We start from the raw sequence: 130,778 nt of genomic DNA on the forward strand, positions 1-130,778 counted from the left end.
TCTGTTCAAAAGGTTATAAAACTGTGCATACCCTTTGATCCAGCAGTGTTACTATTGATATTATATTCCAAAAAGATAATAAAGAAGGGAAAGGAACCCACATGTGCAAAAATGTTTGTTGCAGCCCTTTTTGGAGTGGCCAGAAATTTTGAGTGGATGTCCATCAGCTGGGGAATGGTTAAATAAACTATGGTATATGAATGTTATGGAATATTATCGTTCTGTAAGAAATAACCAGCAGGATGATTTCAGAAAGGCCTGGAGAGACTTACATGAACTGATGCTGAGTGAAATGAGCAGGACCAAGAGATTGTTATATACTTCAACAACAATACTATATGATGATTAATTCTGATGGACCTGGCCCTCTTCAACAATGAGATGAACCAAATCAGTTCCATTTGTTCAATAATGAAGAGAACCAGCTACACTCAGTGAAAGAACTCTGGGAAATGAGTATGAACCACTACATAGAATTCCCAATCCCTCTATTTTTGCCCGCCTGCATTTTGATTTCCTTCACAGGCTAATTGTACACTATTTCAAAGTCCGATTCTTTTTGTACAGTAAAATAACCGTCTGGACATGTATACTTATATTGTATTTAACATCTACTTTAACATATTTAACATATATTGGTCTACCTGCCATCTGGGGGAAGGGATGGGAGGAAGGAGGGGAAAAATCGGAACAAGAGGTTTTGCAATTGTCAATGCTGAAAAATTACCCATGCATATATCTTGTAAATAAAAAGCTATATAATAAAAAGTAAAAAGAAAAAAAAAAGAAATCAAGCCATTCTCTAATTGATAAATGATCAAAGGATATGAACAGATAATTCTCAGATGAAGAAATTGAAACTATTTCTAGCCATGTGAAAAGATGCTCCAAGTCATTAATCAGAGAAATGCAAATTAAGACAATTCTGAGATAACCACTACACATCTGTCAGATTGGCTAGAATGACAGGGAAAGATAATGTGGAATGTCGGAGAGGATGTGGGAAACCTGGGACATTGATAACATTGTAGGTGGAGTAGTGAACGAATCCAACCATTCCGGAGAGCGATTTGGAATTATGCTCAAAGGGTTATAAAATTGTGCCTACCCTTTGATCCAGCAGTGTTACTACTGGTATTATATCCCAAAGAGATACTAAAGAACGGAAAGGAACCCACATGAGCAAAAATGTTTGTGCAGCCCTGTTTGTAGTGGCTAGAAATTTTGAGTGGATGTCTATCAGTTGGGGAATGGTCGAGTAGTTTATGGTTTATGAATATTATGAAATATTATCGTTCTGTAAGAAATGACCAGCAGGATGATTTCAGAAAGGCCTGGAGAGACTTACATGAACTGATGCTGACTGAAACGAGCAGGACCAAGAGATTGTTATATATTTCAACAATAATACTATATGATGATTAATTCTGATGGACGGGGCCCTCTTCAACAATGAGATGAACCAAATCAGTTCCATTTGTTCAATAATGAAGAGAACCAGCTACACCCAGCGAAAGAACTCTGGGAGATGACTATGAACCCCTACATAGAATTCCCAATCCCTCTATTTTTGCCCGCCTGCATTTTTATTTCCTTCACAGGCTAATTGTACACTATTTCAAAGTCCGATTCTTTTTGTACAGCAAAATAACTGTTTGGACATGTACACATATATTGTATTTAACATATGTATTTAACATTGTACTTTAACATATTTAACATGTATTGGTCAACCTGCCATCTGGGGGAGGGGGTGGGGGGAAGGAGGGGAAAAATTGGAACAAAAAGTTTTGCAACTGTCAATGCTGAAAAATTACCCATGCATATATCTTGTAAATAAAAAGCTATTAAAAAACAAAACAAAACTGTGAGCCCACCATGATTTGTATTCAACATTTGAGAGTGTCACTGACCCATTTTATTGGGAATACGCTAATAGCATTAATAAAACAATTACCCAGAAATCATGTCTCTTTTCAACATTACACTGACCTCAATCAGAAAGACCTGGCTTCATGTCCCACTCCCTTACCAAATAATCATCTCATTTCTCGGACTAATCAATTCTATTCTAACAATCTGAATTGTTGAGAAAGGGCAGGTCTGCACTAGAGGTGGAATCGAGGGTCCTCGCCAGGAGCTTCCAAAACCTTCAGTGTTACCTCCATGACAGCTACTCCCAGGAGAGGCAAGAGAATTTAAAGAAGACTTGAGGATGTCAAGACATATTTTATCCATGGCTTCCTGGGTGATCTGTACCTAGAGTACACTGGGGAAGAAGGTGGGCAAATGGAAGTCAGTCTCAATGCCACAGAAATCCTTCTTAGAAGTATCTAGTTTAGTCAAGAAACATTTATTAAATACCTACTGTGTACCAGATACTAAACTATACACTGGGAATATGAAGAAAGCCAAAATATAATCCCCAAGTTAATGGGGAAGATAAGTAAATATATAAAGAGGAAACAGTAGAGGGGAGGCAGGTGAATGAGGAAGGGGTGGGGAAGGCTTCCTGTAGGAAATTGGGACTTAAAGGGAACCAGGGAGGTCAGGGAGGAGGAGAATGCCAGAGAAAATGCCCAAAGCCTAGAGAGGGAATAGCCAGCAAGCTGGGGTCCCATAAAGGGGAGTGAGGTGTGAGAAGACTCAGAACAGCATTTTTGTGTTTGATCTTGGAGACCGTAGGGAGCCACTGGGGGTTTACTAATGGTGGTGACATGCCCTTTGGGAAAATCCCTTTAGGCTGAATTGGAATGAGGGGAGGCGTGAGTCCCACAGAGCTCCCGGCAGCTGTTGTAGAGACCCAGGGGTAAGGGGATGAGGATCTTGATCAGTGGGCAGCTGTGTCAGCGGGGAGGAGGAGGCCAGTTTAAGAGATGCAACGGGCCATGGTACATGATTGGATCTGGGGGCCATTCTGGACTCCTCACTGGCACTTGTGAGCCTGAGGAACTATGGGTATGAGTTAGTGGGAAAAGCCATAGGCTTTTTTTTGGACGTATTGAATTTAAGATGTCTATGGGGCATTCAGTTTGAGGCATCCGAAAAACAGCTGGAGATGCTGTGGATAGAGAGCGGGGCCAGGGACCAGGAAGACTAGTTTGATTGTGACCCTGGGTAAGGCAAAATCTTTGTCAGTCTCAGTTTCGTCAGCTATAAAATGGGGAAAATAATAGCACGCACCCTCCCACAATTGTGAGGATCACATGAGATAACATTTGTAAAGAGCTTAACATAGTGCCTGAAACATAGTGTCCATAGTTTGTTATTCAGTCGTGTCCAAGTCTTAGTGATGCCATTTGGGATTTTTTTGGCAAAGATACTAGCGTGGTTTGCCATTTCCTTCTCCGGCTCATTTTACAGATGAGGAAATTGAGGCAAATTGGGTTATGTGACTTGTTCAGGGCCACACAGCTAGTAAGGGTCTGAGGCCAGATTTGAACCCTACCGAGCCACCTAGTTGCACACAGTAGGCTTTTAATAAATGCTTGTTCCCTTCCTTCTTTCCTCCCATCTTTGCTCCCTCTTTCCCTTCCTTCCTTCCTTCTGTTCCCAGTTCTGAGGCAGGCAGCAACCAATAATTCTTCCTCTTAACAAGTTTTCCCCTCCTCCCACCCACGTATCCTTTCTGTGCTGCCAGGTTGGTTCTCCTCATCCGCAGATCTCACCTCCTTCTCAAAGACCCACCCTATTCTCCCCTGTTGAATTCTCCCCAGGCATTCAAGGCCTTCCACAATGCACCACGGTTCCCACTTCCCTGTCTCCATCCCTTCTACACACTGGCCAGACCCAACGAGTCTGGGCTAGGAAGAAAAGGCGTTTCATAGATTGGGGAAGGGGGAGGAGACAGACCCTGGACTGGCTCCCCCCAAGTCTAGAATGCCCTTAACACTCAGAAGGCCTAGAACACTCTCCTCACCTCAGCCACTTGCCATCCCGGCTTCCTTTAGGTCTCAACTCAAAGCCCCCTTTCTGCAAGATGTCCCCCAATTCCGCGAAATATCTCTCCTTCCCATATACCTCCTCTCTATCTTGTCAATACCTTGAGCTGCATCTTGTTGTTTGCATATTGTCTCCCCCACTGGAATGGGATGAGGGGGGGGCTGCATTTTACCTCATGGTTAGATCCGTCTCTGGCACATAGTAGGTGTTCAATCCATGCTTTTTGATTGATTGGGCCTTGGTTTTCCCATCTGTAAAAAGAAGGCGTGACCTTGATTTTTTTTTTTCCTTTTGTTCTGATTTTTCTTCCCCAACATGACTCATATGGAAAGAAGTTAAAAATGATTGCACATTTACAACCTATATCAGATTATTTGCTGTCTTGGGAAGAAAGAAGGTAAGGGAGGAAGAAAAAAAAAAGAACTCCAAATCTTACAAAAATGATTGTTGGAAACTACCTTTTATGTACAATGAGAAAAATAAAATACCATTAAAATAAAAAAAAAAGTTGACCAAGTTTAAAAAAAAAAAAAAAGGAAGGGGCGATCACTAAACGCTCTTCTAGCTTTACAGCCTTTGAGCTAGATCGTTAGCCCTGACCTCACTCTTCCAAGCCTCGAGGCTCCCCCGCTAATACCGGATCTAACCGACCCCTGCGGCAAGTCAGGCGCCTGCCCCCACAGAGAGGACTACATTTCCCAGAAGGCAATTGGAGGGAAGGAGAGGGAGGAATGGAAGGAGCGGGGGGGGGGGGGGGAGGTAGAAGAAGGGGAGGAGGGGGAGCAGGGGAAAGAGGGGTAGTGGTTCAGCTGAGACTGCATCTCTCCCCCAGTCTCTTCCCGTTCTGCCCCCAGGCAGCTCCCCATTATGACTCTGTCTCAGGGGAGAAGGGAGCGAACCAGTCACTGAGCTTCTGGTCTGCAGCTCCGGCCCAGAGGATGGGGCGCCTGGGTCCGGGACGAGGAAGACAGGGGGGACCCCCCCCCAGGCTCACTGGGGCAGTGAGACATCCCCAGTCTTCCTTTCCCGAGCCACCTGGATACCGCGGGATGCTCTGAGGGGCGGGGGGCGGGGCATCAGCTCTGCCGGGAAAACGTCGGACCGCCTCCTTCCTCCCCACCTTCTCTCCCTGCGCCTCAGTTTCCTTTCCTGACAAAGGGCCCAATGACTCCCTAGTGTTGAGCCCTATTCGTGCCCTGAGAGTCAGCCCGCTCCTAGGGATTCCTAGACTTGGAGTCAGGAAGGTTTAGATACAGATCCCACCAGAGACGCTCGTTGCCTGTTCTCGGGCCAGTCGTTTAACATCTCCGAGCCTTTGCTTATTTATCTGGAAAACGAGAGGGCTGAACTCCGCGGCCTCCAAAGGCCCTTCCAGCGCTAATCTTAGATCCAACGATTCCTTCCCCCCCTCCCCCAACCCGCCACCACAGTTTCCCCATCAGCCGCTTCCCAAGAAGGAAGGTCACTGCTCCTCCTCCCCCGACTCCCCCCCTCCCCTCCCCTCGCCTTTCCCTCGGCCTCAGTTTCCCCACCCACTCTTGAAAGAGGCGGCACCTTTCGGGGTGCCCGGGGCTAAGATCTCCGAAGCCCCCTCCTCTCCCAGGGTCCTCAGTTTACCCACCCTCGGAAGGCTAAAGTCGGCTCCGGGGGGCTGGGATCTTCGCGGGGGAGGGAAGGGGGAGGGGTGGCCGTCACGCCGGAGCCGCGCAGACTACAAGTCCCATCCGCCAGCGCGGTGGCAGTGGTGGCAGCGGCGGCAGCGGCAGCTCGGGCCACCCGGGCGGGCACTGCTGACAACCCCCGGGTAGGCTGACGGGCTGGGCGGGGCGGAGCCGGGGCAGGTGCGGGCGATGGAGCCGCCGCCCTCGGGCTAAGAGAACCTCTCTGCGAGCCGGCAGGTCCTCCAGCGAGCGCAGGTGGCCGGCCCGGGAAGGAGGCCGGGGCCGGGGCCGGGGCCGGCCGGGGGACGTCAGGATGCCGGGAGGCCGGGGGGCGCGGGGGGCCGCCGCGGCCGGCTAAGGGCGGCCGGGCAGGGGGAGGAACAGGCTGGCGGGAGGGGGGGGAGGAGGAGAGGGGCGGATCGATTCCCCATCCCCCACCACCTACCGGCGGACCTCCCCCTCCCCGCTGCTTGAAGGCCCCGAGGGCTCCCTGGAAGAGGTGACCGCTTTCACCTTGCCCTGCTCCCTCACCCGCTTCGGCCAGCCCTTGGAAAGACCGGGACACCGAGGGGTGCGCGAAGGGGGGTGGGGGTGGGGATGCTGATGACATCTGGGCCCGTCTCCTCCTGCTGCCCCCCGCCCCCAGCCATGGGCCTCCGGAGCTCCCCGGGAGCAGTCGGGGCTGCCCCCCACCTTAGCACGTGGGGTTCAGCCCGCTGGGGGCCCGCCTGAGCCCAGCCGCCCCCGTGTCCCATGGAGGAAGAGGAGGACGGTGGGGAGGGCCCAGCCCTGCGGGGGCCCGAGGAGTGGGGCCTGGGCCCCGACGCCCCTGCGGCCGCCGGGCCCCTGTGGACCGCCGTGTTCGACTACGAGGCTGCGGGAGAGGAGGAGCTGACGCTCCGGAGGGGAGACCAGGTGCGGGTGCTGTCCCAGGACTGGGCTGTGTCCGGCGATGAGGGCTGGTGGACCGGGCAGCTTCCGGGCGGGCGCGTGGGCGTCTTCCCCAGCAACTACGTGGTGGCTCCCGGGGTGCCGGCCCCCGCCCCCACGGGCCTCCCCCTGCCCCGGGAGATCCCCTTTGGAGAACTCCAGCTCGAAGAAATCATCGGCGTCGGGGGCTTCGGCAAAGTCTACCGGGCCAGGTGGCAGGGGGAGGAGGTGGCCGTCAAGGCTGCCAGGCTGGACCCCGAGAGGGACCCGGCCGTCACCGCGGAGCAGGTGGCCAGGGAGGCCCGGCTCTTCGGCGCTCTGCGCCATCCCAACATCATCGCCCTGCGGGGCGCCTGCCTGCGGCCCCCCCATCTCTGCCTGGTCATGGAGTACGCCCGAGGAGGGCCGCTGAGCCGGGCCCTGGCCGGCCGCAGGGTGCCCCCCCACGTGCTGGTCAACTGGGCCGTCCAGGTGGCCCGGGGCATGGAGTATCTGCACAGCGGGGCGCCCGTACCCATCATCCACAGGGACCTCAAGTCCATCAACAGTGAGTAGCCCCGCCCCCAGCCTGCGGGTCTGAGCCCCAAAGGGAGCCTAAGGCACCTTGCAGGGAAGGAAGCTGGGGGGGGGGGGGGGCGTGTGCACAGGTAGGGCATAGCGGCGGGGGCTTCTGCTTCTGTGTGGTGTTCGCCCCCAAGGCCTGGGGCTCCTCCAAGCCGGGCCCCTCCGGGAGGAGTGAGGCTGGCCACGGACCTGAGAAGCGGAGGAAGGTCCTGGGCTGGGGAAGGAGGACATTCCCAAGGGGAGAGAGAATTCCCGATGGTGAGCTAGAAGGGACCTCGGGGATCAACAGGTCAAGCCCAGGCCCAGAGAGTTGAAGTCACTGGCCTAAGGTCACACTTAGTGGTCATTAACTGCAAATCTGAGATTAGAACTCTGGTCCTTGGCCCCAGATCCAGCGTTTGCCCCTGGCCTGGAAGCTAGGAGGAGCCCGGGGCTGTTGGGGACTAGGGGGAGAGAGGGATCCAGGACGTCTTCTTCCCACCCTTCAGGGCCTCAGTGGGGAGTGGGGGTGGGGGGGAGAACCAGGTCCCTAGGATGTGGCACTAGAACAGAAACCAGTTTTCTTCCATGGGAAGAAACTGGAGAGAATAAAGAGAAAGATCTGCCCAAAGTCAGAGTCACTTCATCTGAATTTGAAGCCGGGTCCCAGAACTTAAGCTTGGGGTGGACTCCCTAGAGCCATGGATTTAGGGCAGGGAGGGGTCTCTGGGCCGCCTTGGCCTAAGTCTTCTCAGCCCAGAGGAAGTTCAGTAGTGAAAGCAGAATTTGCACCCACATCCTCTGGTTCCAGCTGGGCTGTCTTCAGTGCCCCAAGGGCCCTTCTAAGGCTGCTGCTCCTGTGTGGGCGCCTGAGTCGGGGGCAGCGTCCCCCCAGCCTGCCAACCTCTTAACGGGCTGAGGATGTCTGGCGGGCAAGCTGCTGACGTGGCAGCATCATTAAAAGCCAGCAGGGGCCTTGGAGACCTACTTTTACACATAAGGAAACTGAGGCACGGAGGCCAAGTGTCACAGGGCTGAGAAGTGGCTGAAGTAACCCATGAACCCAGTGTTCTGTCCCCAAATCTAGCTTCCTGCCCCCCCCCAGGACAGCTTGGATTCAGCAGGGTCGGGGCTCCTCTTGGGCCTGGAGGAGCCTGGTTTTGGAGGAGGTTGCTATGAAACATGGGAGGGTTGTCCTTTATCTAATTCCCCAGAAGTACCCTGGGAAGGGGCCAGGGCTCGGGCAGGCGGCTGCCAGGCGGGGACGCCCAGAACCCCTCGTCTTGGCTTCCCACTCGCTCCCCCCAGATTCACTTCTCTGACACTTGCAGACCAGAGCAGGGAGAGGGGCCATCCATCTCCCTCGGCTCGGGGGCTGACGAGACCCCACGGTCTGCATGCGCGGAGTGCCCGCTGTGCGCCAGGTGACCCGGACAGGGCGCTCTGGGAGTCAGGAGGGCCCCCCCCTCCGGGGCAGAACTTCCCCCCACCCCCACCCCCAGGCAGAATCCCTCCGCCAAGAAGCGCCCCGCTGGGCTTTCATTCCGAGCCTGTGGAGGGACCCTTTTCTGAATTTGAGGGTTAGTCACAGAGGGGGTTAAAAAAATAAAAAAGTGCCAGGGAAAGTAGAAAAGCAAAAGTGAAACAGCCTGCCCTCCGGGCAGGGGATCATGGGAGGGACTTATGACGTCATCTGTCCCACATCATCATCATCATCAGGGCGTCATTGGGCTTAGCCCCCAGCCCTGAGTCTTATCTCTGGTGACACATGCCCCCACCCCCACTCGGCTCCTGCCTCCACCTTTGCACAGCCACTCCCTTCCCCCACTTCCTCCAACACCCTTGCTCCTTCAGGGCTCCCCCTTGGGGGTGGGGCGGGTGGGAAGGCTTCGGGCCTAATGGCTGGCGCAGGCCGGGCACTGAGCAGGTCCTTACCGGGTGCCCGCCGGCTGGGGATGAGTGACCCTCGCTCAGGAGCAGGCTGGCTCACTCAGTGTGCGCCCTGGGCCTCAGTCTCCCGCCTGTAAAATGGGGGCGATCCCCCGTAGCAGGCGCTTCCTGGGGCTGTTGGGAGGCTAGAACCAGAGCAGGGAGGCTCTCACAGTAGTGAGTGCTGGGTAAGCTTCAGCTCACCCACCCTGTGGCCTTCGAGTCCCTCCCGGCCTGGAAAATGAATGTGTTGACCAAGGCAAGGCCCACGGGCCTGTCCAGCCCTGCCATCGAGGGGTCCTGAGATCAGAAGGGCCCAGGGAGCATCAGAGCCCCCGGGAAGCAGCCTCCTGGCCCTGGCCCCCTCCCAGCCCTCCCAGCATCATCCGTGGCCTGTCCGGGTAAAGGCAGAGAGAGGTGGGCTGCTGGCTGGGGGCTGGAAGGTGATGCTGTCTGAGCCAGGCCCTGAAGGCTGAGCTGAGGGGTCTGGGGGGGCCGGGGGTGGGGGGAGCCCACCCATGACTGGCCCGCTTCGCTGGGAGAACAAGGCCCCTTCCGCTGCAGCTGCTTCTCTCCTCTTGCTCCCTCCCCCATAGTCCTCATCTTGGATGCATTCGAGAACGGGGACCTGTCAGACACCGTCCTCAAGATCACGGACTTCGGCCTGGCCCGGGAGTGGCACAAGACCACCAAGATGAGCGCGGCCGGGACGTACGCTTGGATGGCCCCCGAGGTCATCCGGCTGTCCCTCTTCTCCAAGAGCAGTGATGTCTGGAGGTACGGGGGGGGCTGGGGAGCTGAGACTTGGGGGGCCTCGGGTAAGGGCAGACGGAGGCCGGGGAGCTGGGCCAGCTCAGGGCACCGGGGAGGGCAAGGCAGCTGGGGAGAGGTGGGCCCTTGATGGGATGCTAGGGTACTGATTAGTCAAAAGATGGTCAAAAGCAGAGGGGCCTAAGAACAGGGGAGGTCAGGGCTGGAAGGGGCTTAGAACAGGGGATGTCAGGGATGGGAGGGGCCTTAGAACAGGGAATGTTGGGGCTGGGAGAGGGTTTAGAACAGGAGATGTCAGAACTTGTTCTATAGATGTTCTATAGAACCTTAGAACAGGGGATGTCGGGGCTAGGAGGACCCTTAGAACCTCGAATAGCAGAGTAGACAAGGACCTGAGAATCTTGTAGTGTCCTTGTCCACGGTCAGCCCTGGTCTGAGAGTGGGCAGGGTGCCCCTTCTGTGCAGCTAGAACCTGGCTCCCTGCATTCCCTGGTCCAGGCGCCGGGCCAAGCAGCCAGGCCGATTCCTCCTCCCCCAAGGCAGGATCGGAGGCGGGCAGGTGGGCAGGGCGGCAGAGGTCCGGCTGGGCAGGAGGAGGGCGTGGGGTGGGCACAGAGGCCTGGCCTCGGTCCCTGCACTGCCCCCTCTCCGTAGCTTTGGAGTGCTGCTCTGGGAGCTGCTGACGGGGGAAGTGCCGTACCGGGAGATCGACGCGCTGGCCGTGGCTTACGGGGTGGCCATGAACAAGCTGATGTTGCCCATCCCCTCGACCTGCCCAGAGCCCTTCGTGCACCTGCTGGAGGGTGAGTGGGACCTGGGAGTCCGTGGGATTTTAAGCCCTGGTGCTCCCCCTGCTGACTCCCTCCTCCCTTATTCAGTCTGACCCTGGAGCTCGTAGTCTGAGTTTAACCCCTCCATCCCCTCTGTAGCCTCCCGACTCTGCTTGAAGCCCTCCAGTGCCGGCAAACTCACTACCCTCCAAGGCAGCTCAGTCCTCCTTAGGAAGGCCGTGATGGCCAGGGAGGTTTTCCAAGCACTATAACGCATATCGAGCTTGTGGTTCACTAAAGCCCTCAGATCTTTTTCCAGGCAAACCACTGTCTTACTAGACCTCCCCCTCTCCCCGCTTCTTCTGGACTTGTGAAGTCAGATACTTAAGTATCAGCTCTTAAGCTAGTAAGGATTATATTACACATTAGCAAATTTATAATTTTGTATTAATGGTAACAGTTTTTCAAAAGCCATCATTGGAAGCGCGGGACCAACCCCTCCCCCCAGCCCTCCCGGGCAGGTTCCGATTGCTTCGGCAACAGCGGAGACCCTCCGAACCCTTGGCGGTGCCCTCCAGATGCTTGGCACCTTGGCCTGGAGCTGAGCTCTGCGAGGACCCCTGGGATTGCTTAGGAAGGAGGTCTTTCTGGGCGGAGGGATGGGCGCCCGTTCTCATCCCCTGGCTGGCTCTCCGATTTCTTGATTTACTGGCAAATCAGTATACAGGGATTTTAAAATGAGCCTGTGCTTTTCGAGCTAGCATGTGTATAACGCTCTAAGGTTTGCCAAACATTTTACAATGATCTCATTTGATCCTCACAAAAGCCCTGGGAAGTCGGTGCTTTTTTTATCCCCATTTGGCAGATGTGGAAACTGAGGCAGAGAGAAATTAATTGAGTTGCACAGCCACTCCTGACTCCAGGACCACCTAGCTGCCCACTTTGGGGCCTTCTCTCTCCTGGGCCCCAATCGGGGGCAGGATTCCTGGGTGGGGGGATACTGCCCGGGATCAATCCGAGGAGTGCCTCAGACCCCTCCCACGGAGCTCTTAGAATCTCAGCCCTGGAGGGAACCTCAGAGACCATTCTGCCCAGCAAGTAGCCTGCTCTAACTAGTGGGTAATGGGGAGCCCACTGCCCCGGCCCCTTCCTCCTTGGGGGAGCCAGGAAACTCATAGGATCCCAGACCTGCAGTTGGCAGGGTCGCGGGAGACTGACCCGGTCCAGCCTTCATTTAACAGAGGAGGGAACAGGCTTGGAGAAACTGACTTACCTGAGGTCATATCGTTGGTGGAGCCTGGATTCAAATTCACACTCATGACTCTTCCACTCATTGTACTGCGAGTTCTTTAAGCCTGGTGGAAATCCGCCCTTCTCCCCACCCCTCCCACCAGCACCTGGCTACGCTCCCCGCGGCCGGGAGGAAGCAGAGCCCCACTCACGGCCATCTGCTCCCGCAGAGTGCTGGGACCCCGAGCCCCACCAGCGGCCAGATTTCAGCAGCATCCTGAGCCGCCTGGAGGCCATCGAGCGGTCGGCCCTGTTCCAGATGCCTCTGGAATCCTTCCACTCCCTCCAGGAGGACTGGAAACAAGAGATTCAACACATGTTCGATGATCTTCGGACCAAGGAGAAGGTGTGTGTGGGAGTGTGTGATGTGTGTGTAATGTGTCTGTGTGTAGAAGTGTGTAAGTGTGTAATGAGTGTGCAAGAATGTGTAATGTGTATGAGTATAGTGTGTGTGTAGGAGTGTGTGATGAGTGCGTAATGTGTCTCTGTGTAGCAGTGTGTGTGTAATGAGTGTGCAAGAGTGTGCAATGTATGTAAGAGTATAATGTGTTTGTAGAAGTATGTAATGAGTGTGCAAGGGTGTGTAACAAGTGTAACTGTGTGCAGGAGTGTGTAATGTGTGTATGAGAGCGTAATGTATTGTAGGAGTGTGTAATGAATGTGCAAGAGTGTGTAATGTGTGTATGAGTGTGTAATGTATTGTAGGTATGGGTGATGAGTGTGTAATGTGTGTGTAGGAGTGTGTAATGTGTCTGTGTATGTGTAGGAGTGTGTAATGTGTGTGTCTGTGTGTAATATATATAGGAGTATATGAGTGTAGAGTGTGCAATGTGTGTAAGACTGGTAATATGTGTGTAGGAGTGTGTAATGAGTATGCAAGAGTGTGTAATGGGTGTAAGAGTGTAATGTATTTGTAGAAGTATGTAATGAGTGTGCAAGAGTGTGTAACAAGTGTAAGAGCGTGTGCAGGATGTGTAATGTGTGTGAGAGTGTGTAATGAGTGTGCAAGAATGTGTAATGTATATAAGAAAGTATAGTGTGTGTAGGAGTGCGTGATGAGTGTGTCTGTGTGTAATGTATATAGGAGTGTATGAGTAGAAGTGTGTAATGTGTGTAAGAGTGTAATGTGTTTGTAGAAGTATGTAATGAGTGTGCAAGAGCATATAACAAGTGTAAGAGTGTGTAATGAGTGTGCAAGAATGTGTAATATGTATAAGAGAGTATAGTGTGTGTGTAGGAGTGCGTGATAAGTGTGTAAGTGTGTAATGTGTGTGTAGGAGTGTGTAATGAGTGTAGGGGTGTGTGACGTGTGTGATGGTGAGACTGTATAATGCTGCCATGTGTGTCACATATATGGGGGTAATGGCCATTCTGTCATGTGTGTGTGATGGTGGAAAGGGGAATGTAGAAGTGTGCAATTTGTGTATGAGTGATGTATGTGGTTGAAGTGGGAGTGTCGGAGTAGCTGTGTATGTGCAGGTGGAGGGATGGGAGGACACTGGAGAGGGGACGCTGGGGGAGGGGATGCCAGGGAGGAGACATGGGGGGAGGGGATGCTGGGGAGGGGACACCGAGGGAGGGGATGCCGGGGAGGAGACACGGGGGGAGGGGATGCTGGAGAGGGGACGGCCACCCCATCTTCTCCGTGTCCCAGGAGCTCCGGAGCCGGGAGGAAGAGCTGCTGAGAGCCGCCCAGGAGCAGAAGTGGCAGGAGGAACAGCTCCGGCGGCGGGAGCAGGAGCTGGCCGAGCGTGAGATGGACATCGTGGGCCGCGAGCTGCACCTGCTCATGGACCAGCTGAGCCAGGAGCGGCCTCGGGTCAAGAAGCGCCGGGGCCACTTCAGGCGCAGCCGCCTCAAACTGAGGGACAGCAACAACATCAGCCTGCCCTCAGGTAGCTGCTGCCCCGGAAAGGCCGGGCCCGAGAGCCGGTCAGAGCTGGGGAGGGGGGCCTAGAACAGGGGGTGTCAGGGCTGGGAGGGGCCTTTAACCTGGGGCATCAGACGCACGCTTGCTAAGCCGCGCCCTGCAGTCCGCACTCCTGGGGTTCTCGTGTTTCCCTGTGTTTTGTCAGGTCTTTCCCAGATCATTCTGATTCGGGGGCCCTTGGGCTCTGTGCGCATTTGAATCCTCTCAAAGCAGCCCATGGGCTGGGAGGGCTGGGAAAGGGGGGGCTCTTCTGTCCAGCCCCTCATTTCAGATAGGCAGTGGGGGGCCTCAGAGGCAGGGACTCGCTGGGAGCCCCGGGGTCCCCTTCCTAGCCTCTTGTCTCCCAGGAGCTGCCTGGCGCTTGTCCCGTGGCCGCCCCGCCTCCCAGACTCCCCCTTGCAGAGATCCTCCTGGGTCACCGTGATCCCTCCCCCAAGGGCTGACCCTGGGTGGGCTGGGGGGGCTTGGAGGCCCTGTCTCCGTGGACAGTCCCAGTTTAGCCTGGAAAAGCAAGGGGGGCAACCCGGGAGGTGCCTTCAGGGATCTGAAAGAGGGACCGGCCTTGTTTCTCCTTCCCAGAGGCCAGAGCCGGGAACCTTGGGTAGAAATGGGGGGGGGGGGGGCACCGCCAGGCCCGCAGTGCAGAGAAGGCCCCGGGCTCCGAGTCACTCCCTGAGGTTCTGCCACGGGAGGCCCGTCTGTGGCTCAGCGGCGATGTGGGGGCCGCGGGTACTTGGGGCATTTGCTCGTCGCCCTGTCGGGGACGCGGCTCAGTGGCAGGGAGGGTCCCCGCGGCAGTGGGTCAGTCCTGTTTGTCCCTTTGTCCGGGGCCTGGGTGGGACTAGGAGTTGGGGGCGGGATCATGGCCCTAAAGCCGCCCCCCTCCCCCGGCCCAGGCTTCGAGCACAAGATCACCGTCCAAGCCTCTCCCACGACACTGGACAAGCGGAAAGGGCTGGCGCCTGAGGGCGTGAGCCCCCCCGCCAGCCCCAGCATCATACCCCGGCTCCGCGCCATCCGCTGTGAGTGCCCCCTCCCCGGTGGGCGGTGGGGGGGGGTTGGCAAAGAGGCAGGGGCGGGCAGGGTCGTCGGCTGACTTTCCTCTTGGGACTTGGGGGGCTTCACCCGCCCAGTGACGCCCGTGGAGAGCGCCAGCGGCCGGAGCGCGGCTCTGAAGAAAGAAGAACTCGTCACCGGCAAGAAGAAGGGCCGGACGTGGGGGCCCAGCTCCACCCTGCAGAAAGAGCGCCTCGGTGGGGAAGAGAGGTGAGGGGGAGGGGGGCTCGGGGAGGGGGGGGCACCGAGACTTCTCCAGAGCGGCCGAGTCACGCGCCCGGAGCGGCAGGAGCAGGATCCGGATCCGGTGTTTTCCGCACTTCTTCCGTCCCCTATTCCCTGCCCCTTTAGGGATGACCTTTCCCACTCTCAGAAGCTGCGGGGCAGGGACCTGTCCAAGGGGCCAGCTGGGGCAGAGCCAGAGAGCTCAGCTGCCCGGCTGGGAGTGAGGGGGGCATGCTTGCTCAGCGCCCCTCTCTCTGCCCCTGCAGGCTGAAGGCGCTCGGGGAGGGCAGCAAGCAGTGGTCATCCAGTGCCCCGAACCTGGGCAAGTCTCCCAAACACATGCCCATGGCCCCGGGCTTCTCCAGCCTCACGGAGATGGGTGAGGGCGGGGCGGAGGCCAGGGGGGAGGGAGCGGAGGCCGGCAGGGAGAAGGGCTGGGGGTGCGAGGGGGAGCACGAGGGGGGCCTCCGACTTTGCTCTCATTCCCGCTCCCCCAAACAGAAGAGTTTGCCGAAGCCGACGGGACCAGCGTGCCCCCTTCCCCCTACACCCCCCCGTCCTACCTCACCTTGCCTCTGCCCGCTGAGGCTCCTCCAAGCCCCTGGGAGCCGCCTCACCCTGCCACGGGACCCCCGGCTCGGGGCGGGGCCCCCCGAAAGCGCAGCGAGCTGGCCCTGCTGAGATGCGCCACCATCCTGGGGGCCGTGGCCTTGGGCACCGACGTGGCCGAGGCCCAAGCGGCCGACGGAGACGACGAGCCCCGATGGTGGAGGGACGGGCTCTTCCCCCGGACGCCTCGCTTCCCCCGGGGACCCAGCCCGCCCGGGCGCAGGGCCCGTTGCCACGGCCGAGGGGCGGCGGAGGAGGCCGCCCCGGCCCCGGCCCCCGGCATGGTGCCCTCGGCCACCATCCTCTCCCTGTCCTCTCTCTCCGACTGCAATTCCACGCGATCCCTGATCCGGTCAGACAGCGACGAGGGGACCCCAGCCTCGGCCCTCGGGAGCTCCCCACCAAGCACACCTGCCACCAACCCCCTGGTGGACCTGGAGGTGGAGAGCTTCAAGAAGGACCCTCGCCAGTCGCTCACTCCCACCCACGTCACAGCCGCCCGAGCTGTGAGCCGAGGGCACCGCCGGACCCCGTCGGACGGGGCTCTGAGGCAGCTGGTGCAGTGCCACCAGCGACCAGGACCTGAGGGTGAGGGCCAGGGCCAGGAGCCGAGGGCGAGGGTCAGGGCCAGGGTGAGGGACAGAACCAGGGCCTGGATGGAGGGCAAGGGCCAGAGGGGCTGGAGGGGCCGCGCAGGAGACCCAGCTCCAAACCGAGCTGGGATCGGGGCCCGGCTCTGAGCGGCTCAGCCAGGGGCCCTCAGACTCTGGTCTGCTCCTCTGCCCTTCGCCCCGACACAGAACCTCCCTTCTTATTCCTCCACTGTCCATTGTCTGAGCTCGCCTTGGGAATAACAAGATGGGATTGTCTGGGCCCAGTACCAGGTCCCCAGGCCTGAGGGAGCCCCTCCCCCCAGCTCCCAGAGCGCCCGTGCCACGGCCCGTCTTGGTCCCCATCCCCTTCGCCCAGGCCAAGATCCCGGATCAAACTCAGCCTGTCGGGCGCAAGCAGGGCTCGCGGAGGGGAGGGGACGGACCTAAGATCCCAGAGGGAGTAGGGGCAGAGCCGGACCTAGAACCCACCTCGAGCTTTTTGCTCAGTTTTCCCGACTCCAGGCCTCAAGCGTCCAGCCCTGGCCAGAGTGGGAAGTGACCTGGCCCCCGGGCAGGATGGGGGGGCACAGAGCCTGGAAGTCTGCCTGGGACGGCCCCTCCCTGAGCAATTTCCTCTCCTTTTCAGTCCCCAGGGACCCCCTGGAATTCCCCCGCCTGCCTGACCCCCAGACGTTGTTTCCCCCTCGACGAAGGCCTCCCCCCGAACCTCCGGGCCGGCCCACCACTCTGACCTTTGCCCCTCGGCCAAGACCAGCTGCCAGCCGGCCCCGGCTTGACCCTTGGAAATTGGTCTCCTTCAACAGAACACTGAGCGGCTCTTCCCCTCCTGCACCCGGGACACCAGGCACCCCGGGGCCCCAGCCTAGCCTGCTTGACATGGACACAGAAGGGCAGAGCCAGGACAGCACGGTGCCCCTCTGCGGGGCCGTGCCCACCTTCTCTGACCCCGAGGCCGATGTCTCCCACTGAATGTACAGCCCTGGCCTGTGGGTGCTGCCCCCATGGGGCGCAGAGGCCCGGACAGGGACTGACGCTATGTATTTATTGGGGAGGGGGGTGGGAGGGGAAAGTGGCTAATATAAGTTCCTTGTCTTGTACTCTGCTGTCTGCTGTTGGGGCCTGGCTCTGGGGAGGGGGCCGGCACTCCTGGAGCCTTTCCTACTGTGGGGGGAGGGACCCATAAGCCCAGATCCCCCCGGTCCCTGCTCCTCTGGCACCCCGTTTGGCGCATGGCCCCAGGTCACCCAGGTAACGGACACCAAAGGCTCTGCCCCATTTACTTTTGAACATTTATTATCTTGGGACCCTCCCCACAATCCCCCGCGGCGGGCGCAGCCCCCTCATTGCAGGGGCGGATAAACAAAAGCTGCCCACAGGCAGGGGCAGCTCCGCCCTCCCCCCTCTCCTCCGGCCGGAGTCCGGAGCCTGCATGCGAGGCGGGCCTGGGGAGGGGGCTCAGCCGAGGACGTCTCGGGCTCGGGCGGGGCCCCCGCCGCCCCCAGCTTCTCGCTCTCGGCTGCAGCGGCTCATCCGCAGCTGGGTCAGCTGGATGTAGCGGAGGACGTTGGTGTCTGCGGAGGGAAGGTCACGCTGGGGGCTGGCCCGCGGGCGTGGGGGGTGACCTCGGGGGGAGGGGCCGGCGGGGGCGGGGGGATGATCTAACGCGGGTTCTGGGTTGCTGGGCGGACTCTCCCCACGTGACCGTCTCTGTGCGACTGAATTTAGCCGGGCTCTGTGGCTGCCTGAGTTTGTGTGGGAAGCGTCTAGATCTGGGGGGGGAAGGTGAGATCGCTCCCTCCCTCTCTCCCGCTCTTCGCCTGTGAGTGGGTGTCTCGGTGCGCTCAGAGAGCATCTGCTTGGGGGGGGGGGGGGCGTATCTTGGGAAAGGTGTCTGCCTGAGGTCTTACTGGGGGGAGGGGAATTAGGAAGGGGGGGAGTACCTTTGCCTTTTCCCCTTCCTCTTTTCCCTCCCTCCCCCACCTGATCCCCACTAGCCAGAATAACGTAGCAGCAGCTCACGTTACAAAAGCCCTCTCTCCTCCCAAGGCTGTCCGGGCCATTCTCGACCCCATTTCACGAATGGGGAAACTGAGGTTGGGAGGCCAGTGGCCGAGCTGGCCGGCGTTGGAGGCAGTCTCGCGGACACTCTCCGCGGCCTCTCTTCGGGCTCTCACCTGCGGGCTCGCGGCTCCGGGCCTCCTGCAGGTAGCGCAGGGCGCGGCTGTAGTCGCCCAGGTGGTAGAAGGCGATACCTGCCCGGTAAGTGGCCTTGAAGTTGTCCCGCTGCTTCTCCAGCACCTTGAAGCAATACTCCCGCACCCTCTCGTAGTTCACCAGCTCCGACTGCAGCAGACACGCTGGGGCAGGACGGTCAGAGTGGCCCTCCAGCCGGCCTGGAGCCCAACCCCTCCCCACTGACCTCCTCTAATTCATGCAAGCCCCCATCGGAGGACGCCTCCTGGGCCTTATGGTGCTTGGGGATCTCATTTGGAGAGCGCTGGAGACGGCCCGAGAATAAAAGGGCTGGACTGGGGGAGGAACAGTTCCGAGGGTCAGGGGTGGGGGGGTAGGCGGAGTGGGAGCTCTAGGACATTAACGCGGGCAGCCGCTAGAGGGAGCCCCGCGGGCGCGGGGCGAAAGGGGCTGCTGGGGACGAGAGGCAGTCGGAGGCGCTGCGGGCCTTGAGGGGGCCACGTGAGACGGCACCAAGCCGCGCGGCCGCTAGGGGGAACTGGAGAGAGGGCCGGCCGGCCCCCTCAGACAGCCTCAGCCAGCTCTCTTGAGGGGTGCCCCCGTGGTTTCCCTCGCTCCCTCCCGCTTCTTCCCGGTGCTGTCTCTTCACCCCCTGCCCAGCACGAGTTGGCAGGCAGGGTGGAGAGCGGGCAGTGGGGAGGGGCGGACTCTAGTCCTGGGGAAGCCCACCTGTGACTCCCCACCCTCAGACTTCCCCGATCCCGAGACCCCGGGGTCGGACGGCCCTGGCCTCTGCCTCTCCTTGAACGTCCCTCTCTCTGCCCCTGTGTTCCCCGGAGCCTCCCCAGCCCCCCGGGGGGGGGGGCGCCGCGCGCTACGGCCCCTTCCCCACCCCCCGCCCCCGGCCGTACCAGTGAGGCTGTCATAGCACTCCACCTCCGTGCTCTCCATGAGGCGCCGCTGCTCCTCACTGAGCCGCGGGGGCGCGGGGCTGGAGCCCGGGCCGGGCTGGCGGGCTCCCTGAGCCGCTTTCAGCTGCAGCAGCGCCCGGTGGTACTTGCCAATAGCCTCGCGGAACTTCTTCTCTCGGTAACAGCGCTGGCCCTCGGCCTTGAACGCCACGGCGGCCCGCAGGCTGCTTTCCAGGGCTCCTCCGCCTGAGCCTCCCGAGGCCTCCGGGCCCGCGCCATGGCGGGGGCCCGGGCCCGGTGGGGAGCGGGAGGGCGGCGGACGAGGCGGTGGCTCAGGGGCTGCACTCAGCATCAGCACCGGGGACAGCGCACCGCACTGCATTGTGGGAAACTCGCGGCACTAAAGCCGCCGCATCACCAACTGTGGGGAGCCCATCCCCACCCTAGACGCCGCCGTCACGGGCTCGGGCCACTCCTGCGGGGCTGGGGAATCTTTTCTCAACGCCTCCCTCTACCTCGAATGCACCACTCCCAATTAAGACCCAAATCCCGATTTTCTCGCTTCCGTCCTCCCATCCCCCCTCTCTCCCCCAAGGAGCGGCAATCCCAGCAGCCCAGAGTTTTGGACCTCGGATTTTGGAAGAGGAAAAGCAGCAGCAGATTTTCCTAGGCCCTTTTCCGAGGCCCCGGGCATCCCTTTAAACAGGGCTCGCTCCCCCTGCCGGCCTCCTAGTAGGGCTGCAAGGGGAGCGGGTGGGGAAATCGGCAAAAACCCCAGGGACGCTCCGCCTCCGCTCCCCTCGTCCCCCGGGAGCTTACGTCCTTCTCGACACATTTCTTGCTAGACGGAGCTAAGGTCGAGGAGAAAATGGACGCGACAAAAAGGGAGGGAGAAGTCAGAATTTAAAAACCACGTTTTTATTAAAAGGGCAGATACACAGACGTACAGTTTTGGTTTTTTGGTGTTTTTTTTTTTTTTTTACGAGACCCCCTCCTCCCCCTCCTCCCTGACAGGGGCCGCGGGGCAGGTCCCGGCGAGCAGGCGGGCGGCGATGAGGCTGATGCACTGCCTCTGGGGGCTCGCGTACTTGAGAAAGATAGCGGCCCGGCCGGGGGCCGGACCCCGCAGCGCCGCTCGGGTCATGCAGGGTTCGATGGGGCCCAGCTCCGCCTTGCTGAAGGGGAGGCGAGGACGAAGGAAAAGAGGCAACGGAAAAGTGAGCGAGGCCAGAGTGGAGAAACTCTTCCCAGGGGCCCTGGGAAGCCAAGAGTCCTGCCCCGCTTCTTTCCCCTCCCTGGAAATCCCACCTTCCCTTCTGCCCAAGAAGGATCTCTCAGCGCTCTTCCTTCTAGAAGGATCTCAAAGCACGTTGTGGAGGAGCTGGGGCAAGAGGCAGTACCTGTAAAGACCCAGTTCGGCGGCCTCTCCGGTTTCGTGCAGCAGCACGCGCTGGGCCAGAGCTAAGGCCGCAGCGGCCCGACGGCTCGGCTCCCAGCCCGCGGCCTCGGCCTCCAGGACAGAGAGCTCCAGGAAATAGGTGGCCAGGAGCAAAACCTGAGAGGGGGTTAGGGCTCAGAGGAAGGCTCCAGCTCCGCCCTCCGCTCTCCCTCCTCCCGCCGCGACCCTCCCCAGCCTCTTTCCTGCAGCCCAGCCCCACCCCACTCACCCGCGGCCGGCTCCGGGCCAGGGCGGCCAGCAGGCCCAAGCATAGGAGGGGGCCCGGGTAGTAGAGCTGGAAGTTCAGGCGGCTGAGGAGGCGCCGTTCAGCGCGGAGCAGCTGGGCCGGGGAGAAGGAGCCGGCACCCAGCAGGCACAGGGCGGCGGGCTGGAGCGGGGTTAGGGAGGAGAAGCGGGGAGTGCGTGGGTGGGTGCGGGGCCGCCCAAACCTTCCCCCTGCCCCGCCCCTCCCGTCTCTCCTCAGGCGGACCCTACCTCGGGGCGGACGCTCTCCTCCACCTTGCATGCCACGAAGAGGCAGGCGACCCCCAGCAGCTGCAAGCGGCGCAGCGGCACGCGGGCCACGCGCAAGTAGGAATCCAGCAGGTGCACGGCCAAATAGAGCGTGTCCCCGGCCAGGCCCAGGTATTCCTGGGGAGGCCAAGGGGCGGGCTCTGAGGCCGGCGCAGGGGCGGAGCCAGGCCCGGCTCGGGGACCCCCCTCTCCCCCCAGGCCCCGACCCCGCTACCTACGTGCACCTGTACTAGCCAGTCCACCACGAGGGCGCGCATCTCCGCAGTCACCGCACGAGGCAAGTCCTTCTTGGGGAGCGCCTGGCCTGCCTGGAAAGGGGGGCGAGGGGCAGCTGGAAGAACTTGGCCCAGGGTCCACTCCCCGAGGCTTGAACACGTGGCAAAGCGGAGAAAGAGGCGAACCTCCCTGTTTGAACGCAGTGCTTTGCACGCCGTGTCCCTTGTGAGAGCCGGGCTGCCTTTTCTCCAGGGCTTAGCACAGTACCTGGCACCCAGTTGGCGCCTAATAAGTGCTAATTTACTAAAAATGTCTCAAGTGTCGGACTAAACACCGATGCCCCTGAAAGAGCCCTAAGTGGCCCACTCCCCAGCTTCCAGCCCGCCTGCTGGACACCTATTAAGATAAAGCAGCCCGTTTTCCTCGCTACAGGGTCAGGGGGAAGCCGGGGAAGGGACCTAGGGCTCCGGCCCTAAGCGGCTTAATAGGAACCGGCCCAGTTGGCCACCGCATCGAGTTCTAGCCAATCGGGACAGGCCGCTTACAGAGGGAGACCATAGGGGCCAACCAGCGCCCACCTCCCTCTCGCCTCACCATGACACTGACGAAGATATCTGCCGCGTACTCGCGCTCCCCGTCCAGCCCCAGCGCAGCCAGCGCCTCGGCGAGCCCGGGGGGCGGCCAGGCCTGCGCGGCCCGCTCCGGAAGACCTGCGAAGGAAGGACATGAGGGGCCCGTGGCCCGAACGGAGACGGCCCGTGCCGCGCGCAAGCTGTCGGCCTGGGGCTCCTACCGGCAGGCGCTGTCCCCGGGAGGGAAGCGGCGACGGGCTTTTCTAGGGCTGTGGGTTTGACGGGGCTCTGCAAGGAGAGGGAAAGCCCCGGCTCAGCACTTCCCGGGAGAAGGGAGAGGCGGCTGGGTGGGAGGGGAAGCGAAGGAAGCAGCGGGGCTCACCGACATCCTGGCCGCGCACGGAGCCGCAGAGCTGCGGGCTGGGGAAGGGCTTTGGGCTGGGCCTTTTAATGGGGGCGGGGGACCTACCTTCTTCTAGCTCGCCCCCTTGAAAATTCCCGGGAAGCGGGACCATTGGTCCCGAGGCAATCCGCCCCGCCCCATTGGGCTCCCTACAGCTACGACTCTGATTGGTCGCAGCGGGAGGCAAGGGCGTCGCTCTATTTAGCACTTACGTAATCCCTCGAAGGGTGCCCGCGATTGGCTCCCGTGGAGAGCGCGGTCCTGATTGGTCGTGCCAGATTCAGGCCGGTGGCTGCCGGGGCCCCGGGGTGTTCAGGTGAAATCGTTGCTGCTTGGTTACACGCTAACGAAGCCGAAGCCCTGCCTCGTTTGGTTTCTCCAAATGGCCGGACCTCTGGGTACGAACGGCTGACTAGAAGCGCCCTAAGTGCATAGAGCACTGGTCCTGGAGTCTGGAGAATAACTTCGCGAGTTCGAATCCGAACTCAGGCTACTTGTCTAATCCTCGGCAAGTCAATTCATCTGTTTGTCTGTTTCCTTAGGAGTAAAACGCCAATTTTTTAATTTTATTTTTGTTGTTTGGTCGTTTTTCGGTCGTGTGGGATACATCCTAACACCAATTAAGGTTTTCTTGGGAAAGAAAGTGGTTTGCCATTTCCTTCTCCAGATCATTTCATTGATGGGGAAACTGAGGCAAACAGGGTCAAATGACTTGCTCAGGGTCACATAGCTAATATCTGAGGCAGGATTTGAATTCAGCTCTTGCTGTCACCCAGCCGGGTTCCCATTGTGGAGGAAAGTGTGAAGGACCATGCTAAGTCCTCCTAGTGCCAAGGGTTTGAAGTCCCTGCAATCTCTTTAGGCCTTGGATTCGTCAGTTGAATGGAGGTTTCCATAGAATTGTGAACATTCAGAAGATTTCCTGGGAATGGGAAGATAGAATCCTGCAGTCCCTTTTCTCAAGGAGTTTGCTTTTATTGTCCAGATAACGTGTATCCATCCCTTCTTCCCAGTCATCGCTCAGTTCAGGCCCTGGAGCCTGCTCACACTGACTACTCCCATGATCCTTGGGCCTCTCTTCCCTCTCTCCCACTCCCATCATCTTCCAAAGAGCTGCGAAGTAATCTTCCATGGCGCTGCCCATTGCCTCTAGAACTAGCTTTCAAAGCCCCTTTTAACTTCAGCACCTGGCTCCCTGGCCCACCCGCCCAGGTCCCTCCCATGCTCTCCATTTGCTTCTCCTGGATTCCTGCAATTGGCCCCTTCTTCCGCGATCTCTGCCCCCTCCCCCAACACAGATTTCCCCTATTTCTTCAAACCTGAACCTGGATTCCCTGATCCCTCCAATTGCTGGCATCCTTCCCCCTCACTACTTTTCTATTTTGTAGGCTACATATGCTTAAATGTGCAGGAGTTCCCTCCAAAGAATGGAAGCTACGAAAGGGCATGTAGCACACAGTAGGGGCCTAATAAATGCTTGCTATTTGATAGATCTCTGAGTACCACGCAGTGGGAGAGTGTTTGCAGGTGAGGCAAAGTGCTGACAGCTGGAGGCCTGGACTCCGGAGTCCTCTTTCCTCCTAAGTGAGAGCTGCCACTGTTAACCGTCCCAACCTCACCTGGCAACAGGTGAGCCGATCGGAGGTGGCCAAAGCACTTGTGGGGCGGGTTAAGCAAATGTGAGGGACTTCCTTAGACTGTGGAGAGGGGACGTGCGCCCACAGCCCCCAGGGCTGCCCAAACAGGTGCCCAGTGCCCATTGGAGTCCAGGATTATCCCAAACTTCCTTCCCTTCTCCAAGGGGTCGGAAGACTCCAATCTGGAATGGCCCGAGGAGCCCATCTGCTCTATCACCCTTAGCTGAGGGGTCTGTAAGTGGTCCCTTGTCCAGGGTCACAGGGCTGGCACCCGGCTCAGGCGCCCTGGGCGAGCGTGGCCCAGACCCAGCGGGGAGCCAGGGCAGGCCAGCTCCAAAGGCCCAGGGCCAGGTCTGATCACAGGAATCATGAGAGAAGGCTCAGCTACATTACTCCTACTTGGACCTCTTTCCTCTACTTTAAATGGAGTCCCAGTGATCTCAGCAGCGAGCCCCGGCAACCCCCTCACTTCTTGTGCAGCATCCCGGAAATCGGGGCTTGGCCAGTGCTCAGGGACACATTGCCTCCCCATCATCGGGATGGGACTTGGACAAAGGGCTGGGGGGAATGTTGTCTGCCGAGTCATCAAGGTCAAGAGGGACTTGATAATCTGATCACCGCACGTGCAACCGTGTAGCCGCCCCTTGTATAGCGGCAAAGAACTGGAAACTGAGCAGGTGGATGCCCATCAGCTGGGCAACGGCTGAATAAGTTGACGTGTGTGGATGTAACATGATTGTTGTTCTATAAGAAATGAGGGGGGCAGCTAAGGGGCGCAGTGGATAGAGCACCAGCCCTGAAGTCAGGAAGACCTGAGTTCAAATCTGCTTTCAGACATGTAACACTTCCTGGCTGTGTGATCCTGGGCAAGTCACTTAACCCCAACTGCATTAAAAAAAAAAAAAAAAAGAGCAGGCTGATTTAAGAAAAGTGAAATGAGCAGAACCGAGAACACTGTGCACTGTATCAATTCTGATGGATGTGGCTCTTTTCAACAATGAAGTGATTTAAGGCAATTTCAAGAGACTTCTGATAGAAGGGTATATATATAGGGACAAATGCATCCAGAGAGAAAACTGTGGAGACTGAATATGGATCAAAGCACCGTATTTTTATCTATTTTTTCCCCCTCTTGAGTTGATTTTTTTTTTTTTTTTTTTGGTACAGCATGACGAATATGGAAATATGTTTAGGAGAACTGCACATGTTTAACCATATCAGATTGCTTGCTGTCTTAAGGAGAGAGGAAGGGGAAGAAAAGGGAGAAAAATCTGGAACAGAAGGTTTTGCAAAGATGAATGATGAAAGCTCTCTTTGCATGTATTTGGAAAAATAAGCTACTGTTAAAAAAAATTGTCAAGATCACATTTTGAAATTCAATGTAAAGGCACACATTGGCTCAAAAAGTCAATTCCCCAAGTATCGAAGGGGGGAGGTAATAGCAAGACAGCAGGTTTTCTGAAAAAGATTTGGGGGTTTGAGTGGATTATAAATGCAGTGTTAAAGAACCCAAGGAAGCAAACAGGCTGCCTCGAGCCTAACAGGTTTAGTTTCAAGGCAAGAAGCCTTTAAATGTTATTAAAGTGGGGAGGGGGGGGCAATAAAGAGAAGGCTGGGCTTAGAATCAGTAAGACCCAAGTCCAAGATACTAAGTTGCAAGACCTTAGGCAAGCCATTTGTTCAAGTTTTGTCAACTATAAAATGGGGAGCAGGGTTGTGGCGAGGGTTGAGTTCGAAAAGTGCCCAGCACTGATAGGTGCTTTATAAATAAGCCTCCTCCTCTTACTGCTCCCCACGTGCTCACTGCACCAAGACAAGATACAAAGGGGGCCACGTGGGAATGGTCCCTTGACCTCAAAGGGGCAGACTGAGGCCAGAAATCAGACAAAGCTTCCCAGCCAGACTATCCCACAGGGGGATGCTGCACGGCCTGGTGAGGCCCTCAGAAGAAAGGTGGGACGGTACCTGCCAAGGACACTGCAGGTGACAGGCCTCGTTCAGTCTCCGAGGCCCCTTCAAAACCCCGATCTTGCCCTATCTCTCCATGGCAAGTCAGTAGAGAACAACCCTCCGATCTGAGGTGCCAGTTCTGCGCGGCATTCGCGGCTGAGACTGGCGTTCTTGCCTCTGTGGCACCCCCCGCCTGCCACATCCTGCTTGGCAGGACCATCCCGCAGCAGCCTCCACGTCCCCGAGGCTCTCCCCCGATCCTGCTCGGCGGCGGCCCCTTTCCTCCCCTGGGACCCTCTGAACTTGGGCACTCACTGGCTGACCCGGGGAGGCCGAGGACCAGGATGTCCCAGCCCAGCACCGGGAAGGCCTGCTGAAGCACAGGCCTTGGAGGCCGACGGGACTCGGCCGGAGGGACGGGGGGACGGGCTCAGGCAAAGTGGGCCTTCCCAACTGCTATCTCAGGGGTTCTAGATGTAGGGGGATCATCCCTGGGCAGAGACGGAACCGCTCCATCTGTCAGAAACTTTTTAATTGTTTGTACCGTACAAATTCAAGGAGAAAGAAAGTAGCTAAAATGATTTACAGAAACAAACACAAAAAATATCCCCACACAAAGCCTCTGCCGTTCCTGGCCTCCGGTCCCCTCCCCTGCATCATGAGGAAAAACAGAACACCCCCAAACTGAAAACACCCCCCACCCAAGGAGGCAGCCAGGAGGCCCCCGGGAGCTGCAGCAGCCCAGGAAAGTGTCCCTTAGTCCCGGCCCACTCTGCCCACCCCGGGGGCCCAGAGAAGGCCCATCCCTAACAGACACATACATATGTATATGGACGCACACCCAGGGGCCGAGACCCCAGGAGCCGCCGCCCGGCCCGGCCCTCCCTGCTGCCAGCTCCAGAACGCGGCAGAAGGGCCTGGGGGAGACCGGGACATCCCCCCACCCGGAGCACGAGGAAACGCCCGGGGAGGCACGGGGCCAAGCCCCTTGGGACTCCGGGCTCTGCAGGGGCACTGCCAGCCGGGCCCATCTTAAGGCTCTTCTAGCACCCCGGGGACACAGGCCTCGGGAGGTGCAGAAAGGGAAATGGGGCCGAAGCCCCTCGTCCACATCCACCCCAGCGAGGATAGCAATGGACCGAGAACTTTGACCTAATGTCCCCATCGCCCCCTAACTCTAAGGGGGAACACTGGGGGTCCAGGGGCCTGAACACTGATGCTTAAGTAATCTGTAACAGTTCTGAACCCCCACCTCAGTCCTTGGGGACGTGGGGTGGGGTGAGTGCCCCGAGCCTGACCCAAAGCAGGGGCCCCAGGTCACAAGGCCCTCCTGACCTGGCCCTTCCCACCTTGGATCTGGATTTGGGGTGCAACAACTACCTCCTATTATAGCTGTAACCCAAAGCCTTCCATGAGGGCTGAAGTGGAACCCCCAGGAGTCCGGCCCTGGGGCACCCCAGTCAGCTGAAGCTCTGGCCCAGCCAGCAGCTTGGGGGGAGACTGAGGAAAGGGGATGGGGCCTGGGACCAACAGAAGATGCCCCAGACAAGCCCCAGGAGGGAGAGATGAAGATACTGAAAGAGAGGAAAGCAAGCTAAAATGGGGGGCGGGGGGGATATGACAGGCTGTACCAGAGCCTTCACCCCCCCAGAAGCCAAAGTCCCCCAGGCCTCCAATCCCTGATGTTCCCTGGTCTTGACCTTTCACTCTGGGGAGGCTGTGACATTATCCAGATAAGGCACTGGGACAGAGGGTCCCCAGTTCCCAGTGGGGGATGGGACCCCAACCAGGGTGGACAGGAGGCTACGTCCAGGAAAGGGGCAAGGGCAGGGGAACACGAGTGTGCCCCACTTCCCTGCACACATGCTAAGGCAGGTCCCCACACCTCCCTGCTCCGTGGCCCCGGGGTCCCCCCCAAACTCACCCAGGCGGGCCCCGTTCCCCCGTTGGCCAGCCCGGGATGCCCACGGCTGATGCCAGCGGGGGGTGAAGGGGTGAGCCCCCCAGCTAGTCTCATCCAGTGAGGAAGAGACTGGAGACCCCCCCGACCCCGTCCTTGTGCCGGCCGCGTCAGAGGTGGCCTTGGCTGCGGGCCCCTCGCGGGCAGGAGCAGGCACCCCGGCTCTGGGGCACCTGGCTTTAAGGCTGGTTGGGTACAAGACATTATTGCTTTAGTAGCTGCCTGCCCGTCGCTGGCAAGGGGGCCACAGCCGGGCATCCTCCGGGCTCCCCGCGAGGTCTGAGGGCGGAGCCGGGCGGGGACGGAGGCCCGAGGAGGGGCCGGCGCTGCTCGGTCCAGAGGAAGGGCCCCGCGCCCCCACGAGTCCCGGGCGATCGAAGCTTCCCCCGGAGGGCTGGAAGAGCTCCTGGCTGCCCGGCCCGAGGGACAGGGCCGGCCACGTCTCCCTAGTGACCGCCGAGGAGAGAGCCAGCCGGGGCACCTGGGAGCTCCCTCAGGCCACAAGGCCGGCAGAGCTGGGCTTCCCCAGCCCTAGGCGCCCTGGGGGGCTCGCAGCTGCCCTCTCCCCACGGCCGGGGGGGCTAGCGAGTGACCGCCAGGCAAGGAGGACGAAGGCAGGGCCGGCTCCCTCAGGGGCCACACTGGTGAGGAGAGAAAAGCATGTGTAGGGGGGGGCAGGGGCAAAGGGAGCCGGGGAGGGGGAGGGGCAGGGGGGCCTGTAGCCTCGCAGCCGCCCGCAGGGGCTCCTCAGGGCAGGTCACTCCCGGATGCTGGCCGAGTAGGAGAACTGCGGGAAGTGGGTGCGCTGGTCGGGCTCCAGGGAGCCCATGCTGTCGTCTGCAGAGACACCAGAGGGCCGGCCTCAGCGCCAGGGCAGAGCGCCCAGCCGGGGCCCCAGGAGGCAGCCCCTTCCCCTGACCCGTGGCCCCAGGAGGCAGCCCCCACCCCCATCCCCCACCCGTGGCCCCAGGAGGCAGCCCCCACCCCCATCCCCCACCCCGGGCCCCAGGAGGCAGCCCCCACCCCCATCCCCCACCCGTGGCGGGGGCCCTGACTGCGCTGAGGACAGGGGGTTACTTACATCGGTCTGGGGGGGTTATGGTGATGGACTGCGCCGTGAACTCATCATCAAAGTACCGTGTGTCAATCTCTGACGTGACCTGGGGCTTAAACGGGGGCAGAAGCTGGGGGAGAGTTGGGGGGGGGGGTCACTGAGGGCCGGTGCTTTCGCCAGGAGCCAGAGGGACCCCCCCCATCCCCGGGCTGCGACCTTGGGTCTACAGCCCCTTGTGACGGGGCCCCGCAGAGGAAGCTCCCCCAGAGCATGCTGGGAGGGGAGAAGCCGGGGGCTGAGGGCGGCCTCCAGCAGAGGGGGCGCCCGCCGGGATCCTGGGAGACATCCTTTACCTTCTTCTGCAGGACGTCCTGCCAATTGATGGCGGAGAAGAAGCGGTGCTCCATGACCTCCTTGGCGTCCCGGGGCCCCCCGCCCAGCCTGCGGGCACACACGGAGCTCAGGGCGAGGTCCGGCCCGGGGGCTCGGCCTGGCCTCCCGCCCCCCGGGGGCGTCCCCGGGCTCACCTCTGCTTGGGGTCCTTCTTCAGGAGCCCGGCCAGCAGGGACTTGGCCTCGGGGCTCAGCGTGCGGGGAAAGCGGATCTCCTCCATGAGGATCAGCTCGAAGAGGCGCTCGTGGTCCTGGTTGTAGAAGGGCAGCCGGCCGCACGTCATCTCGTACATCACCACGCCCAGCCCCCACCAGTCCACGGCCCGCCCGTAGTCGTTGTCCTCCAGCACCTGGCGGCGAGAAGAAGGCCTTCAGCCCCGCCCAGCGTGGGGGGCGGGGGGAGGGGGGACGGGGGGCCCTCCCTCAGCTACCTCGGGGGCCAGGTACTCCGGGGTGCCGCAGAAGGTCTTCATGGTGGCCCCGTCCGTGATGCCCTCCTTGCAGAGGCCAAAGTCGGTGATCTTGATGTGCCCGTCTTTGTCCAGCATGAGGTTCTCCAGCTGAAGGGAGGCAGGGATGGGAGGCCGGCGGTCAGTGCCCTGGCCAAGGCCTGAGCCGAGGCTGCCAGCGAGGGCCCAGTCAGTCCCTGGGGACCCAGACGGGTGGGGGGGAGCGCCAGCTCTGCCCGCCCCGCAGAGGGGGCTTCGTCATCTCTACAGACGAGGCCCGTGGGGGCGAGAAGCCGGGGGACCGCCCGGGAGCACTGCCAGGGACCGCCCGGGAGCACTGCCAGGGACCGCCCGGGAGCACTGCCAGGGACCGCCCGAGAGCACTGCCAGGGACCGCCCGGGAGCACTGCCAGGGACCACCGAGGGCAGGGCCGTGACTTCTGGCTCCCAGCGGCCACAGGAGGCGGCCTGGGAGGGAAGACCGAGGCCTCCCCGGCTGGAGAAGGAGGGGCCGGGCTCCCCAAGCATCTGCCTTTCCAGCTCACACTTGCTCAGCACACAGCAAGCCCAACCCCTGGCGCCCCCAGCCACGAGACCCCGGAGGGAGGTAGCCATTGGTGGGAGCAGAGCCTGGCTGGGGGCGGGAGCGCCTCCAAGGGAGCAGCTCATCCTTCAGTCTAGAAATCGCCAAGGACTCTTCCTGGCCTCCTCCTGGGCCGGGTTTCCCCACCTTCTGCCTGCTGGGGCAGCCCTGCAACATCCAGCCTGACCTGGTCCTCCACCCTCTGGCCCTTCCCACCCTGGCCCCCTCCCCCTCCTCAGCTGTGGCTGTGGATTCGAACCCAGGTTTTTGTCCCTCCCCCGGCCCACAGCTGGCGAGCACGGAGCTGGGCAAGCTCACCCCAACGATGCACTTGCAGCCTCGCCCTCCCCGCCAGTCTTATCCCTCTGCATTGACCCTCAGACAGCAGAGGTCCCACAATGGCTGCAGCGACCCACAAGTGGGCCCCGACACTCCGGGCCTCCAACTGCCGGGGGGCTGCAAGGAGGAAGTGGGGGGCGGCGGAGGCCGCGCCACACGGCCAAGGGTCGCGCTCACCTTGATGTCGCGGTAGACCACGTCCCTGGAGTGCAGGTACTCCAAGGCAGAGACAATCTCAGCCCCGTAGAACCGCGCTCTGTCCTCCGTGAAGACGCGCTCTCTCGACAGGTGGAAGAAGAGCTGGGGGCGGCAGAGGAGGCTGGCATGAGGCCGGCCCCTCCCCCAGGCCCAGCCCACCCGTCCTCCCACCCTTGGCCAAGGGAGACAGCCCAGACCAGGCCGGCCCGCAGCCCCCTGGGGGGAGCCACTCCCAGATTTCTGCTGCCCCGTGGCCTTCCCCGTGTTTCTCCCCCCCACACCCCGTTTGCTTCCACTTTCCAAGCTCCCGTCTGCCTCTGCCCACGGCCACGACAGTCCTGCGGCCTCTTTTAGCCCGAGTCCCAGTGATGTGGCTCCTCACCTCCCCGCCGTTGGCATATTCCATCACAAAACACAGGCGGTCATTTGTCTGAAAGGCGTACTTTAGTGCCTGGAGAGAGAGACCCCAGATCAGCCAGATCCCTCCTCCAAAGAGGTCACCAGACAGGGAGCACCTCACAAACCAAACACCAAAAGTATGGAAGCAGCCAGGTCTGCGCCGTGGACACCCCTGCCATCCGGGGCCGCTCGGCGTAACGAGGGGCTCTGACTGGATTGGGATTCCCCGCCTCCCCCCCCTCCGTGCACCGCTCCCCTCACTTGGCCCTCCACAGACACCCAGGTAGATGGAGAGTCCCTACATGCTTCCACGTATCAGACCGAAGGGGAGGAGGGTCTCCTGCGCTGCTCCGTGGCCTGGGGGCTACACCCTCATCCACTAGGAACACACAGGGGCTAAAAGGAGGGGTGAAGCTGGCAGCCCCCTTCACCCAAGACCTCGGCTCTCTCACGTCCTCCTCGCGGCAATGAACCCAAGGGGGGCCGGCCGATGAGGGGCCAACGATGCCCAAGATGAGCAAAAGAGAGCACTCCCTCTAGACCAGCCCTGCACAACAACAGCCAGACTGGGGGAGAGGGGGAGAGGCACTGCAAGAAGAGTCCTGCCAGGTTAGCGGGCCCGAGATCACAGGAAGAGACCAGGAGACCAGAGCAGGGCCCCAACTGAAGATGTCCCCCTCTTACAGATACACCAAGAAGCTGGCAGAATGCAGCAGCCCCCCAAGTAGGGACAGTGAAGTCTGCCAGCACTCAGAACCCACCAGGAGAGGCACCCAGGAAATCGAGGTGGGGGCCAAACAGGGGCTGACCACCCCATTCAAGAGCAGATATGGGCAGTGCCCAGTTGGCACAAGGTCTCAAATCGGAACTGAGATTGGAGAAAGGAGCAAACCCAAGGCACCCAACACTGGGAAGACACCGCAAGGGCCAAGATGATCAGCAGGGCTTGGAGGACCCGAGAGAGCGACATGGAGGTTGCCAGGGGCAACAGTATCCAATGACTATGGCCTGATGCCTGGGCCATTCAGCTCCGAGCCAGGGACCAGACGACAGATGCTTCTCTGCCTGCACGGGCCGGTGGCCGGAGGAGACCCCGCGATATTCTTGGGCCCGAGGCTCCACTGTCATCCTCAGCGAGGGTAGCACCGGGTCAGCTGCTCTGGTGGGACCCCTCGACATGGCACTGTTTTCCCAGCTGCCGTCCACCTTGGAAGGGGATGGGCAGAAGGCGCTTTTCCTCTACTCCGTGCTGTGGTTCTATAGCCTCAACAAACACGTGCCCAGACCCTGAATCCTTTGCCTTTCTCAGTGTAGTCCTGGATGCAGTTCTTAGCAACACAGAAAACCTGCCAGGTCCAGTGTAGCCCCGCGGGAAGAAAGCCCAACAGTGCCCGAAGGATTTCATCAGGGCAGGGCAGCACCAGGGGCAGGAAGGGCCTGATGCCCCCAGCCTGGCCTTTGAGATTGGCGAGAGATCTTCGTCTGAATGCGGGCACTTTATGGACCTTCTGTCCTCCACCATTAAGGTGATGTGCTGAGCGAAGCGTCGTCATCCAAAGAAGGCAAAGGCTTCATTGTCAGCGACCCCGAAGGACCGCCTCCTGGCCGGAGGTTTGTGACACTCTCTCGGAGGAGCCAGGCCACACGCACAGGCCACAGTCAACACCAAGATAACCAGAAATACCGTTCCGTGGCAGATGTGGATACTCTCAAAACAAAGTCAGTGATCCTCCAGATCCTCCAGACCAAGTCGACACAGACTCTGGTCCTCGGGTGGGTGGTTGAAAGTGAGAAGCACAAGAAAATGGCCAACCCTCCAGTATCTCTGCCAAGAAACCCCCCAATGGGGTCACAGAGAGTGGGACACGACCGAACAACCACAAAGATAGTTGGGTGGCTCCTGAGCTGATCCAATGGACCAGACTATGATTCCAAATGGTTTGGTGGGAGCCCGGGGAGACATCTCAAGTTGAGAACCCTCGGGATCTAGGTTAGGCCTTGAGCTTTTGAATGTCTGGGCAAAGTCAAGAGTCTCTCTGCTTATGAAAAATGCAACTGGCCCAGACGTGACACGTTGCAGGGTGGAATCCACTTGTCTATACGTCCTGGACGGCAAGCTCGGGGGTTTGCCCGTCCTGAACGAGACCATCCGGACAAGTCCATAAAGCCACATACACATAAAGTCCCGCATCCAGTGAAGACGAAAGGGAGATGGAACAACAGGAGATTAGAACCGTTTCAGGGTTCAAGATCACGAAAGTGACACAAGTAAAGAGCAATGGTGAAAGAAGAATGTACCAAAAAAAAAAAAAAAAAAGAATAACGGTGACGTGTAAGATGAGACGAAACCCTCATGAACTGTTGGTGCAGCTGTGAATGCATTCAGCACTTTGGAAAGCCAAGGGACTCCAATGTTCTATACCCAGAGATCTCTCCCTTCGGAATATGATCCAAAGAGGTCAAACACAGAAATGTAGGCCCCATAAACACCAAAATATTCCAAGCAGCATTTTGGAAGCAAAGGATTGGGAAAAAAAAAAAAAAGTAGATGGTCAATGACTGTAAACAGATGGGCCTAAAGAGCAAAAGCAATGGCGCGTTCTTGTAAGGATCACGGGAGTATTTCCTTTATGGGAATGCTGCAGATACTGTGAGATGTGATCAACGTTCCTTCTAAGAAATTATTCTTTTTAGTCTGTGTTACAAGGGGAAAGAATATAATTCGATGATTAAGGGGATATAAAAAAAAGGCATCAATTTTTTAAAAAGATGTGACCATTCCAGGGGTACATGAAGACAGAAATCATGGGGATTGGTGAACTCGATCCAACAGAAGGCTGGGCTCTTGGAGGAAACGACTTTGTTCACGGCGAAGTCTCAAGATAAAGGTAAAAAATGACTTGGAAAAGTGAAAAGGAAATTCCTTGAAGAAAAGAGAAAATCTTAAAGGCGTAGTATAAATAGATGTGACCCACATCCAGTGGCTGACAGCTCAGGTGAACCCCGAGGGACAGGTGGCAGCAAAAAAGTGGTCGGGAAGCAAGCCCGAGAGCCAAGGCTAGTGCCCGAGAGCCAAGGCTAGTGCCCGCTCTGCCCGGGGTTTCTGAGAGAAGGAGATGCACACCTAGTCAAGGAATCCCTTCCATCAAGTAGGCGGCATCAGGCAGAGTCTATGTGGACAAGGGATTCTCTATGGGTGCAAATGACATTTCATTGATTACACTGAACCCTGGAACACTAAAGAGCCATTTCTGAGACCCACAGTCACTCCGGAAACCACACAACAGTGCAGGGTGGGAAAAGCAGCTGGCTGAAAACAGTGACTATCCGGCAAGCAGCCCTCTGTCCTCATGCACTGGTAGCTGCAGTTTGTGCAGACACCAGAAACAGGCTCCACGGGAATGGGAGGAGGAGGACCTGGGCAGAGGCTGCTGTGCCGTCGGTGATCCCCACTGCTTGCTGAACAGCAAGGCCCTAGTAGCCGATGCTCTGGGATTGTGAATAACGGAACACCACCATCGCCGAAGAACCAAAATTGCAGGTGATCCAAAAGGCAGCGGGGGGAGAGGGGGGGTATCTAAACAGAGCAGCCCATTACCAGGGGCAACCTGGACTCCAGAAGTAGCATCCAAGAGGTCACGAGGAAATGGAGGCTCAGAAAAGGAGGTGGGCCAGGCGTGTCGTAGGAGCACTAGAGATAACGGCTGACCCACAGTCTGGGCTGCCCATGTGGAGAGCCAGGGACAGGACAAGGGCAAGCTCTGGGTGGTCCATGATTTCTACCACTGGAGGAAGACTCACATCCAACCAGCCTGGAGCCACGGATGTAGAAGGCAACAGACAATAAGGAGGCCCATAAACTCTTGGCCAGCAAACACCAAGTCTCCTTATTAGAAGGAAAAAGGGAAACAAAAGGCAGGGCCGAGCTAGAGAACAAAGCCACGTATGCGATGTTCTAGGGAAGGACGCTGGGAGGACCGTGGGCAACATCACCCAAGGCATTTATAGGGTCCCCTGCTAGGAACCTCAAGCCCACAAGGGCATCTCTAGAGAAAACGGACCAGACGGCTCAGGGCTTCTGAGGATGGTTCTGGGTGTACGTGGTGAGGGTGGTAAACATCACAGAAGTGGAAACGGTGCTGCCCAGGACTGAGGTGGGGAAGGTCAGCTGGACTGGACCCAGAGGAGTCTCTGTTGCAGGCGATTACGCTGACACTTGGAGGGACTGATGTTCAACGTTTCAAAGAGAGGAAGATGGTCAATAACTGACCTTGCCCAAAGTTAGCCACTTGAATGGCTGCTTTATCTTAACAAAATCTCCGGCTTTTCCAGACAGCTCCCCATAGGAGGCCTCAGAAAGCGCGGCCCCCAGCGGTGGAGACGTACAGACCAAGGTGGGTGCTAGGGAAGTCAGCGCTGCCCACGACCCGCCAGACTTCCTGCTCCAGCAGGCAGGCCGGGACCATCTCCTAGCCAATCTGCTTTCGGGTTAACCAGGAGTCGGAGGGCCGGAGGGGTTAGGACGTGAGCATGACCTTACAAACGGCACCAACAAGAAAAGAGATGCCCTTCGCAGTCCCACCGACAGGGCTGCCTCATTTGGCTCATCCACCTAGGAAGCGACTGAGTGTCCCACAGGGATCAGGGCTGAATCCTGCTGCTCTCGCTGCAGGGAGGGTCAGTCTCCTTCCCTGGGGCTTGTATGGACAGACCCCACTTACTTACTGTGAGAAATGGGTGCCTGGTGTTCTGTAGGACGCGACTCTCGGTGACCGTGTGGGCAACTTCATCCTGGGGACAGAGAGAGGGAGGCGATGGGAGCTCACCGACAGCCTGGCCAACGGCTCCAAGGCCCGTTGGCAGCCACTGCCCAGCAGGGAAAGTTGGCGTCACCTGCTCCCACTACAGGGAAGCCCAGTGCCCAAGCAGTCACTAGGCAACAAGGCACCCTCAGCTCAGGGGCCCCCGGGCCTTCTCATCTAAGCACGTGAAGGCAGGAGGTGGCAGGGCCAGGAGTGGGGGGTGTTTGCGCCCCGGCTCGTGGCCAAGTGCCGCCCACTTGCCACACCCCCGACCTGGAGGCGTGGCAGGTCAGTGGCCCCTGGGGGACCTGGAGCAGGAGCATCAGCCTGTTCCCTTTTATCCATAGCCCCCTGCTCCTGAGAGCTCACCTTAGCAGCCTGCCTCAGGCCCCGAGGAGCGGGGACCACCCTGGGAAGATGGTGGGATTTTTCTTGACAAACCAGGGGTTTCCTTGTCCTTGGGCCCTGTTTGGAGGGGGCTTTCTCCCTTGCCACATGAATAGACCTGCTGTCGTTTTCCTTGGAGCCACAAGGGGGCACCCGTGTCCCCCCTTTATGTGCCCGCCCAGACTGCTTGCATGCTCCTGCCCGTCTCAGCCACAAGGTGCGGCGAGCCTGCTTCCACAGTGGGCACCCAGTGGGCACAGCACTGGCCTGGGGTCGGCATCAGGCCCCGGAGGCTTAACAGCTGTGAGCCTGGGCGGGTCCCTTAGCCCTGTCTGCCTCAGTTCCCTCAACGGTCAAATGAGCGGGAGAAGGAAATGGCCGACCGCTGGCTGGCCCACCTTGGCGATGATGACCTCCTTCCTCAGGATCTTCATGGCATAGTAGCGCCCCGTGGCCTTCTCCCGCACCAGGATGACTTTGCCAAAGGTGCCTTTGCCCAGAAGCTTGAGATAATCAAAGTCGTTCATGGTCTGTGAGGGACGGGGAGGAAGGGCACCGAGTCAGGGCTGGGGGGGGGGGGGGGCTGCTCCTTACTGCTCAGACTGGCAACTCCCCCCCCCTCCCCCGGGTGGGACTCTCACTCCCGCCCTCATCCAGGCCCCATAGAGGGAACATCAGGCAGCCAACACACCCAAGGGCCGGGGGCCCAAAGGCGGCCAGTTTCGGGCATGAGTCTTACTCCCTCCCTTGTTCCCTGAGGGAGCAGCTCATCTCCCTGGCCCAGTCCCACAATCCACGCAGACTCCTTCCTGGAGCAGTCAACCGCCTCGTTCCAAAACTGGAGAGGCCCGGCTGGCACCTGCTACATTCTCACCCGAGGGGGAGCTTGGGGCTGGGGACTGGCCTCCCCGGCCTCCCCGGCCTCCCCGGCCTCCCCGGGCCAAGTGCTCACCGCCTTCGTCCGCGTTTTGCTGACGGCCACTTCCATCTCCTCAGCCACCGAGGGGTCGCTGGGGGAGCCACATTTGTAGTCCATAGAGTCTTCCACAGGCTCCTGGTTCTTCAGGCTGTTGGCCACCATCTGGATGGCCCTCATCCACTCCTCCCTGAGCAGCACAGACACAGAAGACCCCGGGCCATGAGCAGGCCGGAGCCGGCCTCTCCCGCCTGCAGAGTCCCTCCCCCTCACACTCCCACCTCCCCGCCTTTGTGTGGCCGTCCCCCGCCTGCCAGACGCTCTCTGCCTCGCCCCCGTCCTCCCCAGATCCCCCGGCGGTTCTGGACAATAAGCCTCAGGCTCCTGGCGAGGCTGGGGGGGTGCCCTGTCACCTGAGCGGAGGAGCGGCTCCATTCCCGCCCCCCCCCCCATGCGCCGAACTTCAGGGCTCTGGCCTGAGCACAGCCCGCCCACCCTCCCCCACTGCACAACCCCGGGAGCTGAGCGAACCTCCGACCCCGGCCCGGCCTGTCCACCCCGAGCTGCTTTTTGGTTCTGACCCAATGCAGGATTACGTTTCTGTCCTGGCTGCTCTTCCCCTGGTCACTGTGGCGCCCCCTGGGGGGGGGGGGCAGACTGCTCACAGGCCAAGGGTCGGCCCTCCGAGGCCGGGGCTGCCCCGGCCCGAGCCGGTGGCTTGGGGGGCCACGCGCTGCATGCAGGCCGCCTCGGTGCCGCCATGAGGGGTGCCCAGCCAAATGAGACCCCAGGTCATCTCCAGCCCTTCCACGGAAGCCAAGGGAAGTGCTCGAGTCCTGACTACTTATGAAGGGAGCTGGCCCGGGCTCCGGGCCCCCTCCCAGGGTGGCGCCCCTTTCGTTAAAGGCCCCCAGGACGGGTGACCGGGTAAGCTCTCCAGAAGGGCAAGGGAGCTTCCTGGGCCTCCCTCCCTCGGGGACCTCAGTCTCCACAGCTGCCTAATTGCTCATCGAGTCTCTGCCTTCACTGGATTCAGAGCGAGTCCCGGACAGAGGCCCGTGGGGGGGAGGGGGGAGCGGCTGGGTTTGGGGCCTGGAGGGTCCCGCTGGTTCTGCAGTCACATCCTGGGCACCGCTAAGCCAGGGGCCCCTGGGAGGGCTCGCCGAAGTCAAATGGACCAAGCCCATGGGCACAGTCGGGCCTGAGAGCCACGGGCCAGTGGGAGCAGGAGCAGACTGCAGGGGCCCTGCCCGGCGGGCACTGACCCGCGGGCACTCTGGCCAGCGGGCAGAATGCACTTTGCAACTCTTCTGGGGGCAGTGACACAGAGCTCAGATGCCACAGCAGCGCTGGCACTTATGCCCTGCAGGGCAGCAGTCGCCGGCAGTTTGGGGGGAGCCCGATGCCAAGATCGCCTGCTGGGGGAGGAGGAGGGGCTCTCTCCCCACCCCTCTCCTCCCCCTTCCCCTCCCACCACCTTTGCTCTCCACTGCATTGGGCAAGGTCAGTGACTTCTCCTGAGCCCTCTGCTCCCCCTGCCCGGTCCTTGATGTGTTGCCTCATCCCCTCCAGCTCCTCTGCCAATCTCTATCCGCTGCAGGGATGAGGAGCCCCCGGGGAGCCTATGGGGAGCCCAGTGAGCCCCGGCTCTGCTGCCTTCTCCTGCCCTGCTCTCCCTGCCACAACCAGCCGCAGATGTTCTGGAGAACGAGCTGCTGCCCAGGGGCCAGGATCCACAGGTCCCCAGGAAGGGTTTACAGCTAACATCTTGGGCCAGGAGGATCCCACCGGGCTCTGGCCCCCCAGAGGGACCTGCCATGTCCGGGCACCTCTCCCGCCCCATCCACCCCCACCCGTGCGCTCTGGCCTAAGCCGGGCCTGTCACTCCTTGGGAAGCTTCTTCCTCTGTTAGAGCCCTCGTGGGCTCCCGTCTGTGGGGCCGTTCCGTTTCTGGTTCTGACATTCGGGTTCCCTCCAGGCCCGCGCTGTGGCCTCTCCGCGGGGCTCCGGGTCCCAGAGCTCCCAGCTTCCCGCGGGGCCCGGCTTAGGCAGGGGGTGGGACATCGCTGCTGGCCCCGAGAGTGTCCGGCTTCAGAAAGAAAGCTGCCGGGGGGCGGCCTCCTTAGCTTAAGGGAGGGGGTCCTAAGGGCGGTCCCCTCGTGAACCAGAGACACGGACAAGACGAGCCCTTCTGTTCCTTTCTACCCTAAAGCCTGGGCCAAGAGGCCGGGAGGCCCAGCCTGTCCACCAAGCCTTCAGGCCGTGAGGGAAGTTCTGCAGGCGCCTCCCCCCGCGGGAAGCTCTAACAGGGGACGCGCGTCCCAGGAAAGGGAGAGCAGGGGTCAAAAACACTGTCCTGGAGGCGAAGCTCCAACTGGCGCGGGGGGGTGGAGCGCAGGGGTCAAGCTCTGGGACTTCGTCCAAAGCCCTCCTTGGCAGGACCAAGAGCCCGGGGCAGAGAAAGTGGCAGAGAACGGCCAAGTGGGCGCCGGGCTTGGCCGTGACGGTTCCTCGGCAGGAGGACAATTTGGGTTCGACCCCCATCGGGCTCACTTCGCCTCAGGGAGCGGGCCCCAGTTTCCTCCTCTGTAAGACGGGGGCTCCAAGCAAGAGCCTCTAAGGGTCCCCGAGTCCAATCCGTGACCCTCTGATCCAGGCTTCCCTGAGACCAAGAGCCACGAATCCTAGCTGGATTCAACTGGCAGTGCCCACAGTGACTGGGTGCCAGGCGCTGCACTGGGCGCCGGCTCCACAGCAATGAGACAGTCCCCACCCGCGAGAAGCCGACACTCTGGGGGGTCGGACATCGACACCCCGTGAAGAAGAGACTGAGACAAAGGGACCCCGCGGGGGGACGGGGTGCTGGACGGAGCCGGGCCCTGCGGGAAGCTGGGAGCTCCGAGACCCGGAGCCCCACGGAGAGGCCACAGCGCGGGCCTGGAGGGTCTCTGTGGAACCCGAATGTCAGGCGTGGGACCAACCAGAAACGGAACGGCCCCACAGACGGGAGCCCACGAGGGCTCTAACTAACAGAGGAAGAAGCTTCCCAAGGAGTGACAGGCCCGGCTTAGGCCAGAGCGCACGGGTGGGGGTGGATGGGGCGGGAGAGGTGCCCGGAGCCTGGTGGGATCCTCCTGGCCCAAGATCTTAGCTGTGAAGGGGTGCCAGGGCATGGCTTGGGGTGGGGGGGCCATGGTCCCTGCCCAGAGCATCACAAGCCTGTAAGTGGGCCTCCAACCTCCCAAAGTCCCCGTGTGTGATGGTGGGACAAGCCAGACACACGGACACTTTGGGGGGGGTCTCCACCTCCAACCCCTCCCTTGTGCAGAGCAGGAGCTGTAAGTTCTTCCATTTGTCCTAAACTCCGTCCTTCACCCTGTAAGAGGCTTCTGGGCGTTAAGAGCTGGGAAAGGGCCTGAGAGGCGGCTGGGGTGAGCCGCCCCCCTCTCAGTTTTACAGATGGGTAAGCTGAGGCACCGAGGGGCAGTCACTCCCTCAGGAGGCGGCAGCCCCCAGGGCAGGGACCTCCCACAGACCGCAGCTTCCAGGGCCGCCCCTCATTTGGGCCCTGGAAAAGCGGCTCACCGGATTGGAGCGGGAAGGGCCCGTTTTCTAGGAGGCGAAGCCCCTTGGGCAAGGCCGCCCGCGGGGGCTGGCCCTCGTCTCCTGCTCTCACACAGGGAGACAACTGCCCACTTCAACAGCAACCAATCAAGAGCCCCCCGGGGAGGAGGGCATCCAGCCCCTGGGAAGGCCAGGGTGGCCCAGAGAAAGGCAGGCGGGGGTGCAGTGGGGAAGCCCGGGGCTAAATCCAGCCTTTGAGCCCTCCCAGCTCCCCGAGGCTCAGGCCCGCGTGGGCTAAAGGGCCCCGAGAGATCCCATGAGCTTCGGAGAAAGGCGGCTCCCCGGGTTCCCAGGCCTGCTGGGGACGCTCAGGCCGCAGTCACAGGGCAAGGACCCAGAGGACCAGGGGCCGAGGAGGGAGAAGCCCCACCTCTCATCCGGAGAATCCACGTGAAAGGTCCTCTCGATGACCGTCGTCCACTGTAAGCATCGGATGACAAAGGTGTTGGGTCGAGGTCGCTCGGTTTTCATTAGCTGGCATTCTGGAGGGCGAGGGAGGGGCCGTCAGCAGGGGCCGGGTGCCTTCCCCCCAGGGGCCCGCCACCTCCCGGACCGGGGGTCCCCCCTCCCGTGGCCCCCCCCGAAACAGCCGCACATCTGCTTCTGCCTTTTCTGGATATTAAGGCTCCCCTTTCCCTCAGGCTCAGTCCTGAGCCCCATCCCCTGTAAGTGAGGCCCCCCGCCTCCACTCCCTGGGCTGCCCCAGCCCGTGTCGGCCGCACTCCTCCTGGTCACTCCCCAGGCCCAGGCCCATGAGCTGAGGGCAGGCCGCCTCTGCCGCGGGCCCTGTGGGGGGAGGGGGCGGTCCTGGGGACGCCGCAGGAAGGGGGAGTTTCCACCGACTCCCCTCGAAACTTCATTCCACAAACCTGCTACAGAAAAGTTGTTTAAGGGGGGCAGAGTCTGGTCAGGGACCTCCGGCCGCTCTTTGTACCCGATGAAGGACCCGTCGCTTTTTAACAGGAAGTACCGAGGTCGCCAGGTCTTGATGTATTCACCTGAAAGGAGAGGCGAGGTCAGAGCCGCCGGGGAACAGCCCCCGGCGTGGGGGGGAGGGGCTCTGCCCTGGCTGGGCCTGGCAGCTCGGCCTCCCTTTGGAGCTCTGTTCCATTCCGGGCCTGGATGCTTGGGGAGTGACTCATCAGAGAGCCAGCAACAACAGAGACGGGGGAGGGGGCGGGCGGGGGAGGGGGAGGAGGGCCCGCCAGAGAACGGGGAGAAGCCCGAGGGCAGCTTCGGGGCTGGGAGGGAGGGAAGGGCCCGGGGCAGCGGCGGGCGCTGGGCAGGCCCCAAGTATGGCAGAGGTCGCAGGATGACGGGCAGCACCCCAGGAGCCTCCGCCCTACTTGGGGACCTGCTGCCCTGCCCCTCTCCTCTCGACGTTCCTGGCCCCGGGGCTACTGCTCCCGTGGGGACGGGCTGGAGGCTTGTTCTGGGCCCGGGAACAGTCCCTTTCACCCCCAAAAATCTGCTGTGAAGCAATGGCCTGGGCTTGGGGTGAGTGGGGGATGGCGGGAGCTGAAACGCTGAGACCTGGGGTGCTTGGAGGGAAGCCCGAGAGCGCCCCCCGCCAGCTGCCCTCTCCCTGTGGCGGCTCTGAGAAGCGAGGGCCCGGGGGCTCCCCCTCAGGCTGGGCCCCTGGCTCTGACCTCGCCAGCCCCGCGGCTCCAGGCCCAGGCTCCCCACGGGCCCACAGGAAGCGGGTGCCAGCTGTGCCCCCCGGGGCCCGGCCCCCTCACCTCTCTTGTGGAGCCAGCCTTCTTTGACGACGGACACCTCATTCATGGTGGCTCCTGGCCTGGCCACCACCTCGCCAGCGATGGGTCAGAGGAGAGTGCGCCCGGGAGCCGAGGATGGAGCGGGGTCTGCTGGGGAGAGAGGGCCAGAGGTTCCCATGGAAGCCTTCCGCCACCCACCTGGGTCCCCGCTTTCGTCCCCCCCAGTGCTCACACAGCCACGCCCCCACACCCAGGCCCCCATAACCCCCCCCCATCTGGATTAGATCCAAGATTCAGACCTTTCTCCCATGTCCCCGGGACAGGGGGGAATCAGGGCTGCCCCCTCCCCACCCCCATGTCACTCCCTGCCAGACGGCCGGCTCTCGGCCCTGCAGCGCGGGGCACAAACGCAGGTGTCCCGGCCCCTCAGAACTGGGCCCCGAGAAGAAGAGTTGGAAGGGGGTCTCCTGGGAGCCTGGGGGCAGGTGGGACAAGGCCGTGCCCTGGGGTGCCCCCGTCAGACAAGGGGAGACCCCCGGCCTCTCTAAAGGCAGGCCGACAGGCTGAGGTAAGCAGGTGAACCCGACGGCCCGACGCAGGCCGGGCTCCCGAGGGCGGCCCCTGAGAGGCTGCCCCCATCGAGGGGCTCCGGGGAGCACGGGGGCCTGGCTGTGGGGCCCCCGACCTGGGGCTCATGGGCACCCCCCCGCCACGTCGAGGGACGCCCGGGCAACTGCCCAATCACTGGCCTGCAGCAGTTCCTGGGCGTGCGGCTAGCAGGCCTCCGAGGGGCTGCAGCAGAGGGAGAGGGAGCCAGCCAGGGCCAGCTGCCTTCCCCGCCCTGCCCAGAGCTGCTCTGGGAGCGCTGCACCCCGGACCCCTGGGAGGCCGGACCCAGGGACCCGCGCCAGCGGCTCAAGATAGAGCCTCCCTGCCCGGCTTCCTCACACAGCAGCTGACAAATGCCCAGGCCCGCTGACGCCAAGGCCTGCTCCTCTCATTCCTGGAGTGGGGGAGAGGCTCAGAACGGGGTCTGCCGGGGGCCGGGGCAGCTGTGCTCCCGACTGTGCCCCCCCGACGTCCCCCAGCACTTCCCCACACACGTGCTCTCGGGCACCCCCCCCCCCAGCTCAGGGGCAGGAAGCAGAGGAGTTATCCCAGCCCTCCCGTTATCCAGGCCAAGCAAAGGGCACTTTCCCAGTTCGCCTGAGGACAGGCCGCGGGGCCGCCAGCCGGGAGCCGAGGGAGGGCCGTGAGGGGCAGCGAGCGGCCCCAGAGCTGGAAACCCTCCGGGCATCATGTTTCTCCCGCACTCTCCGGGGCGAGGGGGGCAGCACATCCCACTCTCCGCCCCGAGGACCTCCAGGGAGGGCAGGAGCCCCGGACAGGCTGGCCCACAGCCCCCCAGGGGACACGGGAGCCTTTGCCAGGAGCCCCTCAGGGAGGGGCTCCTTATTCCCTCCGTGGCCGAGGTCCTTTCCCAGCTCCCGAGGGACCCAGGCCCCCCCGCCCCCGTTGACAGGCAGGGTCCCGCAGCTCTCCCGAGAGCCCCCCAGCTTGTCTGCTCTCCAGACCCCGGAGAGTTTCTGCCACCCGGCCTGGCAAAGCACTCTGGGAAGGTGAATCTGCTCTTTCCAGTTTGGAGATGAGACACTGGCTGCTCCTGGCCCCGGCCCAGCCGAGAAATGCTGAAACCCGACCTCCCCTGCCCGCAGGCATTCCCAGCTCCCTCTGTGGAGGGGCCGCCCGGGAGGGGGCCTGGGGCACAAGGGAAAGAGCCCTCCGGCTCCAGGGCCGCTTTCCTTCCCAGGCCGGGAGGACAGCGAGAGGCCCGACACCGACGGCCGCTGGCCTGGGGAGGGGCTCCTCCCCCAAAGGGCTCTGGGTCCCCAGCAGGCCATGGATCGGGAAAAGCTCCTCTGGGCCAAGGAGGTGACAGCTGGCGGGAAGTGAGGGCGGAGGCCGGGCCGCAGGGGCGTCCGAGCGGAGGAGCACCCCCTCCCCAACAGCGGAGGTGGGAGGGGCCAGAGCTCGCTGGAAATCTCTCCCCCGTGGGGGCCGACTCCCCCAGGGCGCCGGCTACACTCCCACCTCCCAAGGGCACGGCCTGGGACCGGGAGGACCGACGCCGGCCCGGCGCGCACTTGCCAAGGTCTCCTCTCCTCTGGGAGGCCCGGGCTCCTGGGACTCCCTCGCGCTGCCAGCCGGAACCTTGGGGTCACCTCCTCCGTGCCCATCTAGGCCCCGGCTCTCCCTGCTGAGCCCGCGGGAGGCAGAGGGCACCAGTCATCCCCACCCCAAGCTGGGGCCGGGACCCCCGGGTCTCACACCGCTCCAGGAAGCCCCCACACGGGACAGCCGGCAGCACCGGGCCTGGGGCGGCCTCCCCCGCTCCCCTCCCCTCCCCGGCAAGGAGGCTCACACTGACGGCGCCGCTTCGCCTCGGTCCGGGGGAAACGACCCCTCCCCCTTCTGCCCCCGCCTGCCCCGAGCCCCGGTGACCACCCCGGACACTGCTCCCATCTCCTGGAGAAGGCGGCTCTCGCCTCGGGCCTGGGACCGAGCAGTCACAGGAAAAGCAAACAAGGCCAGAGGGAAGCAGAACCGCCTGGCAGAGGGGCAGCCGGGAGGCTCCGTGCGGGCGCTGGCGAGGAGGGGGAGCCCAGACCAGCTTCCCCGGGGGAGGGGAGGGCCCTGGGCCAGGGCATCCCTGCCCCCTGCACGCCCACAGCATTGGCTCCAAGCACAGAACCAGGTTTGGGTCGTGTCTGTGGCCTCGGGCGGGACCCAAGGCGAGGGAGCCCAGCGAGGGAGCGCGCCGGGGACCTCGGGAAGGGGGCCCACGCCGCCTCGCGGCCTCAGGCCCGGAACAAAGGGGATCCTCGCCGACTCAGCTGTGACACGCTCTCTGAGGCTCCTGGCCCTGCCGAGCCCTTCCCCGTGATGGAGGCCGGCCTCTGGCCTTCAGATAAGAAAGCCTCCTGGTTTGGGCTGCAGCCAGGCCGGCCTATGGGGGGCCTCTGGTGATGGGGCAGCGCTCCGTCCAACCGGGCGAGAGGCTGAAGAGTCCTGGGCTCAGCCTGACCACTGCCTTCCCTCTCATAAGCGCACACCCTCAGCATAAGGCAGGACTGAGGCAGCCCTGCTCCCCAAGACCCCCTGGAGCAGAGAGCCCGCCCAGGAGGATCCCAAGACTTTCCCGTCTGACCTCTCCCTAGGGAAGGGCCCCCTGAGCCTCCCTCCATCCGGAGCACAGGAAAGCCCCGGGGGGCCCGGGGCCCCATCTCTGGACAAACACCCGGCGCAGAGGGAGGCCTCCAGGAGGCTGGGAAGCCAACACGAGCCTCCCTCAGCCCCCAACCTGCTCGCTGAGGGGTCCCAAGGCAGCTGAAGCACATGGGGGAGGGGACTCTAAGGGACAAGGCTAAGGCGAGCCGCCCACAGAGCCAGCGGCCTAACCCGAGAGCCCTGGTGCTCGGGCCTGCTCAATCCTTTAATTACTCATAGTCACCAAATGAGTGTTTACTTGTGTTACCGACTAAGGGCCTTTCTAGACTCCGGGGTTGGGATGAAGTCTGCGAAAATCCCCAGCAAACCGCCATGTTTCTGTGGAGAGGTGAGGAAGGGCTGAACTAACCCAGCCCAGACTTTGCTGATCAGAAACAGCGCGGCCGCCCCCCCCTCCCCCCCATCACAGCCAGTCCCATCTTTCAGCTCGGCCGGTTATCTTGGTCTTGCTTTAGATTACAATTAGACAATAAAACCGATGAACAAAAATAAATGGACAAACAGATCTCACTCAGATGACAGGCTCTGGAGGACAGGAACCGGCTCTGGCCTCTTTTGGGATTCCCGGAACTTGGCTTAGGGCCTAGTGTCTCAGAGGGACTTGGGAGGAAGGGGAGGGGACCCCTTAGCACCCTGCCCAGGTGGGCTAGGCCAAGGACGGCCAGGCACAAATGAGAAAACTGAGGGGCCCCTTAACTGGCCCGCCCGGGGCTCCGTCCGGTCCCACAACTCCAAAGTCTGTGCCAGAGTCACAGAAAACATCAACGATGTCCGCAGCTCGGGCCGGGCGCAGGAAGGAAGCTGGGTTCCGGGTTCAGATCCCGGCCCTGCCACCCTCAGTATCAGGTTAACGCAGCTCAGGCCTCGGTTTGCCCAGATGTGCGCCAGGGAGACCCGAGCTGGCTCCCTCCTTGTCCCTCCCCACCAGGAGCTCACAGGTGTGAGGGAGTCTCATCGAGAGTCACTTCAAGGAAGGCCCTGGGATCACAGGCTTGGGGGGGGGGGGGTTCAGAAGGCCTCAGGACCACATCCTCTTTTAATCGAGGGGGGAAGTGAAGGCAAGAATGGGAAGTGGCCTGCCCAAGGCCACACAGCCGGCCAGCCTCTCCGGGCAATGGCTGCTAAGGCATCCAGGCCAAGCTTCTCCTTTCTTCCATGAAGACCCTGAGACCTGGGACTCCAAGCAGCCTTGTGGTCCCTGCCCCCAACATCAGCAGCGGCTCAGACACAAGGCAGCTGTTCCGGCCCCCTGCATGGCACCGGTGCCAGGGAGAAGGAGCTGGGCCTGGGCAGGCCCTCCCAGACCTGGAGGGGCACAGGAGCGCTGGCTCAGCAGGCCCGGCGCCCCCCACTCCCCAGCCCACAAGCCTGGGCGCCCCCCCGCTGTAAGGCAGGCTCCCTCCACAAGGAGGTGAGAAACTGGCTTGTTGACAGCAGCGCCAGGGAGTTCTTGACCTTACCACATCCTGCCGTCGGCCCAGTCGCTTCACCACGAGGACCCCGGTGGCCACAGCCTTTGGGGGCCACGGTTAGGGGCAGGGTGCAGGGAGGGAGCCTCCCCAGGCTCCTGGGGACCAAAGAGAACATGGCTTCTGGGTACATCTGGGGGGATGGGGATGGCATGGTACAAGATGACTCACCATTAGGAAAAATGGGGCTGGGAGGAAATGAAGAGCAACCCCCCAACTTACCAACCTGACCCCCCTAAAGGCACTCCAGTATTTACCCCAACTCTTCATCCTATCTCTTCCCCTTGCCACGCTGAGGCTTCCAGAGGCCTTCCCAGGCAGAAGGCAGCTTCTTACAGGCACTGGGCTATTACCCGCTGCCAAGGAATCCTTTCAACCTGGCTATGGCTGGAGGGGCATCTGGGCACATGGCAAGGGCCCTCCACCATCTGCACCTCCAACAAATCTGTCCATGAAAAAGCTCGGACCAAAGGCCCAGGGGCCTGACTCCCCCTCCCCGTCTCAGGGGCTGCTTTTTTGGGTGCCCTCGGCTATAATCCTAGCGCCAGTCTTCCGCCACTCCTGGCTCCTGGCTGGGGTCCCCACTTTGAGCCTTTCCTGTGTGCTCAGCACCAGACTTCTTGTTCAAAAAGAGCTCTCCTCACATTCCCCAGAAGTCTTGCAAAGAATCTGGACACAAGGTCCTGCCAACCTAGCCTCAACTTCCCCTTCTTCTGGTCTCAATCTCCCACTAATTCGGGAGAGTAGAACCCCAAACTGTGTCCTTAAGCAGACCCTGAGTTTTGAGAGACAATGGAGTACGGTGGAAAGGACCAGGCTCGGGAGTCACAACCTGAATCAGAATCCTGCCCGACATGGACAACACATGCCCTGGGCAGATCATTTAACCTCCCTCAGGTCCTTCATCCAGGAGACAAAAGAGCGGAATTAGAGGCCTCGGGGGTGCCTCCTTTCTCTGATCGCCCCTTTCGGGTACCTTTCCCATCTCTCCACTTTTGTTCACATCCTTCTGTTCTACATTGCTTTCTCACAAGTGCTACCTAGTCAAATCTGAAGAGTCCCTGGAGCAGGAGACAGATCAGAGGGCTTCTGTTCACTATCTGTTTTGTCTACCAAAGAAGGGAATGGTCTGCAAGACCCCCAAGATCTCTCTGGTCCAGCTCACTACAGACACTGCATTCACCCCATTCGAGATTTCTTACTTAGAGCCGAGTCCTGGCCCTGCCCTCAAAGAGCAACAGGGACAGAACCAGAGCATTAACAACAGACACCGGTCCAGGTCTCCCAGGCTCAGCCTTGACACAGTTCTTTCTTCACAAGCCATACCAAGAGCCCCATTTTACATATGTAGAAACTAAGATTCTAAGGAATGAAGGGAATTCTCCATCCTCATCCAGGTAAGCATTAAGACTCATCACTAACATGCACTTAGCAAGCACCCACTGTGTGCTGAGTGCTGGGACTCTGTCACTAACGTGCACTTAGCAAGCACCCACTGTGTGCTGGGGACCCAAAGACAAAGAATGACAGAATCCCTCCTTACAAGGAGGGAGGAGAGGGAGACACAGGCAGCCGAGGAGAATCAGCACAGCTCTCTGGGTCCAAGGTGGCCCCTTGGGGCCAGGCCGGGGAGACATCCGTCACAAAGGTCCGGAGATGGGAGAATGGCGGGTGGGCTGGATGAGTGGGAACCAAAAGGAGAAACAGTGACCACCTCGAGGCGGAGAAGGCGGGACTTAACCCTGGCTCCCTCCCATGATGGTGCCCTGCAAAGACACGGGTGCCTCCTAAAGCATTCACTGCAGGTCCCCCCTCCTCCTCTGGCCATCTGCCATGAGAGCCCATCTCCCCGGCCCCTGAGCATGGCCGAGTACCCAGGGGTCTCCAGCACGGCCCCGGACGTGGGGGGTCGGCCCCCGAGGGCTATGGTCCTGCCTTCCTGGCACACACTGAGCCCCGGGGCAGGGCCTCCAGGCTAACCTTGCAGAGGGCCAGGCACTTAATGAAGCTGTTGAGCTGAACCCAAACTAGCAAAGCCAAGCGTTCTGGGCCCTGCGGACACCCCCGACCCCAAGGCTCTAGATGACCAGTCGTTCCCTACTTCCTGAACGGCCTTTATGCTGCTTTCCAGACAACGTTCCCCATCTCCCGCTTTGTGTCTTGGCTTTCCTTCCCTGCCTCTGCTTGTCACAACCGCCCCTGCTTCTATCAGCTGCGTCCGGGTGCCCCCAGGGGGCCTTTCCTGCCCCCCCAGCCCTACTCTCCATGTCTGGCACATATATACAAGTACCCTTTGCCTGTACGGGGGGTGGGCTCTCACCATTGTGTGTGTCTGTCCTAACAATTGTTATGGAGCTTCATGTTTGCCAACCGATTCCTAAAAGCTAAACTCGCCCTCTCCCTGGGCTGGCTCCTCTCCTTACCCTCAGGCCCCGCTGCCACGTGCAGCGCTGGGTAAATAAAAGCTCAGGAAGAGCACGTGTAGGTCATGTCGCACCCTGAACCCGGTGCCGGTGACCTCTGGGTCACGACGGCCGCCCTGAGGCTGGCACAGAGGGCCGGACTTGAGAGCCTGGCGGCTGTGAGGCTCCAATGAGCACGAAGCCTTACCTGGCACGCAGGATGCACTGCCTAAATGTCAGCTGTTCCTCTTCCAATGACTATGAACGGGACCATCAAAGCAGCTAAAAGGCGTCAGGGCCTTTGTCACTTCCTGACTACTTTGTAAGCGTGACCATGGCCAAGAAGGTGCCACAAGGAAGGGCTCTGCAGAGCTGCAGGTGACTGGAACCCAGATTTGTGACCTGAGCGCCCTTCTGCCCTGCCAGCTCCTCCCTGAAGACATTTAAGGCAAGCCAAAGCTTGGAGGGCGACTATATGAAGGCATTCTGGCCAGCCCAGGGCAGTGTGGGAGAGGCAGGGGATGCTGGAAAGCAGAAAGTCTGGAGGGTGGAGCAAAGGGTGCTGCCCCCAGAAATTCCCCCCCCACTCCCCTCCTGCCAAGCTACCTCTCCAGAGCTACCAGTGGGTCTAAGGTGCCAGTTAACCTGCAGATAACCAGAGAATGGCTCTGGCCACCCAAGATGCTGCAGGACCCCAGCACGGAGCCAGATCTGGGAGGGAGGGGGACACTGACAAGCTGCAAGAACAAGAAGACAGACCCGGGTGACATCTTCCACTCTGGCCTCTGACCCAGAAAACCAGCCTCTGTATCCCCCTCGCCCCCATCACCAAGCACACATCCATGTCCCTGCTTGATGGCCAGAGCTTTCAGACCTCGAGCCGTGACTTGGGGGGGCAGAAGGTCCAGAAGTGTTTGGGGCATTCACTCTCAGGACAAGAAGGGCAGAAATGAAATTTCCCCATTTACCAAAGGATTCCCCCCCTCTCCTTTTTTGGGGAGCAAACATTGGAAAGAAAGTGGGTCCCTGGACACCTTGTGATGGCCGAATGTGCAGGAAGAGATGACAGACAGGAGGAAGCAGAGAGATGTGGGAAGTTCTGTGTGCTGCTGTCTGCAGCCAGCCCTGAAACAACACAAAGGGCCTGACGGCAGGAGGGAGCGACCAGTGGAAGCACAGCCCAGGGAGCCGAAGGGGGCCCGTGCACGGGACGGGGCATTTAGCTTCTCTGCTGTTACGGGCCGGAGCGGGGGTCGGGGCCCAAGAAAACACAACTGGCCAACAGAATTCACTCGAGATATGTTCTAAGAACGGGGCAAGAGGCTGCCGGGTTCACGGAAGGGCCCCTTGCAAGAAGCCTGCCTCCTGGTGACCCCCACAGCAAGTTGCACGGGCTGCTCATTCCTCCGTGTCTGGGGAGAGGGAGGGAAGAATAGCAGCAGCAGAAGCCGGGGCGAGGATCCCTGCTGGGAGACGGCCTCCAAGGAGGTCTCAGGGCCCATTGGCTGGCTGGGGACCACACACAGACAGACACAGACAGACAGACACACAACAGGCAATTGCAGGGAGGGCCAGATCAGCAAACACACCTACTGTGTACCTGGCCCTGTGAAACAAAGGCAGACCCCTGGGAGATTAGTCTTCTGAGCAGAGCCAATAACAGGCACAAGGCAGGAAACAAACACCCTGGATGTCTCCCCTCCCCTCAAAATGCCATCAGTGGGGGAGCTTTCAAGGGCGGGCAGATGGAGGCCTTGAAGGGCGGGGGAGGGGGAAGCAGAACCTACAACCTGCAGCCAGCCTGTGACCTCTCTAATAATGGCCGCTGCTTGTCTAATTCGCCACCCCAGGGAGCTGGGCTCAGGCTCTGCCTCGGTGGGCCTGCCCTGCTCTGCTGATGACCATGGAGGCCATCCCCAGCAAGTTCCCTTCCTCCTCTTCCCCCAAGGCTCGGCCTGTGCCCAGGTCTGCTTCCCCCAACTGGGGCCTCCTCCTCCCCAGTCTTTCATCTGGAGGAGGCTGCCACAGCCAACCCCACCCCCGCTCCGGCCTCTCTGGCGCAGGCCGAAGCCGCTCAGGGTCCTTCCCAGGGAGAGAGCCCCGAGCAGCTCTGAATCCAATGGGAGGCTGAGCTGCAGCCTCAAGGACTCGGCTCCAAACCTTTCGCTTCCCCAGGCCGCCAGGGGCTCCTGCTCCCGCCTCTCTTCCCTCAGACTATTCTAAGGATGCTGCCTCCCCCCCAGCGACCCTCAGCTTCGTGGGGACGGGGATCCCTAGCCCCCAGCAGGGACTTGGCACAAAGCAGGCCTTGAACAGATCGCACGCTGAAGACCCCAAAGATAACAGACGGCCCCGAGGGGCTCCCCATTCCCATGGGAAGACGCTAATAACCCTGCACAGGGACAGGGCTGAGGCCCGAACCAGGCCTTTCAACTCCAAGTGATGGTCCAAGGTCACAGGGCTAACACAAGGGCCGGCGCCCTGCGGGGCATTTCCCTCTTGGGCTCACATCTCATTTTCTCAACACCCCCAAAAAGGGCGCAGGGTTAGGCCCCGCCAATGACAGCTCCTGTCTCTGGGAATCTCCTCTCTAACTCTCTTCCTGAAGGAGGGCTCGGGGGAAGGTTGGAGAGTCCTTTCTGTCCTGAGGGGCTCTGGGACAAGGACTAAGCCAACCGAGTACAGGAAGGCCACGAGCCTGGCTGACAGGCCGCCCCCCTGGGTGAACGCGGGCCTGGCCAGACTGCCCTGCCGGTAAAGATAACAAACCGCTATCTGGGTGGGAGACACAGAGGCAGGGGACAGATACCCAGGAGCTGCGGGTCCAAAACAACAAAGGGAGCGCCAGGAGAGATGGAGACCAAAGGGGAAGGGCAAAGAAGCGGCCAAGGGGCCTGCAGAGCCAGGGGCAAAAGGGGTCAGCTCAGACAAGGCAAAGTCAGCCTTGGTCCCAGAGAGCTTCCTAACAATTAAGGGTCACCTTCTGGGTGGTCTGCAAGCAGAGGCTGGACAATGAGGCAGGTGGGTTGGAGGCTGGCTCACTGAGGCCCTTCCAACATGGCAGGCTTTGAACGAGGGAGGGAGGGAGAAATGAAAAGGAGTGAAACAGGGAGAGCTAGACAGGGCCTGGGCAGAGGCAGGGATGGAGCCTGAAGGGTCCCTGGCCTGGGCAGAGGCAGGGATGGAGCCTGAAGGGTCCCTGGCCTGGGCAGAGGCAGGGATGGAGCAGCCTGGGCAGAGACCCAGAGCTCCTTCACAGAAGAAACAAGCTGGGGCACCATCAGGGGGTGAGCAGGACCTAGATCAGAAGTTCCAGAGGGATTCAGCATCCTGGGTGGCCTTCCCAATCAGCCAGAAGATGATCCGCCACCCTCCCCCTGACCTCAGCCAGTAGATCCTTATTCGATTCCTTCTCACCTCAACTTCACTCAGGCTGTTCACATATTCTGTCCCACTGCTCAGCTTCAAATGGCTCTTGGGTTCTTGCAAAAAGACTCACAGAATAGAAGAACCAGAAGTAGCAGAAGGACCATCAGCCCCAGCACAAACCCCCAAACCTTCCCCAAGAGCTCCCATGAGGGGCTCCGTGGAACTCACCCCCACCCTGGGGAAAGCACTGCACAGTAAAGAGCTCTCAGCAGTCTCCAAGGGCCTCTGAGGCCCAGGAGGATAAAGCAATCCCTCTTCCACAAGAGACCACTCCAATATTTGCAAGCACAAGAGAGCGAGCGCCGAACTTTCTCCTGCCCACGAAGGCGGAGCACCGGAAGCGCGAGGAGAATGGCATCTCCTCCACTCCCCTGAACGACTCCGGCCAGTGCCCAGATGGCCCCGAGCTGAAGAATGACGAGCACGGTACCAAGCGAGACCTTGCCCACCTGCATACCTCAGCCCAGGGGCACCGTGGGCAAGCCAAGGCCTTTCTCTGGCACCCTGGGTTTGTTGACCCGTCAGTCCTGGATGATGAGCTCTGTAGTAGCAGCTTCTTTAACGATGTTGTGAGGATCAAAGGAGACAATTGGCAGGGACCACTTTGAAAACTCACGTTCTATATAAACGTTGGCTGTTCCTTTCTCTCGCTCCCATGAAACTTGCTCTATGCACTTAGCAAACTCTATAGGGTACTGATTCAAGGTCTTACTTCTTTTATTTGACTACTTCTGAGAGGACCCCCACAGAACCCTAAGGCAAGTAGATATTCAAGAAACATGCTGAATGAGGGGGGTAAACGTCTCCCCAAGTGGACTAGAAACTCCCGGTGGATAAGGATCATTCTCCTACACACACACACACACACACACACACACACACCTGCTGAGCAGCTGGTGATGGAGAAGTGTTTGGAAGTCAAAAAAGAAAAAGCCGTCAGAAGGGCTTCGGAGCCCAGCCTGGGGCCCGTGAGAAAGGAGGAATCCTCTCAGGAGACAGAGAAATGAAGTCGGATGGCTCCCAAGAGTGACCTGCCTTAGACCCCCAACAGTACTCATGGCCCACCGGGACAAATCCAAAGCAGCTCTTGCTGGACAACCAGGGAAGATGGACAACCCAAGGGCTGGTCACCGCCCCCTGGCCCTGAGAGAGCCTCTTGCTGGGCCTCTGCGCCACAGACCTGAGCAGCTGCACACAAACAGGGCAACATTATCCAGAAAGAGGCAGCAGCCCTGATTGATGGCCAAGAATCAGCTCCAATTATCAGCCACATAGCCCTGCCTGTGGGTCAGCCAGAGGCCTGGGGTAACGGCCGTGCCTTGGGGTTCACGAGGGAGTCAGTGACAAAGCCTCTAAATAAAAGCTAATACTTAAGGGTTCGGGGGGGGGGGGGGGTTAGGGATGAAAAAGTTCCCAGAGGTCACCTCATTCCACCTGCTCATTTTACAGATGAGGAAACTGAGGTCTAACGGCTCAAACACTAGGTAGGGATTCAGAAAGACCTGAATTAGGGTGGGGGTGGGGGCTGCCAGGCCCGGGGCTGGCAAGGAGGCGGGGAGGAGGGTCAGCCTCAGGGTCTGCGTCTATATCCCACGGGATGGTTCACCGAAGGCCCCTTCACAAATCTTAACCACATCGCACGAGCAACTGTCATCATTGTTGTCAAGATGATATGTGCAGTCAGTTGCTATGGCTATTTTTTGTCCAAGGTCACCAAGGTCGTTGGTAACAGAGGATCAAGATTTGAACTCAAGTCTTCTGGATTCTTTCCAGGAGACCCCTGAGCGGAAGCAGCTGTTGGCCCCGCTCTCCCCCTTCCCTCCCCCGGGGGCGGGACGCCCCGAGCGGTGCAGGATGCATGCAGGGGACCTTCCTCCAGGCTGGGCACGAGGGGGGTCCCTGTCCCCTGGCTCGGGCGCTGCCAAGGCTTGGGGGAGGGGAGGGTTGAGGAGGAGTCCACAGCAAAGGAAACCCAGCTTCTCTCAGCCGGCAGGCAGTGGCTCCGGCGAAGGTGGGGGCACCCCGGGCAGCGCCCGCACACCCTGGGCAGCCCCCCAACCCCCACTCCGGGCCGTCCCCACGAGGGGCTGCCAGTGGAAGAACACAAACCCGAAACGCACACACTTCGGCGGGGGCGGCTGGGAGAAGGCCGCCCCCAGAGCCTGGGGGGGAGGAATGGCCGCAGCAAACCAGCTCGGGGGCGCGAGCCCCCCACTCCAGAGCCCTGAGGGGAGGGAGGACCTGCGGCCGTCAAGGGGGGGGGCGAGCCAAGGTCAGGGGCGGCCAGCCCCCGCCCCAACCCCGGTTATTGACCCCGGCCTGGCTCGCGCCCCTTCAGCCCTCGGGAGCTCCCCTGCCCCCACCCACAGTTCCGGAGGGGAGGGGCCCTGGCGCCACCGCCCCCTCTCCCGACCCCCCCCTCACCTGTCACCGGCTGCCGCTGTGGGTCCCCGGCGGGCGCCGGCTCCCGCCCATCGCCGTCCGACGGCGGCCTCCTACGGCGGCTCCGCGGTGCCCCGGCGACCGGGGATCGTCCTGGCGTCAGGCCCCAACTACTCGCGCAGCAGCTACGGAGCGCGCGCCCCCCTACCGCAGTAGTCCTCCCCTCCCTCCCTCCCGGCCCTCCCTCCCCGGCCCGCGGCTCGCCTCCCCCGCCCGCCGCCCGCCCCCTGGCCGGAAGAACCGCCCCCTGCTGCCACAAACAGGAACTGACGTGGAGATGACGAACGAAGCATTCGGAGCGGGGTGAGGAAGGAGGAGGCGGGGCAGTTCCAAAAGCTGGAAGCGCGCAGACTCCCGGCTGAAGGATTCTGGGAGGTCCTCAGGGTGTCTGCGCCGGCGCAATACCAGAAAGCGGGGGCGACAAGAAACGAAACCGGTGGGAGTTTACGACTAACCAGTGGGCTCTGGAAGGAACTGCGCAAGCGCGCTGGCCGGAAAAAGGAGGGGGAGGTGTCACGATGCGCAGGCGCAGTTCGCTTCTGGCGCCCCGGGGCTTCTGGACCTCCGCCCAGCCCGAGAGCCACGACTCCTACGCGCGAGGGTAGCCCTGGCGCACGCGGCCCCGCCGCCGGGTCTCTCACGGTGAGCCGCAGACAGCCGTCGGGGTCGCTGACACCCTGAGCCCTTTGGATGACAAGGACGGTCACGGGGTTTCCTTTCGCCCTCGCTGCGCGGGGCTCACTCCTGCGGCCTCTCGGGCACAGCTCTCACAGCACGATGCCGACCGGCCGGCGTCCACCCCTGCACCCCAGGTCATCCCGTCCCAGGGTGGGTGGGCACTGGCTCCAGTGCGTCCTGGGCAGTGTCATCTCTGCCAGTTATTTTTTGCGTGGTCTGGACCTCGGTTTCCCCATTTGTAAGTGGAGGGGATTGGCCTCTCCTAAGGAGGGTGGGCACCTCCCCCGCCCACCCAAAAGGTCCCCTCTATCCCTCATCCTCCGCTGGTCCACTAGACCAGCAGGCCGAAGAGAGAGACGGAAGGCCAGGCCACCATTCGCGTCTCAGAATGCACCCTGCCTACTCCGGAATGGTTCAGGAGAGAGGAGACTGAAGGGCCTGGACCTCCCCGAACCAGGCTCCACCCCAAACCCCAGCTGCCCAGAAAGGACCCCATCCAAAGAGTAACCAATGAGGGTAGAGGGCAAAGAAAGCAGAAAGGGACATTGGTGCTTGGTTTCAAGGGCTTCTAAGTCAGAGGCGACCCCAGCTTTATTATCCCGGGGTCACATCGAGAGCTCCCCCTCCATCCCTCAAACAAGTGTAGCAAGAATCCAGCAGACAGGGGATGGTGACATGCTCCCCTTCCCCCCCTCCTCATCCCAGGCATTTCACTTTCGGTCTAAAAATGGAGGGAAGAACACCTCTCCTTGCCCACGTGAGCAAAGACATAGGAAACCGCGTCTCCTTTCCCCTGTGTGGCCTCTTATGGCATCTCTCGGCAGGCAGATAGGCCCGGGTGAAGCTCCTCTGGCCAGCGGGCACCAAGGTGGAGAGCCCTCCCGGGCAGCACCGTGGCCTCCTAAGAGTTCCTAACAGCTCGGCGCCACGGCCGGCGGGGAGGGCGCGGGGAGGGCGAGGATAGACGCGCTTCGGGCAGAGGACAGCGGGCAGTCTGGCCTTCCCACCAGGGCAGAAAACAGAAGAGAAAGGAAAAGTGTGAAGGAGAAAAGCTACTAAAGACAATAACCTAGAGCAAGCAGCAGAGGGGAAGGAAGGGACTGAGCTTTGAATGACAGGCCCTCCCCCTGGGCCCTTCTGACTGGCTTGGGGGGAGTGGGGGGGGGGGGGGCAGGGAAACTGGGCAAGGGTGGGAGAGCCTGAGTTGAGGATCCTGTCAGGGACCCTAGAGCTGGTCTCAGACCAGGGTCCCTTTGGGTGCTGTGTTGGAAGCAAGGGGAAACAGCTGGGGGCCAGGTAAAAACCAGTGGGGAGGAATGTCCCCTTCCCTAGAAGGGAGAAACCTTGAGGGCAGCAGCAAAGGGAAAGAATGTCTGGAGGGGTGATCAGAGAAGGGGGCAGCCAAGCATCCTGCAGAGAAAGCCCTCTACTTCTCAGGACCTTTCTCCACTGGTCCCCCCCCCCCCCCATGGGCTCTCAATTCTACTCCTTGCCTCCCACCACCCCACACACATGCCCCGTGGCAGAAGCAGCTCTGGGTGCTGCTAGATTCCTGGATGGACCCACGACCTTTCTTTGATGTTGCCCACCTTCACCACACTTCACTGGCCAGATTTCAAGTTCTCATGAGAGGACTTGGTACAATTTGGACAAGGGGAGCTAAAAGGAGTGTCTAAGGCAGACACACACAACCGGGAGCCCCGCAGGAAGGGCAGCGTGGGCCGAGGCAGGGGCCGGGCCAGGTGGACCAGGCCGGGGTGTGAGTTAAGGCAGACACAGTACAGAGAGGCTCCAGCATGGCTCTCCGAGCCCTACCAGCAAGGTTAGTCAGTCTTCCGCCCCAGTCTTTTAAACACGCTAATAGTGCCCGTGTTGTCCATCTGTGCACTATGGCCCTCGCTTGAGCTGCTCACCCTCGGGCCTGCCAAGGTCCTCTTTATGGTAACCTTGAACTCAGCTGGGGACTTACTCTTTGTGCTGGTGACCTGGCTGTCCTGAGCTTCGGGTGGAAGAGTGGCTTTGCCAAGTCTCTGGATGATGCTGACTTTGGGCAACGGCTCTGGCTTTCTCTCAACAGAGGGGCCCTGGCTGCCCCCTAAGCGCCGAAGGGTAGCAGGGATTGGCTTGGGCTCTGAGCTGGTGGCTTTGGCCTTGACGGTCCCCCCCAGTGGGGTGCTCTCCTTGGAAAAGGACTTGCCCATCCTCTTCAGAACCCCAGCATACTGGAGAACGGAGCTGTCATCGTCACTGTCTCCTGCCCGCTCCTCATCTGTCTCCAGGGCATCACCTAATCGGCTGAAGACTCCTGTGGGCTACAGCCAAATGAAAATCGTCAGTTAGGAAAAAGAGAAGCCAGACTGTCAAGGGGAGGATTTCCCTTCCCTCCATCTCACCTTGTTTCCAGTTGTCGTGTCAGCCTTAGTCTCGGCTCCGAGCCGATCAAACACAGACGTCCTCTGGACACCTGAGGGGGAAGTCAGTCAGTCAGTCAAACCACTCATGCTGAATGCTCCCACTGGGCACAACCCTATGCTGGGCACTGTGAGAGGCACCAAGGAGTGTCTGCCCTGAGAAACGCTTCAGGAGGGCTCAAAGGGCAGGGATGGGATGCAGGCACGTGGAAACAAAGGGAAGAGACGGGATTTAGGAGATGCTAGAGATGGCTAAACCAAGTTGGGGAGACATGTCAGTGAGAACACAAACTGAACATGATCCTCACAACCTCAACACACTTAAAACCCAGGTTGTGGCTAAGAGGCCCCCCCGGGGGGGCAGAGCTCCCGACCACCCAGCTGCCCCTTCCAGGCCTTTCACGAAGGCTCACTCCGGAGACTCACGGGGCCCCTGCCCTCACCTTTGGCCGCCTGCTGCTGCTCCAGGATCTTCCGTGTCCGAGGTGTGGTTCCCTTGGGCATGGTGATGATGTATTTCCCTTCCATCTCAGCGGTCACTCGGCGTCTCCGCTTCACTGGCACAGCCACATTCTCCTCTTCAAGCTGGCCTAGAGCTAAGAGAGGCCAAATGTGAGGTCATGGGCAGCTGGGAAAAGGACCCCCCGAAACTTTCTAGAATGGGGGAAGGAAAGGCTCTCTCACTCCAAACAGGGTAAACAATCAGAAACCATCCCCTTCTCATGTTTTATCTCATTTCATTCATAGGACCCAAAGGCTTACAATTTTTTTTTTTTTTAAGAAATTTCTTAACCATCCCAGAAAGATGCAATCAATGAGAGGGTTCCAAAAGAGACAGAAGCCCTTCTGCTCCCAAGGCACTCAGGTCACACTCTGCCCTCCCTCCCCTCACAGGTACCCCACCACCGCGCTCCCCTTACCAACAGCTTTGGCGTGCTTGGCGGCCATCTTGTTGGAGACAGTGACAGAGATCTTGGAGGCACTGGCATCAGGACGCCTGGCAGGGGTGCTGGGTGGAGAGTCCCGACTCAGGCTGTTAGCAATCATCCGAGAGGCAGCTAGAGAAGTGACAAAGGGGAGATGAGATTCAAGAGCAGGACTAGGACCATCCAAACCTGGGGAGTGGGGTGAAAGATGGACCACTACTGCACTCTAATCGGTCAGCGGAAGTGACCCAGACTCGACCCCCTCAAAGTTCTGAAGACATGGCCTTGAAGGAGAAATGGGAGTCAAGACCTGGCCCCTGAGAACAGTGAAACAGGGCTGGCCCTTCCATCATCCTCCCCGAGATGGAGAGGCTTTCTGTGTGTTACATCCTGACCCTCCCAACACCCCTGGACTGTGTGGTGGAGGGATTATCACTGTCCTGTTACAAGTGAAGAGACCAAGGCTGGCAGAACTTGGTACCCCCTAGTATCTGCTCCTGGAGCAGTGTGCCAGTGGGCACCACCTGAGATCCGCCCTGAGTGCCGGGGAAGGGCGGAGCAGGGAGCTCTGAGGGACACACTCACCACTAGTGGCGCTGCGCCTGAGCTCCGCCTGCAGGTGGCTGGGGCTCGAAGCCAATGACTCAGCGGCCGCCTTGCACACATCCTGGAAGAGACAGGATGGGTGAGAACAGCTCTAAGACAAGAGGCTCTGGGTCGGACACCGGCTCTCTCTAAATGATCAAAGGGTGGTGACCATTGACAATGACAGAATTGCGATGGTCTGGCTGTGTGGGGCCCAGAACGCCCCCATTCCTTCTCCCCCCCCCCACCCCCGACCCTCAGAAAGGCTTCGGCCTCACGTGGCCTCAGCTGCTTCCTGAGCTCGTGTGACCCTCTATGAAGCCCCCTGGAGCCTGCTCGCCGCAGGAAACACAGACATCGGATCTTATGGGACCCTGAGAAGCCCAAATGAAGGGCACCTGTCAGGTGCTTCCTAACGTCGATGATGACGTCATCTTGAATATCTCTATCCCAGACAGTTCTGGGGCAGGGAAAGAAAGGGGGAGGGGACAAAGGCTTTGCTCCTAATGCATTTCACTTGATGTTGGTCACTGAGATCTGGGTAAAAGGCTGGGTCTCGGTAGTGCTTCATGGGATCTGCCCGGCTCCTTAGCAAAAAGTCTAACAGTGCTTTCCAATATAATGGGTCCAAAAAAGCAAATACCAATTCCTCCCTCTGTTTCCTCAGGGGAGAGGAGGCAGTGGAGCCAAGCATCCTTGTGCCCCCACGACACGCTGAGCCTCAGGCGGGGGCCGGCAAACCCACCTGGCGGTACACCACCTTGGCGTGCTTGAGGATGGCGATGATGTCACCCACCACAGTCACGCCGAGCTCATTCATGATCTCCTTGTTCAGATCTAGCAGCATGTTCTTCTGGATCCTGTGGGGGCACTGGGCAGTGAGTGCACAGAGTAGCGCGGGCTGGGCAGTGAGTGCACAGAGTAGCGTGGGCTGGGCAATGAGTGCACAGAGTAGCGCGGGCTGGGCAACAAGCCACCCTCCCCCCAGCTGGGGGCTCCTGCTCTGGAGCCCACTGCTCCTCACCTGTTATCGACAAACATCACCGCATAGTTGACGGCAGGTCCTGGCGGGATCCCGGCTTCCTTGAAGAACTGGATCCATTCTGATGTAGCTGTGGAAACACCAGCAGGAAGTCAGAGAACCCATCACACCGTCTTGGGCGCCCGGCTCCTGAGCCCACCAGCCTCCTTCTTCACAACAAAACCCCAATTTTTATACATGGAAGCGTCTCTATCCTAGCTGAGCCCAGCTAAATGCCCACAGCTCAAGGATTCCTTCCTAAAGCCTTCCCTTTGTCCCTGATAGCGTCACAGAATATCCAAGTTGGCCAGTATCTCAGACCCCATCTCTTCCAATGTGGAACTCTACAAGACGCTCTTTAATCAGAGAAGCCCTCTGGGGAGCAGAGCCAACTCCCTACAGACACAACCATCTTCACTTAAGGGCAGATCTAGGCATTACTAGGTTTTTCTTTACTTTAATCTTGAACTTGCCCCTTTGGAACTTGTCCATTGCCCCATGAGCCCAGCAAAACAAAGCTAATTCTTCCTCTGATGCTCTTTTGTGTCCTCAGGAGACTGTCATATTCCTCCCCCACTCCTTTAGCCAGACTTCCCAGTCATCCTCTTGAGGTCCTTCACTATCCTGCTGGCCCTCTGAGGGGGATCTGGGGAAGAAATGGGTATAGCGAATCCACCAGGGAAGAGCTAAACAAATGATGGTGTAGAAATCAAAGGGATATTATTTCATCTTAAAAAATGATGAGAAACTAATGAAGATTCATATGTGCTGATGCAAAGCAAAGAGAACAGAACCAGGATACGTAGCAATAACAACAAAATCAACATGAAAGATTTAAGAACTGCAACCAGCTCCATCCTGAAGATTAACGTGGGGGCCTGTTACCATCTCTGCATGACTGTTCTAAGAGTTTGGGGTTTTTTTTTCCAATTTTGAGGGAGTGGGTAGAAAGAAGGGAGTGAAGTTAGGAATAGTGTAGCAGGAAAAAGAAAGAAAAAATCATGGAAGGATTCTTTTTTTAATGTACAAAAGAGAACAGAAGGAAAAGAGCCAAGAAAGAATCACAGACAAGCAGGACAGCTTTCAAAGTTATATGTTGAATTTATTACATATTTTAAAAGAAAAGCAAGCTGTACATAATAGATTCACAGTTTCATGTACAATCCTCTTTGTCTGCTCTGTGATATATACAGATATACACATGTATGTGTATAAATGCTCATTTTATTTAAGTTCAGAATAAAATAAGATTCTGAAAAGCATCCAGAAATCTCTATATGATTATTGGAGCACATACCTACATGTATGACACAATCATTAACAGTTAATTTTTTAGTTAGCCAGAATTAATAGCATGGAGGCAGCTGGTAGCACAGTGGGCCTCAAGTCAAGAAGACCTAAGTTCAAATTATCTAGCTGTGTGAACCTGGGCAAGTCACTGAATCTTTGTCTGCCTCAATTTCCTCATCTGTAAAATAGGAATACCTATTTTATCTCCCACCTAACAGAGATCAAATGAATTGATATTTGTAAAAAAAAAAAATTTAAGCACTTAGCCTAGTGCCTGGCACATAGTAGTTGACCTATAAATGCTTATTCCCTTCCCCAACTCCAATAATAAGTTGCTTTTCCTTTGTTAATTAATCTGTTACAGATGTTAATATATCCCATTAGACTGTCAAACAGGTTAAAGGAGTAAAGCTAAGGAAATTTGACTGCTTTGTTTAAGAAGAATGATAATGGAGACCCACTAGTGGAAGCAACCTCAAGAGGAGATGGATCCCAGTAAACTCCTTTCAGCCAATGGTATCTCTTTGCTTCTGGGCATAAGCCTTTGAATAAGAGCTTATCTCAGTAGCAGAAGCACCAGGAAGCCTGTTAAACATGACCCTGCATCCCTTCGTTCTGTTCAATGATGGGGGCAAACAGATGTATCCACATACCTGCTCTCCAATAACCTACATGGAGCTTCCTAAGTGTCTTTCCCCCTCTCCAAAGTGTTCACACAATTGCCAGGGATTTTCTTAAAGCCTGGGTGGGACCACATCACTCCCCCATCAACAAAACACCGGTGTCTCCCTGTAGCCTCTAGAACCAAATCGAACTTCCTCTGACTTTTCCAATGCTTTCACCAACTGGTCTGTAAATGGCCTTTCCAGCTTAATCTCACCACCACCACCGCTCCCCGCCTCCTTGTTTGCTGTATAAGCCTCTATCTCCCAGGCCTGGAATCTGTCCTGCTCACCACCTCTTCCCAAGACCCTTCACTTCCTCCAAACCTTGGCTCAAGCACCAAGCCTTTGCTAATCTTCCTTCCCCTCCCCAAAGTACCTTGTATTTACTTCATATTTAATATTCTAGGAGTATTTGGGGGCCAAGAGCACTTTATTTGGTCACTGTAATCTTACTGCCTACCCTGATGCCTTGAATACAGTGCTTCATACATGTTTAATAACGCACACACCCATACCCCCTCCCAGCCTCTTTTGCAGGCCCTTCTCTGGATTATCACTTTCCATCACCTCTGTATGGATCCTGTACTTAACATCATTATTTACAAGTTCTCTTTCCCCCATTTGAACGTGAGCTCCTTGAGGGCAGGAACGCTGTTTTTGCCCTCAGCATGGTGCCTGGCACACAACACTTAATAAGCACTCCTTGAAGGCGGAGAAGCTCTGGGCTGGAATGGCAATGATTTAGCAGGAAGCGCCTCTAACCAAAGCCTCAGACCAGTGTCCCTGGAGCTCCTCCTGAAGGCTTCAGGGGCCAGAGATCCTAGGAGCCCACTCCAGCTTCGGAACCCCCGGAGGAGGGGGGTGCTTTCTCACACTGAGATACAGTCACTCCCCCCATCATCGTGCAGCCCCAGGAGCTCCAGGACAACATGAAGCCTGGAGTGAGAAAGCCAGAAAGGTAGCTCCAATCTCTTCTAACTTGCTAGTCCTAAGAAAGCAGGAACTGGCCAGACTCCTTTGGGAGCACTTTCAGGAGAAGAACAGCCAGGCTGAGAGACAAGCACTCCACAACACTGGAACTTTCCCGATCTACCCAGGAAGAGGCACAGTGTTTGAGCCCGGGTACCCCTTAGTCCTCTGAATCTCAAAGGGCACAGAATGGAACATTCTCACCGAAGCTGCAGTTGAGACAAAGGCAGGGACAAAGGCCCTAGGCACATTCCTCCTGGCTTTGGGCTGGCGTCCTCAGCCGGCATTCCACCGGGCAGCAGCTGACTCTGACAGCTATCCCAACCCCCACCGCCCCTCATCAAGTGGCAAGGGTCCAGGGCGGACCCTACAGACTCACCCATAGTCACTGACACCATCTTCTCCCCGATCACAAGCGAGCCGGTGCTCCCCAAAGTAGCCTAGGAGGGGAAACGAGGCTCAGTGAGTAGGCTGGCTGGGGCCTCAGCAGGGCCACATTCCTGGGCCAAGCTTCAGAGGCCAGGAATAGCTGGTGAGCAGCTGTCAGGAAGTCAGCGCCAGCCTGCCAATCCCCTACCCCACCCCAGAGCCCTCCCCTCCCACTCTAGTTCTCCGGCACCCTCGGGAAAGGCCAGCTGCTCTTAGGGGAAGTTTCTCTCAAAGACCCCTGAAGACCACCCAACAATCCCCTTCTAATCCTGTCAGCCCCTCCTCCACCCCACTAAGCCATCCCACCTTCCTTCCTCTCTCTACCTTCTACTCCTTTTCCAACAAATTTAACACTTACTAAGCCTCTACCGTGAGCAAAACTTGCCAGGGACTGGGGAAATACAAAGTAACACTGTATCTAACCACAAAGAGCCTTACATTTACCAAGTGAAATAAGGCAGGGAGGCCGTTAGGCCCCGACACCCACTAGCTCTGTGCTCCCGGGCAAGGCGCCTCCTTTCTGCTGCCTCAGTTTCCTCCTCTGTAAAATGAGGACCCACCTCTCAGGGTGGAGGAATTACCTCATGCTTTTTGCAAATTTTAAAGAGCTGCATGACTGCCAGCTACTGTAATATGGACAGATGCAAGTACGAGGCACACAGATGAGAACTGTCAAGAGCTCGCCCCTCATCTGCTGTCGGCCCACTTTCCCAGCGGCCCGGGACCCTCCGGGAGGAGGGCGCAGCGGCCGGCCTGGCTCCCGTATCTACGAGGCTCCCCTCCGCAATCCCGAGCATCTGTTTTCTACGTTTAAACCAGGACTAAGAAGTTGGGGTGGGAGTCCCCCGGGCCGGATCCGCAAGAGGAGGGAAGAGGGATCCCAAGAGACTGGGGGGAGGGGCGGGAGATGACGCCCCCCCCTCCTCCGACCCCGACCCCGCCTCCCGCTAGACTGGAAGCTGCTCGAGGACAGAAACCGCCCCACTTTGGTCCTAATCTCAGGCCCCGGAACATTGAGAGGCTCAGCAAGTACTCCCCGGGCTAGGGGATCCGCCTCCTGCCACTGCACAGAGGTAGGAAACTGAGGCCCAGAGGGGCCGGGGCACGATCCCGGGAGCCACGCGGCGACTTCCGGCGCCCGCCCGCCCGCCTTCCCGACTTCGTCGGGCTGAGGCCCGCTCCCCCCCTCACCTGTCACGGGTCTCGGGCTCCCGCCCTCCGCCCGGAGCCAACGGACCCCCCCTACCCGCCTCAGTCCTGCCTGGACCGGAAACGCCACTACGCGCGCGCCGGAAAAAGCCCTCCCCGGCAAGGGTGTGGAAGCCGCTCTAGCCGCGGCCGCGACCATAGAGCCGGCTGCCTCCCTCAGCCCCCACCACGCCCTCAGGACACGTGACCCGACGCCTAGGGGCCGACCAATCGACAGGCTCTGCACCCCGCCCCGCCCCCCCCACTCCCAGAGCCTGAGGCACCCGGATGAGGGGCAGGCCCCGCCCAACGCTGCTCAGCCCCCGACAACTCTCTGGCAGTTGAGGCTGCGCGCACGCGCCCCGCTGAAGTTTTCCGTAGCGGAGTTTGCGGCAGAAAACTAGCGCGCATGCGTGGCCTTCGCGTCCCGAGCTGATCTCTCCGCCTCCCCGTAGGCCGGCTGGGGCGTGCTCTCCTGCCGGGGGCGGCTCCCCGAGATCGGCCGCCTCAATCTGTGTGTCTCCCCTCCACCCCCAACTCCGGCCGTTCGACCCTCCCCCGGCCCCGACCCTGGTAAGTCTGAGGCTCGGGGAGTGACTGAGCTGGAAAGGGCCCCCCAAATCCCCCCGCGGCGCACACGCTCGCGGAGAACCGGGGGCTCCGCCCGCCTGGGGACTCCTCAGGTGCAGCCCAGGGGGCGCGGGAGACCCCCGTCCCTAGAGCACATCTATTAAACGCCTACTGTGTGTCACGTATTGGCCCAAGCTCTGGGCTACAAAGAGACCAGAGACAGTGACTGCCCTCCTGCACCTTACGGTCTAATGTGACAGACAGCGTGCAAACAAGTATACGCTGGGGAAATGGGAAAGAATTAAAAGGGTGGGGGAGGAATCCGCATTTATTTAGCGCCTATTGTGTGTCAAGCTCTGGCTTAAGCACTGGGGTACAAAAAGAGGTCAGACAGCCCCTCCCCTCCAGGAGCCTATACTCTCGGAGGAAGACTAGGAACAATACATGTGATACTGGCGTTCCCCCTTCTCCAGGGAGCCCACCCCAACTCCTCTTCAATCCAGCACCCGTCCTCTGTTAATCATTTTCTGGATATTTTATATCGAGCTTCATTTCTATTTGGTTACTTGTTTTCCCCTTTAAATTGGAAGCTCCTTGAGGACCCAGCCTGCCTTGGTCTCTTTTTGTCTCCCCACACTTAATCCAGTGCCTGACACATAGTGATTGCTTAATAAACGTTGACTGATTAAAGTAAACGAGCTATACACAGGATAAATTGGAGATTATTAAATGGGGGAGGGGAGACGGGGGAGAGATGGACATTTGTCTAGCAGTCACTTTGGGAAGTGCTGGAGATTCAAAAGTGGCAAAAAGACAGTCCTTTCTCTCAAAGAATTTACTGTCTAATGAGGGAGACAATATGTAAAGAAGTCGTACTCTGGAGAAATTAGAGATAATGGGGGGTGGGGGTGGGGAGGGCTTCCTCTAAAAGGAACTTTTGGCTGTAGTGGGAAGGGAGCCAAGAGGCTCAGATGATGCCAGCACAATGTCTTCTCTCCCTCATCAAACACTCCTTGAGTGTTTCAGCTGCATCTCTCCTTGGCTCCATCATCAGACCTTGCCTGATATTCTCAGTAAAAAAAAAAAATATATATATATATATATATATATATATATATATATATATATATTTTTTTTTCCTTCTCTGTAAAATCTAAGTTTCTTGACGTCAGGGACATTTGGGATTCTCAGGACTTAGTAGGTGTCTTGCATTTGGACTCAATCGGGTAGGCTCATACTGTCTCTGGATTTGGAACTGAGAGGGACCTTAGAACTCACATGGTAGCTTGTCCAAAGTCATAGAAGAAACTCTGAGAGAGGATTCCAGGCCTTCTGAGTCCCAATTCGGCATCTTTTCCCTGGTTCCAGAGAACTTCCATTCTCTGATGCTATAGCCATGGAGGGGAACTTCCCCTTTGAAGATCCCTCATTAATAATGGGAAGGGGTTGGGCTAATTACTCTTCGGGGCCCCTTCCAGGTCTGACATGTCATGAAATGGAGGGACAGTCGGTCAGGCTGGCCGGGGCCTTGCGCTATGACCACTTCTAGACCATCGGGTCCCTCACCTGCAGCTCCCTCATCTGTAAACAGGAGAATGAAACCTGCCCTACCGAAGGGGGAGGGGGGAGAGTTGTGGAGAATGTGCTTTGTTGAGTCAAACTAACATTTATTAAGCAAGCACTGTGCTCTTAGTGCTGAGGATACCAAAATAAAACCTCTTCCGATGGGAGAAGAGTGAGACCCCTCCCAAAATGAGCTGAAAAAGGGGTGGAAGTGTGTTCAGTCCAGGGGCTGATGGAGAAGCCCAGAGGGGGCTCCAGCCAGCTACTGCTGGCAAGCTCAAAGACAGAGGGCCCCCAAGGTCACAGTTAATAAGCCAAAGGGCAGGATTTGAACTCTGGTCTTTCAGATTGCCAATCTGGACAATCTATCCACTGCACCCTACTGTCCCACGCTGCCCTTGATATTTTCTTGGCAAAGACGTTGCAGCGGTTTGCTGTTTCCTTCCTCAGTCGTGCTTCTTATTAAAACTAACATTTATATAATACCTACTATGGGGCAGCTAGGTAACTCAGTGGATAGAGCACTGGTTTCTGGAGTCAGGAAGACCCAAGTTCAAATCCAGTCCCAGATGTTTAGTAACTGTGTGACCATGAGCAAATCACTCACCCTGATTGCCCCCCCCCAAAAAAAAAATCAGATATCTGCTATTTGACAGGCACTGTGCTAAATGATTTGCAAATATTTCATCCGATCTTCACAACAATCTTGGAAATTGGGTGCTATTATTATGCCCATTACACAGTTGAGGAAACTGAGGTAAGCAGGAAATTAGGTGCTGTCAGTATGCCCATTACACAGTTGAGGAAACTGAGGTAAGCAGAGGCTTAGTGATGGCACAGCTAGCAAGCATTTGAATTCAGGACTTCTGACTCCAGGCCCCGGCTCTCCACCCACTGTACCACCCAGCTGCATGTCACGTGACCTTTGGGTGTCTCAGTTTCCTCCTCTGTAAAGTAAATGAGGCCTGGTGTAACTTTGAAGCGGGGGGACTTGCCCAGGTCACATAGCTGGAAACAGAGTAGAAGAATATCAATAATAGTATTCTTAGTTTTCAACAATAACCCTGGTGAGGTAACGATGTTGCTGCGATCTGATCTGCTACATTGTAGGAAGGGTGAGCCGGGAGCCTCCCCGCCCCTCCTCAGACTCCCAGACCAACGTTCTCTGCTGAGATCCGCTCCACCAGGAGGAGGCCGCAGCTTCTCCTGCAGGATGGACTTTTGAGGATGCGGGCACTGGACCCCGCTCGGGACTTAGGACCCAGCTAAGAAATCTCCCATTTGGGGAGTTAATAATTGCTTACTTTTATCACTACAGTACAGCCAGGGGGCGCCATGGTGCATAGAGCACCGGGCCTGGAGTCAGGAAGGCTCAGCTTCCCTGAGATCAAATCCTGCCTCAGATACTGGCTTTGTGACCCTGCGCCAGTCACTCTCTGCCTCAGTTTCCTCATCTGTAAAATGAGCTGGAAAAAGATATGGCAAGGAGGGGGAGGGGGGGCGGTTACTCCAGAATCTTTGCCAAGAAAACCCTGGGTAGAGCCATGAAGTGGGAAGACATTTATCAATCATTTAACAAAAGTTCATTCAATTAGGTTGCATTCAGCAAGTTTAAGTACCTTCTATGTGCTAGGCTCTGGGCTTCTTGGTAGAGATACAAATAATGAACACGTGACTGAATAAAGTGTTCCGGAAGCACTTAATAAATGTTTAGCGCCTTGCTTAGAGCTGGGGATTCACCTAGAAAAACAAGTCAGTCCCCGTCCTCAAGGAGCTTCCATTCTAATGGCGTGGAAATCATTATTGTGACTCTGTCATTCTGGACTCATTTGATTCTTCGAGACCTCATTTGGGGTTTCCTGGCAGAGAGAGTGAAGTAGTTTGTCATCTCTTTCTCTAGCTCATTTTACAGAAGAGGAAACTGAGGCAAATGGGGTTCATTAACAGTGCACCCATCTAGCTGAGAGCTTTGCAGTCCTGGGGGGGAGCTGGACCAATGCTGTTCTAGAGCTTGGGGAAGGGGAGGAAGGGGGGAGCCAGTTGGATAAAAGGCAGAGGTGAAGAAGTACTGTTCTAGAGCTTGGGGAAGGGGAGGAAGGGGGGAGCCAGTTGGATAAAAGGCAGAGGGGAGGAAGTACTGTTCTAGAGCTTGGGGAAAGAGAGGAAAGGGGGAGCCGATTGGATAAAAGGCAGAGGGGAGGAAGTACTGTTCTAGAGCTTGGGGAAAGAGAAGAAAGGGGGAGCCAGTTGGATAAAAGGCAGAGGGGAGGAAGTACTGTTCTAGAGCTTGGGGAAAGAGAAGAAAGGGGGAACCAGTTGGATAAAAGGCAGAGGGGAGGAAGTACCGTTCTAGAGCTTGGGGAAGGGGAGGAAGGGGGGAGCCGGTTGGACCGAGTAAAAGACAGAGGGAAGGAAGTACAGGAGGAGTCAAGCGAAGTCACTCTGGGAGGCTCGATGGCAGCTGGATGGCAAAGGGCTCGAAAAACTAAGACTTGTATTTTAGCCCCAAATTGCCAAAGAACAGCGGAAACATCTTGGTGGAGGTTAGGGGGCAGGAGGGCAGGAGCAGGCCTGTGCTTTAGGAATCTCATTGAGCGGCTGGGAATGGACTGGAGGCAGGGAAGCCCGTCAGGAGTAGGCATGAGGGTCTCAAGTGACCAGAGCCGGCAGGAAGGGAGGCACAGAGGGCCAGAAGTGGGATTGTCGAGAGTTGGCAATGAATTAGAAGGCCCTCCGGGATGTGGCCTGGGTACGAGGAAGGCTAGCGGGGGTTCTGGAGGTCAGAAAGAGGAAGTCAGAAGGAAGGGGGCCTTGGGAAACAGATGAGTTCTGTTTTGGAACGTTCAGTGTGAGCCGCCCACGGACATCACCGTGTCAGGGGGAGGAATGGTGCCCAGGATCTCAGATTCAGGAGATAGCTGGGGAGGATGAAGGAGGAGGACAGTGACCTCTCCCATGCCCTTGCACCCTGTCTGATCTTCCCCCACACAGAGACAGTGCCAAGTGTAAGGAAGGGGCCATTAGCTCTGTTTTATGCTGGAGGGAACCGAGGCTGTGGAGGTGAGCTCATTTGCCTGGAGTCAGTGAGGCCTCAGCCCAGGCCTCCCGCCTCTCCGGCAGCATCTCTTCCTCCACCCCTCCAAACAGCCCGTGTTTACACTGCGCTGCACCTCGGAGGAGCGGCACCGCCACCCGGAAAGTCAGGTAGAGCAGGTCTGGCTTCCCTCCATTTTGCAGGAGACTTGAGTGAAACTCCGGTGTCCCTGGTTTGTTGGGGATCACGTGACTAGGAGGCTCTGGTAGGGCCGGTGGGAAGGGTGAGTGGATTAGTCAGGGGGTCAGAGTGTGTCCTGGAAGTAGAATTGACAAGATTGGGCCATAAATTAAACAATTATAAGAGATGGAGGAAAGTCAGGAAGGGCTCTGTGGGTGCAGGATCTGGACCCCAAGGCGCAGGATCTGAACCCAAAGACACAGGATCTAGACCTGAGAGTGCAGGATCTAGACCCAAAGGCACAAGATTTGGACCTGAGGGTGCAGGATCTGGATTCAAAGGTACAAGATCTGAACCCAAAGGCCCAGGATCTGAATCTGAAACTGCAGAATCTGGAACTGAAGGCACAAGATCTAGACCCAAGGGTGCAGAATCTGGACCCAATGGTACAGGCTCTGGACCCGAGGGCACAGCATCTGGATTCAAGTTATGTCCCTCTCTGGGCCCAGCTCTCCCCCACTATTCTTCCTGGGAGCTAAGAATAATCATCCTAAATAGCACAATCATAGAATTTCGGAGTTGGAAGGGAGGGCAGGGATCTCTCTAGCCCAACCCATATTTGAAGACTTCCCTCTAAAACACACCCAACAAACAGTCAACCAGCCCCTGCCTGAAACCTGCCAGTGGCGCTGAACTCATTACCTCTGAGGCAGCTGCTGGCCCTCTTGGACAGCTCTGGTTATGGGAAAGCTGCTCCTGGGTCTCAAGCCTCAGTTTGCTCTTGATTGCCATTATCATCATCCCCCCCAAACCCAGAGTGAGGCTCCCCATGGCAGGCCTCCAAGCACTTCATGACAGCTCCAACCCCAGACTCCAGGTTCTCAAAATGTGGCACTAAGGGAGCTGACTAGTCCTTAGGAGTCTCACAGCAGGCTGGGACCTGCCTCCTCCTTCTCCCTAAAAGCTCATGTGGCCCAAGAATGAATTGTGGCCGCCACATCCCAGGGAGAGAAAAGCATTTATTAAACACTTGCTGTATGCCAGACTGAGGCTAGAAAACAGAAATAGGGGCCAATCCTGGGACTCAAGGAGTTCATATTCTAGTAGTGGAGAGGAGACATAGCAAATTCTGGTGCTCCTGAGGGTGGAGCCCCAGGACCCAGAGAGTGGCCAGTGTGGGGGAATAGTTTCTCTATCCCCATTAACACAGCTTATTGCTCCGTTGTTCTGAATCTTTGTCAGTTGTGTCTGAATCTGTGATCTTATCTGAGGGGTTTTTGGCAGATACTAGAGTGGTTTGCCATTTTCTTCCCCAGCCAATTTTACAGATAAGGAAACTGAGACAGAACGGAGTGAAGTGACTTGCCCAGAGTCACACAACTAGGATTTGAATTCTTGCTTTGCACTCTGGTGGCCGCCCCCCCTCCCCGGGGCCCTTCCATTCACAGCAGATGACATTCTATAAAACTTTTCGGGTTCCATAGTGTGTGCTTTCTCATACGTGATGCCCTTTGAGCCTCGTAACTCCTCGGGGCAAAGTGGTATGGCCCCCCAAAGGTGGCCCTCCGGCCTGAGCTTCCTGACCCAGTTCTCGCTCAGCCGTGTCTGGAGTTCTAGGGGGCCCTAGACAGCCAGGCACTGAGGAGGGAGTGGGGAGACGGGGCCGTTAGGCAGGAGTAGGACAATATGTGGCAGTCCTGGAGATGGAGCCTCTCTGGGTGACCTCTCTGATCTCCGTTTCCTTGTTGTGTCAGAGAGATGGACTCTGGTACTTGTTAGGTCCCTCCCAGCCCCGAAGTGGGAGACAGGAGGGCCAGAGGCTGCTCCCACCTCGGCTCTGCCAACCCTGGCCCTCGGGGTCCATGAACTTGGGGGTGCAGGGGGGCGTCATCTTAATTACAGAGATAGGAAGCTGATGTGAGGGGAAGCCTCGGGCTCCAGCTGGCAGCCACACCCCAGTGTCAAGGCTCCAGGACTGGGGAAGTTGGCGAGGCAGAAGGAAGAAGGGCTCCCAGGCCAGCAGTGAGATTTCACAGGATTCTGGCCAGAAAGAGCCTTTGGCCCCATCTGGGCCAACTCCTCTGTCTGACAGAGAAGGAAACTGAGGCTCAAAGAATACGGGGTGCTCTGGGAGCCCAGTATCCCACAGGGCAGCCTGTTGGGATGCATTTATTAAGCACCTACTGTGTGCCAGGCCCGGTGGATACAAAAAGATCTATCCTGCTCGCAAGGAGCTGCTGATGTGATGGGGAGGTGACAGTAAGCAAGGCTGCCTCCCAATGGGCTGCGCGCAGGAGGAACGAGGCATAATTAGGAGGGGGAGGGCCCCGGGTGAAGGGGCTCCCCCAGGAGGAGGAATTATCAGGGAACGGCCCCGGGGCCGCAGACCCTCGGGTGGGTAGAAGCGGCGGAGCGGGCGGGGGCGGGAGGTCCCCCTGCCTGGCGGGCGCCCGCACCAGCCGCTTTGCTCGCACACAGGCGCACGCGCAGTGACTCACCCACGCCGGCCGCCCACCCAGCCTGGGAGTGGGAGCGGGCCCAGTGTTTGGGATCTCCAGACTGGCTGGCCTGGGGGGGTGGGGGTGGAGAGACTGCTTTGTTCGCCGAGCCGGCTGGGGGTGGGAACTCCCCGGAGCGCGCAGTCTATGCAGAGGGGCTGAGGTCTGCAGTGGCGCTGAGGAAGGTGGGGCCAGCCCCAGACCCCGCCCCCGGCCGCGCCGCTGCTGCTGGGAGGTGGGGCCAGCCACTGGCTGAGCCGGCCCCTTTGCTGTCTCGCAGCCTCCAGCCTGGCCCGTCTCCCCATCTGGGAGAAGAAAGACATCGGGGGCCTTTGGGAGGACTCTCCTTCCAGGTAAGAGAGCTGAGCCCACGCGAAGGCCTCTGGGGAGAGCCGGGGATTGACTGGGCACCTGGACCCGGCCCCAGAGAGAGGCTGGGCCCCCCACCCCTCGCCCCTCTCCTCCCCTCTGTCCGGGGCATGGGGCACTGCCATCCACCCGATTTCTCAGTGACGCAGGGGAAGGTTACGGCCGCCAGAGCCCTGGAGACCGGTTCCAAGGGAGGACACCTGGGCTCTCGGTCCCAGCCACCCTGAGCTGCCGCCAGACTCCCCGCCCCCCCAATCCTGCAGCGGGTGCAGGAGCGGGGCCTTCTGCTGTCACTCAGGCTGCCCCCCTCCCGTCAGAAGTTCCTCTGGAGGAACAATGGGGCGTGACGGTCACAGAGGGTGCTGCGGGGGCCAGGCGGGGAATCGGGCCTGCTAGAAGCTCCCCGGGGGCTCCCGTCAGCAGCTCTGGCTCTGGAAGCGATTGCTTCTCCCGACTCCATCTGTACAATGGGCACGCGGGCGGCCCCTCGGAGCCTCGTCTCCTCCCGGGCCCCGAGCGTGAGAAAGGCGAGAGACCTCAGGCATTGCATAAGGGCCGCTCGTGTCCGGCTGGTTTCCTCCTTTTGAGGGGAAGAGGGCAGGGCATGCCGCCAACAGACCGTGTGATCTCCCCGGACCCCTGCAGGGGGGGAGGGGGCAGGCTGAAATCCTTCTCGTCTTGCTCGCAGTCCTTCGCCCCACTCCCTGGCCCCGCCAGGCTTCGCTGAGGAAGATGAAGCTGCATACTGTCTACCAACAGGTGAGGGCGAAGAGGCCCCAGAGGGAGAGGCCGGGGACTCGCAGGGCTCTGTGCCGCAGAGGGCGCGTCCTGGGGGGACTCACACCCACTCTGGGGTCTGCCTTGTTTGTTCCCCCACAGTTGAAGCCACGCCCTGAGGAGCAGCTTCCCTCACCTGCTGTGTCCTGGAAACCAGGAGACAAGGTAGAACAGGTTCCGTCGAGCCCTCCCCGTTCACACGTCCTGTCACAGGGAGCCGCTTTCACCCACGGGGAGGTGGGCGCAGGGGGGCAGGCCGGCCCGGCCTCCCCACCAAGCTGTTCTTTCCTCCCTTCGTCTAGAAGGTCCGATGGGTCCTGCTGATCATGACGCTGATGACGATGGGCCTGGGCGCCCTGCTCACCCAGCTGCTGCTGTGGCCCAGGCTCAGGCCCCCCTCTGAAAGGACCCAGTCACCCCCCAACGCCGTCTGTGACGATCCCTGCCAGTGAGTGCCCGCTCTCCTGCTCCGGTGCCAGATGGGGGCAGATAGTCGTGCACGAGTGGGCACCCCTGTACCTGCGGGCCATCTACCAGGAAAACCTGGGGGGTCTCACACCCCCTCCCATCCCTTCCCAGGGCCCAGCCTGTCGCTGCACGTTCTGATCCTTCCACTTTTCCCTCCAGGATTGTGCTGGTAGAGAGCATCCCCGAGGGCCTCAGCTTCCCCAAGGGCCCCGTGCATCCTTCTATCAGCCAGGCCTGGCTAGAGCTGATGGCAGGCGCCCGGCGCAGCCTTGACATCGCCTCTTTCTACTGGACTCTCACCAACAACGACACCCAGACCCAGGAGCCTTCCGCCCAACAGGTGTCCCCCTTGTCCCGTCTGGGCCCAGCCCGGCAAGGCAGGCGCTGATGTGGGGAGCGGGACCCAGAAAGCTGGGGGGGGGGGGGAGAGGGACAGGACACAGCAGGGGCGGAGGAGATGGGGGGGGCCTGGAGAGGGCGCACCTACCCAGTGTGCATGTTCCTCTCCCAGGGCGAGGAGGTTTTCAGGCAGCTGCAGAGCCTGGCCCCCAGGGGCGTGTCCGTGCGCGTGGCCGTCAGCAAGCCCAGGGGGCCCCAACCACAGGGCGACCTGCAGAGCCTTCTGAACAGTGGTGAGTGTTAGAGCCTGGGGACAAGGAGCCGGCAGGGCCAGGGAAAAAGGCCCAGCATCTCTCCTCCCTCCCCCCAGGGGCCCAGGTACGGATGGTGGACATGCAGAAACTGACCCATGGAGTCCTGCATACCAAGTTCTGGGTGGTGGATCAAGCCCACATCTACATTGGCAGTGCCAACATGGACTGGCGCTCCCTGACCCAGGTACCGGGCTAAGGAAGGAGCATGGGGAGGCGTCCCACCCTCGGCCCCTCCTCCCTCTCTCCTAGTTCCCTTCATTCCTAACGCAGCCATCTTAATCGGTGCCAGGTGAGGAAGGCAGCGGTTCAGAAACACACTAGGAGGGATACGGCGGGTTTATGGATGGATGAATACAGGACATGCTGAGAAGGGAGAAGGAAGGCTAGCCACGCTGGGGTCCAGGAGGGCTTTGGGGGGAGCAAGGAATCCTTGAAAGGAGATGGGCATTCCCAGGACCAGGGGTGAGGAAGAGAGGAGGGCTTCCCAGCTGTGGGGCACAGGGCATGGGGTGAGAAGGAAGCTCCTGAGCCTTGGGGTTACAACAGAGCGTTCACGAAGGGGATTAATGAGATGACAAGGGTAGACAGAGCCCCGTGCAGAGCCTGAAGTACCAGGTGAGAGCTTTGGGGAGTTACTTTCAGAGATTTTGAGGAGCTCAGGAGCAGGGCCAGGTCTGTGCCTCCGGGACCTTGTTTGGCCACTGTGTGCAAGGTGCCCTGGGGAGGAAAGAGACCGGAAGCCAGGAGGTCACTAGGAGACCACTGAGAGGTGACGCAGCCCTAAATCAAGATGGCAGCCAAATGAGCAAGGAGAAAGGGCTAGCTTTGTGATGGAGGAAGAGCCAGCCAGACTTTAGTTGATAGTCTGTAAACATTTATCAAGCACCTCCTGTGTGCCAGGCACCGGACCACGCTAAGGCTTAGCAAGTGATTGCATCGGGGGGATGGGGAGGAGGCAAGAAGGACTTGGAGGTTGTGAACTTGAGGGACTGGAAGGATAACAAGGCCCTGGAGAGGAAAAGGGAGGCTTGGAGGAGAGCCGGGGTTACTGCTCAGAAAGCGGCAAACGTTCTCTGAGTGCCGAGGGGCCAGAGAAACAAACAGTCCCTGCCCTCAAAGAGTGTTCGGTCTAACGGGAAAAACGATGGGATGTTAATGGACAGTTTGGAAGGAGGTGGTGGGGGAAGCCCCGAGCTGGGGATGGAGAGCAGGAGACGGAGACAGGGGTTGTGAGTAGAAACGGCCAGATGCGGCATTGGGATGGGTGTGAGGGGCTGAGGAGGGCCCCGGGCTGCTGGCCTGGATAAACAGCGGGGCGCGTGCCATCAGCAGGGAGGGGGAAGGACCGGGAGTCACTGGAGTCACTGAGGCGCCTGGCCGAAGACACGGTCAGTGGGGCCGGGACGTAACTCGCGGAGAGCCGGCTCTGAGGGCCGTCTCCCCAGGGATGACTCGCGGGAGTTGATGAGGTCACCAGGTGCAGAAAGAGAACCCAGGACAAGCCTCCCCCCATGTCAGTGGGGGCGATTGAGTTTGTTGAGAAGTTGAGGTGGAGGTGGCCGTGGCCGTCCGGAGGAGATGTCCGGCCGGCCGTGTGGGCCGGGATCTGGGAAGAAAGATTAGGCCTGAACGTCTCGGCACCCAGTGCCGGCCAGAACGCCGGCACAGAGTAGGTGCTTTGAGGTCTGTCAAGTTGGATCACCTATACAAAGGTGATAACTGAATCCACGGGAGCTTGAGGGGTCCCTGAGACAGAGAACGTGGGAGAGGAGCAACGAGAGGCCTGGGAAATGATCGATCCAGCAGAGACGCCCAGGAGGGAGCGGTCATTGAAGGACGCCCGGGGCTCAGGGCGTAGAGCAGGGGCCAGCAGTCCGGATGCAACCAGGCCACCCCTACTGGGTCTAGCTAGTGCGGCGGGCCTCGGGGCCCAAGGAGGGAAGCTATGGTGACTCCCAGGAGCTCACACCCTCACAGGCGGGTATGTGGGCACAGAGGGCAGAGAGGAGGTGGGCAAATGCAATCTGTGCCTTTACCCGTCCTAGCAAAAGCCCGAGGTGGCCAAGGAAGGCCTCATGCCGGGGGAGCCCCTGCCCAGGCCCCAGCCGCCTCTTAGGGGATGGGGATCAGTGCTGGATGCCAGAGGCGACACTGTTGGGGCGATGGTGAGGTGGCAGGATGGCCCCCCGGTGGGCGCGGCACCATTTCTGCCATGGCTCCCACCCGGGCGGGCAGTAGAAGCCCTGGGCAGCCCCTTCCTGGAGGAGCCCGCATTCACCGCTCGCCCACAAGGCCTTCCCCGCTGCGTCCCTCCTGCGTGCACTGCCCCAGACTGCCATGTAATAGCTAGTAGGAACAGCCACCATTTATGTAGCAGCTGCTTCGTGCCAGGCACTGGCTAAGAACTGCAATTTTCAGCGCGTTTGGTCCTCTCGGACCCTCAGAGGTACGTGCTGTTATCTCCATTATGCAGATGAGGAAACTGAGGCAAGTTGTGGTTAGGTGACTTGCCCAGGATCATCCGGCTAACCAGTGTGTCTGAGGCCAATTCAGGACTACCTGACTCCAGGTCCGGTTCTCCTTTCCTCACCCAGGACACCCAGACTGGCTGGGGACGATCCAACCCAGGCCTTCTGCCTCGGCAGTCTGAGACCAGGGCCCCGGGCCCACCCCTGCTTCTCCCTCCATCTTGACTTCTTGGCCTTGGCCCTTGGGGGCAGCAGGGGCGGCCTCCAGAACTGGACCCACTCCCGGGCGCTCTGCACTCTGGGGCTCACCTGGCTGGCGTGAAAGTCGGGCCAGGGGCCAGGATGGGGAGGGATGCTCTGCTGCACGCCCCTGCTTTGGCAGAGGCTTGGAACTCCCAGCCCCGTCGTGTGACCGAGGCACTGGGCGCCCGGACCTCAGTTTCCCCATCTCTACAAGGACGGGGTTCTGCGGCCCTTGCACCTCTAGATCAGTGGTCCCGAGGGGCCTCTGGAGTGGGCGGGCCAGCTCTTGGCCGACTGTAGGGAGAGGCACGGGATGGGCCACTCCCCGAGGGAGCTCCCCAAACTCTGCGTCCCCCCTGCAGGTGAAGGAGCTGGGCGTGGTGGTCTACAACTGCAGCTGCCTGGCCCAGGACCTGGCCAAAGTGTTCGAGGCCTACTGGTACCTGGGCCAGCCGGACAGCAGCATCCCCTCCCCCTGGCCGGACAACTACACCACCCACTACAACCTGGAGACCCCCATGGAGCTGCAGCTCAACGGAACCCCTTCCCAGGCCTTCTTCTCGGTAAGGAGCCCGGCCCGCCCCAGCCTCCCCCCCCCCCCGGTCCGCCCTTGGCGCCCCTCCTGCCTGTGCCCCGGCAGAGAGGGGCCGTCTCAGGGCTGACTCCCTCCCTGGCCTCCAGAGCGCTCCCCCTTCGCTGTGCCCCGGGGGCCGCACCCCAGACCTGCGGGCCCTGCTTAGCCTGGTGAACGACGCCCGAGACTTTGTCTACGTTGCCGTCATGAATTACCTTCCCATCATGGAATACTCCCACCCTCGAAGGTGCGTGTGCCCGGGCGTGAGGGCGAGGGAAGGCCGCGGGGGGGCGGGGCGCGGGGACCCTGAGCTCAGCTGCCGGTCCCCCTCCCCAGGTTCTGGCCAGCCATCGATGACGCGCTCCGGCGAGCGGCCTTCGAGCGGGGGGTCCGGGTGAGACTCCTGGTGAGCTGCTGGGGCCACTCGGAGCCCGCCTTGCGTCCCTTCCTCCTCTCCCTGGCCGCCCTCCAGGACAACCATACCCACTACGACGTGCAGGTGGTAAGGAGACCGGCCCCGGCCCCTGTGCCCCCCCCACATCCCTCCCCCTCATCGGGCCCCGGCCCCTCCAGCCAAGCCTGGCTGAGTCTGCCCTCTCTCCGTCGCTAGCGGCTCTTCGTGGTGCCCTCCAACAAGACCCAGGCCGAGATCCCTTACGCACGTGTCAACCACAACAAGTACATGGTGACGGACCGAGCGGCCTACGTGGGTGAGTGCCCGCGCCCCTCCCTCCTGGGTGGCCGGGCTGGGCGCGCCTCCTCCTGACCCTCTCCCCCCACCCCCAGGCACGTCCAACTGGTCGGGCAACTACTTCACGCAGACGGCGGGCTCGGCCCTGGTGGTGAACGAGAGCGGGGCTCCGGGCCTCCGCACGCAGCTCGAAGCCGTCTTCCTCCGGGACTGGGGCTCCCCGTACAGCCACGAGCTGGACGGCCCGGGCCTGGCCGACGGGCACTCCTGCCGCCTGCTGTGAGCCCCCGGCCGCTCGTCGTCCTGCCCCGGCCGGCGCGCTCTCCCCCCGCGCCGCGGCCTCTGCCCGGCTCCGAGTCTGTGCTGCCTCTGTCCGTCAGTCTTTGTGGCTTCCCGTCTCTTGAGGCTTCTGTCTCGCTTGTGTGTGGATTTCTCCGAGCTCCATCTTTCCCCGTATCTTTCTCCTGTGTTTCCTTCCCATCTGTGTCTCTGCCTCAGAAACCTAGGCAGGCTGCTGGACCCCACAGGGAAGGGCGTGAGGCTGGGCAGAGCCAGGGCGGCCGGAGGCTCCCCCCCTTCCCAGCTCTCCTCCAGGCTGGGGAATTAAGGGGCGGACGGGCCCTCCCTGCGCTGGAGGGAAGGGGAGAAATAGGGCCTAGGAAAGGGCTGCCTGGGGGCTGCCCCCCCGCCCCCGAACTGCCGCCCTGGAGCTGCATCTGCAGCCAGAATAAAGTGTCGATGAGGCAAGCCTTGTGTCTGCTGAGAGTTCTGGGGGGCAGCGGGTGAGGCAGGGGTCAGGCTGCCCTTGGGGTGTCATCTGGGTGCACAGGCTCCCCCCCCGGGGGTTTCACCAGATCGTCCCAAACAAGACCGGTGCTAATGGGGGCACAGTGTCAGTTACACAAATGGGGTTGGAGGTCGTCTGGCCCAAGGCCAAGGGATATTGGGGGCCATGTGTGTTTGTATACTTAGGAACATGAGTAGGGCATGTTGGGGCATGTTAGAGTGAATGGTTTGTGTGGGGGGGGGGAATTGGAGGGAGGGAGGGAAGGAGAGAAGAAAGAAGAGAAGAGAGAGGGAGAGACAGACACCGAGAGACAACAGAGAGAAATAGAGACAGGCAGAAAGGGGGAGAGAAACAGAGATAATGGAGAGACAGAGAAAAGAGGGAGAGAAATACAGATAAAGGGGGAGAGAGACAGAGAAAAGAGGGAGAGAAATACAGATAAAGGGGGAGAGAGACAGAGATAAAGAATTAGAGAAAAAGAGACAGAGAGAAACAGAGACGGTAACAAAGTGGGAGAGACACAGATCGAGAAGAAAGAGACAGACAGCAGAGACAAACTGAGAAACAGAGGAGAAAGGGAGAGAGACAAGACAGACAGAGACAAAGATAGAAATAGAGGCGAGACAGAAAAGGGGAGAGAGACAGAGATAAAGAATTAGAGAAAAAGAGACAGAAACAGAGGTAACAAAGCGGGAGAGACACAGATCGAGAAGAAAGAGACAGAGCAGAGACAAACCGAGAAACAGAAGAGAGAGGGAGAGAGACAAGGCAGACACAGAGAGAGACAAAGATAGAAATAGAGGCGAGACAGAGATAAAGGAGAGACAGAGAAAAGAGGGAGAGAAACAGACAAAGGAAGAGAGCAGAGACGGAGAAAGAGACAAAGACAGAGAAAGAGATAAAAAAGAAAAGAGAGTAGAGAGAGTAGAAACAGAGACAGAAAGAGATAGAAACATACAGAGAGAAACAAAGACAGAGAAGAAAGATAGAAAAGAGACAAAAGGAGTGAATGACAAATAAAAGAGACTGAAAGATAAAGGAGACACATAGGAAGACAAAGCGGGAAAGAGATTGAGAGACAGAAATAGACAGGAGATACAGAGACAGACAGGGAGATGACAAAACAGAGATGGGGAGAGACAGAGAGAAAGACTCAAAGAGGAGGAGAGAGAAAAATAGAGATAGGGACGGAGAGAGAGACAGACAGACAAATGGAGGAGAGAAAGAGACAGAGAGATAGAGAAACAGAGATAAAGGAGAGACAGAAAAAAGACAAGACAAAGGAAGAGAAAAAGGAGGAGAGAGACAGGAAAGACAGCAGAGACAGAGAGAAACAAAGACAGAGATAGAGGAGAGAGAGATAAAGACAGAGAAAGGAGGAGAAGGAGAAAGAGAGACAAAGAGAGGAGACAGACAGAAACAGACAGAGGTGGGACGGAGAGGAGAGCGACGGAGGCAGGGGGACGGGGGGGGGGGCGGTGCGTGGGAGCAGAATGTGCCTTATTACGAGCAGAGCTTGAACCTGGAGCAAGGTGAGTGCGGAGGCATTGGCACTTTGGGGGAGGGGTTCTCAGCCCCCCGAGCGCCCGCCCGTCAGGGGCCTTCCCAGGGGTCACTGCCCGGGCCCCAACCAGTCAAAGAAGCAGGAGGCCAGAGCAGCTGAACAGTCCTTTATGGAAACAGGCAGAGCTGGGGGGATGGGAGGGGTCACGGAGCCAAGCCCCGGCAGCCACCCCTTCCCTGGGCACCCCTCCTTGCACAGGGGGGTCCCGCAGGCTGGCCTGGCAGGGCCCTCTCAGGTGCACAATAGCTGGGGATGGAGGGGGGGTGGAGGTTGGGGTGGGGGGAATCTCTGTGTATTTATTTTTTCTGTAACTATAATCTGGATTTCTAGGTAAGCGCATCTCAGGGCGAGGGACGAGTCAAACGAAGCAGGCACCAGGTCGTGGCTGGCACGGCCCAGGGAGGGGGGTGTCCATCAGTGATGCCCGCCGACGTGCTGGAGGAAGCCAGTGACCCGGGGAGGCCCGTGGGGGTGTGGGTGGCGGGGCGGGGGGGCCTGACCCCGGGCCCCCCCGCCACCCTCCAAGCTCCAGTCGGGGTCGCTTAGCCACTCCCCTGGGCAGGGGGGCAGGGGGGGTGCGCCCGCGTCGTACAGCTCCGGGGCGGCCCTCTGCAGAGACAGGAGGGAGTCCTGGGGGCCGCTCGGCGTCCTCCCCTCCGCCTCCCTCGCCGCGGGCTGGGCCCGTCACTGCCCGGCAGACCCCCGGAGCTCCCGCCCCGCGCTCTCCCCCGCGCGCCCGCCCCGGGCCCGCCCGCCCCCGGCCCCCGGTACCTCGGCGGCCAGCGTCAGCTCCTTGGCCCCCGGCCGTTCGTCGGGCCCGTCCCCGTCGAGCTGCGGGACGATCGGGGGGTCCGCGGAGGCCCCGCGCCGCTCCCCCTCCTCCCAGCCGCCGCCCCGGCCAGGCCCGCTCTCATCGGGCGAGGCCTGGCCCAGCCGGATGAGGTTGCCAAAGTTCGGGTCGGACTTGGAGCCGGCGGGGTGCTTGCGCGACTTGTGGCGCCCGGTGAGGCGGCTGCCGTAGAAGGCCAGGATGGGCTCGGGCCCGGGCTCGCGGCCCCGCCGGCTGACGCCCTTGGGCAGCACCAGGGTCTCGGCGGCGGGCTCGGTGGCGCCGTAGGCCCCGGCCCGGCCCTCGCCCCACAGCCGCCCGGGCTCCTGCAGGCTCAGGTCGTCCAGCTGGTCGATGGCCCTCTGCACGCCGGGCGCCTTCTCCTCCCGGTAGTAGGTGCCCCCGCCCCCGCTGCCACCGCTGCCACCGCTGCCGCCGCCGCCGCTGCCCTCCTCCTCCTCCGCCAGGCGGTAGTAGGGCGGCCCCTCGTCCGCGGGCGCCCGGCCCTCCAGCTGCAGCGAGAGGCGGCAGCCGCGCAGGGACAGCTGGTAGTAGCGGGTGCCCTCGTGGGCGCTGCGCAGCTGCTGCATGGACACGAACGGGTGGCGGAGGGCGGCGCTCGGGCTGATGCGCTCGTGGGACTCCCACGTCAGCATCCGCTTGATGAGCTCCACCATGCTCTTGAGGTCCGCGTACTCGGCCAGCGTCTCGCGGTCCGGGAACGCCAGCTTGCCCGCCGCCCCGCCGCCGTTCACCGTCTCGATCTGGTCCAGAGACTTGAGCATGTACTTGCGCCGCTCCAGGGGGCGCACCTGGGGGTCGGGAGCCAGTCAGGCCCGAGCTCGCCGCGGCCCGCGGCCCCCCCCCGGCGCGCCCCCTCACCTTGGTCTCCGCCAGGTAGTCGGCCGACGACTTGAGCTGCCAGGGGTTGGAGGCCTCCGGGTGGGGGTTGCGCTTGAAGAAGTGGTGGGCCTTGCGGGCGGCGTGCAGCAGGTGGGCCTTGGGCAGGCCCTGGGTCTCGCAGATGTAGCGGATCTGGTCGTACTCATTGTTGCCCGGGTAGAGCGGCCAGCCCAGGTGCAGCTCGGCCATCACGCAGCCCAGCGACCACACGTCCACCTTCTCGCAGAAGGGCAGCCCCAGCAGGATCTCCGGGGCCCGGTAAAAGCGGGACTGGATGTAGGGCTCCTTGACATAGCGCACCTCGCTGAAGATGCTGGCCGAGCCAAAGTCAATGACCTGTGAGCACACGCCCCGTCCCCTCAGCCGGGCGCTCCTCCGCGGCCCCCCCACCCTTCCTCCGAGGGGGCCGGGGCCGGCCGGGGGCGGGCAGGGGGCTAGGCAGGGCCCCCCGAGGGGGCCGTGGAGACAGGACCCCCGCCCCCCTCCCCCGGACCCCCGCCCCCAAACCTTGACCCTGAAGGGACACCGTGTCTGGTCCACCAGCATGATGTTCTCGGGCTTGAGGTCCGCGTGGATGATGGCCAGTTCCTTGAGCCGGGCCAAGGCCCGGAGCACCTGCAACGTCACCGTGCGGATGTGGCGGGCCGCCAGGGGCGCAAAATTGTTCTCCTTCTGGAACTCGAAAAGGTTCTGCTCCAGCAGCTCGAAGACCAGGTAAAACTTGAGGGCGTCGTGGAAGAACTCGAGGAAGCGGATGATGTGGGCCTCGTCCGGGTCCAGGCCCCGCATGCAGCGGAGCAGCTTCAGCTCGTTCTTGATGATGCGATTACGGTACGCGTCATTCTTCAGGATCTTGATGGCCACCATCTCGCCCGTGCTCCGGCGCCAGCCCTTCGCCACCTCACCAAAGGTCCCCTTACCCAGGACCTCGATGATGTCATAGCAGTCGGTTTCAGACTGGATGGTGGCCATGGCCCGGCCGCTGCCCTCGACCCGCCGCCGCCGAGGGCGCCCGCCCCGCCGCCGGCCCCGGGGCCCGAGCGGGGGAAAGAGAACCGCACTCGTGCCGCCCAGGGACAGCGCCCTCTCCGCCGCCCCGCCCCCCCCCTCTCTGGAGTGCGAAACTGCTGGGGCCTTCGCCCCTCCCCCCCACCCCGGGCTCGGGATGAGCCCCCCCCCGGACCCCGATCGGTTCCGGGGTTGCTGAGCGGGATGGGTTCTGTTGTCGGAGACCCTCCTCTGGACCCTGATGCAGAATGGACTGTCGTGTTCCAAGAAGGGCCTCTCCCCTCCCCCGATGGATGGCAGAACCCAGGGTGGGCAGTGGGCAGCGCCTGCAGGCTCGGGGCACTTAGCCTTCCTCTGGATGGTAGGACCGGGTGACGGGAATCCGTTTCCCCTCCCCATTTGAAGAAGCCACCATTGGGAAGGTGTCCCTGCTAAACCCGGCCCCAGAATCCTCTACTCATGCGGGGGGCTCGTATAGTCGGGGGCGCTGCGGGGGGAACTCCTCAGACCCAGGGTAGGATAGCCGCCCTCCGAGGCCTCATCCATCTCTGAGATTTTGCGATTCATGTGGTCCGCCTTGCGCCGGCTTCCGGTTCCCCTCCTGAGGAGCGGGGAAGAGAGTACTGAGCCCCCTAGAGGAGCGGGGCCCCGCTCGAGAAGACGGGCCCCCCGGGCCCCCCGGACGCCCCGTAGGTGCTGCCAACCCGGGCAAACGGTCTCATCCAGAATGCCAGGAAAAGAGGTTCCTGGGAGGGGGTCCCCGCCGAGCCGGCTCTGCCATCCGTCCCGACCCTGCCCCACCCCACCCCCACCATACCAACTGAGCTCCCCGGCCTCCGGGCTTACAATGCCCCAGGCCCCGCCCCGCCCTGCCCTGCCCTGCCCTCCCGGTCACTGGGCAGGCCGAGGGGGCCGGCCGGCCGGACACCCAGCAACCGGGAGACCCCCTCCCTCCTCCCCCCGGGAACATGAGTTAACAAAGAGCCTCCTGTGGACTCACACACGCGCCCCTCCCCGTATTCTGCCTGGCGCCCGGGCTGGGGAGCAGGGGCGGGGGCCATCCCTCTGGGCCGGGAGACCACAGACTGGTGGCCTCCCAGAACGCGACCCAATCTTCCGCCGGCTCTAGTTCCCACCTATAAAGGAGGCTCGCTATCTAATGCTGGCTCTAGTTCCCACCTATAAAGGGGGCTCGCTATCTAATGCTGGCTCTAGTTCCCACCTATAAAGGGGGCTCGCTATCTAATGCTGGCTCTAGTTCCCACCTATAAAGGGGGCTCGCTATCTAATGCTGGCTCTAGTTCCCACCTATAAAGGGGGCTCGCTATCTAATGCTGGCTCTAGTTCCCACCTATAAAGGGGGCTCGCTATCTAATGCTGGCTCTAGTTCCCACCTATAAAGGGGGCTCGCTATCTAATGCTGGCTCTAGTTCCCACCTATAAAGGAGGCTCGCTATCTAATGCTGGCTCTAGTTCCCACCTATAAAGGGGGCTCGCTATCTAATGCTGGCTCTAGTTCCCACCTATAAAGGGGGCTCGCTATCTTCCGCCGGCTCTAGTTCCCACCTATAAAGGAGGCTCGCTATCTAATGCTGGCTCTAGTTCCCACCTATAAAGGGGGCTCGCTATCTAATGCTGGCTCTAGTTCCCACCTATAAAGGGGGCTCGCTATCTAATGCTGGCTCTAGTTCCCACCTAGAAAGGGGGCTCGCTATCTTCCGCCGGCTCTAGTTCCCACCTATAAAGGAGGCTCGCTATCTAATGCTGGCTCTAGTTCCCACCTATAAAGGGGGCTCGCTATCTTCCGCCGGCTCTAGTTCCCACCTATAAAGGAGGCTCGCTATCTAATGCTGGCTCTAGTTCCCACCTATAAAGGGGGCTCGCTATCTAATGCTGGCTCTAGTTCCCACCTATAAAGGGGGCTCACTATCTAATGCTGGCTCTAGTTCCCACCTATAAAGGCGGCTCACTATTTTCCGCCGGCCTAGTTCCCACCTATAAAGGAGGCTCACTATCTAATGCTGGCTCTAGTTCCCACCTATAAAGGCGGCTCACTATTTTCCGCCGGCTCTAGTTCCCACCTATAAAGGAGGCTCGCTATCTAATGCTGGCTCTAGTTCCCACCTATAAAGGGGGCTCGCTATCTAATGCTGGCTCTAGTTCCCACCTATAAAGGGGGCTCACTATCTAATGCTGGCTCTAGTTCCCACCTATAAAGGAGGCTCGCTATCTTCCGCCGGCTCTAGTTCCCACCTATAAAGGAGGCTCGCTATCTAATGCTGGCTCTAGTTCCCACCTATAAAGGGGGCTCACTATCTAATGCTGGCTCTAGTTCCCACCTATAAAGGGGGCTCGCTATTTTCCACCGGCTCTAGTTCCCACCTATAAAGGCGGCTCACTATTTTCCGCCGGCTCTAGTTCCCACCTATAAAGGAGGCTCACTATCTAATGCTGGCTCTAGTTCCCACCTATAAAGGGGGCTCGCTATCTAATGCTGGCTCTAGTTCCCACCTATAAAGGAGGCTCACTATCTAATGCTGGCTCTAGTTCCCACCTAGAAAGGGGGCTCGCTATCTTCCGCCGGCTCTAGTTCCCACCTATAAAGGGGGCTCGCTATCTAATGCTGGCTCTAGTTCCCACCTATAAAGGGGGCTCACTATCTTCCACCAGCTCTAGCTCCCACTCTACAAAGGCGGCTCACTATTTTCTGCCAGCTCTAGTTCCCACCTATAAAGGGGGCTCACTATCTAATGCTGGCTCTAGTTCCCACCTATAAAGGGGGGCTCACTATCTTCAGCCGGCTCTAGTTCCCACCTATAAAGGCGGCTCATTATTTTCCACCAGCTCTAGTTCCCACCTATAAAGGCGGCTCACTATTTTCCACCAGCTCTAGTTCCCACCTATAAAGGCGGCTCACTATCTAATGCTGGCTCTAGTTCCCACCTAGAAAGGGGGCTCGCTATCTTCTGCCGGCTCTAGTTCCCACCTATAAAGGGGGCTCACTATCTAATGCTGGCTCTAGTTCCCACCTATAAAGGGGGCTCACTATCTAATGCTGGCTCTAGTTCCCACCTATAAAGGGGGCTCGCTATGTTCCGCTGGCTCTAGTTCCCACCTATAAAGGCAGCTCACTATTTTCCGCTGGCTCTAGTTCTCACCTATAAAGGGGGCTCACTAATGCTGACTCTAGTTCCCACCTATAAAGGGGGCTCACTAATGCTGACTCTAGTTCCCACCTATAAAGGGGGCTCACTATTTTCCACCAGCTCTAGTTCCCACCTATAAAGGGGGCTCGCTATCTTCCGCCGGCTCTAGTTCCCACCTATAAAGGGGGCTCACTAATGCTGGCTCTAGTTCCCACCTATAAAGGGGGCTCACTATCTTCCACTGGCTCTAGCTTCCACCTATGAGGGGGGCTCACTAATGCTGGCTCCAACTCTCACTCTATAAAGGGAGCTCACTAATGCTGGCTCCAACTCTCACTCTACAAAGGGGGCTCACTATCTAATGCTGGCTCTAGCTCCCACTCTATGAGGAGGGGTTCCCTGAGGGTGGGAGCAAACCACATTGCCCTCTCTGGAGGGGAGAGGATTTTTTATCTGGACTGCAGCTCTGTCCTCCCTCCCACCCTTGACCAAGGGGGACTCCAGGCAGTGCCATCCATGCCCCCTCTAGAACAGCCTTCCATGAGGACCTGTCCCAGGCTCCTTCCACAAGGGCCCGGGCTCCCTGAACGTGCCCTCCCCGATCACCCACCCCTCCGCGGGGGCTCTCCGAGGCCAGCCATAGGCACCCCCCAGTCTGGCTTCTCCTGGTCCCTTTGGACCCAAGGGTGGCGGACAGGGCCCAGTGAGCGCCGCAGTGAAGGCCCAGAGCCTGCCAGAAGTGACCAGACAGAGTAGCGGACTTGGGGTTACTTTATTCATACCGGTCGGCTCTTGGCCAGTACACAGATCTCTTCCCCGAGAAGCGCGCAGCCTGGGCGGGAGCTGGTGCCCAGTGGCACCCGGGCTACCCCCCCCAGGCCTCGTAGGGTTAATGCTAGTAGGATCTAACACACGGGATTTGGGGCTGGACAGGGAATCGCCGCTGCCTCCCCCAGAGGAACTAGACAGCTGCCGTCGGGGCCCCCTCCACCTTGGCAGCGCCCGGCGGGGTTGGCTCGCCGCCAGTTTCCGTCTCAGAGAAGCCCACTTTAGGTAATCGGACCCTGAACGTCCCCTCCTCCTCCTCCCCTGGGGCTCCCTTGGCCACCCCCTGTGCCTTGGGGCTCAGGGACACCTTAGGGAAGTGGAATTTGGGGGACTTGTCACCGGGGGACCTCTGGGATCCCTCAGGCCCCCCAGGCTCCCCCTCCTCCTTGGAGCGGCTGGAGAAGGGTGAGCGGAAACGAGCGGGCCGCAAGGCAGCAAAGGGGCCGATATCCACCCCCACCGGGCTGCGGCTGAACTCGGGGTCCTGCTCCGGGCCCTTGTACGGGGAGGCAAGTTCCACTTGGGGCAGGCACACGCGGGCGAGGCGGCCCGTGGAGGCACCGTTGTGCAGGGCCTCCTGGCCCGGGGAGCCGCTCCCGTTGGAGCTGGGGGCGTCCCCCTTGGCGAAGCCCACTTTAGGCAGTCTTAGCTTGGGGCTCCGGACCCGGCCGCCGGCCTCCCCACCCCCTTCTCCAGAACCGCCCCAAGACAAGAGGAGACCAGATTTCCCCGCCCCTGGGGAGACTTTGGCTGCCCCCTCGCCGTCCTTGCCCGCCCTCTTTGCCGGTTTCTTCCCCTTGGCCTTCTCCCCGTCCTCTCCCTCTTCTCTTCCCAGCAAGAGCCCAAATCGAGGCAGTTTGATTTTGGGCCTGCGCCCAGCCTCGCCTTCCAGCCCGTCCCCAGCCACCTGGTACTCGGCGTGGCTGCCCATGGGCGGTGGGGAGAGCTCCACCTCGGGCATCCAGGAGCGGAGCTTGCCCCCCTCCGGGGGGGTGTCTGCCTGGGCAGCTCCTGGCTCCACCGTGAAGCCCACGTCTGGAAGGGACAGGTGGAAGGGGTGGTCGGGGGCTGCTCCGGAGGGGCCCACAGGCTGCCCATCGCCCTCCCCGCTGGTTTTGAAGGTGGGCATCTTCAGCCGGAATCTCCCCTCCCCCGCGCCTTCGGCCGCCGCCCACCCCTCTCCGGCCACCGGGCCGTCCTTGGTCCCCTCTGTCTTGTGCCCGAGCCCCACGTCCAGCTCAAGCTGGGGCACAGCCACGTCGGGCATCTTGAACACTCCCTCTCCCACGAGCATCTCCCCTCCCTCTAGTTGGGCGCCGGGCAGAGAAAGGTCCACCTGGGGCAGCTGTACCCGGAAGCCCCCGCTGCCCACGCCACCCTCTGCTACTGCAGCCCCCCCTTCCTGCTGCCTCTGGGAAGCTCTGACTTCAGCCCCCGCCCCTTCACCAACAACTCCCCCAAAACCAGTCAGCTCCACCTGGGGCACTGCGATCCCCAGGGTGGACACCGCCACCTCTCCCTTGTGGCTCCTGACATCCTTCTCGGAGACCCCCGTGCCCACCTGCTCTGCCCCCCTCGCCGGCCCGGGCACCGAGATCCGAAAGACCGGCAGCTTGACCTCTCCCCCTGCCATCTCCACCTCCCCTCCCTCTCCCTGGGTCACCAACGTAGGCAGCTCCACTTGGGGTATTTTCAGGGCAGCGTGCCCCACGTGTAACCTCTCCTCAGGGCCGCCCTGGTCCCCGTCCTCCACCTCCCTTCCCCGCGCCAACCCGAATGAGGGCATCTTAAACTTGGGCATCTTCACCTTAGCCTCCCACCCCCGGCCTTTGCTTTCTGCTTCCCCCTCCTCCGGCACCATCTCTCCAGCTTCCGCATCCTTGCCCTTGGCCCCAAACTTGGGCAGTGCAAACTTGGGGCCTTTGAGTTTGACGTCGGGCAGCTCGCCGGGCACTTCCACCTTGCCTGTGGGCAGCTGGACGTCCAGGCTGAGCTGGGGGACGGTGACCCCCAGGGCTGACAGCAGAGGGGCCTCCCCGGATTCCCTGGGCTCCGCCTCGACGCCCGTCCGGACCTTGGGAAAGCTGATGCCGAACTTGGACGTCTTCAGTTTGGCCCCGCGGACGCCCCCTTCGCCGTCGCCTTCCCCCCTGCCCACCTTGGAGGCCGAAAGCCCAAACTTGGGCAGGGAAAACTTGGGCGATTTGAGTTTGGGCTCGGCCACTTCCAGCTTTCCCTCTGCCTCTCCTTCGGGAAGCTTGGGGGCAGCTATCTCGACAGCCGGCAGCACCAGGCTGGGCATCTTGAACCCGGCCTCCCCCACCTCCGCTGCACCGAGAGAGACCCCAGAAAGCTCTGCGGGAAGCTTGGGGGCGGGGGCGGCTCCCTTCGGGGGTGCTGCCTCAACTCTAAGGGACCCCTGGAGCCCGGCCCCAGGCAGCTCCAGCTCCACCGAGGGCAGCGTAACAGATGGGAAGCCGAGCCGGGCCTCGGGCCCCTTGGCGGCCGGCTCGAGGCTGGGCGACGGCTCTCTGCGCCCTGCGACCTCGGGGCTCACCACCCCAACCTTGGCCCGGGGGGGAGATCCCACCCGTCCCAATTTGGGTATGGACATCTTGGGCAATTTGAAGCCGAAGTCCAGGCCCTCCGCCCTCTCTGCCCCACGGGTGGCCAAGGGCTCTTGGGAAAGCCGCACATCTGGGGCTTTGGGCATCTTTATCTCAGGCATCTTGGGCATCTGCATCTCAGGCACTTTGGGCAACTGCACATCTGGAAGGTGCACATCTGGGATGGACATGTCCGGGACCTTGGGCATCTTCATCTCGGGCACCTTTGGGAGCTGCACATCTGGAAGGTGCACATCTGGGATGGACATTTCTGGGACTTTGGGCATCTTCATCTCGGGCATCTTAGGGAGGTGCATCTCGGGCATCTTGGGCATCTGCATCTCGGGCACCTTTGGGAGCTGCACATCTGGAAGGTGCACATCTGGGATGGACATTTCTGGGACTTTGGGCATCTTTATCTCGGGCATCTTGGGCATCTGCATCTCAGGCACTTTGGGCAGCTGCACCTCTGGAAGGTGCACATCTGGGATGGACATGTCCGGGACTTTGGGCAACTTCATCTCGGGCACTTTGGGGAGCTGCACCTCTGGAAGATGCACATCTGGAATGGACATGTCCGGGACTTTGGGCAGCTTCATCTCGGGCACTTTGGGCAGCTGCACCTCTGGAAGGTGCACATCTGGGATGGACATATCTGGGACCTTGGGCAGCTTCATCTCAGGCACTTTGGGGAGCTGCACATCTGGAAGGTGCACATCTGGAATGGACATGTCTGGGACCTTGGGCAGCTTCATCTCAGGCACTTTGGGGAGCTGCACCTCTGGAAGGTGCACCTCTGGGATGGACACTTCAGGCCCCTTGGGCATCTTCATCTCGGGCAATTTCATCTCGGGCACCTTTGGGATGGAGACCTCCGGTCCCTTGGGCATCTTCATCTCGGGCACCTTTGGGAGCTGCACCTCTGGGAGGCGCACCTCTGGGATGGAGACTTCGGGCCCTTTGGGCAGCTTCACCTCTGGGGCCTTGGGCAGCTTCACCTCAGGAACTTTGGGCAGCTTCCCCTCTGGGGCTCTGGGCAGCTTTGCTTCAGGCCCGGACACCCCGATGCCAAAAGAGGGCATCTTGATGGTGGGCAGTCTCAGCTTGCCTTCCGCGGGGGGCTCGGGCGCAGCCGGCCGGGACTCCAGCAGGGAGAGCCCAAAAGTGGGCATGCGCAGCTTGGGCCCCTTGGCCCTGGCCTCAGGACTGGCCCTCGCTCCTTTGCCGGCCTTCCCCTCGCCCTCCAGCCCCACCCCTTCCTTCCCCCGAGCGCCGAAGCGAGGAAAGGTGAGCCAGGGCACCTTCAAGGCCACCTCAGGCCCTTCTTCCCGGACTTCAGGCGGGGCTCCGGGCAGAGCCAGGTCCACCTCCATGGAGGGCACAGACACGTCGAGGGCAGGGGCTGCCACGGCGACGCCTTCTCGGGCCTCTAGGCATGGCAGCTTGGCGAGGGGAGGCAGCTCGACCTGGGGTACCTGGAGGCCCCCCGGGGCCACCTCGGGCACAGGGGCTGCTGGGGCCGAGAGGCCGAACGTGGGGAGGTGGAGGCTAAAGCCGGCGCCCGGAGGCTCTGGACCTGCAGCCACCGCCTCAGCAGCTGCCCTCTGGGGCCCCACCAGCTCTAGCTGAGGGGTCCCAAAGCGCGCTCCCAGAGAGGGCTCCTCCCCAGTCAGGGCAGCCTCCTCCCTGGCCTTCCTGCTCCCAAGGAAGGGGATGGCGGCCAGGTGAGAGGCCTGGGCGGCCGGCTCGGCCGGAGGAACGGGGCCCGCCACCTCCCTCACCCTCAGCCGGGGGAGACGCAGACGTCGGTGGGCGGGGGCGGCCAGCGCGGGCCCCGGGGCCACCTCGGCCTTTGCCCGTCGCAGCCTTGAAAACTTGGGGAAGGAGAATTCAACGTCAACGGGGACCAGGTCTGAGGGGATTCCCGGGGCCCCAGACACAGCTAGGACCTTCTTCTTCTTCACTGGGGACAGGCTCTGGATGTTCTGGGGAGAGAGGAGAGAGGCGGGAGGCGGTGGAACAGGAGGGGGTGCCAGCAGAACGGGGGAGGGCAAGGCCTGCCCCCCACCAGCTCCATTGGGCTCTTCCCTCACTTAGTGTCCAGGGGCAGCGGGGCCAAAAACGCCCCTGAAATCCCCGAGCATCCCTGGACAGACGGATTTACCTAATATTAGTGGGAGGCTTTCATTTCTAGCGCAGCAAATGTCACTCTAAACCAATCTGGAGAGCCCGCCCGGATTTTTAAGAGGGTAAATGGGGTTTTGAGAGCAAAAAAAGGAACTTGAGGAGCGCTGCTGTGGGGGGAGCGGCCCCCCGCAGGCGATGCCCGAGCGGAGGGACAGACGGGCTGGGGGGATAGGCTAAGGGCAGAGAAGGCCAGAGTCGCAGCCGTGCCCAGGGCATTGTGGGCTAAGGGGGCGCAGGAACAGGTTAAAAGCTGGGTTAGTGCCCTTTGGCCCGACGGCCGGGCAGGCTCAGGGGGCAGCGCCTGGGCCAACGGGAGCAGCGTGGGAGGCCCCCCGCAGAGTACCGGGGGCCGAGTTGGGGGCCCCGGGGCCCTCCGGGGCAGGGCCGGGGAGCAGCACGCGTACCAGCTTGGCCACCTTGGCCCGGGGGCCCTTGACCTCGTAGCCGGCTGCAGTGCCCGGGCGCAGTGCCAGGTCCCCGGTGGGCACCGTCCTCTTGAGACAGAAGGAGACCTTGTAGGGTTCTGCACACTGCAGGAGCCGCAGGGCATCTTCATACTTGAAGTTGTCAAAAAAGACCCGGGCGCTGAGCAGCTGGTCCCCTGCGGGAGTCACAGAACCTCAGGGCCGGGAGGGACCTCCGGCAGCATCCCATCTAGCCCCTCCCGGGCGCACCAGTTCCCTCGGGTTCTTCCCCAAGTTAGCTTCTGCTCGCTGCTATCCAGCCATGGGGAACTCGCTACTAGCTGAGGCATTTCCACGTTTGGACAAAGGTTCCCTTCTACTTTTCAGGCTGAAAGCCGCCTGCTGGGATTGGGCCTAGCTGCCCTGTATTCCCTGCAGGAGAGGTTAGGGGAAGGACGGCTACCGGAAGTTTGGGGCGCCAGCGGGCACCTTCTCTGGACCTTCTCGGCCCTGGGGCAGAGCGAGATGCCCGCAAGTGTCGGAGAGATCCAAACCCTCATGTTCAACATGGGCAACGGCAATTCTGGCCCGACAGAACTGAATTTTAGTGGCCAGCCCCTCGCCGGGGTCCTCGCCATCCTGCGTCTGGGGCGCACGGAGACCGCCTCCGGCCCGACCCCTTTGGGAAGCCTCGTGATTAGAGTGGGGCTGGGATCCTCGGCCGCTGGCCCCCCTTCCCCACATCCACCCCCCCACGCCCACTGTTCTGGGCGGCATCCCTTGGCGTCCGGCGCGACGGGGCCGACCTCTTCCCCCTCACGGCAGCCTTTCACACTCTTGAAAGACAGCCACCAGCGCTTCTCCCAGCCCCCGCCCAGGTGACACGATCCCCATTTCCCTCACCCGTCCCCTCGCCGCCCGGGGTCCTGACTGGGCAGGGCTCAAATGTTATCCAGCCGGGACATGATAAACTCTCCCCTCCTCGACTCTGGACCTTTTTTTTCCTTTTTTAGGCAAGTGGAGTTAAAGGACTTGCTCAGGATCACACAGCTAATAAATATCGGAGACTGCATCCCCTTTGCCACCAACTGGACCTTTTCCAGTGCAACTAAGGTCCCATGGGGGACAGGACGGACCTCTCAGGGGGCTGGCCCTGGAACCGCTCTGGGCAGAGCTAAACTCTTACTCTCCTGCACCTGACTCTTCCTCTGCCTGCTGAGCTCAGTGCTGGCTAAAGTACCTCCACAGCATCCTGGGAACGTGGATCCCAGTGGGAAGGGACAACAGGCGCCATCCGGCTTGCAGCTGAGGAAACCGAGGCACTGAAAACGGTCTATAGGCTCGTGAACTTAGAAGTGAAAGGGAGACTTTATGGTCCCACTCTCTCATTTCACAGATAAGGAAACCGAGGCACTGAAAACGGTCTAGGCTTGTGGACTTAGAACTGAAAGGGAATTTAGAGACTGTATATTCCTCCCTCTGAGGAAACTGAGCCAGAGAGCCACTGAGTAACTTGTCTAAGTTCCTGAACCTAGTGCTGCCTGGCTCCCAGCCCTTTCTCCCCAGTCACACAGCTAGGAAGTAACGGAGCCAGAATTCATGCCACCCTCCTTGAATTCAGAACCAAGGCTCTGTTCCTGATTCACTCTCCCCAGCAGCCGCACTGACGCCCTTACCTCCCCTTGCTCCCATTCATCTTGGATTCCAGCTAAAGGAGAATGAGCTGGCCATCCCAGAGACCCCTGTCTTCCAGCTACGTTCAAGGCACTGGCTTTCAAGAGCCACCGCCAATGCTACCTCCTCCGAGGAGCCTTCGGTCAGCGGTTATTAAGTACCAACTACACGCGGGAGCATCCTCAAAACCAGAAAGGCCTGCTTCTGAAGCCAGAACCTGCCTCTGAAACATTCTGGTACATACGTGGAGGCAGGAGGACTTCAGCGGCCTGGAATCTGAGTCCAGCCTCAGACCCTTACTAGCTGGGTGACCCTGACCAAGTAAGTCACTTTCCTCTACCTCAGTTTCCCTACCTGTAAAATAAGCTGGAGAAGAAAAGGGCAAACCCTTTTCTCTGCCAAGAGATGGGGTCCCCTAGAGTGGGCCATGACTGCTCTCTTCCTCTCCCCAATCATGGATTTCCTTAGAAGATTCATCCCCCAACAACATCCCTCTCCCCTTGGCTGTCCTAAGATGGTGATTTAGGCTTGATCTGTCTTGGGCTACAAGCCCTGGACATTGTGGCACAGAATCTAGAGCAATAAAGGATTTCAGAGGCCGTTGAGTCCAACTCCCTCCTTTCCTAAATGGGGAAACTGGGGCACAAGTCGCTGGCCCGAGCTGGAGACAAACCCCAGGATCTGTGACTTCAGGCCTCCATAGTCCAGGTGAAACTGCCGCCACTCCAAGGGTTCTTGAGTAGGAAATGTTTTTCTCAGCTGCGCCCTCTCCCAAGCCCCCCATACCTTCCTGCAAACTGAGGGTCTTGGCGGCCGGGGAGTCTTTGAGCAGCTCCTTGATGAAGATCCCCTCCTTGCCCCCTCCTGCCACGTTGATGCCGCTGACCCCCGTCTCAGCCTCGGTCTCCACGATGATCTCCACCAGCTCGGTCTTCCTGAGCTCCTGGGGGCGGAGGGGGACGGAGGGGAGGGTTACGTGGGCAAGGGGCATCTCCTCTCCAAAAGGGGGCGGGAAGAGACCCAGCGGCCCAGACTCCGATCTGCGGGGCCCGACTCCCATCTGTGGGGCCCCGACCCCGATCTGCGGGGCCTGACTCCCATCTGCGGGCCCCGACTCCCATTTGCGAGGCCCTGACTCCCATCTGTGAGGCCCTGACTCCGATCTGCGGGCCCCGACCCCGATCTGCGGGTCCCGACCCCCGATCTGTGGGGCCCAGAGGCCGCTGCCGGGAAGGCGGGCCAGGCCACCTTGACCCCCCGGGACGCCGCAGAGCTGCTTTCCTGGCCCAAGGCCTTCCGTACCTCGGCGCTCCTACTCCTGGCCTCCATGGTGCCTCCAGAGGTTGAGGCCGGAGCCCCGAATGCAGCCCGCCTCTCTCCTTTCTTCTGTAGCACTTGCTTCAGCTCTGCATGGAGCAGAAGCTTCTGGGCCTGCAGGGGGAGGGGTCGGGGGCGTGAGGGAGAGGGCGGGTCTCTTCAGGGAGCAGAGAACAGGATCAGGTAAGGGCTGGGGGGGAGGGGGCTCACCCCCCACTAGTGCTTATAGGTGTGAGATAGGACCTTGGGCGATATCCGGGGCCCTTTGCGAGGCCTGGGGACTTGCCCGGGATCCCTCCGCTTGGAGCTGGAGGAAATCCAGTCGGGCTCTCTCACTCCATTGGGAGGGGCCGACAGACCCAGGTCCCCGAGAGAGCGCGGACTAATGGGCAGGGGAGACGGGTTTGAACTGGGCTCTGGGCCCCTCCCCCCCAGCCCCCTCTCAATTTTAAAGCTGGGTAGCGCTGGATTAGTCAGTCGCCCTTTCTGAGTCTGGGGTCCCTCAGAACGGGAGCCACATTTGTATGGCCTCGCTCGCGGGGTGGGACGGACGGGGAAACAAAGGCCCGGACGATTTGCTCGCGGAGCCCGGCCCGGGGTCCGCCGCCCGCGCCTCCCGTTGCCTGCTCCGGTGGGGGCGGGAGACTAATGGGGCTCCGGGGGGAAGACCCGACTTCGGGCGGCCCCGCCCCCCAGTTCTGATTCTCACCGCCCTCTCGGCGCAGGGCGCGGCTGCTGGGGGGCGCTGAGCCCAGAGCGCTGGGGGGGCCGCCGCTCTCCCCTTCTCTCCTGGAGCACTCGCCTGTGGGGGACGAAGCAGCCAGAGACTGAGCCGCCGAGAACAAGCCTTTGGGCGCCTGAGGTGCCGGCCCGCCCCCCGAGCGAGGCGGAGGGGCCTCGGCCACTCACCTCAGCGCCGCCGCCGGTCCCGGGAACGTTCTTGGTCTGAGACTGCCTGGGGGACCCTGGGAAGAGACCGGGCCATGAGGAAGCCTTCGGGCCGGGGCTTACCGGGGTCCTGGGATCGGGGCTCCCCGCAAGTCCCCACGGGATGGGAGGGATAAGAGAGGGAGCCTGGGCTTCCCCGACCTTTCCAGGAGACACAGGGACAGGGAGACGGGGAAAAGCTGGGAATGGGGAAAAGACCGGGAGACGGAGGGAGAGACCGCCCGACACCCACAAATAGCGTCTGAAGCCGAGCTTGGTTTAGCCCCGGAGAACACAAGTGGTAGAAGAAGCTGAGAACAGAGATCAGAGGCCGGGCTCTTTTTACAGGTGGGGAAACTGAGGCACAAAGAAGCTAAACGACAGGACCGTAGTGCCAGAGCTGGGAAGCTCTTGGGGTCCGTACACTAAAACACTATTTCACAAAGGAGAACAAAACTGAGGAGTTAGATCGCCTGCCCAAGTTCCCGCGGGTGGGGAGCAGCAGAGTGGGGAGATTTGAGCCAAAGAATGAACTTCCTAACAGACAGAGCGGCCCTGAGTCATGGGCTGGTAGCGAGGTCCCGGCCAGGGGCTTTCAGGCAGAAAGGGTGATGTGTTTGCTCAGGAAAGGGCCAGATTCCTGCCTGCCTGTGAGCCTGACCTTGGGAGAGGCGTTCAGCCTCCCAGCCTCAGTTTCCTTATCTGTAAAGGTGGCTGCAGCTCTCCTCTCCCCCTGGGAATCCTGGGCTTCCAGACTGGGCGACTCACCCCCTCCGAGCTCTCCGGAGGCGCCTGCCCCAAGGTCCTCTCCTCGTCTCTGAGCCCCGCCCTCGCCCCCCACCTGGGCCCGGCCCCTCCTTCCTGGCAAGCCCGTCCCCAGTGGGGTTGGCATCTTGACTTCGCCCCCACTCTGCTGAAAGGTCAGCTCTCACAAGGCCCGTTTTCAGGAACAATAGGGCCCCTCCCCACCCCTCCCTGCTGGGCAAATTCCCACCCCCTCCCAACTGCACAAAGCCCCTTCAGAGCCCACCCCCAGCGGGCCGACGGGTCCCCGGGAGCATTTGGGTGACCCGGGGGCCCCTCTCCCCCGCCAAGGTCCTCTCCGCCAACACGGAGCCTCAGCCCGTCCTCCCTCCCTCCCTCCCAACGCAAGGACCAACAAACAGACCAGTTGCCCAAGCTACAGGACACGGTCTCTGCCCAGGACCAGAAATGCGATCTGCAGCAAGTGCCTGCCCCTTTCTGGGCCTCGGTTTCCCCAGCTGCAAAGTGTGCTGGCTGGTCCGGGGCTGGCTCCCTCCACAAGCTAAGGAGACCGGGTTCCTCCTGTTTGTAGCTAAGGAAACTGAGGCAGGAGGAAGTAACAGCCGGGTCAGAGCTAGCAGGTGAACCTGAGGCTGTCCACAGGGAGATAGTCTTTCGGGAGCTGGGACCAGGTTGCCCTGAGACCATTATCCCTCGTCTGGCTCCCTCCGTCTCTGGCCCCACTACTTCTATCTCTCTTCGGTCTGAGCTCCCCAGCTGTTTCCTCTCCTGGGGCCCCAAACCCCGGCCCCAGGTGCCAATGGGGCCCCCTCACGTGGAGGCAGAGCTAGAACGGCTCCCTGCGCCCCTGAGCTCCGGGGAGGGTCCCCAGCTGGACCAGGACGCCCGGCGGGCAGGGGCAGGGACAGGAAGACCAGCTGGGCCTGGGCAGGGCAGGGTGGGGAGCAAGGATGCCCTCTGTCCTTAGCCTCGGCGGGTGGGACAGGACATCCCCTTTTCTTCCGGCCTTCCCCGGCCACACCCTTCGGTACCCTCCTGTCTAACTCTTGCTGGGAGAGAATAAGGGGCAGGAAGTCCACCTTGCCTCCAGTTCCCGCCCTTGCCTGTCTCCTGACTTACCCCGCATCCCCGTCAGCCCTTCCACTAGTACTGAACAGGGAAACTGGGGCCCAGAGAAGGAAAAGAGAATGGGGCCAGGGGCCTTGGAACTGGCAAGGCCTTTGGGGACTCCCTGCTGCGAGGGGGAGCTTATTTCCAAACTGATAACTGATTCCCAGTTATCTTTTTATCCCCTCCATTTCGCCAGGCTGCCTGAGTTAGGCCCCTGAGCTAACCCAGCTCCTCCGTTCCCAGAAGAGACTGAGGCTCCCCGAGCTGAGCTGGCCTGGTGGCCACGGTGCCCAGAGACTGAACTCGGGGTCCTGATGCCAACCTCGGGGCCCTGGGGCTCACCTGAAATCCCAGAGTCAGGCCCTAATGGCAACTATTTTACATGATTAAGCATGAGCGTAAATAAGAGGAATTGCTTGAGAGAATGCTAGAATATTGGCGCTAGGAGGGACTTCTGGGTCGCAGAGCCCATCCCTCCTCCTCCACTCAGCCGCCCTACACTTGGGAGGGACCCCAGTCCCGGCTTAGGAGGCTAAGTGGTCCAAGTCCGGCCTTAGAGACAGCCCGGTCCAGGCGCCCTTGATTTACAGGGGAGGGAACTGAGGCCTGGAAAGTGAAGGCTTTTCCCCCGGGAAGTCCGCCTCTGAAGCAGGGCTCGCTCCCAGAAAGCAGCAGTCCCAGAAGCCTTTGCGCAGGATCAAGCTGCCTGGCCCAAACCCAGGTTCCCCGACCCAGGGGAGGGCTCCCGGCTTCCCTCAGACAGGAGATGGAGAACTTCGGAGAAGCTCGTGTAACGAGGCAGGGAAGAGGCAGTACATCTAGACCCCGAGGTTCTCTGACCCCCTGCGGGAAGCCCCTTGCTGCCCCTCGCCCAGAGAAAGGCAGTGCGGCCCAGAGGCAAGAGTTGCCAACTTGGGATTCGAAGAGCCTGCGCTGGACGGGGGCTGTTACCAGCTCTTTGACCTTGGATGACGACTGTCTCTCCCACGTCATCTGTGAAGGAGGGTTCTCGATTAGCCCCCCTAAAAGCCCCGTATCCTGCGAACCCCTGCTCTGACACCGCCTGAGCAAGTCGGGGAGATGCTTCTGAGCCACGGCGGGGAGACTGATTTTAGCTCTCCCCATCCAGCTCCTGCTTCTGCCCTTACAGAAGCGAGGCCCTTTCCGGGGCTCTCCATCCCTCCTATTAAAAATTGGGGGAAAGGGGTCAGACCGAGGCTTTAGTCACCCCAGAGGTACTGGGCTCAGGTCCCCACCCTGGTTGGGGGTTCTGGAGAAGTCACCCTTTCCTCCACTGAGACAGGGTGGCCGAGGGGAACGGGGGAAGGGCTCCCCCATTGGAGGGTCTAAGGGGGGGCCCTGGAGGCCGCTGGCTTGGCGGAAATCAAGGGTCTCAGCAAAGGCGCGAGCCCAGTGGCCGGTTCCTCGCCCCCAGCTTGGCTCTCTGTCACTCCTTGGGCTGAGCCTAGAACTTGGAGAACCTTGACTCCTGAGCATTCTCTTCCCAGGGCTTTGCCCTCCTGGTCTCCAGCCCAGCCACCCCCCCAGATACAGTACCCCCCTCAGCCTTTTCTTCTGAGGTCTCGGGCACTCTGCCCCCAGCTCTCTCCCAGAATTTAGGCCTCCAGCCCAGGCCCCTGCCCCCCAAACTTCTCCTCCCTGGGCATCCTAGCTCCCCGGGCCCGTCTCCAGATTTCGGGGTTCTGAACCTGCAGCTGCTCACACGGGGGCTCCCTTACCGTCCGCCTGGACCGCCGGCTCTGGATGCCCTGGCTGCGCTGCCCGAGCCGGGGGAAAAGGAACTGGCCGGGAGGGGGGGCAGGGGGGATGTGGGAGGGCTCCTCTCATTGGCAGATGTCACGAGAGGGGCTGGGTACAGGGGAGGGGTGCATCTCCCTCCCCACCCCCTCCAGCTTTCTCTCTCTCCACTCTTTGCAAGGGAAGCTGCTGGGCAGGGCCTGGCACTGGGAACTTGGGCCCCGGCCAGAGAAGCTTTGCCTCTGAACCCTCCCCATACACTTACTGACCCTGGGCGAGTCAATATTAAGAATCTTTTTCTTGTTTTTTTGGTTTTTTTTCTCTTGTGGTTTTCCCCTTTGTTCTGATTTTTTCTCTCCCAACAGGATTCATAAATGTGTATGTAAAAAAATTGTGTATTAAAAAATTTAAAAAAATCAATATAAAAAAATAACCAGAAAACTAAAACATACCAAAAAAAAAAAAAAAAAAATCTGTCAGAGCTTCAGTTTACTCATCTACAAAATGGGAATAATGGCGCCTGTCCCATTGGAGCTGGGGAGTTTAAGTGGGATAAGACAGAAAGGGGAGAGTGGATTCGTGATGTTGTTGGCCCAGGAAGTCCCGGGTGAGGAAATTCCTTCTCCTGCTGCAGATCAGCACTCTCCCCGGCACCATAGCCTTAGAGACTTGCCCAGCAAGGGTAATTAGCGGGGATTTGCCCAGAGTCAGCCATTCAGACCCGGCTCGAACCCAAGACTTCTTGAGGCAGGTGGTGCTGCGGGGTATAGGGTGCTGGACCCGGTGTCAGGAAAAGCAGCCCCAGTCCCTTAACTACAGTGGTGCTGGCCAAGTCACTTTACCCCGTCTGCCTCAGTTTATTCAGCTGTCCAATGGGGTTAGTAATAATAGCCGTTTCCTAGAACAGGGTGTGAGGATCAAACATTTCTCAATCAGCACGGTGCCTGGTATACAGTAGGTGCTGAATAAATGCTTATTATCTTCCCTCCCCTTATTCCCTGGCTTCAAAGCTGACTGTCCGTAACACTAAGTATAAAGCACCTTGCAGGCCGAGAAGTGCCAGAGACATAGTGTTACTGTGGCCTCGGGGGGCCCCTTCTGTTTGCCACCCTCAGTTTCCTTCTCTGTCAAATGAGGCGGGCGAGGAATGTGCGCTCTCTTCCGATCCCGAGTCCTCCAGTGCCACGGCTTTTATCCAGACTGATTTTTGAGGGCCAACGTTTGCCAGGGGTCAGCTGGGGAGAGGGCGGGGGGGGGGGGGTGATAGTGAATGTTTAACAACCGGCTCTCCAAAAGACCCAAATCCGGATCCACCTGACATAAAGTTGACATCACTAACATTTTCTCTGTCACTTTTCTAGGTCTAGAATATCCACAAACCACCTGGATGGGGCGGGGAGCTCTTCCTTTTAACCCTTGCCAATTTCCGAGCATTCTCACGCTGAGAATTGGAACTGTTGCTCTGCTGGCGGAAGCTGGTTCCAGCCCGATCCCTGGGGGTCCTGGGGAAAGGTTCGGGGGCTTCCTGGTGGCAGGACCAAGGACGGAGGGGCCGGCGGCATTCTGGGGAAGGACGCGTTCCTCTTCCCCCCTCCCCTGCTCGCTGCGTCCTGGGGAAATCTCCAGATCCCAGAGGGAGCGCGGGCCGGAGCGTGCACGCGCTCACACAGGCTCTCGGAGGAACGCCTGCCCCTCTCGCTGCCTCGGTTTCCCCGGAGGTTAACACCCATTTCACGAGCATCCCCACCTAACAGCAGCGATCCCAGAGCGCCGCTTGCATGTCCATTTAAGAACTCTCCGGGGCCCGGTCCCACTAGATCCCACGGCAGCCCTGGGACCCCCCGTTTCCCCGAGGAGGAAGCTGAGTCTCAGGCCGCTGGGGGGCTGCAGGCGAGGGTCCGAGGGCTTGCTGACCGGGTACCCCGCCCCCCAGCCCGCCGGCTCCCGAGCCCTCCGGGTTCCCAGGGTTTGAGGAGGAGTCGGCGGGAAGCCTGTGGAGAGCACCGGGGAGGCGGGGGCGCCCTCCTTACACTTGGCCCGCGGGGCTCCTATCTGGGCCCGGGCCCTTGCTTCATTCCCAGGCTCTCCTGCCATCGGCTGCAGGGACGGGCGCTGGTGGGGGGGCAGACCCCTGAGGTCTGAGTTCCAATCCTGCCTCGGGTTATGGAATCTTGAGCCTCAGTTTTCCCTTTCAGAGAATGGGAATAATGGGAATGATACCTTATAGATCTCTGAGCCCCTGAGAGAGGACCAGGACTAAGGTGGAGCCCCAGGGTTTCCTGAGGAGAGTTTGCCCTGAGCTCTTCCCCTCTCTCCTCCCTCCGGATCCTTCTCCTCTCCCAGACTCACCTGGTCCCGCGGGTTGGCACAAGGAGCAGAAGTAGGTCCACATGGCCCCGTCCTGGGCAGAGCTCCCCGCGCCCTGCCTGCGGCTCCCTGCCTGGCCGGAGCTCCTCTGCGCCCGGGAATGGGGCCGCTGGGTCTGGGGGATTAGCTCAAACTGCCTGTCAGCAGCTTTGTGGCCCTCGCCATTGTCCCTGCCCAGGGGACCGCCGCCGGGGCTGCCCTGTGCTGCACTGACCCAGCATGCCCTGGTCCCGGACCCCCGGGGCAGCCACCCCCGACCGCAGACCCGGATGAACAAAGGGATGCCTGATGTCCAACCTGGAGGGGCCCGTGGGGGAGACTGAGAGAGACAGAGACCTTAGAATCTAGAACATGGAACACCAGAACCGGAGGGGCCTAGAACCCAGACCAAGGAATGCCGGAACCGGAGGGGCCTAGAACCCAGCTGTTAGATCAGAAGGGACCTTAGAACCCAGACCAAGGAATGTGGAACCAGAGGGCCCTAGAACCCAGACCATGGAATGCTGGAACCGGAGGGCCCTAGAACCCAGACCATGGAATGCTGGAACCACAGGGGCCTAGAACCCAGACCATGGAATGCTGGAACCACAGGGGCCTAGAACCCAGACCATGGAATGCTGGAACCACAGGGGCCTAGAACCCAGACCATGGAATGCTGGAACCAGAGGGGCCTAGAACCCAGACCATGGAATGCTGGAACCACAGGGGCCTAGAACCCAGACCATGGAATGCTGGAACCAGAGAGACCTTAGAACCCAGCTGTTAGAATTAGAGGGACCGTATAACCCAGACCAAGGAATGCCAGAACCGGAGGGGCCCCAGAATGGAGGTCAGAACGTAGAAGACGGAACATCGGTGATGGAAGGACTTTAGAGGCCCTTGGGTTCCCCTTTCATTGGACAGATGAAGCCGTGGAGGCCGGTTCTGGGCTCACCCACCCCGTGGCAGGATCGGGACCAGAGGCCGGCTCTGTGGGTTCCCAGGCCGCAGGTTGGTCCTGCAGGGACTCTCTGGGCCCCGGGGGAGCCTGTTGCCCTCAGTGGGCTCCTGGGGGCTTGGCGGGGCAGGAGCTCCAGGTTCTCTTCCCTTGGTGGGAGGGCAGGGGAGAGAGAGAGAACATGGCTCCCCCTCCTCCCCGAAAAATGCCCCATCCCCCCTTCCCTGCCTACTCCCGGCCACCAATGGGGAAGTCGGAATTTGCTGAGCTTTGGGAAACGGGCTTTGGGCGGGCGGCCAGGCTGGACCCTGGCACTGAGCTCCCAGGGGAGGGGGCGCTGGGGACGGGGAGGGGGGCGGGCCCGGCCTTCACGGGGGAGCCTTGGGTCCCAGCTTCCTTTGGACCCTCGGGCTCTGGGGAGGACCCTTTGCCCCGCGCCGGCCGCTCTGGGGTCAGCCTCGGAGTCTCAGCGACCCGGCTTTGTCAAGGGAAAAGCAGACCAGAGGGCCTGGCAGGGTGGGGTCGGGCCGAGCAGAGGGAGCAATCTTGAGATGGGGAGGGTCTGGGGAAGGGCAGGGAGGGGAAGGAGCAGCCCAGGGATGTCTGTAAACACAGGACATCCTGCCCAGGGGAGGGGAAGAAGGGGATGTGGGGATGGGTTTCCCAGCAGCCTGGGGACAGCCCACCCGTGGGCACTGGGCGCTGGGCACGGTCCCTCGGGCACAGCCCCCTTCCACCCGAACGGCTCCCCCTGCCCAGGCAGGGACCTGGCTGATCTCCTGCCCCCCAGCCTCAATCTTTCCTTCAAATCTCCATCTTGCCTCTCCTTAGCAGCCCCGCAGAGCCTGTCCCTGTGACCTCAGGGCCCCCAAGTCTCATCTCTGCCGCCCCCCAGCACCCTCGCCCTCCCTCGCCCAGCGCCCCTCCGACCCCCGGGGAGCATTAAGCCCCGGAGGGAAAGGGAAGCCGGGGGGCTCGCTGGCCCGCACTCGGGGCCTGGCGGAGACAGAGGCCCTTTGAGCGGGTGGGAGGGCGGCTCGCTCAGGAATGGTGTGGGCTCTGGGAATGTGGGCAAGGGGCAGGGCCGGACACAATGGGCAGCCTGACCTCGCCCGGAGCTAGTCTGAGCGGCTGGGTGGGAGGGACCTCACGCCAGCCCTTCTCCCCTAGGTGGGGAAACGGAGGCTCAGGGAGGGGCCTGTCCCAGCGCAAAAAGTGAAAGCAAGGAGAACATCCCCGGGGGGAAACAGCCTCAGGCAGGAGGGCCGAGGGCTAAGTGGGGGCACCTGGGGCTTACGCTGAAGAGAGAGGCCCAGGGGAGACCCCACTGCTCATCTTCAGTGTCTGGGACTCAGAGCAGATCGTTCCCTCTTAGGGCCTTCTCTCCATCTCAGCCAAAACAAGGGGCTTGCAAGAGATGCTCCTGCCAGCACTTTTATGGCTCCAATTCCCTGTCCTAAGGCCCCTCCCAGCCCTGACAACCCCTGTTCTAGGCCCCCTCCCACACTGACACCCCTGTTCTAAGCCCCCTCCCAGCCCCGACCTCCCCTGTTCTAAGCCCCCTCCCAGCCCCGACCTCCCCTGTTCTAGGCCCCCTCCCAGCCCCGACCTCCCCTGTTCTAAGCTCCCTCCCAGCCCCACCTCCCCTGTTCTAAGCTCCCTCCCAGCCCCGACCTCCCCTGTTCTAGGCCCCCTCCCGCACTGACAGCCCCTGTTCTAAGGTTCCATAGCAGCTCTGCCATTCCCCGGTGTAAGAGCCCTTCTAACGCTTGCTGCTAGACCCCCTCCAGCTGCATCAGTCTTTTGGGTTCTAGGGGCCCCTCTAAAGGCCTTGACCCCCAGACCCCAGCCCTGGGGAGGTGAGAATGCCCGGAGAACAAGGGTCACTCCCTTGCCAAGCGCCTCAGGGTTCCTCCCCCCCTGAGGTCCCTCAAAGGCCCGGCCCATTTCCCTCCTGGGAGGGGCAGGATCTTAGGGCTCCCTGGCCCCGCCCCTCCCCCTCGGCAGGGCAGGAAGCCGAGCTCGGGAGGCTGGAGGGCTGGGCCAGGCCGGGCCAGACAGGAAGGGACCTGTTTGGGGCTCCTCGGCAGCCTGAGGAGAGCAGCATCTGGCTCTGGAAGGAACTGAGAAACCCGCGGAGTAAGCCGCGCCCCCCCCCAGCCCCCTATTTTAAAGATGGGGACACTGAGGCCGAAGACCAGAGGGCCCGTGGCTCGTGGGTGCCCAGATCCCCAGCTCTGGGCCCGGGCTGTGGCCGGGGCAACTCCCTGCTGGGCACGGGAGCATTTTCCCTGAGCCCTCGGCCGCGAGCTCTCTCCGTTCCCCAGGCCCCTGCCCAGCACGGGGCTTCCCCGACCCTCGTCCTGCCCAGAGGACGAGGACCGCTCCTTTGGGGACCTCAGCAGGGGGGCCGCTTTCCCTCCTTCCCCCCAGCCTGGGGGCTCTGGGACAGGATTTCTCCCCAGGCCTCCAGCTTTGGCCCAGCTCCTCCCCCCTGCCCCCGTCTCCCCAGTCCCAGAAAGCACGCCAGTGCCCATGCCAGGCTGCTGAGTGTGCAGGGGCCCCGCCCAGCCCGGCTCATTCCAAACGACTAAGTGGCCGGAGGAATGTGGCCCGGCCACAGCTCCCGCAGCCGGGGACCCACAGAGGCCGCGTCTCGGGGCCCACGGACTGGCTCGGCCGGAGGGGCCAATGCTGGGCTCCAGGGAGACGAGTCTCCCCCAAAGTGGGACGGGCGCTTCCCGGGAGGAGTGACTTCCCATCACTGGACATTTCCACCTGGAAGATGGATGACCCTTAGAGAGTACAACGGAGGCTCCCCAAATGTGGTCCTGAAACTGGGGACTCGAGACTGGGGGGTCTCAGAGGTTCAACTACTTTAATAATAGTCGATATCAATAGTTATAACCCACAGCCCTTCAGAAACCATAGAAACCAACTCCCTCATTTCTCAGCTGGGGAAACCGAGGTTAAGAGAGGCAAAGGGGTGGGTGATCTTCGATTTCCAAGAATATAAAGGGATCCTGAGACCAAAGTTTGGGAATAGCTACAATAAAAGTCATTTTTGGCTGGGTACGGGGATGGGCCAAACATTTATTAAGCACCTACTAAGTGTCTAAACTATACAGAAGCAGTTCTTGTCTTCCTCTTCTCATTGGAGACTTCCACAGTAGGATCACCATTTTGGGAAGGAACCCAGCTGTGGATCCCTCCCCTCACTCCAGACTCCTTGAATTTCTCTTTCCAGCCCCTGTATATTTAGTAATTTCCCCAATCAGGATGTAAGCTCTTTGAGGAGAGGAGTGTGGGTATTTTCAGAGCTTAACATAGCAGTTGACACACTGGCTCCATCCTGTAATGTGCCCATCCATCCACCCACCCATCCACCCATCCATCCACCCACCCATCCACCCATCCATCCACCCATCCATCCATCTCTCGAAGCCTTTATTCCATTATCCCTCCCAGTTCTGAGATTGAGTATTACTTTGTGTGACTTTAGAACAGAGCTAGCGGAGATCTTAGAGAAAGACATATATTCCTCTCCACACACAAAGGGAACCTGAGATCCAGACAAAGTAGAGAATTGGAGGCAGAATTGAGACAGGCAGACCATGGGATTTCCACCTCTTCATCTTCCAGTTGGGGAAACTGAGGCAGAGAAGCAAACAACCTCTACCTCCCTGGCAAGTGCTCCTAACGAGGGTCAATAATTCACTTTAAATACGCCCGGGTGAGAAGAGGAAGAGAGACACGAGGGACAGACACATTGCTTCATATATTAATTGTTTTCATCTTAAAAACCGTTCACGCTCCCCACCCCACAATTCCCAGCAGCCCCACGACCCCTGGTCCATTTCAGGCCTCTCGGGGGCAAGCAGGAAACCATTTTCTGGTCCCCCTACAAAGTCTGTGTGCCCACAAGCACATCCATGAGGTAATCCAGTTCAGACACGTCCAGCCCTGGCCCCTGTGTCTTGTCCTCAGTTTCCCCAGAGTCTGTTTTAAGGTTGGGCCAGAGTTCACAGTCGTACATGGAGGTGTCAATATCATCAAAAAGACCCTCCAAGCCATCCTCCAGGAGGATCTCCAAGGACCCCAGAGGGGCTGGTCGGCCAGGATCCGGGCCTGGCTCAGGGGGCCGGCTCAGGGGGGCGTCTTCGGGGAAGGCCGTCTGAGTGTCGCTGAGCCCCTCGATGTGACTCAGGTCGTCCAGGAGGGCCGAGACCGATGTGCACATGGGGGCATCCGGGACCACCGGGAGAGGGCTGACAGGAGCTGGAGAAGGGGGTTCTGGGGCAGGGGGCTCCAGGGCCATGGAGGACTGAATGCGCCTCAAGGTGTTGACCACCAGGACAAGGTGGCGGAGGTCTGGCTCGCCCCTCCGGAGCCCATGGTGGAGTTTGAATATAGAGAGATTGAAGAGAGAGCTGGGGGGCAGGGGTGCTGGGCTGGCCTCCTCCTCAGGGCTCAGGCTAGAGCTGGCCTCTTCCAGCCACCAGTCCTGCGCGGCCGGCTCTTGCTCCTCTTCCTCCTCGCGCTTACGCTTCACGCCTTTGCACAACATGGGTCTGTGAAGAAATGGGGGGGTCTGAGGTCAGGTAAGGGATTCCCACCGCCTTCCCGTAGGGCCCGGAAAACCCCTCCCCTCACGCCGAGGGCCAAAGGATCCCAGCCACCGCGAGGCTCCAGGGACCATCTAGGGCAGGGAGGCGAGGCTGGGGTCTGTGACCTTTATTTTAATAACCGTGTTCCAGTTCTGATTAACTTTGAAATTGTTTATTTCATGTGCTTTAAAATATGATTCCCGGAAGGAGTCCGTGGACTTCACCAGCTTGTTACGGGGCCCCCCACCCAAAAGGCCGACCCTCCATCCAGGACCATGGCCCCCGGGGGCCCAAGTCACAACCCCACTGGGCTCAGTTTCCTCTTTTGTAAACTCGGGGATGGCCGGGGAAGGCGCCCGGAGCAGTTCTCGAATTACACGGGTTCGCCCGAGGCCGCGGCTGGAGGGTCGGCACGGGAGGGGAGGGTCCGTTTACGCCCGCCCCCGCCCGCGAGCGCCCCCGGCCCAGCCCCGCTCGGGTCCCCGCCCTGCCCGGCCTCCGCTCCCGCTTCCGGCCCGGCCCGGCCCGGCACGGCGGCGGCCGCGGGGGCGGGTGAGTCACGCAGCCGGAGCCAGGGAGCCGGCGCCTCCGCGCCCCGCCTCCTTCCCCTTCCCCTTCCCCGGGGCTGGGGCGTGATTCACCCGGGGCCCGAACAGGCGCCAGCGACCGCGGCAGCAGCCCGGGACGGGCCTGGCGCCCGGAGGCCGCGGCGCGAGCATCGGACGCCGCCCCGGCTTCGGACAAGCCCCGGACGGCGATCCCCCCTCCGGCCCCCAAACCCGGCCCCCCTTCCCCCCTTTCCCTTCGCCTCATTTACATACCCGGCTCGTCGGCTGCCAATCAGAGGGTCCGCGACGCCAGCAGCAGCCAATCAGGAAGCGGCGGCGGCGACCGCATAGCTCGCTCTCTCGCTCCTCCCGCGGCTGGCCCCTGGGTCGCTAGAAGCTGCACTGGCCCCAGCGCACAGTCGGGGGGTTGCTACTTTCCTCCGCTTCTGCCCCGCCCCTAGGAATCTCCGCCCCTCGTAGCGGGATTGGTTCGCTTCAAACAAGGGGCGTGTCTAGAAGAGGAGGCGGAGCCACCAGAGACAGACCGCCCGAAGCTGGATTCCCGAGGCCGAGAGGCCCGGGACGGGGGCACTCTGCTTGGCCAGCCTCCTTGTGCTCGCTCTCAGCTGTCGCTTTCCGGGCTAGGAAGAGCGAGGGCGGGGGTCCGTTCTTGGGCATTTGGGAAGGGCGGGATGAAGGAGTTGGAGAAACGTATTCCTCCCTCCCCCCCCAAAGAGCCTCTTCCGCCTTGAGTTGACAAGACCCCACATGCACCTGTCAGCTAGAACCGCCCCCCGCAACCAGACCCATCTCCCTCCGCCCCCATTTGTGCTGCAAAGACTGCGGCCCCTGGAATCTGACAGAAGGGGCTTGGGGGAAATCGCGGAGCCCCTTCCTAAATTTCCCATCCCCTCCCCCCGGTCCTGGCTGCCTCAAAAAGCCCCCTACATCGAGCGCTGGAGATGGGGAGGAACTCTGGGGGGAGAGTCTCGGACGATTCATCGTCAGCCCCTGGCTCTGACCCACTGGGTGCCTGGTGAAATGGAAAATGCCCAGGTGTCCGAGGACCCGGCTTGAATTTAGCTGGGTTCCTAGCGCGGCAGGCCTTTGTGATCTTGGCAGATCCCGCCCCTTTTCTGGGTTTCAGATGTAAGGGGCAGGACTGGGCGGTTGCTAAGGCTTTTGCAGACCCCGAATCCGGGGACCCTTCCCGACCCGCCAGGCTGAGAGGCTGGCGAGGGAGCCGAGCCTTGGGGCTCTGCCATTGGGTGAATCTGAGCAGCTGAGCCCTGTCAGTCCCTAACTTCTTGGCAGCTGGGGAGCAGATGAGGGAGGCCCAGGCAGAGGGGAACAGCGGGACTGGGTGGGGGAAGGAGGGGAAGGCCTGCCCTAGGCACAGAAACGAAAGTTAAAAGGAGCCAGCCCGACCAGTGCCTCCGAAGCCGGCCACCTCGGGCCTTTATTAGGGTAGGAAAACGAAGTCTTGGGGCCGGCAAGGGAGGAGGGAGCAGGGCCTCAGGGTGGGTGGGGCGAGAGGAAGGGGCCCAGGCAGCCAGCTTCTCAGGAGTCCGTCCAGAAGTGTCCAGACTGTATCCCGCACCAAACCCACAGGCGCCCATTCACTCCCCCTAAACTGCCTGGAGGAGAGAACCCTGCAGAACCCTCCAACCCGCCCAGCTGGGGGAGGGGGAGAGGGGGGCTGCTATCTCCTCACAGCTGAGCAGAGCCCGCTTGGAGGGGCAGCTCCTGGGTCTGAGCCCTGGGTGGAGCTCAGCCAGCCCTGTACAGGCCTCCTCCCAAATAAAGTGGATTAGAGTTAGGAGGGAGACACTAAATCCCAGCCTGCTGTACTCTCCCCACAAACGCCCCTCCCCCAGCGAGGAAAAGAATTTCCTCAGGCATTTACTACACCCCACAAAGGCAAACTTTTTGGTCCCAGGATCCTTTCTCATTCTTTAAAATTACTGAGGAGATTCCCCCTCTCCCTCCCTCCCCCAAATCACAATATCAATCTGGGCTCCATACGTTGGAGATGATAATTCTAAGATGTTAATTTCCAACACGGTAAACATGAATTATTATCAAATTATGAAAAATGATTATGGAAAGTTTTGGCCTTGCAGACCTCCAGGAAGAGGCTCAGGGGCTACCCGGGGCTCCACTGTGTGAGAACAGAAGACCTTTCCCTTCCTAGTCTAAATTTCCCCCTCTCTGAGATGTAGAGCTTGGATGATAGGTCTAAGGCTCCTCCCAACTCCGACCTTCCAATAAGAAGTTTAAACTGACCCCCCTGCCCCCACCCTCCCATCCTGCAGTAACCCTAAAGGCAGGGAGGGCCTGGTGGAAAAACAAAACACCTGACCCGGGCCCTAGATGGCCGGCCACCTGTTCCGACCCACCAGAGGCTCCCGGCCAAAAGCATGATGGGAAGAAGGGATTAAAGGCACATTACGGAACGGGAAGGTTTTATTCACAAAATCGGCCTTTTTGAAATAGAATAAAAAAAGGGTGACTACAGATGGAGATTCCTTCATCCCTGTTGCACTTCATCAAGGCCACTTTGGGAAGGGAAGGGGGTGAATAAGGTCAAAGGAGGGGCACAGAGAAAGGGTGGGGGTTCACAGTTATGACCCGGCGCCGGCGTGGGGAGGGGGGAAGAAGATGTAAGTTTGTACGGTTTCCATACCTGTCAGCCCTGAGAGATGGGTGGAGGGGGGGTTGGTCTACAGCCCCTCCTCCCGGTAATGTGGACTTTGTCTCCCCAGAGGCCTCTTGGCCTTCAGCCCTGCCCTGCCCTGCCCCCTTCCTCCCCCAGGCAGTTACTCAACTCAGAGCAGCTTCTTCTTTGGATCTGACTCCGAGTCAAGGGAAAAAGGAGAGAGCACCTGGGCCTGCGGAGTCTCACTGGGCGCTAAGTAAGTGGAATGGATGAGATAAAGATTCTCCAATTTACATGTGCTTAGTCCTTACGGTAATTCCACGAGATTCACACCTTTAAGAGCGTATGTAGGAGGAGGAGCTGAGAAGCCCACGAGAAGCTCTGGGAGCCCCAGCCAGGATTCACGGGCCAGAGAAGGCAGCTTAAGCTCTGGGAACCGAGGAGGCCTCTAAGAAAGCTAACCGGGCCCCAGGGAGGAGACAGTAAAGGATGTGGATTTTTAATCCCTGGCTGCAGGTGTGATTACACTGAACTGAACTGAAGCTGCCTCCAGAAGCCCCCCAAGAAACCTGCTCCCAGAGAACTTTACACTTTAGAGAACATCACACCTGGGAACCAGGCTCCCAGAAGGCACAGGGCTAACGGGAGGGGAACAGCAGCCCCCAAGTGTTTGGCCTCGGGCCTGTCAAGGTGATTGGGTGTCAGCAGGGGAGCAGAGTGCCATCGAGCCAATAGGAAAGAGAAATACATTCAGGTGTTCTGCCCGCAGCGGCAGAGAGACCAGGGCCGAACATCCGAAGAGAGGAAGCTTTCCTCATCACTAGGAAGCTTCCCCCCAGGTTCCTGAGACAGGAAATCTTTGGAGATCACTTTCTTGACACTGTCCAGAGTTAGCAAGTGTCTGAAAGGATGGATTCCAAATCCCAAGTAGGGGATTTGGGTCCCATCCCCCAGCCCAGTCTTATGACCCCTTGATGATTTCCAAGATTTGGTCCAGTTCGGTCCAGTCCCATTCGGCCGCAGACTGCCCCGGGAAGCAGACTGCCGCAGAGGAAGAGGCAAAGGAAGCGGAGGGCCAGGGCTCCCTTTCCACATCTGAGGTGTCCATGTCGGTGAAGAAGTCCTCAGGAACCAGGTCTCCCAGGTGGCTCATGATCTCAAAGCTGCCCCGGAGAGGCTCCTCAGCCCTGACAGGTGGGGAAGTTAAGGCCCCGAGAGGGGAAGGTATCTGCTGGCCGTCTCCCAACAGGCCATCCGCAGAGGTAGAGGCGCGTGTCCCATCTGGGGCCTCGCAGCAGTCCTGAGTGGCTCTTAAGCCCAAGAGCTCCTCCAGCTCTCTGAGCAAGGCGTTGGCCGACTGGGCGGTTAAGGGGAAAAGCATCTCCAGTCCGGGTCCCTGGCAGGGGGCTGGGCTCCCCTCCAGGCTCATCTTCTCCCTGAGGTGGTTGAGGGTGTTGGTGATGAGCACCTGCCGCAGGAGGCTAGGGGGGCCTAGCTGGAATTTGTCCATTGAAAGTTGGAGTAAGGTCTGGCACAGGTTGGACTGGGAGAAGGGGGCCTGCTCCTGGGACTCCTTTCCAGCCTCCACCTCTTCTGGATCCCCATGGTCACCCGGATGCTTGCGCTTCACACCAACCACCATTGGCCCCTGATGGGAGAGGAGGCAGGAGTTAGGAGGCCTGTCTGTCCCTCCCAGGGCCCCTGAGCCTTAGTCTAGCCTCTGCGACTGACTCGCTATGTGGTCTTGGCTGAGAATGTCGCCCACTTTAAGCCTCCCTTTTGTCCCTCTGGAAAACCATGGGGTTGGATTGAAGAGTCAAGCAAGGATCCTCTTCGGAATATTGGTAGAAGGAATTTTGGAGCTGGCAAGGAAAGGATAAACTATTAGCTTAGAGATGCCCTCTTTTATCCTTAAAAAAAAAAAAGAGGGAAATGCAGAGGATTCGAGTTTTGTATTTCATAGTATGAGAAACAGGCTGAAGCAATAGGTAGAGAGAATTGGCTTCAAAACCAGAGAGTTCTGAGTTCAAATCCAACCTCTTCACAGCTCTTATGATGAGATCATGGGTAAGTCATTCTATTTTTAAATGCTCTTGGTAAAGCTCAGACTGTAAATTGCTGAGCCTGCATTGGTAAGGGACTAGCCTCACTTGGGATGATGAATTTAGATTTGGAAAGGAACTAGGAAACTGGAAACCAGCTTGTCTAAGTTTTTTTTTTTTTTTTGCCATTTTACAAAAGAGGAAATTTAGACAGAAAGTTCGATGGTTTAACTAGAGACCTGACTAAAGCAGGATTTGAACTCCAGTCTCTCTGACCCCCTCTCCCCCAGCATGATACCCATTTTTTCCTTTACCAATAAGATCCTTTTAATATCTCAATAGAAGCCCCCCTTTTGTTGACTCCTAAGTAGTAAACATTTTAAGGAGATCTTCTTTTGTAAGATGATCATTAAGGTCCCTTCTAGGTCCTATGATTTTGAAATACCGGACTTTGATCCCTCGGGGCTCATTTAGTAGGAGGATCCCCTCATTTTACAGAGGGGGAAACTGAGGGACACAGAGAGGAAAGGAACTTGCCCCAATTAGTCATTCACTGGCAATTCAAGACTAAAACCGGTTCTCTAGATTCTCATTGGACAAGACTCAAAATGGAAAGGACCCAGAACAGCTAAGAAATGCTTAAGGCTCCTACGTGCCCCAGAGGCTGCCCCACCCTCGGGGCTAAGCACCTACTCGGGAGTACTATTTTGCTCCTCCCCTCCATTTTAGAATTGGACAAGGCCCCTTTTAATCTATTCTCCAATCAGAGTGCCCCATCTCTCCAAGCCACGCCCGGTGAGGAGGTGAGCCCGGAGGCTATTGGGGAATGGAGTGCCGGTTCTGTTTTGGGAGAGGGCCACTGAAACCATTTAAGCGGTGGACTACAACTCCCAGAATGCCACTCCATCTTTAACCTGCCCTCCCCCCCGCTGCTCCGCCCCCTCTCAACTTTTTAAGAAGGGGGGGGGGAGGAAAGTACACTACACAAAAATGTAGCTCCTCCCCACTCCCCGAAATTCCCCAGTCACCCATCCCCACTCCAGAGTATTGCTACGGAGAAATGGAGAAATTTCGATGTTCTTCTGGGTGAGACTTGAGGAGTTTAGGCAGAGAGACACAAGCACCTTGATTCCTAAGAGATAGGCAGGAGAAAGGGGCCCCTTCATTTCCTTCTCCCCTCTCCCAAATAAAGCCAGGGCTGACTCTGCCCTCCCAGGGTTCTAAAACCAATCTCCAGCCTCCGAGGTCTCCCTGCCCGTTTCCTTTCAGCAACTCTAGTGTGGTTCATCATAATTCACGCGTTCGAATAACGCTCTAAATTGATAATAGTTATCCCCATTTCCCAGGCTGGAAAGTTGAGATTCAAAAAAGTTAAGATATGCTCATAGGCATATATCACTTGCAGGGGTCCTCAGACTTTTTAAATAGGGGCCAGTTCACTGTCCCTCAGACTGCTGGAGGACCGGACTCTAGTAAAAACAAAAACTTTGTTTTGTGGGCCTTTAAATAAAGAAACTTCCTAACCCTGAGTGAGGGGGATAAACGTCCTCAGCTGCCGCATCTGGCCCGCGGGCCGTAGTTTGAGGACCCTGCGAGAGGAAAGACTGGAACTGAGCCCAGTCTCCTCAATCCCAGTCCCACCACTGGAACTCACTACTCCCCGCAGCTCCTTAAAAGCGTTGTTATTTACAGTTCTCCGGCGGCGCCCAAAGCCAGACCACCACTCCTCCGGGAGTTAGATCGCTACCGCCATCGCCCCCTTTTTGACTCTGATCTCCCAGGGTTCTAAGACTTGTCCCGATTCTCCCAGATCCCCAGTCTTCTCTCTGTCCCCTAAATTCCTTCTGGCAGCTCTGGTCCCTGGGCTCTCCCTCCTCCTCCTCTTCCCCCCCAGTCCGCTTCTACTCAAGCTCACCGATCCGGGCTCCATGGCTCCGGACTGGAGGCGGGGCAGGGGCCCGGAGCCTGTGCTTGTCACACCCAGGCAGCCCAGTCGACAGCTCCGCCGCTCGCAGCGAGTGGCTAAAGCCTCACCCGCGCCGCGCGCTGATTGGCTGGGTAAGGTTACCGATCGGACTACAGGTGATGCTGGTCTCCTCGCGCTCCTCCTCCTCCTTACCTGCGCCCCGGGCCATTTAAAGATCGGAGTCGCGTGACTACAGATTAACTAGCCTCTCAGGTCAGCCTCCCGGAGTCGGCGCAGGTTCCTCCTCCCTGGACCACCTAAAAGCCCAGAGGGAGGAGGAGAGTTGGGAAGGAGAAGAGTTATTTTCGCTAGGGCTGGCGGAAAGGGGACCCCGCCCGACCCCGCCCCCTCGCACTTAGCTGCATTGACAGCGCAGGCGTAAAGGGACGCTAACGCGACTGTCCCAGGCCCCTCCGGCAGCCAATCAGACCGGCCCGAGGCGGAGGAGGCGAAGAGGCGTAGGATTGCCATAGCGACCAGGCTCCTGCCTCCTCTGACTGTCCGAGGCCCCGCCTTGGAGGCGCCAGAGGTTGGGGAAGGCCCTGGCTCTGTCCTGGGCGGGGCGGGACCGGGTTCCGTGCCTCCCTCTGCCGCTCCCCTCCACATACACATACCCACGCACGCACACGTGCGCACACACCGCCTACACGTGCACGCGCGCAGTCAGGTATCCGAGGGGATGGGAACTAGTAGAGATAAGGACAGCAAGCGAAGGAGAGGCGGGAGTTAAAACAGGAAAGACAAGATGGAAAAGGAGAAACCCTTGAGGGGGATAGACGGGAATGGAGAGAAGGGAGGAAAGGAGAGAGAGCCATGGACAGGGAGACGCAGAGGGAAAGAAATGTAAATAGCCACGAGTGAAATGGAGACCAGAACAGGGAGAGAGAGAGAGAGAGAGAAAGCTCGACGGACACCCAGAGGAGAGACGGGAGAGACCGAGGGAAAGCCCACAAGGAAGGTGATGTACACCGAGAAGGAAGAAGAGGCAGGAGACAAAAGACAGCGAAGGAGAAACAGAAGAGTCAGAGGAAGAGAGACGGAGCCAGAAGGAAAGCAGGGAGAAAGAAATTCTTTCTTTGGCTCCCTGCTGCCCCTCCCCCCCATTAGTTGTATTCACAAGGTATTAATGAGGCGTTACAGACCGCAGAGATAAACCCACTTCTCAGATTAAATCTGAAGAGAACAATGGGGGTTGACAGGAAAACAAATTAGCCAGCCTGGGAGAACTTTAAAAAGTGAAATCTGAGGAGTTTAAGGCTATCCGGGCTCCCGGATTGTGCTTGAGATCCCAGCTGGGGGTAAATCGATTTGCCCTCCCCAGCTTCTGCCTCTCTCCCCGGGAATTGCCCAGAGGGAGACTTTCCCTCCGGAGGCGAGAGAGTTCCTTGGCTCTAGAGAATTTGAGGCCCATTTGAGGGACCGAGGACGCGGGGATACACAGGAGGACCGTCACTGAAGGAAACAAAGCCATTCCGAGGTCCTTGCTCGGGTAACCAAGGGGTTCTCGGCCTAGGGATCTGGGGTGTGAGCACTCCACTGAGAAAAGACTTCCAGGCCCGGCCATACTAGAAACTGGGGGCTGAACGCCACACACTCTTGCCCTCTGAAATGTGAGCTCACCCTTCTCCCAGCCTGGACATATATTTGTGGGAGCTTATATACTCACTTTCTTACCTTGCCATCTAGGTCCAGTAACACCTTCTTAAATGACTAAGCTTATTGGTGGTTACTGGGAGTTTGTGAGTTATAGTTTGCTTGTTTTGGGTTTCATTTGTTTATTTATTTTTTTTAAAGGAGTGAAAACCTAAGAGAACCCTCCCTGTAGAGCAAACATTAGAAATGACCCAGAGAGGATGTTATGTGGACAAAGAAAGAGAAAGAGACAGAAGGAAAGAGAGAAAGGGAAAGGAGAGGGGAGGGAGAGCGAGAAACAGAGGTGGGAGAGAGAGGAGGAGGAGAAAGAAGAGGGAGGGAAGAGAAGGAAAGGAGGGAAGTCCAGGAGTCCATATGACTCAGTACTTTTTTATTATTCTATTTTCTGCCTTCTTCTTGTAGCCAGCCCCTGGCCCTCTTCAGCAGTGTCATCCCTGCTTTCCAAGGACAGGCCCACACGATGCTCCTTCTCCCTCATGATCCAGGAGAGTGGGGGCCGCCATCTTTAAGTATACTGATGGGAAGGGTAGACGCTGTGCCCATCATACTCGGTTGTGGTGAGGCACCGAAGCATGAAGTGCCCCAGGTCGTGTTTGGAGATCACTCTGGAGGGCCCCCGTCCGTCCACAGTCACGTTGTAGGCCTTGGTCAGGGGCTGGTCCCCAGCTGCAGTGGGAAGAGGAAGAAAAGGCATCTTGGAGCTCAACTGCCCTTTTCTCTCTTGCCCTTCCAGAAAGGGAGAGGGATGTCCTCTGGGGTCTAACTGAGGGCACATCCTGGAGACCAGGGCTTAACTCAGAGACTCAGAATCAGGTTTGGAACGGGCAAGCCCAAAGCTCCAAGGCCACCCCTCTGACTCAGGTAGGGCCCCACTACTTGGAAGGGCCCTCAGAGGTCCCCGGATGAGTTAAGCTTTCTTCCCCCCGCCCCCTCGGATGAACAAGGGAGAGCCCAGGGCCTGCTCTCCCGAAGCTACCGACCAATATGCGGGGGCATCACAGCCACATAGTTCAGACCCGACTCCAGCAGCAGCTTATGCATCCGGATGTGGTCATCGGTCACTGGCTGGAGCCGGGCAGGGACCTGAGCTGGGTCCCACAAGAGGAAAGCTGCAGAGAGAGCAAGGGGAACAGCGTCACAGACCGGGGCGGGCAGCCCTGGCCTACTACCCCACGGAACAGGCACACATCATCCATGAAAGACTTCTAGTATGGGGAGCTCATTCCCTGGTCCCCCCCACACCCCCTGAGGCAATTGAGGTTAAGTGACTTGCCCAGGGTCACAAGCTAGACAGTGTTAAGTGTCTGAGGCTGCATTTGAAGTCAGGTCCTCCTGACTTCAGAGATGGGGCTCTATCCACTGCGCCCCCTAGCTGCCCCCAACTCATTCCCTCTTGAGGCAGGATGTTTCATGTCTGGACAGCTCTCAGCATCAGGAAGTTTGGGGGTCTTCCCCCATTAGTGAAGCTCTTTTTAGTAGTTTTTAATTCATGAAGAAATTACAGATATTTATATAAGAAAAGAAAATATAGAAAGACAAAAAAACAAAAAAAAATCTCAACACCTAAATAACTGGGCTCGCTTGTGTTCCATCACAATAGGCTCTATATAAGTTTAGATAGAACTTTGATGAAGGTAGATTATGTCCAGTAGTGCAGAAGAGAGCCTTCCACACTTTCTTACTCTTTCAGGTTTTGTCCATTTTGTGTGTGCGACAGATGGGGTTGTGACTTGCCCAGGGTCACACAGCCAGGAAGTGTTAAGTGTCTGAGACCAGATTTGAACTCGGGTCCTCCCAACTCCAGTGCAGGTGCTCTAGCCACTGGGCCACTTAGCTGCCCCTGTCCGTATTTTCATTAGGCAGCTTTTGCTCGTTTGTTGGCCCTGAGGTTGATTTGGAATCTGCCTCCCTGAAGCTCCTCCTACCCAAAGGACCTAATTTTCCCATCTAGAGGACAACAGAATAAGTCCAATTCCTCTTTGTTGAAATAATAATAGTAATTATAGCTAACATTTATATAGAGACTTAATATGTTCCAGGTGCTGCGCTAAGCACTTCATAAGTTTATCTCGCTTGATAATAATGATAATGATAACATTTAGGTAGCACCTACTATGTGCCAGGCAATGTGCTCAGCATTATATCAATATTATCTCACTGAATAATGATAATAATAGATAACATTTATATAGTGCCTACTATGTGCCAGACACTGTGCTAGGTGCTTTACAAATATTATCTCATAATAATAATAAGAGCTAACATTTATGTGAAAATAAGAGCTAACATTTATATAGTACCTACTATGTTCCAGGCAATATGATAAGTGCTTTTACAAACAGTATCTCGTTTGATTCTCACGACAACCTTGGGAAACGGGTACTATTTTCTTCATTTTACAGATGAGGAAACTGAGGCAAACACATCAAGTGACTTGTTCAAAGGCCACACAACTAGAAAGTTTCTAAAGACTTCCTGCCTCCAAGCCTGGCCAATCTTAAAAGATAGTTAAATATCCTAAGCTCCCCAACCCCACCTCATTCTAGCTAAGTATTTCCAGATCAGTCACCTTGTCTGGTCTCCAGACAACTTTCCAATTTGGCTGCTCTTTTCTCCCTCAATTTTCTCCCTTTGTACTCAATCAAGATTTGAGGATGACACTCGTGACCCTTTTCAGATCCCCGACTTTTTCCAGTGTTCCCCCATCCCCCAACCTTCGGAGTGCTGGCTAAGGCCCCCGGGAAGGCCCCAAGTCCCCGCTCCACCCACCCGAGGTGCAGGCCACGACCTTGGACACGCCATGGGCCTTCATGGCAGCCACAATATTCTGGGTGCCCTCCGACATCACGGTGGTGGGACCTTGGAGGGGAGGACAGAGAGTGACGGTCACTTGTTGGAGGGGGTGGAGGCAGCGGGAGTGGAGGAGGTGGTGGGGGTGGTCGTGGCTGAGGGGGCCGGGGCACAGGGACAGGCCGGGGGCACAGGGGAGGTTCAGTACTCAGGTCACTGCCGGTGCCCAGCAATATAATGACGGCATCCTGCCCTGCCACGGTCTCCTCCACGTTGGCTGCTTTGAGGACGTCACCCACCACCACCCGGGCTGGCTGGGGACCGTCAGAGGGCAGCTTGGAGGCATCCCTCACCAGCACTGTCACTTCGTAACCTAGACATGGGCGAGAGACAAAAAGATAAACAGAGAGGTCAGGCTTGTCTGGGAGCCAGGAGCCCGAGGCTCTGCCACTTAGAATGACTCGATGTCAGCCAACCAAGTAGAATTCGTTAATGCTATACTCTTATGTCAGGTACCGTGCTAAGGGTGCAAAGAAGGGGAAAGACAAAGCTCTGTTCGGGAGCTTGAAATCTAATGGGAGACGGACACAACATGAAACAAGGATGTCCAAATGACACATAAACAGGATGTATCAGGCGTAGCCTCAAAGGAAGGCCAAGATCAAGGAGTCCCCCAAGAGATCATGCAGATCAAGTCGCTTAACTCCAAGAAGAAGGAAAAGGAGGAAGAGGAGGAGAAGGAGAGAAGGAAGAGAAGTAAGAGAAGGAGGAGGAGGAGAAGGAGAAGAGATGGAGGAGAAGAAAGAAAAGAAGAGGAAAAGGAAGAGGAGGAGGAGGAGGAGGAGAAGGAAAGGTTTTAACATTGTATGAGAAGCAAGGATGGTATTATAGAAAGCAAGTTCTAAATTTGGAGTCAGAAACCCTGGATTCAAATGCTATCTCTGAAATCTTTACCACCAAAGTGACCTTAAACAACTTGTTTGCCTCAGTTTCCTCATCTGTAAAATTAAGGCATCGGACTAGATGCCCTTTGAGGTCCATCTCAGTTCTAGTTCTAGGATCCTGTGACCCCAATTCTCTGGGGAGGTAAATAATGCATGCAGGAGACAGGAGGCAAGGATCTGACCTCAAGGTTACGAATCACTCAGAACCAGAATTCTCTTCCTTTCCACCTACACCAAGCTCGCTCTTGACAGTTAAATAATGCCCATTTCTAGAAAGGACTTTCCTCTCGAGGGAGGGAAGACAGCACATTTTATAAAGGAGGAAACGGAGGCCCAGGGACTTGACCGAGAGTTTTCCGATGAGTATGTGTTGGAACTGGCACTCAAACCCCAGGTCTCTCCTTCCTCAGCTCCAAGGCACCAGGCTCCCCCTAAAACAGAGGCTCCTTATCATAGAGATGTGGGAAACTAAGGTCTGGGGGGGTCAGATGTCCAGACTCCCACACCCCATCATGTGCCTTAGCTCCCAGGGTGCAATCCCAAGGGTGAGCAGTAGGGAGGGAGAAGGTGGGGGCAGGAGGAAGTTGGGAAAGGAATGACTCAGCAACTCCCAACTTCCTCCCCTCCCCACATTGCCCCCCTCCTCTTGAAATCCTAGTCAGCAAGAATATCTCCTTTCTGCTTCCTCTCTATACCCCATGTCACAAAAGGGCATCCCTTGGACATTGGGGGATGGGAGGGGTGTTTGTCTGGGCTAGAGTATTGGGAGTATCCATTTCAAAGGTGCCCAAGCTAGATACCAGAGGCACACCCCCGCTCACCCTGGTGGGGCCTCAGATACCCTGTTATCTAGCTCACCACCTGGGGCAGTCCATGCTTCTGCTTGCTGCCAGGCGGTCCTTCTGACCGGACCCAGGGAACCGGGCCCAGGGCTTCCCGGTGCCCCCTCACAGTTGTCCCTCTTCCAGATCCAGCTTCTGCCCCCAGCCCAGGCAGGGCCCCAGGCCTCCGGGGTCCCGTTGCAGAAGCTGACACTATAAATCACTGTGTCCCATGCTGGAGACAATCTTAGGAGCCCCGTCATGACTTTGCTTCTAGACCTGGGTTCTCACATCCTGTGGATGTCCCAAAAACCAGGTGCTCCCTCTGAGCCAGCCTTGCCCCTTTGCCCTGTCCCCGCGTGCCCCCACACAGATCCCGGGCCCTAAAGAGTCCCGTTGGCTCTGGCTCCCTCCTCAGGCCTTCCACAGCCTATCCCGCGCTCGCGTCTCCAGCGGAGTCCCCTGGTCCCGCCCCTCCGTCCCCGACGGCCCCAATCTCCCTATCCTGCCCCCATTTCCAGGTTTCCTCAGAACCCCCGTGCCCCATGCCCGCGGCTCCCCCGGGGCCCCGTGTCTGTCTGCTCCAGCTCAGTCTCCCAATACCTCCCCTTGCCCCGGTACCCTTTGCCCTGTCCCTCCCGACCCAGAGCCTTCGCTAGTCTCCCCGCTCCCCTCCAGCCCTCACTTTTCTGCTTCCGTGGCCGCCTCCCTCTGCGTCCTCTCCCCGCCCCCGCCCCTTCAGCGCCCCTCTCTGCGCCTGCAGAGCCCCCGCGCTGTGCCCTCCGAGAGAGCCGCCCCCGTCCCAGCCCCTTGCCCCGTGCCTGCTTGCACAGCCTGAGCCAGGGTGGCGAGCCCGGTCCTGCCGGTGGCGCCAAAGATCGCGATCTTCTTGACGGTCATGCTGCCGGGGGCCGGCGAGCCTTCTCGGGCCGGGGAGCGGGGCAAAAATCGCGGCTCGCGGCGAAACCACGGACCCGGATCTACAGCCCCGAGCTCTGGTCGCCTGCCCCCAGCCTCAGCCGGGCCCCACCTCCCGGGAGGCGTGTCCTGGAGGAGGCCCCGCCTCCGGACCTGCGCCCGCCCACGGCCCGCCCGCGGCTGGGGGAAAGCGGTCCTCCTCAGCCCTCCGGGCTTAATTAGAGGTCCCCGTAGTAGACAAAGTCCCCTTCTGGGTGTCCGGCTGCCCAGCCCGGAGCTCAGCTCACTCAGATCCTCTACAGCTCAGTTACGGGTCAGGAAACTGAGGCCCAATTTAAAGTCCATTCTCATCAGCCAGTCGGTGCAAGGCAGAAACAAAGCATTTCCGACCTTCCAAGAGCTTTTTTCGGTCAAAGCCCAGGACAAAGGGCTGAGAATGTATGCACTTTCCTCAGTCTCTCCCCTCTTCGGTCCTTGTTTCCAGAGAGATATTTCCCAAAGCAGTGAGTCTGAACTTACCCTCCCCCGCTGAGTAATTTCCAGTGGCTCTCTCACCTCCGGGATCGGCTGCAAAACTCTGTGTGTGGCATTTAAAGCCGGTCAAAACTGGGCTCCGACCGTACACATTACTCTCCTTCTAGGGGACTTTCATAGGTTTCTGCGTCTGCGTCTGTTCCGTTCAGTGTCTCGGTTTTTTGTTTGTTTTGTTTTTTGTTTTTTGTTTTGTTTTGTTTTTCGTTTTTTTTTTTTAATGTCTGTCAGAATCTCTCTCTCCCTGTCTTGTGCTCTCTGCAGAAAGGTGGATGTAAGGCGGGGGGCTTGAGAGGAAGATGTAAATGTTTTTCTTGTTGGCTTTTTATCCCTAGCAACTAGCATACCCTGGGTAAATCATTTCTGTACTGGCTTGGTTTGGAACTGAGTGCATATGGAGGTGGGGGTGGGCAGAGAGGGGAAAGAACGGAGGATGACCTGAAGGGGACAAGAGGAGTGAGGGAGCACTGGGAAGAGATGGACAAGTTTGCTGGAAGAACATATTTAGATGGAAAGAAACGCGGTCTCCTTGGGGACCATAGGCCTTGCAGGATGTCCGCAAGGAGCTGTCCAGCAGGTAATACAGCAGAGAGATTAGGGTTGGATGTTGAGGTCTGGGAATCATCTGTGTAGAGAGATCATGGAACCCATGGGGACCAGGGAGATCGTTAAGAAAGAGCATGGGGGAGAGTTAGTCCCAGGACATGACCTTGGGGAATTCCTGCAATTAAAGGGCTAGAAGATGGATGGCATTTTAGCAGACTAATGAAGAGGTCTGACAAGCCAGAGGAACGCGGCGGGAGGGCAGTGTCAGGAAAACCAAGGAAAGGATATGTGGAAGGGCTTGGCTGATGGTGTCGCAAGCTGAAGAGAGCTAGAGAAGAATAAGGACTGAGAGAATAAGGACTTGCAGTCAGTCATACAAGCAACCTTGGGGAAAAGTCTCAGTCGAGTTTTAAGATTCAAAGTCAACTTACAAAGGATTGAGAAATGGAGAGATGTGGGAATGAAGGGATGACGTTTTTAACTAAGCTATGAAAGGGACCTAGAAATATAGCACAATAAGGGGACACAGTTAAATGAAAGTTTTTCAAGGATGCCTTGAGCATAGTGAGGAGAGACAGAAGAGAAGAAAACACAGAGAATGAGAGAGAATTGAATCAAAGGGGCAAAGCTCCTGGATATGGGAGAAGTAGGAATTAAGAGCACATGTGGAGAAATTGGCCTTGGCCAGGTAGAGAACTACCTCTTTCTCACAGACTAAAGCAAGAGAAAGGAGAGGGGAAAGGTTGTGAGGAAGGGTTTTGAGGTATGAAACAGGGAAGAAAAGAGCTCTCATAGTGAATGGCCTTGATTTTCTTAGCAAAGTAGGGGTGAGATTCATGCAGGAGTGGGGGAATGAGAAGAGAAGAGTCTGAGGAGAGAAAACTACTGGGAATGTAATTTTTTATCTTTATATTTTTTTTATTCTTTAAATAACTTTTTATTGACAGAACCCATGCCAGGGTAATTTTTTACAGCATTATCCCTTGCACTCACTTCTGTTCCAATTTTCCCCCTCCCTCCCTCTACCCCCTCCCCCAGATGGCAAGCAGTCCTTTGCATGTTAAATATGTCACAGTATATCCTAGATACAATATATGTGTGCAGAACCAAACAGTTCTCTTGTTGCACAGGGAGAATTGGATTCAGAAGGTAGAAATAACCCGGGAAGAAAAACAAAAATGCAAGCAGTTTATATTCATTTCCCAGTGTTCTTTCTTTGGGTGTAGCTGCTTCTGTCCGTCCTTGATCAATTGAAACTGAATTAGCTCACTTTATCGAAGAGATTCCCTTCCATCAGAATACCTCCTCAAACAGTATTGTTGTTGAGGTATATAATGTGGGAATGTAATTTTTAAAAAAAAGTCAGTGAGAGAATAAAAAAATTATGTGCAACAGGGATGATCTAGTCCTGATCAGACATCATGAGGCTTTTCAGCCAGCGTAGTTGAATGATTTTCCTCAAGAGTGTGTAAAATATGAAGAATGGAGAAGGGGGATAGAAGGGTGGACCAAGTTTGGGGTTCAGCAAAGCACGACAAAGGTGTAAAGGATCGATTCAAAGGTAAAGGAAATGTGAAATTCAACTGGTCATCCATAGGATTCAAGACTGTAAAGGGAAGGAAAGTAGAACCAAAGTGGGAAAATGAACTGAGAGAAGGGGAAAGGGAAGTTATGATGATGAAGAGTAGGTCTGGGGAAGATGGAAGGCTATGCTCAGAGAGAGGAATTTCAGCGCTGAAAGTTATGGAGATAACATAATGGTGGGTGATTGTGAACCTTCAACTGCAGGTGACCAAGCTGTGGGTCCCCAAGGTGGAGAGACATTGTAAGTCACGGAAAATGAAGAGGCTGAGGAACTACTGATTTTGCAGTTGTAGGCCTTTAGGGTTTTTTTTGTTAGAGGATTTTAATGTCTGACTTTCATCTTCCTGGCTTGAGAGGAAGATGCAAGGTGCGGGGCTTTGGAGGAAGATGGAAGGTGCTGGGCTTAGGAGGAAGATGGAAGGTGCTGGGCTTGGGAGGAAGATGGAAGGTGCTGGGCCTGAGAGGAAGATGGGAAGTGCTGGGCCTGAGAGGAAGATGGGAAGTGCTGGGTGTGGGGAATAGATAAGGTGAAGAACTTACAGGAATGTATGAATTCTTTTTCTGTATTTTATTATTTCTGTGTTTCCCCTTTGACCTGTATAATATGTGCAGGCTCATATCTACTTGAGCCTTGGCCAGCTAGAAACATATTTACTTAACCTGAGCTGATGACATTTATTGGTATTTGACATTTATCGATATTTAGTCTATTAGCGGGACCACTCTCTGCTTGATTAAGCCTGAAGGCCTGACTTTCTGTTTCCTAGAAATCAGGAGATTTCAGGGAAACAGAACCTTCCATTCCAATCTCCCCGAATAGCAACAACCAATTAGATGCCTCCCCCTCCCCTTCTCAGTGCTCTCTTACTCGTGATATAATTTCTTGTATAAAAGCTATGTATCTTCACTACTTCTTTAGCCCTCCTACCATGAGTTTTCTCTTTATCTTGCGATGGGACGGCTCATCCTCCAGAGGTTTTCAATAAACAACTTTTCTGCCTTCTACTGAGTGATCTCTGAGTAGTCATTTTGGGTAAGGGTCTTCTACATCCCTCACATGGGCTTGAGAGGAAGATGGGAAGTGCTGGGCTTGAGAGGAAGATGGGAAGTGCTGGGCCTGGGAGGAAGATGGAAGGTGCTGGGCCTGAGAGGAAGATGGAAGGTGTTGGGTTTGAGAGAAAGATGGAAGGTGCTGTTGGAAGGAAGATGGAAGGTATTGGGCCTGAGAAGAAGATGTAAGGTGCTGGGCTTGAGAGGAAGATGGGAAGTGCTGGGCTTGGGAGGAAGATGGAAGGTGTTGGGCCTGAGAGGAAGATGGAAGGTGCTAGGCTAGGGAGGAAGATGGAAGGTGTTGGGCCTGAGAGGAAGATGGGAAGTGCTGGGCTTGAGAGGAAGATGGGAAGTGCTGGGTTTGAGAGGAAGATGGGAAGTGCTGGGCTTGAGAGGAAGATGGGAAGTGCTGGGCTTGGGAGGAAGATGGAGGTGCTGGGCTTGGGAGGAAGATGGAGGTGCTGGGGTTGAGAGGAAGATGGGAAGTGCTGGGCTTGGGAGGAAGATGGAGGTGCTGGGCTTGGAGGAAGATGGAAGGTGCTGGGCCTGAGAGGAAGATGGGAAGTGCTGGGCTTGAGAGGAAGATGGGAAGTGCTGGGTGTGGGGAATAGATAAGGTGAAGAACTTACAGGAATGTATGAATTCTTTTTCTGTATTTTATTATTTCTGTGTTTCCCCTATGACCTGTATAATATGTGCAGGCTCATATCTACTTGAGCCTTGGCCAGCTAGAAACATATTTACTTAACCTGAGCTGATGACATTTATTGGTATTTGACATTTATCAATATTTAGTCTATAAGCGGGACCACTCTCTGCTTGATTAAGCCTGAAGGCCTGACTTTCTGTTTCCTAGAAATCAGGAGATTTCAGGGAAACAGAACCTTCCATTCCAATCTCCCCGAATAGCAACAACCAATTAGATGCCTCCCCCTCCCCTTCTCAGTGCTCTCTTACTCGTGATGTAATTTCTTGTATAAAAGCTATGTATCTTCACTACTTCTTTAGCCCTCCTACCATGAATTTTCTCTTTATCTTGTGATGGGACGGCTCATCCTCCAGAGGTTTTCAATAAACATCTTTTCTGCCTTCTACTGAGTGATCTCTGAGTAGTCATTTTGGGTAAAGGTCTTCTACATCCCTCACATGGGCTTGAGAGGAAGATGGGAAGTGCTGGGCTTGAGAGGAAGATGGGAAGTTCTGGGCCTGGGAGGAAGATGGAAGGTGCTGGGCCTGAGAGGAAGATGGAAGGTGTTGGGTTTGAGAGAAAGATGGAAGGTGCTGTTGGAAGGAAGATGGAAGGTATTGGGCCTGAGAAGAAGATGGAAGGTGTTGGGCTTGAGAGGAAGATGGGAAGTGCTGGGCTTGGGAGGAAGATGGAAGGTGTTGGGCCTGAGAGGAAGATGGAAGGTGCTAGGCTAGGGAGGAAGATGGAAGGTGTTGGGCCTGAGAGGAAGATGGGAAGTGCTGGGCTTGAGAGGAAGATGGGAAGTGCTGGGTTTGAGAGGAAGATGGGAAGTGCTGAACTTGAGAGGAAGATGGGAAGTGCTGGGCTTGGGAGGAAGATGGAAGGTGTTGGGCCTGAGAGGAAGATGGAAGGTGCTAGGCTTGAGAGGAAGATGGGAAGTGCTGGGTTTGAGAGGAAGATGGGAAGTGCTGGGCTTGGGAGAAAGATGGAGGTGCTGGGGTTGAGAGGAAGATGGGAAGTTCTGGGCTTTGGAGGAAGATGGAAGGTGCTGGGCTTGAGAGGACCAAACTCCTCAAATTAGAAATATTAAAAGCCAGGAGTTCCAATAGATAAATATCACAAAGATCTGGCAGCCGTGCCATGGACCAATGGAGTGATCTCCAAGGATGATGGGGACAAAAGGATGGTTTGGAAGTGGCAGTGAAAAGCAGTTTCCTTCTCCCTTAGTTTAGTGTCACCTAGTGGGGAAACGAGGGAAGTACTCATCGCTGGAGATGGTGGCCAAGGATGATTCAGAGAGAGGCAGGTTCCTCTGGGCCAGAAGACAGATGAGTTCTAGGAAGAAAGGGAGTTTCTGAGGCTCCATGGGGCATGGTGGAACTGGGAGGGCAGGGAACAGAGACTGGGGAAGAAAAGATGAGCTGCCTTAAGAATGAAGACTCAAAATGGAGAAAGATGAGTTTTTCCCAAAGTCAAGCTTAAAATTTGTCATAACAAACCAGGTTTTTCAGAATCCGAGCTGAGCTCTTCTTGTAGCAGCTCGTGTCTGGGTGTCGATTTGCACCCTATTGCTTACTGTTTTGCTTTGGAGTGTAAGCTTCGTGTATCAGTCGGTTGGCTGGCATGTGTGTGGGGTCACTGTCCCTGGGACCCGTTTCTGGCTGCTTAAGTTTTGGGGTGTCTGTGTCGGTTCCATTAGGTGTCTCTATTTTTGTCAAAATCCCCGTGTCTTATGCTCTCTGCAGGTCTGCCCCTCTGTACCCCCTTGAGAGATAAGGCCTGAAGACCAACACCCAAGAAGGATCTGCACTGCTGAAGCCCACTACCCTTGTTTCTTCACCGTTGTCCGGAGTAGAGGCTGCTCTCTTAGCCTCAGTTTCTCCTTCTGTTGTTGCTCCATCGTGTCCACTTTTGTGACAGTGGACCACACGGCTGGTCAATACTGGACATGGGGTTTTCTTGGCAAAGATTCTGGAGTGTTTAAGGACAACAGAGCTTAAGTAACTTGCCCATGATGGCATAGCCAGTAAGGGGTGTGAGGGAGAATTTGAAGTCCTGTTTTCATGACTTCCTGTTCATTGGGATAACT

The 130,778-nt window shown here is 58.8% G+C and overlaps 11 protein-coding genes and 1 long non-coding RNA gene across 24 annotated transcripts; 2 read left to right on the forward strand and 10 right to left on the reverse strand.

Annotated features, from left to right (window-relative positions):
- Positions 1-1,674: 1,674 nt before the first annotated feature.
- On the reverse strand, positions 1,675-5,923 carry LOC127556182 (uncharacterized). Of its 3 annotated transcripts, none has more exons than XR_007952367.1 (3): positions 5,564-5,923; positions 4,115-4,193; positions 1,675-2,269 (listed from the first exon to the last, which is right to left on the reverse strand). It is a non-coding gene; the product is annotated as an uncharacterized LOC127556182 (long non-coding RNA). The 3 variants fall into 3 exon arrangements; XR_007952368.1 differs by having other exon boundaries at positions 3,920-4,193; XR_007952369.1 differs by lacking the exon at positions 5,564-5,923 and adding an exon at positions 4,543-4,821.
- A 68-nt stretch (positions 5,924-5,991) lies between these two features.
- Positions 5,992-17,367, forward strand: MAP3K10 (mitogen-activated protein kinase kinase kinase 10). The gene is made up of 10 exons (XM_051989192.1): positions 5,992-7,080; positions 9,602-9,782; positions 10,431-10,579; positions 12,007-12,182; positions 13,491-13,731; positions 14,663-14,788; positions 14,900-15,032; positions 15,314-15,426; positions 15,549-16,244; positions 16,896-17,367. The coding sequence occupies exons 1-10, from the start codon at positions 6,357-6,359 to the stop codon at positions 17,237-17,239; spliced, it is 2,883 nt and encodes a 960-aa protein (XP_051845152.1). The 5' UTR covers positions 5,992-6,356; the 3' UTR covers positions 17,240-17,367.
- A 178-nt stretch (positions 17,368-17,545) lies between these two features.
- On the reverse strand, positions 17,546-20,173 carry TTC9B (tetratricopeptide repeat domain 9B). Its single transcript, XM_051989217.1, has 3 exons — positions 19,375-20,173; positions 18,445-18,627; positions 17,546-17,841 (listed from the first exon to the last, which is right to left on the reverse strand). The coding sequence occupies exons 1-3, from the start codon at positions 19,754-19,756 to the stop codon at positions 17,726-17,728; spliced, it is 681 nt and encodes a 226-aa protein (XP_051845177.1). The 5' UTR covers positions 19,757-20,173; the 3' UTR covers positions 17,546-17,725.
- Positions 20,174-20,276: 103 nt separating this feature from the next.
- CCNP (cyclin P) lies at positions 20,277-23,718 on the reverse strand. Of its 2 annotated transcripts, XM_051989205.1 has the most exons (8): positions 22,517-22,607; positions 22,356-22,422; positions 22,157-22,272; positions 21,565-21,654; positions 21,308-21,463; positions 21,042-21,200; positions 20,775-20,929; positions 20,277-20,549 (listed from the first exon to the last, which is right to left on the reverse strand). In XM_051989205.1, exons 1-8 carry the CDS (start codon positions 22,520-22,522, stop codon positions 20,354-20,356), a joined length of 945 nt encoding a protein of 314 aa, XP_051845165.1. In that variant the 5' UTR covers positions 22,523-22,607; the 3' UTR covers positions 20,277-20,353. The 2 variants fall into 2 exon arrangements, with proteins under 2 accessions (XP_051845165.1, XP_051845166.1); XM_051989206.1 differs by lacking the exon at positions 22,356-22,422 and having other exon boundaries at positions 22,604-23,718.
- Positions 23,719-26,641: 2,923 nt separating this feature from the next.
- AKT2 (AKT serine/threonine kinase 2) lies at positions 26,642-56,105 on the reverse strand. 2 transcript variants are annotated; one of them, XM_051989200.1, is made up of 14 exons: positions 55,958-56,105; positions 42,967-43,092; positions 42,097-42,225; positions 41,598-41,709; positions 37,640-37,793; positions 37,086-37,217; positions 36,224-36,289; positions 31,482-31,550; positions 31,079-31,201; positions 29,962-30,090; positions 29,666-29,880; positions 29,492-29,579; positions 29,166-29,268; positions 26,642-28,921 (listed from the first exon to the last, which is right to left on the reverse strand). In XM_051989200.1, the coding sequence occupies exons 2-14, from the start codon at positions 43,010-43,012 to the stop codon at positions 28,842-28,844; spliced, it is 1,446 nt and encodes a 481-aa protein (XP_051845160.1). In that variant the 5' UTR covers positions 43,013-43,092; positions 55,958-56,105; the 3' UTR covers positions 26,642-28,841. The 2 variants fall into 2 exon arrangements, with proteins under 2 accessions (XP_051845160.1, XP_051845161.1); XM_051989201.1 differs by having other exon boundaries at positions 42,967-43,095.
- Positions 56,106-57,205: 1,100 nt separating this feature from the next.
- Positions 57,206-66,234, reverse strand: C3H19orf47 (chromosome 3 C19orf47 homolog). Of its 2 annotated transcripts, XM_051989202.1 has the most exons (10): positions 66,141-66,234; positions 64,900-64,960; positions 61,600-61,687; positions 61,321-61,435; positions 60,576-60,657; positions 59,985-60,122; positions 59,508-59,660; positions 59,047-59,117; positions 58,623-58,965; positions 57,206-57,652 (listed from the first exon to the last, which is right to left on the reverse strand). In XM_051989202.1, the coding sequence occupies exons 2-10, from the start codon at positions 64,916-64,918 to the stop codon at positions 57,555-57,557; spliced, it is 1,107 nt and encodes a 368-aa protein (XP_051845162.1). In that variant the 5' UTR covers positions 64,919-64,960; positions 66,141-66,234; the 3' UTR covers positions 57,206-57,554. The 2 variants fall into 2 exon arrangements, with proteins under 2 accessions (XP_051845162.1, XP_051845164.1); XM_051989204.1 differs by lacking the exon at positions 66,141-66,234 and having other exon boundaries at positions 57,560-58,965.
- Positions 66,235-66,526: 292 nt separating this feature from the next.
- Positions 66,527-80,972, forward strand: PLD3 (phospholipase D family member 3). Its single transcript, XM_051989199.1, has 13 exons — positions 66,527-66,710; positions 74,263-74,335; positions 75,040-75,110; positions 75,231-75,293; positions 75,431-75,576; positions 75,756-75,936; positions 76,108-76,228; positions 76,306-76,433; positions 79,323-79,523; positions 79,642-79,781; positions 79,871-80,036; positions 80,145-80,244; positions 80,321-80,972. Exons 3-13 carry the CDS (start codon positions 75,084-75,086, stop codon positions 80,506-80,508), a joined length of 1,461 nt encoding a protein of 486 aa, XP_051845159.1. The 5' UTR covers positions 66,527-66,710; positions 74,263-74,335; positions 75,040-75,083; the 3' UTR covers positions 80,509-80,972.
- A 1,695-nt stretch (positions 80,973-82,667) lies between these two features.
- Positions 82,668-85,397, reverse strand: HIPK4 (homeodomain interacting protein kinase 4). The gene is made up of 4 exons (XM_051989193.1): positions 84,816-85,397; positions 84,288-84,644; positions 83,348-84,217; positions 82,668-83,185 (listed from the first exon to the last, which is right to left on the reverse strand). Exons 1-4 carry the CDS (start codon positions 85,278-85,280, stop codon positions 82,991-82,993), a joined length of 1,887 nt encoding a protein of 628 aa, XP_051845153.1. The 5' UTR covers positions 85,281-85,397; the 3' UTR covers positions 82,668-82,990.
- A 3,818-nt stretch (positions 85,398-89,215) lies between these two features.
- Positions 89,216-102,049, reverse strand: PRX (periaxin). Of its 5 annotated transcripts, XM_051989188.1 has the most exons (7): positions 102,020-102,049; positions 98,388-98,443; positions 98,188-98,280; positions 97,464-97,592; positions 96,948-97,104; positions 94,488-94,684; positions 89,216-93,881 (listed from the first exon to the last, which is right to left on the reverse strand). In XM_051989188.1, the coding sequence occupies exons 4-7, from the start codon at positions 97,488-97,490 to the stop codon at positions 89,424-89,426; spliced, it is 4,839 nt and encodes a 1,612-aa protein (XP_051845148.1). In that variant the 5' UTR covers positions 97,491-97,592; positions 98,188-98,280; positions 98,388-98,443; positions 102,020-102,049; the 3' UTR covers positions 89,216-89,423. The 5 variants fall into 5 exon arrangements, with proteins under 5 accessions (XP_051845148.1, XP_051845147.1, XP_051845143.1 ...); XM_051989187.1 differs by lacking the exons at positions 98,188-98,280; positions 98,388-98,443; positions 102,020-102,049 and having other exon boundaries at positions 89,216-92,096; positions 92,175-92,198; positions 92,247-93,881; positions 97,464-97,579; XM_051989183.1 differs by lacking the exons at positions 98,188-98,280; positions 98,388-98,443; positions 102,020-102,049 and having other exon boundaries at positions 89,216-92,441; positions 92,520-93,881; positions 97,464-97,579.
- Positions 102,050-109,101: 7,052 nt separating this feature from the next.
- SERTAD1 (SERTA domain containing 1) lies at positions 109,102-110,920 on the reverse strand. The gene is made up of 2 exons (XM_051989218.1): positions 110,771-110,920; positions 109,102-109,913 (listed from the first exon to the last, which is right to left on the reverse strand). Exon 2 carries the CDS (start codon positions 109,907-109,909, stop codon positions 109,244-109,246), a length of 666 nt encoding a protein of 221 aa, XP_051845178.1. The 5' UTR covers positions 109,910-109,913; positions 110,771-110,920; the 3' UTR covers positions 109,102-109,243.
- A 2,025-nt stretch (positions 110,921-112,945) lies between these two features.
- SERTAD3 (SERTA domain containing 3) lies at positions 112,946-119,085 on the reverse strand. 4 transcript variants are annotated; one of them, XM_051989214.1, is made up of 2 exons: positions 117,318-119,085; positions 112,946-114,804 (listed from the first exon to the last, which is right to left on the reverse strand). In XM_051989214.1, exon 2 carries the CDS (start codon positions 114,796-114,798, stop codon positions 114,118-114,120), a length of 681 nt encoding a protein of 226 aa, XP_051845174.1. In that variant the 5' UTR covers positions 114,799-114,804; positions 117,318-119,085; the 3' UTR covers positions 112,946-114,117. The 4 variants fall into 4 exon arrangements, with proteins under 4 accessions (XP_051845174.1, XP_051845175.1, XP_051845172.1 ...); XM_051989215.1 differs by having other exon boundaries at positions 112,946-115,018; XM_051989212.1 differs by having other exon boundaries at positions 117,114-119,085.
- An 87-nt stretch (positions 119,086-119,172) lies between these two features.
- Positions 119,173-124,377, reverse strand: BLVRB (biliverdin reductase B). Its single transcript, XM_051989219.1, has 5 exons — positions 124,194-124,377; positions 121,816-121,980; positions 121,587-121,676; positions 119,798-119,926; positions 119,173-119,483 (listed from the first exon to the last, which is right to left on the reverse strand). The coding sequence occupies exons 1-5, from the start codon at positions 124,270-124,272 to the stop codon at positions 119,323-119,325; spliced, it is 624 nt and encodes a 207-aa protein (XP_051845179.1). The 5' UTR covers positions 124,273-124,377; the 3' UTR covers positions 119,173-119,322.
- Positions 124,378-130,778: the final 6,401 nt, after the last annotated feature.

This window comes from Antechinus flavipes, chromosome 3 (assembly GCF_016432865.1).
Source record: "Antechinus flavipes isolate AdamAnt ecotype Samford, QLD, Australia chromosome 3, AdamAnt_v2, whole genome shotgun sequence".
Lineage (NCBI taxonomy): Eukaryota > Metazoa > Chordata > Mammalia > Dasyuromorphia > Dasyuridae > Antechinus > Antechinus flavipes.

What these genes read in the sequence shown, in the direction of transcription:
- MAP3K10 (XM_051989192.1), top strand. Translation starts at nt 6,357, where the DNA reads ATGGAGGAAGAGGAGGACGGTGGGGAGGGCCCAGCCCTGCGGGGGCCC. An exon ending in AAGAGCAGTGATGTCTGGAG is followed by an intron (nt 9,783 to 10,430) that starts GTACGGGGGGGG and finishes CCCTCTCCGTAG; the next exon opens with CTTTGGAGTGCTGCTCTGGG. An exon ending in CTCCAGCCTCACGGAGATGG is followed by an intron (nt 15,427 to 15,548) that starts GTGAGGGCGGGG and finishes TCCCCCAAACAG; the next exon opens with AAGAGTTTGCCGAAGCCGAC.
- TTC9B (XM_051989217.1), bottom strand. Translation starts at nt 19,756, where the DNA reads ATGCAGTGCGGTGCGCTGTCCCCGGTGCTGATGCTGAGTGCAGCCCCT. An exon ending in GTGCTATGACAGCCTCACTG is followed by an intron (nt 18,628 to 19,374) that starts GTACGGCCGGGG and finishes GTCCTGCCCCAG; the next exon opens with CGTGTCTGCTGCAGTCGGAG. An exon ending in CCGGAGCCGCGAGCCCGCAG is followed by an intron (nt 17,842 to 18,444) that starts GTGAGAGCCCGA and finishes TTCCCTCCGCAG; the next exon opens with ACACCAACGTCCTCCGCTAC.
- CCNP (XM_051989205.1), bottom strand. An exon ending in CCCGGGGACAGCGCCTGCCG is followed by an intron (nt 22,273 to 22,355) that starts GTAGGAGCCCCA and finishes CTTCCTTCGCAG; the next exon opens with GTCTTCCGGAGCGGGCCGCG. An exon ending in AGGAGAGCGTCCGCCCCGAG is followed by an intron (nt 21,201 to 21,307) that starts GTAGGGTCCGCC and finishes ACCCCGCTCCAG; the next exon opens with CCCGCCGCCCTGTGCCTGCT.
- AKT2 (XM_051989200.1), bottom strand. Translation starts at nt 43,012, where the DNA reads ATGAATGAGGTGTCCGTCGTCAAAGAAGGCTGGCTCCACAAGAGAG. An exon ending in GTGGATTCTCCGGATGAGAG is followed by an intron (nt 37,794 to 41,597) that starts GTGGGGCTTCTC and finishes TGTGCTGCTCAG; the next exon opens with GGAGGAGTGGATGAGGGCCA. An exon ending in GCAAAACGCGGACGAAGGCG is followed by an intron (nt 37,218 to 37,639) that starts GTGAGCACTTGG and finishes CGTCCCTCACAG; the next exon opens with ACCATGAACGACTTTGATTA.
- C3H19orf47 (XM_051989204.1), bottom strand. An exon ending in CAGGCGCAGCGCCACTAGTG is followed by an intron (nt 60,123 to 60,575) that starts GTGAGTGTGTCC and finishes TCACTTCTCTAG; the next exon opens with CTGCCTCTCGGATGATTGCT. An exon ending in GCAGCAGCAGGCGGCCAAAG is followed by an intron (nt 59,118 to 59,507) that starts GTGAGGGCAGGG and finishes CTTCCCCCTCAG; the next exon opens with GTGTCCAGAGGACGTCTGTG.
- PLD3 (XM_051989199.1), top strand. Translation starts at nt 75,084, where the DNA reads ATGAAGCTGCATACTGTCTACCAACAG. An exon ending in GCAGAGCCTTCTGAACAGTG is followed by an intron (nt 76,229 to 76,305) that starts GTGAGTGTTAGA and finishes CCCTCCCCCCAG; the next exon opens with GGGCCCAGGTACGGATGGTG. An exon ending in GAATACTCCCACCCTCGAAG is followed by an intron (nt 79,782 to 79,870) that starts GTGCGTGTGCCC and finishes CCCCCTCCCCAG; the next exon opens with GTTCTGGCCAGCCATCGATG.
- HIPK4 (XM_051989193.1), bottom strand. Translation starts at nt 85,280, where the DNA reads ATGGCCACCATCCAGTCTGAAACCGACTGCTATGACATCATCGAGGTC. An exon ending in GGTGTCCCTTCAGGGTCAAG is followed by an intron (nt 84,645 to 84,815) that starts GTTTGGGGGCGG and finishes GTGTGCTCACAG; the next exon opens with GTCATTGACTTTGGCTCGGC. An exon ending in ACTACCTGGCGGAGACCAAG is followed by an intron (nt 84,218 to 84,287) that starts GTGAGGGGGCGC and finishes CCCGACCCCCAG; the next exon opens with GTGCGCCCCCTGGAGCGGCG.
- PRX (XM_051989188.1), bottom strand. Translation starts at nt 97,490, where the DNA reads ATGGAGGCCAGGAGTAGGAGCGCCGAG. An exon ending in CCAGGAGTAGGAGCGCCGAG is followed by an intron (nt 97,105 to 97,463) that starts GTACGGAAGGCC and finishes CTCCGCCCCCAG; the next exon opens with GAGCTCAGGAAGACCGAGCT. An exon ending in GGGCCAAGGTGGCCAAGCTG is followed by an intron (nt 93,882 to 94,487) that starts GTACGCGTGCTG and finishes CTCTCTCCCCAG; the next exon opens with AACATCCAGAGCCTGTCCCC.
- SERTAD1 (XM_051989218.1), bottom strand. Translation starts at nt 109,909, where the DNA reads ATGTTGTGCAAAGGCGTGAAGCGTAAGCGCGAGGAGGAAGAGGAGCAA.
- BLVRB (XM_051989219.1), bottom strand. Translation starts at nt 124,272, where the DNA reads ATGACCGTCAAGAAGATCGCGATCTTTGGCGCCACCGGCAGGACCGGG. An exon ending in GGCTCAGGCTGTGCAAGCAG is followed by an intron (nt 121,981 to 124,193) that starts GCACGGGGCAAG and finishes GCCCATGTCTAG; the next exon opens with GTTACGAAGTGACAGTGCTG. An exon ending in TGTGATGCCCCCGCATATTG is followed by an intron (nt 119,484 to 119,797) that starts GTCGGTAGCTTC and finishes TTCCCACTGCAG; the next exon opens with CTGGGGACCAGCCCCTGACC.